The sequence below is a fragment of the Anopheles nili genome, chromosome 2 (assembly GCF_943737925.1).
Source record: "Anopheles nili chromosome 2, idAnoNiliSN_F5_01, whole genome shotgun sequence".
NCBI classification, from domain to species: Eukaryota; Metazoa; Arthropoda; class Insecta; order Diptera; family Culicidae; genus Anopheles; species Anopheles nili.
In genome coordinates, this window is record NC_071291.1 from 22036043 (window position 1) to 22161380 (window position 125338).

A 125338-nucleotide genomic window follows, 5' to 3' on the forward strand; every position below is an offset into this window, starting at 1 on the left:
GCAATTTTTTATTAATTTTCTGAACAACACGTCGTTTGTTGCAAAGGATTTAACTAGAAACGTTGGCCTAATTTATATATAATCTTTTATTTCCAATACATCATCCTTACATAGCATTTGTTAGTAATCATTTAACTAATTTATGTTTATTTGCAATAAGTTTTAAAAGTATAAAAAAACACCACATGAGGCAAAAAAGTTTTACATGTTTCCGCCCGGGATCGAACCGGGGGCCTTCCGCGTGTTAGGCGGATGTGATAACCACTACACCACGGAAACCGATGACGGTGGGAAAGCTATAGCTCTTCCGTTGCAACAATTTTGTACTTGCCAAATAGTATAAGATCGATCGAATCGAATTAACAAACAGAAAATTTACTCAAAATATTTTAATTTATTCATACTTTATATTTATTACACGATTGTCGTTACATTGCTTTCCTTATGTACCCTAAACTAACTCAACTAAATAGATACTGCGAATATGTACGCATGGCATTGAATTTAAAAATAATTTAATACATAAACTTTCTGTAGCATCTATTTTTAGCGCACTTGTTGCAGAAAAAGTCTCTTCAAAATCTTTTAACCTCCGTTATCTACTCTTTATGGCCAACTTTCCAATTCTTCCTGTGCCGAATGCAAATTAAAAAGCATAACCTGTTCTGCTCACGTGTGGTGTTGAAGTTTGATTATCATTCCACTGATCGACTGTCCGATAAAAGCTACGCTCCCTCTTTTCCATCCGGAATTGTTGACACTTTATCAATCCTATGGGCATTCGGCTCGATGTTTGGCGTCAACAAGGATCGCCGTTAACCTTTTGCGGGGTTCCACAAACGCACCCATCGGCACGTGCAGCGCGCGCGTTACTATGTTGGAAATTCCACGTCCTCTGATCAGTGTTTCCCCCCCGCCTCCCGTCATTATATCCCGCCCCCTGGATATCCTCACTGGACACCATCCATCATCAATCGTGTTTGATGAGTCCTCGATGAGTCACGGCTCGCCGGCTCGAGGCAAACGTGTCGTGATTCGCAGAACTCAATTCACAAACCCCCCTCTGACTTGGGAAAGTCGAAACAGAGTCCAACTACATGACGTCACGGAATACACGGCCTGCTCCACAATCATTCGACCGAATGATCGAGCCCGCCAGCGCGAGTTCGTGTTTGGTCAAATGGATACGCGAGCTTGAAGCGTGCGGGTCTCTCCTGTTGGGTGGAGAACGTGTTCCATCCGTCTAGTAGTGATCGAATCCAGAGGCAGTCCGTCGCCAGTCGCAGTTGCAGTGTGTCGCCTTCATATCGTAGAGCAACGTGGGTTATCGCGCCAGTTTGTATGCGTTATCCGCGCCTCAGCGCAGAGTGTCTCTTATCGGTGTGATGTGCATGTGTGCTGGGGAAGAATAAGAAGTATTGTTTCATTTACGGGTTTTTACTATATCATCCATGGGCTCTCTTATCGAGGAAGTACACTAGCATTGCAACCCCGTAAGGTGCGGTCTTAATTGTGACACGTTTCCGTCCTTCTAACTTTTAAAAGTGAGTATTTAAGTGTCCCCAATAGCTTCTCCGATCGGCGAAACAACATCGCCTGGTTGATTTAGTGAGTGATTTTCATGGTGCGAGCATCCGGGTCCGAATTTCGACCGATTCGTTTCATCGGACCGGTTCGATTTTTGTGTACGTTTCTCCCCCTTTTTGTTTCGGTCTTACGTGAGAAGAGCTGGCCCTATGCTGTGTCGCGGAGTGGCTGACTCACCGAAACCTCCCGGTACCAAGAAGAAGAGCTCATCGGTCCTTTGAAGAAAAAAAACGAACCCCCGTGTATGTTTGCTTTGACCATCATCTCATGGTAGCCGTTTGGTGTGAATCACACCAAAACGCCAAACATGGCGTCCGAGACAGCGTGACAGTTCAATTAGGCCGGCCAAATGAACCGTTCAAAAACGAATCAGTGTGGCAAAATGGTGACAAAACAAAGCCACGCCGAGCGTCGAAACGAAACATTAAAACCATACCCAAATCAACCGCAACCAGTGCCCATTGCCAGCGGACGCGGAAAATGTCAAACGATGGCACTTTTTGTTTGCCGGGCACAGCCGAAAAGCCCTTGCGTGCCCTATATCGTGTGCACACCGCGTGGCGGTTTGTGCGTCTCCATGCCTATATTCAGCAGGTTGCGCAGAGTGGCGATAGTTAATGGCAACCCCTTCGTTTTGCTTTATCTTTCTTTGCAGCCGCGTCAATTGACAGCCGTGATCCATTCGAGCGTGGTCATCTTTAGGCGCACGTTCAGGTTGATTTGCGTTTGCGCGCGGGACGGCCATTTTACAGTGTGAAAAAACGAGAAAATATAAACCGAAGCTACGCGCGCGAGTGCACTAAACAGTCGAGTTGAAATACCCACCGAAAAAAGCTCACCGACGCCGGGACTATGCGATGATGCTCCTTGGGAAAAGGATGACGAGCGTTACCCTGGTAACGGTCCTCCTGGTTGGCGTCTCAGTGCTGCTGCGTTTCGGTTGCGCATTCAATCTGTCCCCGGTCCCGAACTACGTGTTCCGTGAGCCCAGTTTGCCGCTGTATACGCAAAAAGTGCGCAGCTCGTATTTTGGATACTCGATCAATCTGCGTCCGGGAGGGTAAGTTTCATTATTCTGTGTGGTGAAAGCGTGGAACCTTTTTTTTTTGTGAAGAAAACAACTCAAGGAGAGCGACCCCCTTACGGGAAGTGAAGGAACGTCTTTGTTTGCTTAAGTACTCGCGGTCGTACCAATGACAGTGACGTAGTTTTTGAGTGCATATAGCTTCAAACATCAGCCATGATAAGGTCGATAAGCAACTGTTGATGAATCAGTAAAGGTATTTAGAAAGTATTTTTTTTTAACGAAACGAATGATTTCTCATCAAAAGGCGTTTTAAACATAGCAGGAGCCGTTAGATTTTTGCCTATACCGAAGAGATTGTTTGATGAAGTTCGTTTGATGAATATTTGTCAATTTAAAGAATGTTCAGTCGCCTTTTTCCATTTAAAATAAAGTTTCGAGTTACCAAAAACAATTACACAACTTCAACCAAAAAAAAAATATTCAATCATTCAATCACGGTTCGATTCGACATGTTAGGCGCGCAACCTACTGCAGAGGTACATCGAATCAATTTTTCTCGTGCATGTATCATGTTTGGTTTTGGCCACAAAAAAAGTACCCGTCTTTGTGAGCCACACTTCCCAATTTACGATACAAACGCAAGGGCAATTCTATTCATAATTATACACAAATGTGCCACAAAAATTGAATTCGTATCGCGTTATTTGCGTTTAGTTCTCTATCGACCTGAATGACTATCAAGGTTACAGCTACTCTTTGTATGTAAGATAGCAAAAAGGTATCAAGAAGGTAGCAAAAAGGTATCAGGAAAAAAAACCCTCGTTTCTTCGTTTCGCAATGCCCGTTTGTTCCCTAAGCTAACCCTTATCTTGCCGTAAAACATACCGCATTACGTAGGCCAGTTTTGAGTTTACACGGTCCACAGTCAACCTCTGACTCATACAGCTGAAGGGAGCGGGATCATCGCGAACTACGCGGTGTTGTGTTCCCGCGGGGAATTTATCACCCGGCGCGCGCTTTCACTTTCGTTTTCACAGTCCCTTCCCCCATGGGACGGTTGTCACGCTAAACCCGAAGACTCACTTATTAGCGTGAAATTGGTCTCCAAAGGGGTTGCCAAACCTTCGAGTTTCATGTTGCCTTCGCTTACCACTTTCACGGTTGCTTCGCAGCTTGGTCCCGCGTTATTCATTGCATACATTGGGTAAACAAATGAACGACAACTAACAACTGAATCCTTCGTCCTCTTTACAGCCTACTGGTCGGTGCGCCGCGAGCTCAATCGGATCTGGCGGCTCAGCGAAAGCTAAATGAAACGGGTGCCATCTATCGGTGCCCGTTCGAAGTGCCCACAGAATGTGCCCCGTACTACCTCGACCGGCTGGGCAACACGAACGCGGAACAGTCGGACTTTGCGTACAACTCCGAGAAGAAGGATTTTCAGATGCTCGGTGCGGCCATGGACGGGCACGGTTTGGACGGGGATCGGTTCGTGGTGTGTGCGCCCAAAACGATCAGCGAGCTGGTGGATTACTACCTTCTGCACGGTATCTGCTACGTCACCGATGGCACGGAACAACCGGAACCGAAGGACATCCGCAAGATCATCCCACTGCGTGCGAAGGGTGAGTTTGAGATCTCATGGAATGCGTGATCGAATCGTTTTTGGGTTTCGAGATGACGAGGCGTTGCTGTTTCAATCCCAACAGACAAACAGCTGCACAAAGAAGAGCGAGTTCAATACTACTACTACATGTACGGCGAGCAAGGCATTAGCGTACATGTCACGGACGACGGTGAGGAGATTCTTATTGGTGCACCAGGAGTGTTTAACTGGCGGGGTACGGTCGTGCGGTACCGGCGACGTATCAGCGACGACATGGGAGGGCTCAGTCGTAGAAATGCAGCGTTCGAGCGGCCTACCAACAGGCATAAACGTCAAATCATCCAGCACGTCAGCGACGTACCGAATCCGTATTTTACCGCGCTGCAGGACAATTCGTACTTCGGATACGCCGTCGGATCGGGACGCTTCCTGGGCGATCAGAAGACACTGTACGTGGCCAGCGCACCCCAATCGAACGGCCAGGTCGGTGAGGTGTTCATCTTCGACATCATCAACGCGGACTCGTTTATCGAGCCGCAGATTAAGGTGCACTACACATTCCCGGGCCAGCAGCAGGGCGAGTACTTCGGGTATGCGCTGCTGGCAGAGGACTTCAACGGTGATGGGTTTCCGGATCTCGCCATTTCGGCACCGATGCACAGTCGAGCTGGCGACTACGACGCTGGTGTCGTGTACGTGTACTGGAACGAGGGCCATCTGAACTTCCAGCTGCAGGGTAAGCTCCACGCTGGCCACGAGAGTGCTGGCCGTTTCGGCACAAGTTTGGGAAAGATCGGTGACATCAACATGGATGGGTACAATGGTGAGTAAGCGTGGCCGGACCGTGATTGAATGTTAATAATCGAAGTGTTGCCCATTTTGCAGACATTGCGATTGGTGCCCCGTTCGAGGAAAACGGAGCCGTGTACGTGTTCCTTGGATCGGCGGATGGGCTGCAATCGAAACCTAGCCAGCGGTTGACGGCTCCACCCAACGAGCTGCTGTCGCCACAGTCGATGTTTGGCTTCTCTCTGTCGCGGGGAAGTGACATCGACGCGAACGGCTACAATGATCTGGCTGTTGGTTCACCGAACGACGAGAAAGTGTACGTCTTCCGGACGTATCCGGTGGTGCGTATCGACGCGGAAGTCACCTCATCCAAGCGGGAACTTACGCTAGGCGACACATCCTTCGAGCTGTCGATTTGCATGGCCGCAAGTTTCTCCGCCGGCCAACCATTCGACCTACGGCTTAACTACGAGCTGAGCGTGGATGCGCAGGCTGGTCGTGTGACGTTTTCCGGCAGCGGAACCAACCGTCGCAACGAAACCATCACCGTCACGGAAACGATGGCGTGCCATCGGATAGACGTGCGCTTGAAGGCGACGGCCGCCAGCATCTACAAGCCGGTCCTGGTGGAACTGGTGTACCAATTGCAGGCGCCCGAATCGCCAGAGGATAATGGCCACGTGTTCTGCTCCGAGTGTGCTATGCTTGATCCGACCCAGCCGAACCGGTTGATCCAGAAGATCGCCTTTAAGACGGGCTGCCAGGGTGAGGTGTGCGTGTCGGACCTCCGGCTGTCTGCCCGCTGGGTGGACATCGAACCGGTGTACGTGTTGGGCAGCACGAAGAAGGCATCGCTCCAGTTCGATGTGTACAACGCCGGGGAAAACGCGTACTTGCCGCAGCTGAATGTCACACTTCTGCCGGCCCGGTTGACGCTGGCGAAGCTAACCTCCGAGTGTCGGCAAACGGTAACGGTCGAGGGTGTGAATGTGCTGTGCGATCTGAACAACGGCTTACCGCTTAAACCGTCCTACAACTCGCTGTTCACGCTGATCCTTGACATGACCAAGCTGGAGGGTACGAGCGCCGAGATCAGGGCGGAAGTGCTCAGCTCCAGTGAGGAATCGTCGCCGGAGGACAACTTTCTGGAACAAGTGCTCACGCTGCAAGAATTTAGCGACATCGAGATTATCGGGTGAGTACGAGCCGCCTAAGTCGAGGCTGGGTAGTATGAAGGAGTTATCGTGAACGCTGTTTAAACCACTTATTCCTCGCATTGCAGCAAATCGTCCGTCACCGAGGTGTCCTTGGAGCAGCAGAGCGGACTGGTGAACATCACCTACGAGGTGCAGCTGCACAACAACGGTCCCAGTACGTTCCGCAAGTTGGCTTTCGCGTTGGATGTGCCGCTAGTCTACCACAAGCTCAGTTCCGGACTATCGTTCCAGCTCATCGACTTCAACAACATTCTCGCGACGGCGATGTACAACTACAAGACGCTCGAGATAACCTGGACGAAGAACGACAGCATCCTGCTGCCTAGCCTGGTCGAACACGACGTCATCCTGCCACCGACGGTCGATGTCGATGGACTGCACCGGTTGCCGAACGACTTCAATCTGCTTTCCGCCGGATTCGGTGCGGGTGAAAACCAACCTCCTGCTTCTGGCTACGATCATGACACGATGACGCTGCGTCGTCGTCGCGGTGTGTCCGCCCAGGTCTACAACCGGTACACAGGTCAGCTGTCACAGCATTCACGCGTCCGCCGAGATCTGACCAAAGAGACCAACGGCATTGTGCGGACGTTGCCACACAACCGGACTCTGTTCTTTAGCTGCACGCAGGAAGATGCGCTCATTGAGTGTGCCCGGTTGAACATCGAGGTCGACATCTTCCGGCCAACGAACGTCCCGATCGTGATAACTGTCACGTTCCAGCTCGATTTGGATGCGGTTGGTGAGACGTTCCTTGAGCGGGAGGACATCTTTGCGTTGGTGATGCACACCGACGTCACTAGGGAGGGTGATCCTGACGGCACAACGTTCCAGCTTGCCCGTAACAACCCGTTCACGGTGGTGTATCGCTACTCGGAAGCCAGCACGCCCATTTGGGTGATCATCGTCTCGGTGCTTGGCGGCTTACTGCTGTTGGTGTTGCTTTCGTACGGCCTGTACCGGATGGGATTCTTCAAGCGTGCTACCAAGGAGGAAATGGAGAAGCAATCTCGAGAGGTGAGTTTGGCCGCTTTTGCAACGCAGGATTCGTACTATATTCTTCTTACTTTGTTTGTTCACCCATCTAAAGAGTGCACGCCTCAACGAGCCGGAATCATCCAACCAGTCACCCCCGACGGAAACTGACATCGAGCTCAACGACGACAAACATTGATACCAAATTATGCCTAAAACAAAAAGTCTATTTCGTATTTGCTGCGTTTCGTGAGAGTACGCGTAAGGAGATGTGGACATTTACCTCCATCAAAAACATGCATCAGTTCACTTTCACATGAAATGAGTTCAAACCATGTAACGATCGGATTTTCAGGAAAACGGACGAGTTACCGCAGGATTATTACCGATCAGATCACTGATTGGTGGTATGGTGTGCATGAGGCAAGACTATGTTAAAACGTTTGTGTTTGCATTCAGTCAAAAGAACTAGTGAATTTTATGCATCCTTTTCTAGTCACGAGCTGCAACAATATGTGCGTCGATAATTTTGCCTTATACTTTAGATCAGAATTATAAATTATACTTTTAATTTACTCAAGTAAATTGTATTTATAGGCATTACATTGTACTTCTTACCACAAGGTACATATTTTTTATCCAAAAGAAGCATTGCTTTTTTTGTCTACTCACTTATGACGGTCGATAATGTTATCGCTGGCTCTTTAAGAGCCAACTTGGGAACAAAACTTAAGAAATGGCATTTCCTCCCATTTCTGGCCTTATCCCGAGTTTGTGGTCGGTTGCGGCATGCATTGCTCTTAGCAGACATGAAAGGAAACCACGCAGGCGCAGAGTTCATTCAGCATATTTTAAGCGTAGAGATTATTCAGCAATCGTAGGACATTCAAGTGTGATTTACTAGATGCCATAAATGTATCACATTTCTTAAGACATATCTGCAAACATTTCAGAATCGCATTACACACAAAATATCAATCACATATATGCTGTTCGTCCTGTAGTTTTACTCCGTATACGTTAAATAATAATAAATGATAGAATAAAGTAAAGTAATAAAGAAGACAACTAAGGAACTCGTAGGCTGAAGTTTAAGAATGAGCACAGAACTAAGAAGAAAGGAATATTTCTCAAGTTACAACCAAATTTGAAAGCGTACTTTAATCAAACATCGATCAATTCATAATAAATATCGTTTATTTTCATTTCTCGTTCCAATTTTAAACTCTATCGTTTGTTGTTTTACTGTAGCTGATTTTGTTTAATCTGTATGTTGTCTTGCTCACATATTATGCCTGCATGTGTATGGATTCATTTGCCCCTCTCCGTAGAGAGGCTACTGTTTTGCAAACACAATAGATTATGTTAAGAACGGTTGCTTACCTTCAGTTAGTTGCGTGCCATCATCCGTGATGATGGACGTTGGTGTACGTTGTTGCTACTCTTGCTACGGCCACATTCGGCCGTCCATAAATGAGGTGTGTACGTCGAAAAAGGAACATCATCATTGGCCGATTGCGGGCCACTCTTTCGATAACATTTTGTGTTAAAGTAACTTGTTTGTTTTAATACTACTCACCGCATGTTCGAGGTGCTCATGGAAATTGTAATGCTCGTGAGACCTACTAACTATAGAATGCATGGGGGTTATGTATATTTCTAAATCCTCTATTGCCAACATGTTTGTTATGATGTCATTAGTACGTGTTCTGTAATAAGAGTGCGTGGTGATGAGCATTGAGTATACATGTTCTTATTGGCTGTTGCGCGTTTGAGTATGTTTAGGCGTCTATATATGGAGCTAATGGAAGAATTGTGTATCTAGGCTGCGCATTGTGCCTAACGTGCGGTTTACTACCCTTTCCAGTAGGGCTAGGATATATTCTAGTGTTCATAAACTGTCCGTTTACATATAAATGAATGTAACTTTGATTTCTACTATACCATCTAATGACGCGTTGCGCTGTCGATTCTTCAAATTGTATAGTATTTATTTCCTACTTTTCTGCATTTTAAAATGCATGATCAGCTAACGTTTGAAAATAGCAATTTATCTCTTTTGGGCACCGTGTCCAATAGAGTTCGTCCGTCCCATGTACTACCTATGTGGTGTTGCTCTCGCGTGTTTCTCATACGTCTGCTTTCGTTCAAACGGACGGTCAAATAGGATAAAAAAAACTAAGCATCGTAAATAGGAAGTCAGTACTGGAAAAGAATGATTTGCTCTTTGTTCTCAAATTTTTGTTCTCAACTATGCAGTACTAGTACCACGCAATCCCATTATGGACAATGCTAGTCGTAAATAGCCCCGTATTCTGTGTCTCTTTTCTGTTTGGCCGCTCCTTAAAAAAACGTCTTTACTTTCCAAGGCAATCACGTAAAGCATTAATTTTAACAATCTCTAAACGATGGAATTTAAAAACACGAATCGCTGAATATAGTTATCCGTGAAAGAGGAAACAACATTCTGCATAACCTTCTTTGCTTAACATTATATGAATTTAGCTACTTTCTTTTCCAGAAAAACTGCATTAACCATATTTCTGTTTTCGTTCGTTCTAATAGTCTCACTGGCGTAGTTAAAATGATGCTTAAATTTTCATTAATGTAATACCTAGCTAACGCAAAACGGATATTACTAAACATATATGCCTTGTTCGTTATGCGAATGCATTCAACAATTAGTTAATTCTTGTTATGAATTGTCCAGCTAATTTCTAACGTTTTGGCTATATGCTTGATTTTACTTCACTTTCATTTGTCGCTAACTCTTCTTGGCAATCTGCTATTCTAACGTTAACATTCTCTAAAATGGAAAGTAAAAAACAAGTAAAAATGTATCACCCCTTTTTTACGGCGGTTCTTTCAGGAAGTTCTCCCTCATGCTTTCACTTAGATAAAACAACTAATTTTGACTGGTTTCGCTTAAGGAATGGATAAAACAGTACCTCGCATAGTAATATCAAGTAACATAAATGGCCTGGCGCTTAGTGTGTATCATCATAAAGGTCCTTCTCTAAGACAGAAACCAGAAGTCGGATTGTACTCTCCCTCGCGTATACGTTGTGTTACAGCTTCAATCATTGCACGTGTCTTTTTTCGACGTTAGTATAGTCGACGTTTCACCGAAACATCATGACACTGGCAAATGGAGTGGGCTCCCTTACTGTTCCGGTTGCAGTAGCAAGGAACGTACTCCACCACCACCCATAGATCATAGATCTTCCCCCTCTATTTTCACCTCTGGCGTAATGGTGATCACGGGATGATCATCCCCGCTAGTGGCGCCCGCCGAAACATCGCACTCCTCCGCATCGCTGCTATCCTGGTTGTTAGATGAAGCACGATGCTGTGGCACTAAACCACCGTTCATTAGCAGCATCTGGTGGTGCTGCTGGAGTTGTTGCAGGCTGATGTGCGATCGCTGCTGCTGTTGCTGTAGATGATGCTGCGCAAGAGCGTGGACGGCGTACGTGTTGAAGTTCTCCTGGTTCCCAAACACGGAGTGGTAACTAAGGTCGATGCCTGCTTCACTTTCATTTCCACCTGCTTCGACCATGCTGTGGATCGGATGAATATGATCCCAAAGAGAATGGTTTTCCTCGTTCGTCCGTCCAGCGTCTCCATTTCCGGTATCATTCGCAGAGACGGCATTCATCTGTATGCCATAATCACTGTAGTCGATCCACTCGTTACCCAAGCCACCGTTCTGACCGCTGCCATTTGTCGATCCGTTAACACCTGCCGGAAGACTCACGGCACTGCCGTTCAACAGCGATCCAATACCGTTAAGACTTGCTCCCCGTGCCGTCAGGTCGACCGTATTTGCATGCATGCCATTACCAAACATGGTACTGTCCCCACTGCCGGCCCCAAAAGGAAACATGGGCTCCGACTTTTTTCTGCGTCGCCGCCGCCGTAGCTCACCCTCGGGGCGAATTTCGTGCACGTGCTGGCCACGAAACTGGTCCACCGTACCATCGGCGTTTAGATATACGGCCGCATGGCAGCTCCGGATCGCCGAACAGCGCCACACCTTCCGGCCATCCTTACGCACATAGTGCAGGAAGTAGCGACAGTTCTGGAACACAAGCACGTCACGATTTTTCCAGTTCTTTACGATCTTGTAATCACGAGTACCGATCAGCTCGTCGGTGGTCTTCGGTGGAGGTTTCGGCGGCTGCTGCGCCTCTTCCTGCTCTTGTAGCTGATGATATGTGTTCAGTCCCTGGAGGTAATCACCCTGTTCGTGATTGTGCGGATGCTGGCTCGTCTGTATGACCCTTCCGTTCTGGTCGGTGTACAGTGAGGCGTGGCACGGGTTTTTCTTGGCATCGAAGTTGAAGCAGCGGAAAAACGCACTCTGCTCCGTCGGGTGGCGAGATATGAAGCGGAAGTGGAATCCATTGTATAGCACGAACCTTGACTGCACGGCTTGCGTGTCCTGCTCTTCATCGTCTGACTTTAGCTCGATCGATTCAATCGGTTGTTGGTCCGCTTCAGACTCCCTCACCGTGTGGTCACCCGCTTCTCCGTCGTACGGGGTGGGATGGTTGTGGCTGAAGTCGTCCGGCACTTGGAGCGTTTTGTTTGGCAGCAAGTGCACCGTCGCTCGGCAACCCGAAACGGCCGAACAGCGGAACACAATTTTGCCGTCTTTTCGAGAGTAGTCCAGATAGAAGCGCCCATTTTTGTACAACACCAAATCACGCCCTTTCGAGTTCTTCGTGAGGTTGAAATCTGTCGTTCCGATCTCCTCGGCCGGCATGCGAACCGACGGCAGCTCCTCATCGATCTGGCCTCCGGCCACGTCTGGCCACACCGTCGGTATGGGGTGGTTGTGTTCGTGGTTACGCGTGCTCACCAACTCGTACGTGTCCTCCTTTGTGTGAAATGAAACGGGACACTTTGTTTCCAGCCGCATCGCGCACCGCCAATAGATCGTACCCTCGCGCTTACGCGTCGCGAAGCGGAACCGATGTCCCTGGTGCATGATGTACCGGTGGTACGCTCCTCCACCACCCAACAACGACTCGCAGCTACTGTCCAGCGGAGTCGACAACTGTTGCTCAGGGGATGCAACGTGTTCCGAGCCCGCCTTGGAGGAGCTACCATCCAACGGCGAATGGCTTGCGATTTTCTTCGGCGGGGAATGATTATGATCGACGAGTTTTGCGAAGTTTATCGATCCATCCTGGAAGAGATGTACCGATCCGCGGCACAATCGGTGCGATGAACAACGCCACACCTGGCCACCGCTTTTCTTCTTGTAATCTTCGAAGTAGCGCCACCCAAGGTAAATCATGATTTCCTTGTTTTTGTAGTTCTTAATGATGCGGTACCCGTTGCGTTGGGCCACCTCGGGATCCTTGCTGAGCGGTTCCAGTTTGATAGAACCCGCTCCCGTTGAATCTGGCCAGTCGACGATTCCCAGGTCTTCCCTGCTCTCATCTGCGCTACCCTCGGTGGGGTGTTTTATCGGGCTAGTGATCAAGCTGTCTTTCGTGATGTACTTCTCCATGTCTTCCACGGGGGGATGCGTGTGAATGAAGTTCTTCGCCTCCTGGATGGTGTTGTTTGGCAACAGAAACGCTCCGGCCGGGCAGTTCTTGAACATAGTGCATCGGTACGAACGCCGTCCGTTTTTCGACTCGTACTGGAAGTAGTACCGGTAGCCCTTGTAGATGAGGAACTCTCGCTTTTGCCCGCTCTTCACCAGCTGGAAATCGGTCGAGCCCTCCGTTGATTCGCCCTTGATCGGCAGACGTATTTCGCACAGCATCGCATTCTCGTGCGGCTCCGAAGGATCCGGTGGATCGTGGTTGTGTGCTTGATCGTTCACGTTCAAAAACTCCAGGTTGCGCTTCGTCTGGATCGAAGCCAGGCAATCCTTATCGTGGCGCAGCACGCAACGCCAGTAGAAGCTACCTTCGGGCCGAGCGTGGCAGTACTTGTATCTGTAGCCCTCGTACACGATTATCTTCTGAGGCCTGCGACGTTTGTCGTCCTCTTCGGTGCTATTACCACCGCTGCGCTCCGATTGATGGCGCTCCATCGTGTCCACCGGAAGCTCCATATCGTAATCCACCATCTCCTCCTTACAAACCATCGCAATGCGTCCGTTCGCATGCAGAAACACCGTGTCCAGGCATGGCTGTTCGGACTCTTCCGGTGTATCATCGATTTTGATTACGCTAGTGCAACGATAAATCTTTACGCCATCCTTACGTGTCATGATCAACCCATGGTTGTGGCCAGCGAACAGCAGTCTTTCCGTTCCATCGCTGGCCGTGTGCAGATCGTAATTTCGACGCCAATCCTGCTGCTGATCCACGATGAGACTAGGGTCGATTTTCTTACTACGTTCCTGGCATCCGTCGTCGTTTCGTGTAGCGGACACGGCCGCAGCAGCCATCAGGGCGGCCGCAGCAGCCACACGTCGTTGTGCCAGCTCAACCTGCCGCTGGCGCAGTAGCTGCTGTTGCTGTTGCTGCCGCAGTAGCCGTTGCTGTTGCTGTTGGTGTTGCTGCTGTTGCTGCAGCAGAAGCTGCCGCTGCAGCTGTGCCGCCTCAACCGGATCCGGTTGAATGGTTTCGTACCGATTGCGGGCATCCGATTCCGTCGGTGGGTGCGTATGCGGCAGCTCGTTCGTTTTGAACAGCCGACCCGCGTAGCTGCAAATTTTCACCGGACAACCCGTGACGCTGCAAGCCCAGTACCACTTGGCCAGCCCGCTGACCGATTTGTTGCGCCGCAAAAACCGATTGTCGTCGAAAATGATGTTGTACGAGTTGAAGCGTGCCTTCACCACCATAAACTCGGTCGATCCTCCATCCTAAAAATGAATAACGAATATAAATAGAACCACATCGCCTCTCCTTCGCACACGACGTTCGACCGCGTATCCTTCGCCGTAAAACCTACCCGCTCGAAGTGAGGATTTGGTGCCCCAGCATTGTAGATCAGCTCGCGCAAGCCGTCGTCCAGAAACTTTTGCACTTTCTTCGTAGGCTCGATGGACGCAGGTAACCGTCGGCCAGGACCTTGCGGGCTTGAGCTGAGCGGTGTCATCTGACCCAGCGCCTCGGGTTGCAACTGCACATTCGCCAACCCGTTCAACCGGAGCAGGTCCTGCAGGACGGCTTCTCCGTGTTGCTGGTACTGCATCAGGTTGCTGGCTCCGGCCAGCATTTCGGCGACGAATCGCTGTGGGCGTCCCCGTTTGCCGGTGATGTTGGAATAGTCGGTAATTTTCAGTGCCTTCAAACCGGAAGAACCCGGTTGCGGTGAAAATTCGGTTGCTTTCCAACCCCGCTCGAAGAGATGCGACCCGGACGGGTGATCGACACCGATGGGCGAATGTCCTTCGCCATCGGTACTGTTGTCGTTCGTTTCCAAGTCTCCACCGGCATCTCCTTCCTCGTCGATTTGTGTTTCTTGGGCCAGAAATTGGTTGGGATTGAAGTACTCCTCCTCATCGTCGTCTTCCTCGTCGTCACCGAGCCCCTCCTTGCGGTTGGTGGTATCGTGCTCCTCGACATCGTTCGGGTTGATGATTTCCTGCTTAACTTGATACTGTTCGAGTTTCGCCTGTCGGTCACCGTACTCTTCTTCCAGCAAGCCGTTCCGGGGCTTCTTTAGCGCATTGCCCTCAGAAACCTCGTCCACGTGGGGCGTCCTTCGGTGGCGTTTGCGCTGCTTCACGCTCTCCCCTTCGTCGTCCACATCGTCTCGGTCGCTTGCCGGCAGATGGCGCTGGTGTCGTTCTTGCGCCAGGATCAGCTGGTTCGCCGATTGAAGCGAACGTCGGTCGTCTTTATCGGCCGCTAGGCCTAGACCGGTGAAGAAGCTTTTGCGCTTTTTGCGCAGAGTTCGATCGTTCTCGACACATTGCGCTTTGTACTTGAAGAAGGCCTCGATGCTGACGATGCACTTCGCGCATATATACGCATCGTGATCATCGTGTACGCTTAACTGCAGGCGGCGTGTGTTTTGTAACCACGTGTCGGGGGGTGTGGAGATCGTGTATCGGGATGATGATGATTTGCCACGTTTGCAGCAGCACCAAATAGACAGAGCAGAGTAGAGAAAACAGAAAGAAACAGGTCATAAATCATAATATCTACTTGTTTCTGCGTTGCTATATGAAGCTGTTCCCCATCGCCCGCTTTTTAACCCACTGTCTCTCTCTCTCTCTCTCTCTCGCTCCCTTCGTCATAGAGCCTAATTCAGCTCAAATTTCTATTCCTCCTTTCTCCAGCCCATTATTTGCTCGCTTTTTTTCCCTGATTGCGAGTTCCTTCTCCGGCCTGTTCCGGGTGGGTTTTGGATTCGTTTGCATAGAGATAAAAATGGGTACACGCCCAGGAAACAGCTCGTACTAGCAAAAAAAAAAGAGAAGCTTTGCTACCACTACTGCGAGACGAGGTTGAAAAAGCGATAAATTTCGAGTGCTGCTCACATTTTACAGATTGTCAATCAGAATAAGGACCCGAAGAATAAGAACAAGCGTCGGACGGATTCGGAATCCAGGGGTAACGGGCAGGCACAAAACGAGGGATATTGTGAGATTTCATTCCAAAGATAAGGAGTCTCTGTCCCCGCTGCCCGAACCCCAACCCCGGTTGCCTTGGCACCACACGGGGCCCCTGGCCTCGCAGGTCACCTATCAACGGGACACACCGGGTTTGATGGATGGAATGAATAGAAACCGGGCATGGCCGCCAACATTGGTGGCATTTATTTAAAAAAATATCTATATACATATACACATACACGCCCCGCCAGCGGAGAATATCTCTTCATACGTTAAAATACAAGAAGCCCCTTTTTCCGATAAGTAGTAACCTGTTGGCGGTTGCGATGGGCCAGAGGAGAGGATCCAAGCTCTGCTCACCAACCGATAGCGTTTGCGGTTGCGTAACGATGAATTCTTTATTTAAATATTGACATATCGATTTCAAATCTGCTCGCATCTCTCTCGATCCACGTGCAGCTCCTCCCCCCCTAGGGTGGTGGTGCGTATCTAGAATTTCATAAAACAACCCCCTTCCCAAATGCACTGTACTTGTGGTTGTATATGCTTGTGTGTGTCATGCACTGAAACGGTATCGCTTCGGTACACGGTTGACTGGCCTTATGCTTCCCTACTGCTGCTGGCTTGCAATACATCAAATTTCAGCCCCAGCAAAACAAAACACATTATTATTATTTCGCTCTATCTAATGCAAATGAATGATGCGCCTTTGTTCGTCTTCCCCTCCCGCTGCTACCGGTTTCCTTCTGGCTCATCTAATTACACTAATTGTGCAACGTAAAACGAATATCGAACGTGCGCACGTTTTTTAGACGTTTCATGTTTTTCTTCCACCAAGAGGGGCCGAGAGTGCTGGAGCAGCCGCTTATTTATAAAATACGATAGAGAAGACGGGCGGTCGAAAAATGAAAAAAAAAAAAACAATATGTATATGTATAACAATCTTTTAAATCTGCTTCCCTCAACGTTGAACAACATCGATCACGTTGCGAGTGTATAAGTGCGCGCGCGTATGCTGAAAAGTTTATCGCCAAGCTCGAAGGAGCCAGGCCAGGGTGTCTTTAAGGTCTCGAAGACGCAGGGGGAAGCGGCGCCAAAATGTGTTCGTTCTTGTCTTTTCGAAAAAAAAGTACAGTGACCGACAGGAAAGTAGGAGAAAAAAAGCGTATACCATGAATGTGTGGTGGTATAAATCGATAAACAAAGGCTGAATTACCCATAAAATAAAAGATGAAGCATCATACTTTTTTAGAGATAACATGCAGGTCGTTGTTTCTGTTCCTGTTACGAAAATCAACCGCGAGTGGTAAAACATTTTGCTGGGGCCCATAACTGATATTGAACGGCCTGCAAGCCACAAAAGCTGATAAGCTTTAACAAAAGGAATGCGAAATCACTCCATTATGATATATGTTATTGTTGAAGTAGAGAGAGACCAAAATATGAAGCTCAAACAGCTTTACAAAATTCAAATACAACGTGTTTGAACGTTCCAACACACTCAGTTTTTGAATACTCACACGTCGTTGTTTAGTTGTCCTTGAATGATATTGAACAGAGATACTTTCATGAAATCTGTGCATACCGGTTGGATTTCAGGCCATGTTTGACCCGCTTTTTTTGTTACTAAGCAATAACTTGATAGTTTCCCATCAAGGCGTACAACCATACGAATCTCGAGCGGTCAATTGACGTCGATGTATTTTCAAATTACGCGTCCTGCTATCTTTTTGCGCAACGAGGCCAAATTGCTATTGTGTTGCGCCGTTTCGACAGAGTAATATCGTTAAAATTCAAACCCCTCAATCGCAGAACAATAACGTGAATTATCGAACGGCGCAAGAGTGCCTCCAGTACTTTAGCGGTGTACTAATTTAAACAGATTCATAGATTCATAGATTTAATGGGCAACGGGCCCGATAGCTCCTTTGCGGGAGATGTTCTTTTACGGAAATGGTTATTATATACCTATTTCAGTATAATTTCTGTAGCAAGTGCCTTGCGTGTGCGAGAGAAATGACTACATAAAAGATGGGTGGGGGAAGCACACTCTATGTACGCATTATACGATCCTACGATCATGCTCCGTTTCATCTAACCTCAAAAAACATTTATTTATCTAGCGTACCCAGCAAGGCAGACGCAAGTAATATCTCATCAAAATGCTAGTCTCTCGTTCGTACACTCAAATGCCGCTGTTCCGTGGCTGCCCGGGAAAAATAGTTCCCATACTCCAAAAGAGAATTGAAAACAATTATGATAGAACTAACACAAAAACAAAATTCCATAAAAAAAAGTTTGAACCTTTCTCGTGTATTTGCCAGGCGCACACCACACCACAGCGGTCGTTAAGGCAGGGCATACTACGATTACTGATGCAAAATGCTAAGTCACGTCCAATTGTGACTACTTGGTGGGACTTCTTACAAAACCAGGGTTCCTCAAACGCCGGGGAATTGTGAACGGCCTAAGTGTGCACTTTTCTGTTCTGGAAAATGTTACGCAAACGAACCTACGTCTAGCACGAAGGAGGAAAAGGAACAAAAAAGCATTCTGCCGTGGCTGAGGAATATATGTAGATTAAAGTAAGTTAAGCTAATAAATGCCGGTAGATAGGAACATTGGCTAACGAATTTACACATTGTATAACAAATCGCATGCCAACTGTCGAAAATATCGCTCAATGTTTAATTAATACATTCGGCCGGGTTTACTTGCACATTCTGCTATATTTTGAAATGCTTTAAGTATTTGAATACAAGCCTTTGCTCTCTGTTCCAACAGATGTTTCTACAACCGTTGATTTAAGCAGGCGATTGTAGCATATTATCTGTTTTTTAAGAAAAACGCTATCATAGAAAAGGGTTTTTGGAACATTCGTGTTTCGCTTATCGGCACACTCATTTTTCGAAGTCGTTTTTACGGCAGTTCAAACGAGTTTCAAAAAACATTGGAAAGTTGAGAAGCTCTGACCGAAACGTGGTATTCAAAACGCAAGCCTCGATGTGGAAAACAAGATATTCTAGGCCAACCCTGCGCGCTTCAAGACACAACAGCAGCCTCAAGAAAGGCCCTGTGACTATGAGTGGCTTTCATCGACGACTATGGAGATGTTGCATTACGACTGGTATGTAGATTTGCATTTTGTTCCTTTTTGTCTTATTCGCTGGTGTTTCCCCCGCGTCCATTTTATTGCTTCGTTGCCATGTTCGCGCAGCTCCATCGTGTTATGCTCGCGGTGCGTACCCAATACAATATCACACACTGAAGTGTTTGTATGCGGTTATGTTTTTTTGTGTTCTCTACTTCTTTTCTGTGAAAACGTTTGCCAACACACAAACGCCCATCGCCCATTCGAATGGTATCGCCCCTCGCGATACTCACAGTTCCCTCGCCACCGTTTGGAATGCTCATTTATTGTACATTTTTCTTTCTATTTTTGCATTACAAAACTTTCAACTAAATAAACCATGGTACACAGCCATTAAACCGCGTAACCGTATACAGCGCGCGCCGGATACACAAAACGGAGCCGAGTCTCCTGCGAAACCGGCGCACGGAAATTTACACAAAAACACGCGCAGACAAAATGGCTTTATCATATGGCGGCGGGGCAACAAATCAAACCAAGCGGCGGCGGCTCCTTCTTGGCGGTGGGGTTTGGCGAAGGGCTCATCACACCAGCAGGGCAAGGGCGAAAATCGCCAAGGATATGTTGTTTTCGACGAAACTAAGCCCATTTTCGAGACGAAAGTGCGACAAACAGACGCACACAGAAGAATGGTGAGCGCAGAACTCTTGCGAAGGGAAAATGGCGAGAAAACACAAAAAAAAAGATCTCAAACGAGATGCCATTTGTCGCAACTCAAAATGGAAAATCTGGAGCAGCAGCACCGAAGCGAAAGGCAAGAAACGGCCGCGCGCGCGCGGCGCGAGAGGATGGAAATTTATAAAGATTCTTTACAACAACAGGAACAGCAAAAAAACTTTACATAACCAAGACGCCGATTGCGAGAAAAGTCAAACGGAAAAGTAAAGCAAATGAAGCCCCGAAAGTCTCGAATTTCCGTGCATAATAAAAATGAGCAATATTTCATCATTTCTCCTCATACACACCGGTGTGCGCGCGTGTGTGTGTGTGTGTGTGTGTGGAAAAAAGGAAATTTGACGCGTCCCGTCATCATCTTCGTCATTGGATAGGGAGGATGTGAACGGTGCTTTTTGCCCCCCTTGTCCTGTGTGTGCCATTTATGCTGATTCTTTTACGTAGAAGTGAGGCGCCGCTCGTTGTTTTCCTATGCCCTCCATTTTTCTACTTTATTTTGCAACTTTTTTCCGTGTTGTCGTTTTCGAAATGGATTCTCTCTCTCTCTCTCGGTCGCTTTTTTCCGTGCTCGTTCGAAAGCTCCCATCCCGGAGGAGGCGAGACCTGGTGGTGGATGGGGCGAAGAGGCCTGGTCAGAAGGGAGGAGGTAGGAATTCAAATGTTACCCCGCCACCCACCTTGTCCGCCGGGATCACGGAGTTCCCCCGTTTGCCTCCGCAACCGAGCAGGCCAGAGAGCTTCAAACACTACAACCAATCCACACAACAGAAAAAGCAGCATTCGTTTATTATGATTTTCATGTTTTTCAAAAGCTTCTTCGCCGGCTTTCTATCTCTCTCCTCCCCCATCGTGCTCCTGCCGCCACCGTTCGAACGAATGACGACCCGGTGTCGCCGGTGAGTTCATTCGTTCGATGAATTCTCTCGCCGCGGGTTCACCTCGGAAGAACCGTGTCACTGTCGTAGTGGCCTCGCCAAGCATCACGACGGTGTGTGCCCGCCAGGCTGAGTTTGATGGTCTGTTTTATGATTATTATTGCCATTAGCATTGCCTGCTGCTGGTGCTGCTGCTGCGCCGCTGGTGCGGTGTTGTTGTTTCGTGTTTTTATGCTTTCGAATCGCGCGGCTCCGGTCGTGCCAAAAGCTGCGTAGAAACCAATAGCGAGCAACAAAAAAGCGAGGAAGACAAAAAAAACTTCTCACAGACATAAACCGCCCAACACACCCCGGGGTTATGTTATTATCCGAATCGATTGATCGAACTCAGACCATATTGGGGGAGGGGGATTGTTGCTTTTCATTCTTTCGCTCGAACAAACCATTCCCGCCGAAATCGGTCGCGCTTTTCGTTCGCGATTGGTGAGAGTTTGGTTCATTTCATTCTTTCTATTTGACTCATCCATACCCCCCCCCACACCCCCACCCCCACCGATCGGTACGGGAAGGATGCACCGCATCCGAAGGGTTGGTCGGAGGGGGATGGATATCGGGGGGATTTAAGCCGTCAAAGGATCGGATGGTGGAGGTGGTGGTATGTGTGTGTGTGCGACATAAAATCGGATCGGTTCGAAGTTCGAATACACGCCATGGAGGATTATGTAATCGTGTGCACAAACAGCACCCTTCCACTCCCCCACCTCCATCTCCCCTCCCCATCCCCTTTTGGCCAACCCCACCACCACCGCTGACATTTCCTCCCCCGCAGCAGGAAAACAAATTCACGAGTTGGAAAATATTAATCAAAGTACTAGCGCGCACTAACTAGCAAATGGGACACACCCACCCCCACCCCCACGGTCCTTCTCAACCCCATCACAACGCCCCCCCTCCCACCCCCACACACAATCACCCTTTGCCATTCGTGTGGCGCGTACTAGCGAGCCCTCTCTCACAATCAACATTTTACATGGTTATTTTTTTTTCTTCAAATCGAAACACCCATACTTACACACACACACACACACACATCCGTCAAATGGAACATGAAAAGACGAGAGATGTAGCCGTCGTACAACAATTATGATATTGATCATGCTGCTGTTGCTGCTGATGATGATATTCGTCACTGATTGTGACGGCAGCATAGGGTCCGAGCGAGAAAGAAACACCAACCGTTCGCTCGCTCTCGCTCTGCGGTGTGTGTGCTGCGAGATGTGTGCATGGAATACACAATTAATGAGCGAATGGAACGGAAAACGGGACGAGAAATTGGAAAGGAGCAGCAGGCACAGGAGCAGGAGCAGCAGGAGCGGAGAAAAATCGTATAAATGAAACAACTCGCCAAGTACGGAAAGAAATTGACGAGAAGTTGTCTGCATGGAATATGTGTTTGTCCAGGCACCAAGAGAGAGGAAGGGACGAGTGTGGCTGGACGGTGGCGGTGGTGGTGGTGGGCGGATGAGGCAATGAAACTTTAGAAGTACCATTTATCGACCCAGCAGCAGCAACAACAGCAACAACAGCAACAGTAACAGCGGCAGTAAGCAGCAACATGAGCACAATTGAGAGTGTTATGTAGAGGAGTTTCGTTGCACTTGGTTTGAGGGTAAACGAGGACGCAAATCGCCACCACACACCACCACACGATGCACAGTACACGGTGGGACGATGGTGGCAATAATGTTGGTGGTAAAATTCAACTAGACAAAAATTGAGCGTTCCCAACACTAGAGCAAATCGAAACCCGCGCGCGTAGACAACCGCGGTTGTGTGTCGATGAGCCGCGCACACTTGGATCAAATAAAACACACAATCGCGCGCAGCGACGGCACCAACAACTGGCGCGGGCGCGCACGTGTGTGCGAGTGAGACGCACGAACCGGTTGGTGCTCTTCTCGCCGCCGGAGTGAGAAATATAAAAATGGAATTTGAAACTACACTTCGTAACACAAGCGGGCAGAAATACAACAAGCCAATCAATTCAATCAATTCAATGGCGCGCGGGGTGCGGTTGTAAAAAAAATAAGAATAAGAAGCATATATGAGGCAAGCATATGTATACAGTCGTGTGTTATGCGCGGCCATGTATACGACCGGGCGGCAGACCCGTTCTCGGTTGGTAGTTTGGAGGACGTAAAAAGGCGTAGAATATATACTTAAGTGGATGTAAAAACGAGCGCAATACGAAACGGAATCGGGAAAGGAACAATCAGAGAAACACAATCTTTAACGGGGCACACATTGTTATTATGCATCGTAAAAAAATACATCCACCAGCACACATACAACCGAGCGAGGAGGGCCGGTGGTGGGTGATTCTAGTGCCTAAGTTTTTGGTTTTGCACAATGGCTATGGCTATGGCTTTTTCTAACTGGCCCATTACGTCTCGGTGTGTGCAAATGGGATGATTTTCTTAGGCAGCGCGCTTTTCTTCACCTTCTGACAAACACACACACACATGAGACGTGTGTTTCGTTACGGAGAAAACGCATTTGCAACGATGCAGCGCGCTGGGAAACACCAACCAGAAATGCACCAGAGTGCAGCGAAGGAAGCCAATGAGATGACACTTGCTGCCTTTTACCATTTACTACAACAGAGAGTGAGTGAGAGAGGGAGAGAGAGAGAGAGAGAGAGAGGAAAAGAAGAAAGCATGAGAAGGACGCTGTTTCACAAGAATAACTATCCAGCGCCTAGAGCTGACTAGCGCTGACGGGAAATATGCTCGGGAGTTATGCGCGCATAACGAATGCATAAGCAAATAGCAGAATGTTTGTGCGTCGATAAACCTAGAGAAATCATGACATACTTTGACCTTCTTCTTCTTCTTCTTCTTGCTATCCAAACCACCACCAGCAAAAGCAGGAGGATGGATGGCAGAATAAATTGGATGATCTTTTCCGGAGCGAAAACGTCCGATACCCCGGGCACAATCGAGTCCTGCCGTGCGTTTAGAGCAAACACGAGCGATAAAGATCAGTGGCAGCACACACCAAAAGCTCCGGCAGCATATTGAAACGGATGTGTGGGTGGTGGGTATAATAAACCATTTGAGACGAAAGTCCTGAAAATGTGGTCCCCTCCAGCGGGCGCGTTATCGAACGATCTGTGCTCTTCTCTATGTTCTCTAACCTGCTCCAACCTTGCCCAGTAGTACAGCATTATCGTCTGGTCTTACGACACCGAGACGGCCAGCATGTGAAGAGAGATATCTTTGCATTCGCGTACATTAGGCATGCTGTGTCGTAAAGGCGCACACACGCCTAGATAAGCGCACACAGAATATGGTCTAACAATGCGCGTCAAACTCTTCCACACAGCGCCTGCCGTCGTCGTGGTTGTGTTGTCGTCCGCTTTCCATCGCCTCGGTTGAGAGTTAGAAGGAGGGTTGTTAATTTTGTTTCTAAATTGGTTTTATTTCAATCAAAACTAACACACACTGGCGCGCGCACTCGAGGGTTCGCGCTCACGGACAATGACGTTCGGTGTTAGTTCAATGACGAGTTTTTTTTATTTTAATGAAAAACGAGTCGCAGTTCGTAATGGATGGAGAAAAAAACACAGAAAAAAACTCGTTAAAAACGAAAAAAAACGTCGTTTTTACAACTCACAACTCAGCGAGACAAAGTTCAATTTACGTGAAATGAAGAGGGAGAGAAAAAAACTGGGAAAAGATGAAAAAGCGATGGAATGTAAAAACCCGCCCGCCCGCTCGCTCCACCACCACCCCCCACCCCCAGCTAAACAAACCCCGAGAAGAAAAGCATACGGCATAGAGAAGTAGAGTACATACAATACAAGTATTAAAAAGCAGAACGTGGGGGTAAAAAGTGAATACACGAGCGCCGAGAGAAGTACGAAGATTAATGATCGTCTATAAAATGCACATTTTCTTTGCTTCAGTACAAAAAAAAAAGCACCGCGCAAACAGGACGGAGCGATAAAGTTCAACGCGCCCGTCCCGCTCGCACCACACCGCCTCCCCGATCCGCGTCCTTCGCTTATCCGATTACCACCGCCACCCCCATCATCCCCTGCCACTCCACGACGCCGGCGAACGAGAAGCAAAACAAATCCCGCACCAGCGTCGAAAGCAAAAGAGAGAGAAAGAGAGAGCGAAAAATAATCGGAGCATATGACAGACAGGAGAGCGAGAGAGAGAGAGAGAGAGAGAGAGAGAGAGAAGCAGGCAACGGGGCGGGAAGCGAGACGCAAAATACAACATATCTTGTTACCTTCGCGTGCCCTATCCCTCTCCCCATCTGTCGCAGCTCTTATCCCTTCTATCTCCTACTCGCCTACTTGACTAATGCCTGCCAAATGCTGCCATGCTTTGCGGAGTGTGCTCCGCATGCATAAGTACGACGTACAACATACACCATCCGAAAGCCCGATCGTTACCAACACACACACACACGCTCAAAAGGCGCGCGACGAATGTTTTACAAAACTCATGAAACTAAATTACACTTTTGTAACTTCATGAAAATGGGCTATTTGCGTTATGAGTGTATTTGCGCTCGCACTAATGATGGAGCGAGAGCGGGCGAGCGAGAGAGAGCACCAGAGAGAGCGAGAGAGAGCGCACGGGCAGAGACAGTGATGGCGAAAAGTTTTGCCGCCGACGACAGTGATGGTCGTTGATTGGTTGTGTTCGTTCAATGCACAACTGGAGGGGGGAGGGGGGGGGGGTGATTAAAGGAATGCTTTTCCGAGGAGCCCTGGTCATCTGGGTGGGGAAGCGGGGGAGGGGGTGTTGTTTCGTTGAAGAAGAGCGGCTAGATTTGCTGCTTCGTTCGCGAACAACGGGACGAAAAGCATGGCTAACTGATCTGAGCTAACTGTGACTGACAGCAGTCGCATTGCACTTCAACCATAGACATCTGGTCGAAAGATGCTGTGCCATCAATGCAGAAGGTTGCAACAAGAAAGGAAGCGAGCTGAGAGTGGAGCCAAAGGGAAGAGTTTTAGCAGCAGACGTTAGCGAGCGTTACGACGTTATAGCCTTTGTTACACAGTGCAGAAGAACTTCGGAATTGAAGTGTTTTCGGACGGGTGTTTCTTAGCATTTCCCACATCATTCGACATGCCCGAGGACCGAAGAGAGCCACTAAATGACAAGTCGTACATGTTTTTGAAGTTAAAAGCATAGCAGAGAGAAAGAGAGAGAGAGAGAGAGAGAGAGAGAGAGAGTTGGACGGTGGAGAAGCGTTGGAGCAGAAGTAACGATATGGCGATATTTTTCACAACATAGTGTTAAAACGGGAACATTGTTGAAGGGGAATGGAGGGGGCACTGACACAGGCACAATTCGACGGCAATTGACGACAAACCGAAGAAGGGCGTGCTCTGCACGCGGCGCGCTCTGGTTTCAATTGTCAAAGCGGGGGACAGAAGCAAGATGATCACGTTATGGAACCGGGACCGGGACGTTCAATTGATGGCCCAGGGGGGGGGAGGGTGCAGATTGAAGCCCCGCATCTGGGTCAACTTCTGCCTGCTGCCGCCTTTTGTCGTTGAAGACGACGAACATAACGAGAAAATGTACCGAATGTGGACAAAAACGGTCCGCGCCGCGTTTCGGACGTTCGGTGGACTTGATTCGAGGATTGGGAAGAATGTTGCCGTTTGTGCACCACCCACGTGGGTCGTGGTGTTGATCGAACGCGCATAATTCGCACCCGCAACATGGGGCATAGATCGAAAGCTTCCATTACGCTCCCTTAGAGCCTAGAGCCCGAAACCTTTCATTCTGCAGTTTTGTTGCCGACGATTGAAAACAGACAAAAATGAAATCCTTCGACCAGGCGTGCTGTTGTCCTTCCGCCCTTTGAGCGGCTTTCCCTGCTCCTCTCCGGACCGACCTCTATATTCTGCTTTTAGTGGCACCACTACTTCCCGGGGCTGCGCTACACACCACACACACTCTATCTATGGCAGTAACATAACCACACCAAAAGTAACAAAACATGCCGAGTATAGACGAATGTACGCTATTTCTCGCCTTCCTTGAGAGTTGCCTTTTTATAACGTGTCTTTTTAAGCTTTTTTTTTCGTGCTGTCGCTTTTCTTACGAAAGAAAGAAAAAACAACAAGTCAGGCAATTAAACTTTGAATTATCCATTTCCTTTATTCATATTCTCGTGCTGTCTTTTGTATGCGCGCGCGTTCTCTCTCTTTCTCTCTCTTGCATTTTCAACGCTCTCACTTCTGCGTGCCGATGCCGGCTATCGCTTGCTCGCTCACTCCTCCGACAGGGCCATGTACGGGAAGTGGTTGCAGGCTCCGCGCTACTGCCGCTTCCACCCTGCCCAACCCAAATACCCTTTCGCGATCGCTCGCATTAAAAACCAACTACCACAAGGATGAAGGGGGAGGGTGGACGTAAGGGGTTGAGAGGAAAGGGCCGCTCCGATAATAATAATGGAATTGTGAATGCTATTTATCTCTCTCTCTCTCTCTCTCTCGCTCTACCCCCACCAACTCGCCAACGTTCTTCTACAAAACATTATATTCACTTTATCTATCCATACTTATTCTTTCTTCGCTCATCGATTCTTTCGCCCGCGCCTCCACCACCCCACGACGGGCGCGCTTTTAAACCCCCCTCCCTGCCATTCCACACCCTTACTTCAACTCCCCACCCCGCCACACAACACCCAATCCACCCAGCTATTCCCAGACACGGGTGTATTTATTACGAAAGCAACAGAAAGGAGAAACAGGCACACCAGAGCACACACACACACACACACCAGGCCTTACAGCATGCCCATCTATGCGCCCTGGCACAGGGTTCGAGACAGAGAAACGCAAATCGCAGCATGCCAAGACCACACTTGTGTGAGTATGAGCAGGACGGAGCGAACACGAGGCCTAATCTAAGTAACATCACAGTCCTCCACCCCCCCCCCCCCACCCCCCACTCAACAGCCACCTTCGGAGGGCATTAAATACAAATAGGAAAAAAGGCATCTATAAATGATCCTCCATTCTGCTTCCTCCCACTGATGGGCCAATATATTGTAATAATAAAATCCTACTGGCTCGCTCGATCACTCACCCTGGTCTAAGCTCCTTTAGCGCTCCACAAACTCGCGTAGCCCCCCCGCTTGGTACGAGTAACATAAAATGTCGAATCAAAAAGTCTCCCCCTACTACCTTCAGCGACATTTGAATCAAGTCTTTTATTTTTTCTTTTCGGCCTGCGAGAGCGCAATGAATGGTGACTACTTACCGTTATGGTGGTGCAGTCTAATATCTTGTGCAGGAGTAGCGCATTGTTGGGGGACACATGTGACGAGGGAAACAACGGGCACAGATCGTCCGCCAGGCTGAAACACAACCGACAGAAGGGCCCATCGTTTCGGTGTTCCGGTGTCCGCAAATCGGCCTCGCACATCATCATCCCGGGTGCAAACGAGGGCCCTGTTGTAGCCCTTGTGCCGGCAAAAAAACGGGCGAATGGCCCCAGAGATGAACAGAAACACACCGATTTGCCGGTTCCGGCGTAATTCACTCGGAAGCGGTTCGCGCAAAATCAGCTCCTCATTGTAGGCGTTCCGAGCGATCGTGGAAGCTTAAGCTAACGCAACACAACCAGGCGACGATCGGTGCCGCTGGCCCCCCGATCAGGGGCATATTATAGTCCAGCAGTCCGGCCAAACTGCCCCACGTGCCGTTCGATGAAGACGAGAGGGTCAATTTTTTGGCACCCACGTTGTCGATCTGCCGATGACAGCCGATGAGCACCCGCGCGTTGTGTATCGCTGATGCGGGACCATACACACATACACACGGGCACAGAACTAATGGCAACTAAACCAAGCTACTACGGATACTCCTCCTCCCGGGTACGGTGGGTGGGCCGGCCAGTTGTTTAACGCCGGAATTGCCACCGAACAATGGCAATGAAGCGCGAGAGAGAGAGAGAGAGAGAGAGACCGAGAATGAGAGATTCCGCCAGTGTTGGCTGCACAAAATTACACAATTATGAGCCGCTGCATACCGACAGCGTGATTTGTACACGCACGCACGCACGCCACCACACGGCGAGTTAACGGTGGTTGATAGGCACGAATCAAAATGGCAATTTTTGATTGCTACAGTCACCACACTGCTTAACAGCACGCGGTGAAAACACTAACGGTTCGGTCCAAAACGCGCGGTACTAACGAATTCATCCACAACCACGGTGACACGCCAGTGTCGGTGTGGTTCGAATTTGTACCTGTCAAAAGGAAACGGAAACCAAATCCGACAGTGATACCGTTGGATGGCTTTGTTTGCGCTACCCGGAATAGCCTAGAGAGTCTGATGCTTTCATACGCACTTTTTTGTACTCGCACGAAGCCACCACCAAACACGCGTTGTAACGGTTTTTCTGTAAAGATGCTTCCAAAATCTTCCAGCCAATATCCCGGCGAACTGTTTTCGATAGTTAACCGGTGAATTTTTGTTTGAAGTGTTAAAGTTTTCCGTCGTTTCACCATAAATACGCACTCGAATCCTCACAAGAACTGCCAAATCCAGTCATAATTCATGCGACCATCAATCTACACGGGTACTACACAACACAATACCAGCTACGCAGTGGCGAAGGGCGCCGCATATATGTCGTTTTTTAGTTCTCGGAAGAACACACTTTGCCTCCTTCGCAGGGGAAGAACAACTCGTGCGGAAAAGGATTCGAAACAGCGCTGCCGAGAGAACACGTCCGACACAGTGAAGAGTTCGATTCATACGAACACGCTGGGCATGGTAGTGATTTTGTTGTGACTTGAAGCATGCCCGGTTTCATACGCGTGGAAATTACAACTTATTTTGATATGGATTATATCAATACAAAAAAGATAATTAATAATTATTTTGTTATACATTTACCTGGATTTCGTGGTGGTTTCGTATTTCTGTTACTTTTTAATGCAACTTCTTTTTTAATTTACTTTTTGCACAATATTTCCTATTTTTCAACATCAAAACTAGTGAAAAATAAGATTTTATATTGATAAATATTTCTCAAAACAATTTTTTTAAATTCTATGACCATTACATAAAAACAATTAATGCATTAAAAGCACTATGGCAGATGAAATCGGGTATATAGACTTACAACATTTCAACACAAGAGAGAGAGAAGAGATTTAAGAGCGGTTTTGGATTGTTTGATTGAACGTGCAATTCAAGAGATAAAAAGAGCATTACAACATGTTAAGTACAGGGCACGCAAAGCTTGTTATGAAATTATATCTACTGTATACTATTGCAATTATATATATGCAGTAATAGTAGTATTAAAATGATAATACATGAAGTTGTATTATCATTTGTAAATATGTTATATTGTATGTTTAAGATACATTTTTGAAAAATTAATTGGACACATTCCAATTTATAATGGTAATGTGCTTTCCCTGAAAATGAGAATGATTTGAATGAATCGCATTGTTCTCTCATTGCACATGTTGTCCTTTTGATGTCTCTCTTTTTGTCGTGAACAACGATTGCTTAATGTTCCGTTTTGACATATTAAACAGATGGTACATCCTAAACAAACTCTTCAAAAAAGAGAACATTGTAACCAACATAAAGGTAATCTGTAAGTGCAAACACAATGTGACTAAACTAATAAAATTCGTAAGTTTAAATAGTGTTTCACTATGGCAATAATATGTTTTCATTTGCTGATGTCGATTGTTAGTGATTTTGCTTACGTGCGTTATATGTATGCATGTAAGACAACGCATGTTTTCTCTCACAACAGTAGACCAAAATAGCTCGTTTAAATTCTTTGGATGTTTTTTAACTAGTTTTCAAGTGTAGATTGTTTTCATATTTTTTCTTCTAAGATTAAGTTTATCACGTTCATTTCAAATGTACTATACATTTTCATGCCCTCTGAGATATTTTTAATTTTCGCACAATCAGAATAACATTTAGCCTTGTTATGTTGATAAATGCAACGGCCAAAAATGCAACGCTAGGTGCATTTTTAAATTTCACGTAGCAGACACATCTGACGTTAAGTGCACTACAGTCAATGACAGCATTATTGTGTTTTGATCGGCATTTTCCTAGCACAGAAGCACTGGAAATTGTTAAAGCAATAAAATTATTTTGCTATTGCTAGCTAGTGTCTTAGTTTTTGTCACTATTGATTTGTGAAATGTAAGAAACCCAGAATAAATACTACGAGTAAAAGACTGGCTAAAATAACTAACAAAAAGGTTTTATATTCGCTTGTGTATAGAACAAGACGTGTTAATGTTGAACTGAATTATTTACAAAAGATAAATTTAGTTCAAAAACATGTGGGAAAACATTTGCAGTAGTTTAGTAACAGTATGGTTGGTGCTTACCTGGACAGTGTTGGTTTCTTCAAACGAAATAGAGGTAGGCTATTGGCAAAGAATATAATACGCTTAATAAGATTCGTACTTTGCGTATTTCAGTTGCCTGCAAAGTTTGTTACCAGCAGTTCACATACCAACAACTGGGCTGTACTAGTTGATACTTCTCGATTTTGGTTCAATTATCGGCATATCGCCAATGTTTTGTCAGTTTATCGTTCGGTGAAACGTTTAGGTATTCCTGATAGCCAGATATTGTTGATGGTCGCCGACGACATGGCATGCAACGCGCGTAATCCGCGTCCCGCTACAGTATTTAACAATGCCAAACAACATATCAATGTGTATGGTTCCGACGTCGAGGTCGACTATCGTGGCTACGAGGTAACGGTGGAAAGTTTTGTGCGATTATTAACAGGCAGAAACGAAAATGGGACTGCCCGTTCAAAAAGATTGTTATCAGATTCAGGTAGCAACGTTCTGATATACCTGACCGGACATGGTGGAGATGGATTCCTTAAATTTCAAGACTCCGAAGAGATCACAAATCAGGAACTGGCGGATGCCATTGAACAAATGTGGCAGAAGCAACGATATAACGAGCTATTTTTCATGATTGACACGTGTCAGGCAGCTTCAATGTACGAAAAATTCTACTCTCCCAATATTCTTGCTGTGGCCAGCAGTTTGGTTGGAGAGGATTCACTATCACATCACATCGATCCAGCCATCGGTGTGTATATCATTGATCGCTATACGTACAATGCACTAGAATTCCTGGAAAGAGTTGAATGGAATAGTAAAAAAACGATGGGTGATTTTGTAAGTCAAGCACCATACGCTGGTGAAGAATATAATAATTTCATATATGACTTCGTTGACATTTGCAGCTCTCTGTCTGTCCTAAACGAGCCTGCATTTCTACAGTGGGAGTAAGGAAAGATCTGTATCCGAAGGACCCATTCAAAGTGCCCATAACGGATTTCTTTGGTTCCATTCGCCCCACTGAAATTTCATTAGATGTCGTTAATGTAACACTATCAACAATTCCAGAACTACAGTATGTTGTAAAAAATTGAATTCTATTGAACATGGTTATTTAACTACGCTTACAAATTCTTTTGATTTCTAGGATTCAACCAAAGGCAATCAGTAAACCAAACCCCAAACTGTTCTTTGAACAGTTCCCTAGCAAAGCGTTCCTTCCAGTTCTAGTCATTTGAAGTACGGAATAAAATAAAATATTGAAAAACAAAACGTCATTTATGATTTCTTGTAGCCAGCATCCGGTTTTTTATCGGAAATTCGAATTGTCCCCGGTTTATACTCCGTGAGCAGCGAGTTTTCAGCATCCCCTAGCTTTTTAAGCCCGGCAATATATTCCTGATTTTCGGGATTGTTATCGCATAGATTGTGGATTGCCAGAATGCTCCATTCTTTGATAACTGCAAATAATTGTAAAAGAATTGAAGCCTTTATCAATGCAAATTGCAAATGGGAACTTACGTGGATTGCGGGCATCTAAATTCGTGCATTCGAGTATAGCTGCAATAATATCCATTTCACGAGCCTGTTTCTGATTCTTTTTCGATTTATATGCCAAATTGGCCAGCGCCTTAACAACTGAAGATCGCAAGGAGTAAGAAATCTGTCCTTCAATATCTAAATCACTTTCGCCTTTTTTGATACGCAAAATTTCTTCAATATGCTGCACCGGAGTAAACATGTTTTTTGATTCAGACTTCCCTAGCAACTGCATCTGACGCAAAAGACCTGAAAAATAAGAATATAAAACTTCTGAAGCTAAGGTGACGTACTTTAAACAAGTAGTATTATCTACTCTTACATCCGAAATTTAAAAACAATGATGCGTCGTGGCGTAGAAAAGAGGCATATGGTTCCACACAAGTTGAGTCAGCAATCAAAACAAGCAATGTGTACGCTTCCTCCGTATCTTGTAGATTAAGCTGAATATTATCAGTCTTGAGAATCAGATCAGATTTTTTTTTAAACTCTTCCAACAAATGCTTGAAGATATCCGGATGAATGGGATGAATGCGTCGATCCTCTTGTCGCATGTACTCGATAAGATACCGGAACAGCAGCAGTTTTTTACCGAATTCAATCTTTTCCAACCCTCGTACTACCTCATTACTCTCGGTAATGAGGTACTCCAACATTATACAAACATGGTCTGGTAAGTCTGTTTTAGCTTCACTGTTCGCTTCAACATTATCCAAGAGTCTGTTGAGTATTTCGTGAACTGGTAGATTAACGGATTTGTAGATAAACCCGTTGTATAAAATCATTGCTGACGCGTTGGAATACATTCCATTGGAAGAAACATTGTTCAGTAGAAACGTTTGCATGTAAGTTATAATCCTCTCCTGGTTAGACTTATTCTGCACGCAAAGGTTGGCCAGCAGTTCAAAGCAGTTTATAAGCACATTTTCAGGAATAATGCCATTTTCATTTTTCAATATATCACGAATACGTTCAAGAAAATTCTCACGTGAAACTATGGCATTTTGAAACATTTCCCCACGAGCACTGAACCGCTTAAGCATAATTAAGCATTTGATGGCAATGCGATTCAAAGGTTCTTCCTTCGACTCATAACAGGTAAAGAATGTCTGCAACAAGTTGGAAACTTCCCGTCTAAAGGCTGCGACATCGGTTTCACTGGAAATTAAGATAACTTAGATTATTTTCTGCGCACCATTTACCGGCACTTTCCATGCCATCAAAAAATGTTAGTACCTAATATTGCAAGCATTAAGAGCTTCTAACACTTTCTCATAATTTTTTTGCGAAATATCATCATTAAAATCAATCATGGCGATTATAATGTTCTATTGTTTCCCACAAAAGAACGTTTTTATAACCTTGTCAGGTCCAAACCACGGCCAAACTAAGGAAAACAACAGATTTTTTAGTGATACAGCAAAGAATTTAGGTTGAGACTTCCATGCACCAATAAACCTAAAACTATAGGATAAATGCTTTTATTAAGACTGAGATTCTTTCGTTTCAAAACTACAAAACTTATGAACTGTATAGATTTAACGATTCGTTGTTCTGCTACTTTGAAAATTTTTCTAAGAATGAAAGAGCTGTAAGGTCATAGAAATCTTGCGAGCTTGACTTTGCGTTTGACTTTCGGCATAAAGCAGATGATATCCAATGTTTATACTGTGAAGTTGATGTGTTCCGGGCTCAACCAAGCTATCCGCTCTTCTGTTCCTCAATTGTATTATTTCAGAAGATATGGAAGTAATAAAATATTATTAATTTCCTCATTCCAATTTTTGCCAATCATACTATTTTTTGCTCTATTCAGTAAACAACCATCTTTATGCATTAAAAAAACATATTTAACAAATTCTACCAATTTTCAAATATAGAAAAAACTGGAATTTTAACTTATTTAGCTTATCTCTTAATTGTTACTCAAATTTGGATTGATTTACTAGTACGTCGTTAGTAATTCAAATGTAGAGTTAGAGTTAGCTACTTTTACATATCATTCTGTGTTATATTTTTTTTTCAAATTTGTGAGGTGTTCTAATTTTTTATGAATCGATCTGATATCCAAAACTATGAGCATATTTCTTTTTTGTATTTTGCTTGGACACCAGTAAATTTTATATAAATTTTGTAAACAAAAAGTGCTGTAATAATCGTTGTAGTTAATTATAGGATATATTAACCGAGTCAGCCCGGGATAAGGCTATCTGCGGCTGTTGGGAGGAAATGCCTTTCAGTTTAAAAAATAATCGTCCAAATCTAAATACGGCCAGGCCATTCTTAAACAATTAACAATAACAATAACAGTTATAGGATATAGTAATGCATGTTAAGACAAGCTTTGATAAAACATGTAATATGAGAAAATTGATAGAGTGAACAATAGTGAGAGCTCCACTTATTTATGAATATTTGTAGAAATTGGCAACTTCTTCGAGGCCCACTTATTTGTGCTTTCTTCTCTTTACCGAAGATACCATTGTACCGTATTTTCTGCACAATCCTGTTTCCGGTGCTAGCCATTTACGCCCACTTTACCAAAGAGGAGGAGCATAAGGATTTATTTGGGGCATGCGCATTGAATGTTTCGTTTCAGAGATAGAGAATAACGTTCGTTGCAGTTGCGACTGAATTTCGATCGTTAGTGTAGTTTGATACCATTGACGGTTAAGAATTGATGTTGAATTCGATAGTTGTAATTTGTGCTCTAACTTAAAAGAAAGTGTTAGCAATGGAAAGAACTCCAAATAGTGAAATTGATATGTCCAAGCTTGCACCATCCACGAAAGGACTTTTGACCACGTTCGAAAATGCCAACGCTAGCTTGATGGCTTCTGCGCTGGTAACCGCCCAGTTTATTAACGTAAAAGGATCCGACGAGTCATTGCGGCACGGTGAATGTGAATTGCAAAACAGACCAGATACCGCCGGCTTCAGCCCAATTCCGATGCAGGACATGTCTGACGATGATATGTCGGAATTTTCATCCAATGACAGTGACGGGCTTGAAGAGTTGGATTTAAAAGCTTCTGGTTAGTGAACTAGTTCTTGTTGAATGATAATTGTGGGCCCCCGATTTTAACGGAGGTATTGTTTCCGTTTTTATCCGTCAGGACACGCGAGCAACACCGAGGAAGGAACCACTAGTCAGAAATCAGATAGTGCCAACTGTGGATCCCTTGTGCCAATAATGCCAGTGCTTAATCTATCCGGTACAAAACTTGGCATAGGAACAGGAGGAATTAATGGAACCGGTACCGTTGTGAGGAAAATGTTTACCAATACCCGAGAGCGTTGGCGGCAACAAAATGTGTCAGGTGCTTTCGCTGAACTGCGAAAACTCGTACCGACACATCCACCGGACAAGAAGCTGTCCAAGAATGAAATACTTCGTATGGCCATTCGATATATTCGTCTGTTGACAAATGTGCTCGAGTGGCAAAAGAAACAGGAAGTGAACGATCGCGCCCCCTTGAAACAACGCAGCTCCCAGCAACAGCAGCAGCAGCAACTTCTACTTCAAAGCCCTCAAAACCAACATTCGTTTCAGCAGCAACATCCTAATAACGAAAATTATTTCACCGGCAATTACCGCGAAAATGGCAATAATCTATTGATGATCGTGTCTCCCAAGTCCTTTGCGAAAACCACCAGCACAGCAAATCGTCCCATCAAATTGGAGGCCAAGTTGGAACCGGCCGTAGAAATCGAAAAAATCAAGATAGTCGCTAAGCTATGCCCATCGGGGAAAATCTCCAAATCGAGTGCTTCTATTTCGTCGGGGGCTCTGAAAAATCGACGCAAGGCTACGGGTACCGCATTGCACGTGGCTAGTGCAGGTATGAATGGTGGTGTTGCACTAGTCGGAACTTTTCGACCTGGTTTACACATCAAGACCGACCTGATGGCTCTTTCACAGCCGTGTGAGGCTATGTCTACGATCATGGAAAGCGAAATTAAGCGTGAGCTAACTCATCACAGCCATCAAAAAACCAGAAGCGAAGATTTTCGCAGAAGCGAGTATATGCGTGAAGAGGAAATCGCTCAGAAAAGGTCGTCAGAAAGAGATCTGGAATAACAACAGTCAAGGCTGGAAAGATGTAGGTGTTTCATTCAATAATTATGTATGTTTTACCTGTATCTGGTTCAATAAATAACAGTATTCATGCTTGCTGTCGTATAAAAATCGAGAACAGTACTAAAATCATTTCATTTATTCAACTTTATTGCCTTACTCAGGTTGGCCTGAATTTACCAGCGTCGAATCGGCCAATAAAAAAACTTTATAAAAGAATAAAATATGAGAAAAAGTGAAAACGTGACTTAAAATTCTATATTTTATTAGTTAATCCATTTTCCCATCGGTTTTGCTCGAACAGCTGCCCGCCGTCGGCATCGTATTCGTTGAAGAAGTCCCTATTTAAATTCATTACACTGCAATAACCAGTGGCACGTGTTTGGCACATCGTTTGGCGTTGAGGTGACAAATAAGCCGGAGTGAGAAAACTCACTGGTCTGGCTGGGTGTAGATAACACATACTCACCCTACTTGACTTCTGTATCCTAGGGGAAATGGTCTTCGCGCCCACCCATGCAGAGCAAAATTCGCTTCCTGAAGTCGTCCAATTAATTTCAAATGATGCTTTCGCCACACGCCAATCCCCGACACGTGTCGTCACCTACCACGGCGATATCAGACCCACAAACAGCTAATAGGATAAAGATTAGTGTATGAGTTTACTTTATTGATTAGCTCAAATCAGTATTCAATTGTGGGTAAAAAGGATATAAGCGATGCAACCCGCAAACCACATCGAAGGGAATATTCAGTATAGCATCATGAGATTTCCTGAGGGGTTCGTCATCATAGTAGCCACGCCTACTGTGAAAAATAAATCACAAAACAACCATTTTTTCCAGAAGAACTTTTATTTTTTCAGTCCCTACAAGAAGGAAAAGATTATTTGATAATGGTATTTAAACTGAAAAAAGATCCTTTTTTTAAATAAAAAGAAGAACGCTTAGAGAAGTGTGACGGATGATTCTCGATAAGAGTCGTAGCTGCAAAATTTGGGATAAGGACATTTAATCCGTTAAATTCCGTAAAAACTTTGTTTGTCCTTTATCGCTTGTTTGTCAACTGTTCGGACAAAAGTGCAAAGATGAGAGAAAAAGTGTATCAAAATATTATCTATGAAAAAAACGAAACGCGATTTGAAGATGGGTATTAGTTTGTAAGCTATGTGATTTATTGATGTTTCCATAGTTTGGATCTAACAAAGATTAATATTAGTTCATCATAGAATTAAAATTAATGATTTTACATAAAAAAATATGTTAAGTTGGTTTCAGAAAAATAATAGTTGCTCCTGTTAATTGCTAAAAAAATATGTAAATTTTAACATGTATTACAACGATATACAAATTCACTTAACTTTTATTACTTATATTATTTTGATTGTTTAACTTAATATTACTTTTGACAGTATGTTTTCCTTATTGTATATTAACCTGTAAATTCTTGAATAGATATCTATCAAAATCATGCCAGTAGCACTTTAATTTAGTATCAATAAATCCTACCGAAGACATATTGAATGTTACACTGGGTGATAATTTTCTCTCATCATTCGATTATTCATTTTCAAATTGGGACAAAAAATCAAAACACGGTGCTGAGCAATAATATTGTTGCACATTTTATTTTACGCTTATAGAGAAAGAGAATAATGAAATAACACAGGTATGCTATTTCTATGCCTAGTCCATGTTCCCAGCGTTAAAGTGGTAATATATTTTATTCAACTATAGAAATGTAAAGCTGTAAAACAACTGTAAAGTTTCTTATCGCTTTTTACTTTCCAGCTGATAATGCAAAGTGAAGACTTGTTATGAACTTACCATTTCATTTATGTTTTGTTGAAGAATAAATATGTTGATAATAATAATGATAAAATTTAGGTAATTCAGAATTGTCTATTTTAAATACAGGCGGTAAAACCAAGGTGATTCCTTGATTTAAGACGATTTGTGTTTATATATAGGACGACTGTATGGAACCCGCCTTTTGAAGAAATGTGCAAATTTTCAAAATATTTAACATTTTTATATATTAATTTGTCTAATTTGCATTGAATTCGTTGTTACAGAAAATAACATAGATTTATTTTTTATCCAAATTGCATAAAAATGAAATTCTACAAATTATTTCGTATTATGTGTGTGTCCTGGATCACTTCGTTCCCAATATCGAAATCGGAACGGATTGCTCTTGATCCGGATCAGGTAAATGCAAGCATTTATGTAGCTAAGTATACATGCCGTGCATGTGCAATAAGAAATAATTTAATATTATTTGTTTCAAAACAATGATGTCTATTTTCAAACAAACAATATCAAAAATAAGCCAAACAAGTTGAGTTTTTATTGATTTTATTATAATTTTTTTTGTAAATTCTATAGGTTTGATTATATGAAAAATCTCCCTTGACACTAATTAAAAAATGGATTTAAAATTATTAAAAACAAAATTAGGCAGTTTATGCTGAATTGTACAAATTTTTGTTTACTCATGAAGCAAATTGTACAAGGCACGTCGAAGTTTAGTTCGTAAATATATTCTGTCACAGAATCCTGAATATGATCCATAGTGCTTCTTCAGCCAATGAGCATCCACGCAGCCCATCTTACTAGGCTAACGCAAAATCCCGTGCGATTTCATTAAAAGAATCGGTTTCAGTGTTTCTGCGAATTTGTGTCCTCGATTTAGCATATTTTACGTTAGAGCCTTTTGTATAAAGCAACGTTAAAAAAATGGTGCGTATGTAACATGATCCTATCAACGAGCGGATATTTTAGTTGAATACTGTTGAAGAACAAAAATTAGCTGTTATCTATAGTACCTTGTTGCATAAAAATATATGTGCGATGGTGATGAGGTATGCACCGTAAATGCGGTCAACAAGCAACAAGAGCTGAACTTGGAGCAGTGTTTAGGAAAATTGTACAACATGCGGATTAACGCAAAAAATCTCGAATATTAAGTGCATAGAAGCGCAGCATGATACTGCGATGGCGCCCGAGCCTATTTTTAATGAATGTTCGACTAGTGTCTAATACAAATATGAAATCTTTATTTACAGGGAAATGAAACCTCGCTGCCCATGGAGCTTTGCTCAAATTGTAAGTAATGTTCTCGGGTGTCCTCTAGTTTATACTGATTCTAGTTTATTTTGTGAACTGATTAAAATTTCAATCAAATTATTTTGCTATTCACTCTTAGTGAAAGAAAAAAAAAAGAAAAGCCGTGGTGTATTACTATTGGGATCGAAATGTCGTGTACACACTGCGGTACAATGTGTTCGTGTAATTCCAAGTTCTCTCGCATTCACAAACGATGCCTTTCTCTCTCACATGGCTTCGTTATTTATGCTCCCGCTCTCACTGAAAACGAAAATTTCTCATGCATTTCCCAAAAATGCCTGAAGAACGTCCTGTTTGCCGAAGATGGTTTGTGGTGACTGTTTAGTTGTGAACTATTTTCACCCGCCGGAGATGATGATTATCATGTTCACAAATTTTTCATATGCAATGTTTTTTTATTAAATAAAAATTTGGTCATAAACAGATGTTGATTTTCATATGGCTATCTTAGCTAATCCACCAAGTAAATACACTGAATGATCCAGGTGGTAAATACACTGAATTACGAAAATATCAGTAAAATTGAAATGAATCTATAAAAAATATAATTTAGATCATTTGTAATTGAATTTGTCTATTTTTTGCTGTCGATATCTATCAACTAACTTATAATTATCTGCATTTTAAATGAACCTCAGGTATTGGCATGATGATCATGGTGGTAATATTTCGATATTGTGCATATTTGAGGATCGTGTGGGTTATTTACATCTGCGACATATATGTCACACCACACTTTCCGTAATGTGGGCCGGCGGTCACCACTGGTTGGTGAAGCGCCTGCCGTATGATGGTACGGTAAAAACGCGCTGCCATGGGAACGACAAAAAAATCATCCTAACTCACACGGTTGTTCCTTTGCCTGGATATACGATCGTTGGCAGTTGCTATTTATCCAGTGATCTTAAAACATCTATCTCACGCGTCGCCATCACTAGTCAAGAGTGCTAATAGAACCGAGATCTAATGGGTCAAATAACGTCTCGCACCCGTACGCGAAGATTTTGGAATGTGATGTTTTGTATTACTTTTTTCCTCACGTGTTTTTCTTCTTCTAGTTGATGCTGATGAAATCCGTCGGTTGGGAAAACGCTTCAAAAAGTTGGATTTGGACAATTCCGGCGCGCTGAGTATTGATGAATTCATGTCCCTGCCAGAACTGCAACAGAATCCACTAGTCCAGCGTGTCATTGATATTTTCGATGCGGACGGCAATGGCGAGGTCGATTTCAAGGAATTTATCCAAGGTGTGTCACAGTTCAGCGTTAAGGGCGACAAACTTTCGAAACTGAAATTTGCCTTCCGAATATATGACATGGATAACGATGGATTCATCTCCAACGGCGAGCTGTTTCAGGTGAGCATTAAAATTTTTTAACATGTAAAGAGCGGCAGTCATCTCGCCCATGTGGCATCCAAAAGCAGTTTGAACGTCGCACACAGGGAATAGTATTTGAATCAATGCTAAAAATAATCATTCATCGTTCCGGGCTACCTTGAATACATGCATACTTTACACCCACCAGCAGTGGCGACGAAATTCGATGTCAATGTGGTTTTAAATTGTTTATCATTCATTTTTTGTTCTTGTGCCTTTGTCAGGTGTTAAAAATGATGGTCGGAAATAACCTAAAGGACACTCAGCTGCAGCAGATCGTGGACAAGACGATCGTGTTTGCGGACAAGGATGAGGATGGCAAGATTTCATTCGATGAGTTCTGTTCGGTTGTGGGAAATACGGATATTCATAAAAAGATGGTTGTCGATGTCTAAGCTCAGTCGTCTTTTCTTCTACGAGCAAACACGCTACCAATCACAGGTCGGTACAGACGAAAAACTAACGAAACTCGTATCTTTACCCACGGGAAAACACGTCGTCCTGCAAGCTTCGTCTTACTATTGCAATTACCTGCACCGTTACCCCACCGTTTTTGTCGTTGCGAATAATGGCAAAAAATGGAAGGGTTTACTATTAGGTATTTTGTACACCTTTACCTTTGCCATCCACACAAACACTCACACACTTATTTCACATGCGTTTACTACAAAATCTGCTGCGTTAAAAAAAACGCGAAGAAAGAGTAAGCGCATTCGCATCAAATGCAAGATACATCAAGTGAAGTGGGATTGTGTTGGTAGTGTCTATTGTTTTTAAAAAAACCAATCCATACAATTTCCTAAAACAATGTTTTTGTTTGTTCTTAAATGTTTAAGAAAGATGCAAATGCTTTACCTATTTACATATTGTTGATGTCTCTGCGTTACTCTGCAAAACTCCGTTATCAAACGTTTTTAAACCCAGAAAAAATGATTATGCTTAGCATTATGTTGTATCATTTTGTTTTGTTTCAATCATTACTCTTACGTATTAGACCAATGTAGTTAAGTAATAATAAAAATAAAATGTGAGATCTATTAATGATGTATTAATTAGTAATTCTCGAAGGTAAAGGTATTTCAAATGAAACTCGAACCTGTGCATATCCGATCCCTTGAACTGGAAAGCGGAAATAGTTAACTGTATTTTTGTTACATTTTATTTCTATAAGTTTCTTTCAGTTTGTTTGTTGACTTATATGCATTTTCATAGGTGTATAAGAGCGCCAAGAGAATTATTTCACAATACCACTCAACTCTAAAATCATCAATCGGCTAGGTTATTAAAAATACTTTAGAAATGGGAGGCAAATGAATATTACATAACTGTCGTCAACAATTGAGGGTGATTCATTCTTGGCTAATGCTAATAGAGTATATTGCGCAATTTACCAGCTAAAATAAAAAAAACAGTAACAAACAATTGAATTGAATATTGTACGAAATATGCTTTTGAACTAACAGAGATCAATGAAAATTTGAAACCATAAACAAGCAGTACTGATCTGAAAGCAAGCACAACAAAATATAACGAAAGCACCACAATCGGCATAAAAAAACAACAACTCAAACTAATTGTAGTGTGCTTTTAATTAATTTACAAATAATTACTAAAACATGTGTTTGATTACTAATATGTCGGCATTAAATATAAAGTATCAATCCAATTACTTGTGAAGCAGTCAGTAAACAGAAACCAAAAATTCGTACTTATTATGCAAACATGAATCATCGTCACTTATATGGATTGCAAATTTGTTAACATAGTTCTTAAATTAATCTATAACTACAAGAGAAAAGAACAATTCAAATGGGTATAGCGAAAATACAAAAGTTCTTTGTTTGTTTAAACACACTACCGACGGTGTTCGACGGCTCACTTACTTAAAGTATACGTGTGCCACTTTTCATATGAGGGTTTTTTTTATTTCCTACATTAAACTACAATCTGTGAAAATTTTCTGTTGTAAAAGCCCACAACTGTCATGTAACAAAAGAGCATAGCAATAGAGCTGTAATTGAGCCATACATTAAATTTTACCTGTTTCTTAGGTTAGGAGTAAATCGACTAGAAGGATTGCGAAAACAAATTAAAGGATTTTCATGGAGCTGTTAGAGCAGCGATCATCATCAAAGCAATGGTGTAGATTTACATGACACTTTCTGCAATTCCCGAGATGTTGAAAAGAGTTGCTTTTACTTTTAAATTCACAGAAATATTTATACTTCAGTGGAATAATTCCGAATTTATTACAATGTTGGCCATAATTTGATGGTAGGAAAATCAAAATCTCCCGGTTATAAAAATTACATTCAAATACGGGAATAGTAGTTGCAAAAGAGTATTTTTTAGAGGCATAAAAATAACCCGATATATTATTTCAAGTCGATTCAAAAATTTCTATGTTAAATGTAAAGTTAAAGAATCTCTAAAGGAGTATCGTGTATGTCTTATATTATGTCTGACATCAAAATAACGCCTTTTGGATTAAAATATATGCTTCTTCGAAAAATTTTGCCAGCTCGCACATAGATTCCAGCACGGCAGTCATCTGGTATTGTGTGCCAGAGCAACTCGATGAGGATGGCAGATAATATCTATTATTGTGCTACAAATAAAGAAGAACTCTATCTGACAGACACTATCTAAGTTTAATGTTATTATATTTCTACAAAATATGTGTTTGGTAATATTACCATATACTCCGAGTATGTCCATATCAAGCATCACTTTGTCACAAATAAAAAAAAATCATTTTGTTCATCGTTTATGCTCCATTTATTTTTTAATTTTAATTTAATATTTAAAGAACAGAATCAAATAAGTACTGCTACAAGAGAAGACAAATTCTTCGCAACCTGAAAAGTGTTTGGTTTGAAACCATTAATATCGTATAATATCGTTTATTATTCATTACCAAGAAACTTATTCTCTGTTTCATTTCGTTTGAGGCACGTAATTAATTCCACAATGTCTTATGAAATTAATTTCATATAATTTTCGGTATATTTGATCACCGTTTGTCAACCTTACTGTTTTAATAGATATGCACGGTCAAGTTCACGTTGTTATTTAGTTAAACTAATTATAATCACATTGAAATCTACGGCTCCAATGGTAAATTTATACGCCAAGTACGCAGTATTTCGTTGCTTAATACAAGCGTGCTCAATCTGATATTCCATTGTCAATTTCTATTTTTACCCTATCTTATCTGACGAGTAACAACCGTTCGCTGCTAACTATCCATTTCACACGCTAGGCGTTAAGTAAACATTTTTTATCGCACATTAAGTTAACATAAGGTTTTTTTCATGGTCACTAAATTGTTGATGTTGCTATTTTGTTTGCATATAGTTTTCAATCCATCACGAGATCTACCTTTTACCACCATTACATTATTATGTGTTCTGTATTCGTAGTTCTGTATTAAAACATATTAGTAAATACGTTTGCATATACATATATCATCCAAAAACAATTCAAGCGAGCAAAGCTCGAGGAAAATGATTCATTGCAACAAAATCATGAACTATTTCTTCTAATAACTCTCGAGTAATTTGAGGATGTCGCAGCTTATACCCGTAGGACTTAAGCTTGTCGTTGCTTAAGTGTAAATGCTTATGAAGCAACAACTCCTGGTCCATGTACGGCGTCAGTGGGGTATTCTGTACTCCATCCCGCTGACACAATTCTGCCCATGGTCCAAGGTGACGATCGTTGATTTCTTCGATCGCTCCCGCCATATCGAGTTTCGTCATGTTGGACATTGTCACGCCCCAGTAGTCTATTTGAATACCGAACATATCAGCTAAAAGCCCACTGATCATGCCCTGGGTGGCATTACTATCATCACAAATGTTAATGGTATCATGCAAGGCACGATCAGTTTGTAAAACCTCCCAAATGCTTCCACACACATCATCCACATGAACTACGTTCATCTTCATTGATCCAGTCCATAGTAATTTCATAGTTTCGCCAAGATGTTTGTAAATTCCCGCTATAATAATGCGAGGAGCTAGAACAAACAGGAATTGTGCGTTAGTTTGATTTTTACATTCCTATCGGTTAAGATACTTACTCAATCCCTTTCTGTCGCCAACTCCGTAGCAAATTGGAATTCTAAGAATGGTATATGGCAAATCTTTTACGGTAGTTAGTGCCTGCTCTACTTTTGCCTTATACTTTCCAACCATCGTCCAAGGTTCGACGGGGCAGTCTTCTTTCTGTGGTTCTGTCTCATCGGAATGCATGCTGCCGGTGCTCAGTTCGATGTAACGCTTAGCTCTATGCTTCACAGCCTCAGTTGCACAATTCAAACTTAACTTTAGTATTCCTTCCTGATACACCGGGTCCGTTTGGCCGGGTTTTGTTTCAGCAGCACAATTTATCACATAATCCCAACAACCGTCTTCGCCGCATCCATCCATGCGGAAGGCATTTTGACAAGACGCTGGATTTAATAAATTCGCACTTGCAAACTCCACCCGCTCATCAGCAAATGCATCTGAATGTTTGGTATTAAGCCAGGCCATAAGTGGTGGTGTTTTGTCTACTACTTTTATGCGCGATGCAAGGTCATTGCTTACGAGATATTCAACCAAGCTTCTTCCAATAAAACCACATCCTACATTATCAGTGAGAAAAAAGAGATCATAAAAGTACCATTTGAATAAAAAAAAACATGAATAGCAAGGCGTTAATCAACTTTTTTTTGTGCTTTATCAGTGGTGGCATTGGACCGTGATTATCGCTTAAGAACCGGCTTCGCCGGCAATTCAATGTAGCACATTCTTGTGCATACAGTGTGCAGGATATCGATCGCGGTAGCAATTATGCGACATTAACTTAATTATGATCGGCTAAATCGAGTACAGGTTGCGCAAGGGGTTTTCCACTGGAAAACACGTTTCAATACAAACAATTACCTCCAAGGACTAGAACGTTCGGTTTTGACATTTTTTTCTTATTTTACACCGATATGTAAAATTCACACGAAATAAAACTGGGATATGTTGAAATAATAACAGCACCTGAGTTATCTAGAGAAAACGCACAATAAATGGCACTAAATAATTTTAGTGAAGCCTGAACGAGAAGCAAAAAAATGAACAAAGTACAACGAAAAGTGTAACACAACCAGTGCAGAAATATGCAACCGTTGCTGCAGTTATTTCTTCTTATCGCCTTATGCACGTATCATACCATCACAACAATTTCTGGTTGGACATCTGCGGTATATACCTAAAAGTTGGTAACTGCATGCACACAGTGTAGAGGGCAAAAAGGCAAAACAGATCATGAAGTAAACAGCAGCCCTGATTGCAAACTGTCAAAATGTGTTGAAAGTTCTACTGTAGAAGTTAATATTGCTTCTGACGTGTTTTGTTGATGTGTACACTTGGCACAGCAGTAAAGCCGGAAAATAGCACAAGATGTTGAATATCGCAACACATATGGTAAATATTGCCGAACAATAATTCCAAAATTACCCACTGTAGCGTGTTTTCTTCCACAGGATTTTGAGGGCCAAGGACGGGCTGAGAAGTTGTCTCGTATAATCATTACACTGTTCGGCGGAGTAGGTTTGGTTTGGGGTTACATTATCCAGCAGTTTTCGCAGACCGTCTACATCCTCATCGCTGGTGTCTTGTTAGCATCAATTGTGAGTAATGAAACTAGTAAGTTAATATATGCAGGAAGATTTTTAACGATATATTATGTCTTCGCCCAGCTCACCATTCCTCCGTGGCCTATTTATCGTAAAAAGCCTCTGAATTGGCAAAAACCACGACCAGAATCACAATCCGCAACAAACACGTCTGACGATACCAAGAAGAAAAAGAAAAACTAACTTCTCGGATGTAGTTTTGAACGATTAAGTTAACAATAAAAAGCCAAGGCATGATTCTCACGTCGAAAGTGCTTGGTGTAGAGATTTATTTTTCTACTAATACAGTGGCCTACGATATGCCTTTAGTTGTGCGTGGTCATAGTATTTATGTATTAAATTATACATGTGACGAAAAAAGAACAACATATTATCATACTGACCGTTATACGGTTGAACAACATCTGTATTCGATGTAATTGAGCTAATACTATCCTTATAAACATGATCAAGTTTCAAACTAATATGCTCTAGACCCCGGTATTGCGTGTCAAGACCCCACGCAGCAATATGCACTTCCAATACGAACTGATGGATTGCCTCTACCGTAGCAAGAAACCACCTGGGACTGTTCCGTTGGTGTCGCCAAAACTGCGAAATTCTATTCTGGATCACAACCGTGCGTAAACTAGCGAGTCTTTCATCTTTGTATATGCCTCTGCACTGACTCCACGTACTATCGATGAAAATGGCCCGTTTCACAGGGAGGTTTTTATTGTTGAGTCTGATAACATCAAGTTTGGGTGTATTTTCAATATCCTGTACATGTTCATCGACGATGTCATTCAACCTGTATCGTAACAGCGTGCCCATATGATAGCCTTTAGGTAGACCATAGTTTTCTTTCATATGATACGTCTCACCATTGAATAAACTAGCCACCGTCAAAGCTGTTGGTGTTGGGAATATCAGGACTACACCTTCTTCTTGCCGATAGTCGGGTATGTTAGGGTACGTATAAATTTTAACATCTTCTGGTGCCAAAATGGCTGCATGGACTGCAGTACTTTTTCCATCGATTTCATTTTTGTGCTTTATAATATCGACTTTTACAGGTAGGTTTATGCGAGGCACCCGTGATTTTATTTCTGCGACAGGAACATAGCAAGTGTAGCAGAAAAACTTTCGCGATTTTCCGCAATTTGGGCAAGAGCTTCGGCCCTCAACGTCCATCAAAAACTCGGTGGCTGCTATGTTCATACCTTCAAAAGGATCAGGACGATGAGATGCTTCGAAAGACTCCATTTTTTTCTTCAAAACACCGAAACTAGAACTTGTATTTTAATTGTCTTTACGATTGCTTTTTTGTTTACGTTTTTCTTTCGATTTAAATATGATTCGTCGTGAAGCATTTCGCAGTGTCAATCGTAACGCTTTGTTACAGCTGTAACGCGGCGAAGTCTCCACATTTCAAACCAAGTAAAACGTTTGCATCAAAGTAAAACTTTTTCAAACTAGCTCCAATATGCTTAGGCTAGTATCTAATAATGGAAAACAGTAGTCAGTGTTTTAAAAAACCTATGTTCTTGTTGTTGTGCTGAGGATACATGCACGAGATTTTTATATTGTCTTAGATTTAGTCTACTTCACCCACACCACAAGAAAACGTTCTAATGATCTCTTTCACTTGCAATTGCTATCTCTGCCAGGCAGTAATTAATATAATATGCCAAAGCCTTGCAGCATGCTCGTGATCAATACTGCAGCTGCCACATGTCATGTCATAATGGAAAACAAGCACCCTTGGCAATGAATACCGCTGCCAACAGAACCTGAGTGCAGTGCACGCAAACTTGGATGAAAATCGAGACGAATTTAATAATTATAAATATAAATCGTCGATGAAAATAAACCGTACACTTCGATCACACAAAGGATCAAGCTTGCACACTCTTGCTGTATGGACCTGGATGATGATAGCTTCTAGATTTCCTTTTTACACGGAATGAATACACCACCAGTAAGTGGTGGTATTTTAAACACGATTGATCTCATTGGAGCATTCGAAATGATGCTAGAACAGTTTCAGTAGTTTGCCGTGTGATGCGGATATAGCAAGGCGGAATTAATTGTTAGATCTTTTGCCATTAGACATTTAAAGTTTGGGTGCTAAGCAAAAGAGCTTCAAAATGAGTACTTTCAAACAACGACAAAGTATAGCAAATTTGCTTCTAGGCACAAACATGAGCGATGACGAAGATGCTCGTAAAGCCATTTTTGTATCCAATTGTGTAAGTTGCATCGCCACGAAGCTTATAGATAGGCACAGTGTACAGTTCCGGCACATATAAATCATTGGCTAACAAATCACGATCAACAGTGATGGCTGAGAAAGTTTATTAAGTGTTTAAAGAAATAATTTGATTTTATTGATGTATTGTTTTGTATAGTTCTTGTAAACATAGTGTTCAATAAGGAAAAAGCACACGAGTGAGCACACAATTTGAATAAATTTTGCGCTTGGTAAAAAATAGTTTTACATTCAATTTAGAAGATTTTAATAAATTACAAAGTAACGTGTCTTTTTTTTTCATTATTTGACTGTTAAAGTGTTAAAGTTTACTAATATTACTTTAAATGTGCGCTTTTATCACAATCAAGTAAAACGTTACAATAGAAGCATATAAAACACCAGGCACCTCCATTGATTGCTTGTTAGAAACACGTGCTAGTGGCGGCGTGTATTCATTCAATTGTAAGAGGCACAATCATTGCATCATTTGTTGTACGAATATCACACTCATTGACGGTTCATCGAAATACGATCTTATTGCGTCGAATCAATCGTGTCATTGCCGAAGATTTCGTAAGCCCTATTTGAGTGATAGAGTAGTTTACGATTGCTGAACAGTAGAAGAGATGCAGTGCAGTTACTACCTATTGTAGAGTGTAAGATGGATTTACTTTTTCCGGTAACATTCAGGAAGCGGCCTTCGCAGGTACGTCGAGTGCCGCTTTTCGCAGCATTAAAATAAGATGGTGTCATTTAAGAGCGAATCGTTACGGTCTATTTTTACTGTAATATGAACTGCGAAACTATAGGTGATTGACATACCTTTTTGGCGATGTGGGGTGCCGAAATATGATCGGCCAGAAATCTCCAATCCGTGCACCCTAGTGGTGTTGCACTTACGTTGGTGTTGTGTCAATTAGAGAGAAAATACTGTCGGTAGCATTAGTCACATCAATGAAAATTGTCGACAAAATCTTTCGTAAAATCCATGTAGCATCTTTTGCGTAAAAACTGTGTAATGTTGATATTTTCGGCGCATAATGTAGATTGTGGTGTGCGATAATATACAATGCAATAATATATAGCATTGGAAACAGCATCGAAGAATAATATAAATGACCAGCTTATAACTACGATTTCTTTTTTTTAATTCAAAGCCATGTGAATTAGTCATACAGATGCAAAAAAAAACATAACAAAAGCAGAAAAACAACAAACGCATTTTTTTAGCCTTTGTCGCCCACCCCAGAGAAAATCGGTCGAACCAGTGTCTCATCGAAACGCAGAAACACTTTTAATTATAAGTTCTTACGGCAAACTCTCGAGTGCAACCGATTGGCATGATTCGGTTGCGACAGGAGCTCACTGTCGGATCAGACCCGAACCGTTTGTTCGCAAAAATCAGTGAGATCAGTGAAATTGTGCAGCCTATCACCGATTAGCTATATCGGCACGAGGACACGCTGTTCCTAGACGAGTCGTGAATCATTTCGTCATCATTTACTCATTTTGTGCATGCAAAAAAAAAATAGCTGGCCAGTAGCAAGTTACAAGCGGAGTTGGTCGCTAAGGTAAAATATTGTTAATCATACGAGGAACCCATTCCTGAGTTGAACGCATAGCCGATTTCGAACGGTGACGCATGTTTATGATATCCTTGATGCTTGCGGTTGAAAACGGTAAATTTTGGTTTGTCATTTGTTATGTTATCATTTCCATTTCCAATTCCACAAAGTTGTAAATATTTGGTTTAATTGGAATGTTTGTATTTTTAAAAAATGCTGTACAGTGCTAAAGTTATATAAAATTTTCTTCGTTTAAATTTGATAAACTCATATGTACAATAAAAAGATAATACTGGATAATAAAAGAAAAACTGGTAAATTTTCTCCAAAAATATATATACTTTAATCTTAAAGGGAACCTGTAGTTAGAACTAGAATATATATCGTGATCATATCTAGCCCACTGTAACCGTAAAAAAAATGCTGGCATGGAATGCTATCGATCTGTCCTCCTCATTAGTTCATAGCGACAGTTTTTCGAGTGGAAGTTTTCGGCGAAGCCGCATGGTAAGTGGCCGGCTTTCACACAACACAAAAACATAATCTGAGCAGTTATATAGCACTAATGATGCATAGCCTGTGCGTTGTTTTTGGCAGCTTTTGTAATCTTTTCCGTTTCCGATATTCCTAGCTTTTTTTTGGCACATCAGATGGAACGGTTAGTATTCACTACTCTCAAAGACGTTTTGTCTCTAACCGTACCCATAGCAACCAGAAATATTAAATTGAACCATAATTATGCGGAGTTTGGAGTTGAGCCGTTTCTCTCTCTCTCTCTATGCTGGATAACATGCATGCAACTCACAGCGCTTTGAACTAAAAACTCCATTCGATTCGAATTGTAACCAGCTGCTGACAGCGCATGAGCATCGTGCCTACCAAGTGCAGGGTATTTACGGTAAGCATAGCGTTGTTTAATTTTAGCATGGCAATACGCATACACGGTTAGACCGGGAATTGGGAGAGAATTTCAAACGTCTGAGCACTTATTAAACCATCTGAACCTGGGCTGACCCGTGTGTCCTACAACAGCGATATGACCGCTTCACATTGCCGCATCCCATGCTGATCGCACGCATACGATCGCAGATTTTCCTCAGTAAGATTTTCACTCTCTCGAGGAAAAATTTTGACATGCGAAATCGTGAACGTGCGTTTCGTTGCTTTCCACCGTGCGCTGCTGATTGTGCGTGAATTTTGTGTCCCTACTCGAACGTTTGCCGAGGGGCCGTGAATCAGGATGGACATTTCGAGCGATGTGTGGAACCAAGTGGCCTTGGAAGCGTCCCAGCTGTACTTCACCGAGGATGGCAAAAGTCCCTTCGCCAATACGGTTTGCACCTAATGATGTCTATTTTGGTGTTTCTTATCGCATGCATCATTCGTTGTCTAACGTTGTCGTTAATATGAACATTTTTTTATTTTTGCGATAAAACTTACGCTGTATTTTGTTTCCGCTTCCGCAGTCCATCGAGAAACTGCCGGATAAGGTAATTTTGCACATTTTTTCGTATCTGAGTCATTTGGAAATATGTCGCATGGCGACGGTATGCCGCCGTTGGCGAACGATCGCCTACAACACCCAGCTGTGGAAGAATGTGTCCCTTCGACCGGAAGTTTCGGGGCTGCATGTAGGCTCGTTAGAGTCGCTGCTGCAGCTAATTTCGGTGCGGTTTGGTCCATCACTTCGCTATATCGAACTTCCGATCGAGCTGATCACGCATACCGTGCTGCATGAGCTGTCTTCCAAGTGCCCAAACCTCACGCATATGCTGCTGGATTTCTCCACAGGTAACGAAAGGATTCCGAACTAGTTCGCTGTGTTCGCGTTCGACTACAGCCTTTCGCTTTCAGCCATGCAGCTGCACGACTTCAGCGAAATGCAGGCGTTTCCCGCCAAGCTTCGGTACATGTGCGTTTGTCTGTCCGAGGTCATCTTCATGGAAGGTTTCATGCGGAAAATTTACAATTTCATCAACGGACTCGAGGTGCTGCACCTGATCGGCACGTACGAAAAGGGTGAGGAGGAAGAAGAGGAAATCTACGAGGTCATCAACGTGCACAAGCTAAAATCGGCCACACCGAACCTGCGCGTCATCAACCTGTACGGCATCAATTTCATCGACGATTCGCACATCGACGCGTTCAGCTCCAACTGCATCCAGCTGGAGTGCCTTGCGGTCAACTATTGCAACAAGGTTGTTGGATCGACCCTGAAGGCGCTGTTGGCAAGATCGAAGCAACTGAAATGTTTGCTTATGAACGGCACGAGCCTCAAGTCGGAGTACGTGATGCAAGCAGAGTGGGACAAATGTTCGGTGCAAGAGCTGGACATCTCCGGCACGGATCTGACGAGCGAGTGCCTTATTGATTTACTGACCAGAATTCCCACGCTGCGCTTCCTCAGCGCTGGCCAAATTAACGGTTTTAACGACTCGGTGCTGAAGGCGTGGATGGAGGGTGGCAATCCGAAGACTCTGATCGCTCTCGATCTTGATTCGTCGGATAATGTGTCCGATGAGGCATTGGCACGCTTCATAACACGCTACGGCGCTCAGCTGCAGGCGTGCGTGCTCTCCGGGATGACGCATATTACCGACCAACTGTGGATGACGATCCTTCCGATTCTGACGAATATCAAAATCATAGTGATGGGCACCACGGAGCGTCTGAGTGGTAACATACACGTGGACCAGCTAATGGACACCATTGGATCGCACTGCACGAAGCTCGAACGGCTGGAGCTTCGTTGGGATCCGGAAAATCTACGTTTCTCCGACAAAAGCCAGAAAGCGATCGATTTGCTGCGTGTCAAGTGTTTGAAGCTGCGTTGCCTCGTGTTGAGGTGAGTGTTTCTCGGGGTGATTGAAGGACGAGGTGGTGCAAAGCTAGAATAAAATTTAAATAATAAAATAATCTTTTATCAACAGCGACGGCCGCTACTACGAAACGGTGAAGGCAAACTTCGAACGAGCTGATCGTACGACCGTTGTACGCACGACTACGAGTTGTCGCGTGTCGGCTTACCACGTTCTTAGCAACTACAACGACTTGGTTTTCAATTAGATTAAGCGTTGGACACTACATTTTGGTCATCAATTTGCAACTCTAGTGTGTGTTTCGTATATTTGGTTTGCTTATGCAAACAACAAAATCTTGCTTTTATTTTAAATAGTGTTCATATAAAAGTTGTTGGTACTTCGATTAAACTGTTGTTGTTTTTTGATAGCGTACGAATCAAATACAACCGAGAAATACAACAATTCTCTACAATTAATGATGCGCAATGCCTAAATAGTTATGGGACACTGGATTATACAGTACAGTACAGTTATGATACAGGATTAGTAATGAGAGATATGAGCAAAAGAACTGTGGTTGTTAATAGAAATTTATTATTCAATATATAGAGTGGCTGACGTTGCTGTTGTATTTAAAACATGCGTTATACAAAAGTTAGAGTGAACATAGATTAACAGGCTTGCTCGTCGTTAGTTTGATTGATCTATCTTAATTCTTTGATTACTGCTGCTTTACGCAAGCGCAGATAAGAAAGGGTATTTGATTTTTCAAATCGATACCTCACATAACTATCCGCTATATGGATAAAAAGCTTGGTGATTTCACAGTCATTTTTAAAATTTCGCTTTTTAGTTCTTTCATACAGTTTCTGTAAGGAACGATTCCATATCTTCCGTTACTATTGCGTCGATATTGTAGAAGGCAGCGTGGAGTGATATCACAAAAAATGAGGCACCCAGCACCCAGAACATGACAGCTCCAGCCCCTGCTAGGTAGAGCACAGGGACGGAAGCAACACCGACAGCAATACATTGCTGGTTTGTATTCAGCTGCTTACTGAAAAACGCCACGGGAGTGCTGTTTTGCTTGATTTTATAACAAGCATAAAGCACGGCTGCCAGAACTATGAGTATGAGAGGGGATGTTAACCTTGAATGAAAGATGATAGAAAACGAACTTATAGGCATTGGATCTCTTTAATGTGTGGATAATACTCACAAGCAGTACACGATCAATCCGAGAAAGACAAATAAATAGTTGCTTTGGAAGTACGCCAGATTTCGAATGATTCGATTCGTCAAACGAGAAACATTGGCCACCGTTTTGAAGTTGGATGTTTGTAAAAATTCTGACCATGGTCGAATGTTTTGTCGACTCATTCGTAGCAGCTCCCATAAGTTCGGAATACGTGTGGAAAAATTAGAAATCCTGCAACAAAATTAACATATTTGTATTCAAATCCGATGGGTCATGTGAAATTAATGTTGTGAGTGAGGTTGTACTTACGATGAGATGCTGAATCCCGATTTGGTGTCTTGCGTTGGAGTGTCCATGTTTCCGCTAACGTCGATGTGCACTTCGGGAGATTCCATGCTCGGATCCAAATGAGATAAATGATTCGAAAAGATTTTACAAGATTTCGGAAAAGGAAATTTAGATGTATTTCTACTAAATTATGCGAAATAAGTTGCGCGAGCTCCGATTATGATGTCTAGGCAACTTTGTTTACGTTTCTAGTTGACGTATCAATAATACAGCCGACGTGGTTCTTATATTTGTTGTCAGTAATGATAGCAAGTAAATTTTCGAGTGTATTTTTGTAATTTTAAATACTTGAAATGTTTTGCAAAAATCTTTATTTGAACATGTCGTTTATTCGTTTTCAAAAATATTACAGGATATCTTATAAGAGCAGGACACACAGTGCGATTAGAACATGGATCTTGAAATTATGTACAGCCTTTCTATAAAATTCCAGAAAAGATAACAAATTATGAAAAACATGATATATGTACAGTGATGATGGGTTATATTAACTAATTATTATCGTTATTATTTATTTTGTTTAGCTCTAGTAACTGTCAAAATCCATGCTGACATGTCGACACGCGTAACGATGACTCAACCTCTTTTATTACATATTTGTTCATACACGAGAAGAAGACGGCCATTTTAAAATTGACCGTGATTAGGTAAGCATCTCCGTCCGTGCTGGTTCGCGGCCGATCTCGTGTGCATGTTTTAGCCAGTGAAAAATCTGGTGGAGTAGTGACTATTGGGCTCCGGAATAAACTCAACCCTACAGCAAAATGCTGGGGCTGGTGAATCGGCGGTCGCTAACGACTGTTCTTCGTTCATTTTGCAGTACATCACTGTCGGTCAAGTGTGGTAGTCGCTCGCGAATCCCGGAAGTCAGCGCAGTAATTCCATCTCGACTTCAGTCCGACTGCGATCGTTCACGGATTTTGCTTCCTTCGGCTCTATCGCCCAGTTCAAGTCGATTATTTTCGACTTCTTATTACAAGGAAGGCATTGTGGACGAATTTGACATGTAAGTAAAACTAATAATCAGATTGTGCTTATTGATTGCAAGTGATGGATTTTAAAGCACTAGCCACCAGGTGCAGCGTGGTTTGCACGTGGTAATGACGTGGTTGTTAGGACACTGTAAATGAGAAAATAGGCAAGCCTGGCCATTAATGCTTGCCTAAGTCGAAGCTTTCTCATAAGCTTAGCACATTTTTGCGATGGGAAAGTTCCACGCGTTTTGGAAAATGGCATTCATATCGTTTTTATTTGGCCTTGGATTTCCTTTTGCGGAAACAAGATGGCGGCCGTTAGTCACACGCATCGTTGCTTTGCGATGATGGCTGCCTGCTGTCAGCAATTGGCAGAGGCGTCATTAGTGCTGTAAGCAAGCACGACAGTGAGAAAGGCAGGCAGTGTTGCCTGCTGGCATTCATTTCATTCGCTTATTCGAGTGTGCGTTTGAGCACATGTGGGCTAGGTAGAAAAGGTGTGGTTGGGTTAGTGTGATGTGGCTCGTTGAGGGGTAACATGCTGGGACACGGATTGTGGTGTGTGTGTGTGTGAGAGAGAGTGATGCGTACGAACGCCACGAACTAGCGCCATTGCGCCTCTTTTGAATGTCGCGTTGTGTTGGCTTGACTCGATAAAAGAACAGAGCAGTAGTGTTAAAATACGCTCTCAATTGAAGTAAAGGCGATTTTGAAAATAATTTATTTCCTGAACCAACCGTCCAGAGTCGGTTATGATACGTTTTTTGGTGCTTGTTTTCGTAAATTTGTCTACATATCAGCATCCACCATCACACAGACAGCGATGCCACGCTCTAAACGCAGGCTTCATTCGAGGTCCGGGTCCAGGTCGTCTGTCGGCGGCCGGTACGAGGAGAAGCGTTTGAAACATACAGAGTCCGGCGACTGCTATAAGAGTGCGAGGATATCGAACACAAGCTCGTCCCGCAGAAAACGCAAGCGTTCGGAAGAGTCGCATCATCAGCGCAGTGTCGGTTCCACTGGTGGCAGTCACAGGAAGAACAGATATCGGGAAGACAAAACATCGCGGCGTCATGAGCATCGGACGTCTCGGAAGGACAGAGAGCGAGAGCGTGAACGGGAACGAGAACGAGACCGGGAACGTGATCGAGAGCGCGAACGGGAACGAGACCGAGAAAGAGAACGTGAGCGAGAACGAGAGCGCGAACGTGAACGAGATCGTGATCGAGATCGAGAACGCGATCGAGATCGGGAGCATAGAACCGATGCTACAAGAAAACACAGCCCCATCAAGAATGATTCTCATGGGCATTTGATCTACCAACCTGGTGACATAGTTCATAATAGATACAAACTGTTATCTACCCTAGGTGAAGGTACTTTCGGTCGTGTCGTTAAAGCGAAGGACATAGACAAGGAACACATAATCGCATTGAAAATCATACGAAACGTAGATAAGTATCGGAAGACGGCCAAATTGGAAATCAATGTGCTGGAAGAGATCATAGCCAAAGACCCATCCGGGCGTCATCTGTGCATCTTGATGCTGGACTGGTTCGATTACCACGGGCACATATGTATAGCATTCGAGATGCTAGGCCAGAGTGTGTATGACTTCATGAAAGACAATAAGTATCAACCGTTTCCCATGGAGCAAGTGCGTCACATGTCCTATCAGCTATGCTTTGCCGTGAACTTTTTACACAGCATCAAGCTCACACACACTGATTTGAAACCAGAAAACGTGCTGTTTGTAAATTCGGAATTCACGCCAGTGGTGAGCAGAACCACGAGAAAGAATCGAGAACTACGCCACGTCAATTGCACTGACATTCGGCTAATCGATTTCGGTAATGCCATTTTCGATCACGAGTACCACAGCACGATTGTGTCGACGAGACACTACCGAGCACCGGAGGTGATATTGGAGCTAGGATGGGCTCAGCCATGCGATGTGTGGTCGATCGGGTGTATAATATACGAACTGTACCTTGGCATAACGCTGTTCCAAACGCACGATAACCGAGAGCATCTAGCCATGATGGAACGCATACTGGGGCCGATACCGTACCACATGGCAAAAAAGACGCCAACACGGTACTTTCCCCACGGGAAGTTAGACTGGGACGAGAAAACTTCCGAGGCGCGATATGTACTGCAGAATTGTAAACCCCTTGCACACAGTGCCATGTCCGACGCGCCGGAGCATATGCAGATGTTCGATCTTATTGCGAAGATGCTAGAGTATGACCCAAAAGACCGAATCACGTTGGAGGAAGCGCTAGATCATCCGTTCTTTGCGAAGCTACCCGCGCATCAGCGACTGCACCAACACCGATATACCAGCGATAAAAGTATGTCTTCTTCTGTGCCGCCGAGCAGTTCACGAGACTTCTCGCATAGTCTGTCAAGATGAAAAGATGAGCATGCGCTACTGTTGCTGCTGCTGGTGGAAGATACGTTAATATTAGAGAAACTATTTCGCACACGCATGTACACACTGACCAATCTATCATGACCATTAGATGTAAATCGACTCTCCTAGCTTGCAACCACCAACCATAAAAGAGCTATTAATTAAAACGATCTTTACTGAAACGAAGAGAAAAAAAGCCATCAGAGAAAGTAACAGCAAACGAGAACGAATTTCAAGAGAAAATATCACATGATTTGTATTTTTTATCGTTTTATCTTCAAGGGCTCCGAGATTCGAGCGAGAAGACTACAAGAAGGAACCGTACCACGGTGTGAAGCGCACCGGAACCGAGTTCAAGCGAGGAACCGGTTCGCGCAGTGGTGGTGGTGGTTACGGTGGTAGTGGCGGGGCCAACGGCTCCGGCGGATATGGCGGCGGCGGCGGTGGTAGTCGCTTCGGCGGCGGTGGCGGCAACAATGGTAATCGCCGCGACAAGTGGGCGGAAGCGGGAACGCTCCAAAAAATCGACTGGAGCAAGATGACGTTGGCCCCGTTCAAGAAAGATTTCTACCGCGAGCATTCCGTTGTGCGCAATCGTTCGCAAAAGGATGTCGATCGGTTCCTGGCGAAACACGACATCACCTTAATCGGCCAGTGTCCGAAACCGATCACTGAGTTCGACGAGATCGACATTCCAGACTACGTAATGCGAGAGATCGAGAAGCAGGGCTACAAGAGCCCGACACCGATTCAGGCGCAGGGTTGGCCGATTGCTCTCAGCGGCTTGAACATGGTCGGAGTAGCGAAAACGGGATCGGGCAAAACGCTCGGTTACATGCTGCCGGCTATCGTGCACATCAATCATCAGAAACCGGACCCGTCTGTACGTGGACCGCTGGTCCTCGTGCTGGCGCCGACCCGTGAGCTCGCCCAGCAGATCCAGCAGGTCGCAACAGATTTTGGCTCCTCGTCATACATTCGCAACACGTGCCTGTTCGGAGGATCCAGCAAGGGACCGCAGGCATCGGATCTTCGACGAGGCGTGGAGATTGTTATCGCTACTCCCGGTCGATTGATCGATTTCCTCGAGTCCGGTACGACTACCCTGCAACGGGTAACATATCTCGTGCTGGATGAAGCTGATCGGATGCTGGACATGGGTTTCGAGCCGCAGATAAGGAAAATTCTGGAACACGTGCGCCCGGATCGACAGATTCTGATGTGGTCTGCTACTTGGCCGAAAGAAGTGCAGCGTTTGGCACGTGACTTCCTTGGAGACTACGTTCAGATCAACGTTGGCTCGTTGGAACTTTCAGCCAATCACAACATCACGCAGCACGTACGAGTCGTCGAGGAAAAGGATAAGAATCAAGAGTAAGTTTGGTTTACTTACACCGGCTAACGGGAATAAGCGAGGCTAATGCGTGTAACATGTAATTTGATCTCTCTAGACTTGGCAATCTCCTGGAGGAGTTGTATCGTGCAGGAAATCCTGGCAAAATTCTTATCTTTACTACCACCAAGCGCAGGTGCGATCAGATAAGTATGCAAATTCGCCGCTACGGCTACGATTCGGTTGGAATGCACGGTGACAAATCACAGCAGGAGCGCGAGCGTGCTCTCAATCGGTTCCGTAATGCACGTTCCTGCATTCTGGTTGCGACGGATGTTGCCGCTCGAGGACTGGGTAAGTTGTTGAACAATGTAGGTTGAGTAGCAAATTTTCTAAATATGTTAAACGAACGGCACATGAATCGATAAATGTCACATATGGTATCTATGAATGATGAATGTGCGGGAATGTATAAATGTAGTGTACGGAAGCGTGCGCAAGGATGATTGATGATGTGTATGCTCGCTATGTGCACCAGCACCGCCAGTATAGTTGAGCCTTTCCTCTCATTGTGCGCGTAGTGCATTGGTATTATGCTTTTACGCGCACTAGGCAAATGTTTTGTTCTTTCAATCCCCGAACGTGAAATCATATTCCCGTATTGTCTGCAGTTCCTTTGCGAATTTCTTAATTTCCGGTAATTTTGGATAAATGAAGAAGTTGACCTCGCGGCGCGACGTTTTGCTGTAGTCATCCTTTGGCATGTGATGATAATCGTTGTATAACCGATCGTAACATAGTAAATCTCTCCTCAACGGGCATGATGCTTTGTGATCAAAAGTCCATCGTTATTGTAATTGAACATCAAACCTAGCGCTCATTTTAGATATCTTTCTCAAGTTGGATCAACCTTCACTCAACTCTTCTGCATTTCTTCTTCCCGATCTCGTGTCGTTCTTTCTTTTACAGAGGCCGGACCAACTTGCTGCTGTGGTGGGGATAGTGAGCAAAAGTACATCTCTGCCCGCTGTTTTACATATGTTTCACCCGTACAATGAACACGAGCACCTATGTCGACTCACAGAAGCACCGCGTCGATCGCCTCTGCCAAAACCGTTGGTATTGGTGGCGAATGCGGAAACTGTGTGGTGCATTCATGGAAATACATGAAAGTATTAATGGACGGGAAAAGTGTATGTTACACGGTGCGAGCCTAACACACGGCCCTTATGAACAGGGAGTGAGAGATGCATAATGCAAAGCCACAATAGTATATCCTCGCCAGGGGCAAAGGTTTCCGATAAAACGGCCTCTCTAACGCTGCTACAGTGTGTTGCTGTGCGCGCATGTCAAATCGCGCGTGCGCCTGCTCACTCATGCAGCTGTAATAACTACTGCTGTAATTACTACTACTACTGCCAGTACTTTCGTACGCACGCGCACGTATCACAGAGAAGACTGCGATTCAATGGAAACATCACCATCTTACTGCAAAGCGTGATGCAGATGTTCTTTTTGAGCATATTAGCACATCAAAATCACACCCAGCTCTTCTCGTTTAAACTATGACTGTGGACCGGACATTGACTGTTGACACAGTATTTCCACGTGCTTCATCAAGATGAAATGTGAATACCGAACATCTGGGCATTTACCAGCAATGTCAACGTGCACTTGATTCCAACGAGCAATCGGATCAAAAATACAATGAGACGGAACTCAAAGTTAGTGAACAGATAAAGCGATGAAGAGCTTCAGAAACCATGCCAAAAAGAGGAAATAAACTGGTGCGATGGTATCGGTGATAAGAAAAAAGGATCTCTACGTCCTCCAGATCATTGATTGATGCGCTTGAACCAACATGGAGGACCTTCTCTCTGGAGGACTAACCGGGAATATCTGATTGAAAAGAAAATCGCCGTTATGCTTTGTGTGTAAACATGGATACGTGTGTCCAACTGCGTACGGAAGGAAATACTGCGACTTAATCAAAGTAAGGAAAGATCATACCCAACAGGCGCTAGCATCTAGACACATCACCTCTATTACGGCGAAGAATGCGCGTATTGTGCATATAGTGCATGTGGTGGTGACAGCAGCGCCGTTGCATCTTTCCTGGCAGCCCAATTCGCCACTGTCGTGTATACACCACATTTTCATTAGATGATGGAACCAGCGTGGCATCCGGGCTACTACCTGATTGACCGCAGTATAAATCGCAGCTGTAGTAGTAGTAGTACAAAAGAAAGACGCACGAAAATCTTCAGAAACACGCCGCGACCGATGTAAACGCGCGCTTTTGTAAACTATAGTCTGATTCGATCACGTTATTTCCTTCCGTTCGGTCCGCCGTTGTGGGAATACCGTTATAAAGGGGAATTGAGGAAAGAGCTCTAACAGTTGTGTGAGAAGAGAGTAAATCCGTTTACTCGCTGGAAAGGCTCTGATGAAATAGTGACGGTTTGTATTTTGTGCTGTTCATATTAATTTTAAAGTTCTATACTGTTAGCATTACTAATAGTTTTGTCCAATAAGATTCGGAGAATGTAATTTTCGGCCAGTTTGGCGAAAGATGTAGGGGAGAAACACTACTCCTTTAATGTTTTGCGTAACGTCGCATTTTAATAAAACTTGCCGTAGGGTGGTAGTGCTTCTTTCGTTCATCTGGATCTTATGAGTGTTGCTACCTTGTATGGGTAGCTTTTACACAATCCATTTGTTATCTTATCAGTTAAGTTATTAGGCAAAAACGCAGCAAAAGTCATTAGTATTTATTTGGGAAAACGCTCCATCGATTTTATTTAAGCAAGTGTCTTGTTTCAAAAATGCACGAATAATTAACGATATATATATTTTGCTTTAAACAAATTACTTCAAAGTGAGTGCTACAGCTTTGATACATAGGTGAAATAATTCAATTGTTATATCGGCACAAAACAATATTCTATTCCGCCAATTCAAGAGGTACTATCGAGTATAGAGTCGCTGGTATGTCCGTAAATTCTTCTTCAGAAGATTCCTGTTCTGCCAGTGCTAAATAATTAAAACTCGAATATCAACATTGTAGTCTTCTGCTCAAACAAAACTCAACGAACTTTAAGCGTGTCGTTGCAGCGTATATTTTCTTCGCCGAAGATACAGTTAAAGCTAGTTGAATTTATCGGTGATACTCTCTTGATCTTAAAATTCCTGTTTGAGTTAATTACGTTAGATTTCTGCAAAACATATATTTTGTTTTGATTTGCTTCATTATCTTTTATCAAATTCAATCATAATGATTCTTTTATCTTTTATCAAATTCAATCATAATGATGCGTTCCTAACACATGACTAGCGTGTAGTTTTTTAGAACTTTCGCTTAATTCGCCTCACTGTTTGAATTACAGTGGAAAAATAATTATCAATCAATTTCTAATCGTTTTTTTATTGTCATCGTCTCCGCTTCCTTATCTTTCTCCAAATGTGTGATTGCAGATGTGGACGGTATTAAAGTGGTAATCAACTATGATTATCCGCAGCAGACAGAAGATTACGTTCATCGCATTGGCCGCACAGGACGCTCGAATGCCACAGGTGAGGCGTACACATTCTTCACCTACGGTGAGCGCAAGATGGCAAAGGAGTTGATTGGCATCCTAGAGGAAGCCCACCAGCTAGTTCCTCCGGAGCTGATGAAATGGCGTAACATGTTCGGCGGTGGTGGTAACAATCGCTTCAGCCGTTTCGGAACGTTCCGCGGCGGACGCGATTTCGGTGGTGGATATGGCGGTGGTCGATTTGGTGGCGACAGTGGAGACTATCGAAACGGAGGATCATCAGGAATGGGCATGAAGAGACCGTACGAAAGCAGCGCAGCTGGCAGTAGTCGTGGAGCATATGGCGGAGCTAGCAACAGCACTTACTCCAACGGATACGGCGCCCCCAGCAGTAGTTCCAACGGTTATGAGTCACGTGCCACGAAACACACCAGATTCGATGAATAAGAGGCGCACCGATGGTAAGAGTGTGTAGACTACACTCATGCGATCGCTGATTTTGTGTACAAAAAAGAACGTGAGGATCTATAATGCATTAATTTGCAATTAATTCCTTAATTGTAGCTACTTAAGATCCCATTCACTCTCACGTCCGTGTTCCTCTTTCATCGCATTCTGTCGTTCTTTTTTTCATATTCAATTCACCTAATGTTATTTGCTAAGAGTTGCGTTTCGTGTAGGTGTCCTCTTAGTAGAGAATCTGACCGTTAAATTTATGTATTCATCTGTAATTTAATCGAGATTGCCTCTGATAACTATTCAGCATTACGAGTCCATCGACCGTCCTTCGTCTCATGCCGGTGTGTACGATAAATCATGCTTTACGAACTTAGCATGTGCGCTACTAGCTTTGTCAACATCTCTAGTAGTATTTAGAAAATTGCGCAACTAAGCGCAGATAGCAGCAAATTAAATTTCCTAAAAATCATCTATCATCGGTATTGCTGAATCCCTAGCCGGGTTATATACTACGATCCACAAGAAGGCACACTAGAACTATTACTCTCTTTCTCTCAGGCAAGCAAGAAATGGTAGACCATCATCAGTGAGCATCGTAGTGAAAAAACGTGTGTACTTTTCTTTATATTAACAAACATCTTCTACTAGAAAGCTAGCCAACAGAAGCAAGCGAGTTTTTTTTTTAATTTTCTTATATTATTCTGTGATAAATGACAAAGTGTTTGCACACATATACACAGTCACACGCAACAAATACAGTGCGTGTGCAATGTCCCACAGTTTAAATTTTAAATTTTGTTATTACAAACCGAACACAAAAGGCACAGACCATTCAGACCGGGGATATGAGGTTCTCGAAATTGTCCTAATAGTGGGAATGCTCGACAACTGTAATTGCTATGTACGGCATGGAGACGTCCATGCTTGATCATTCGCTTGGTGGTAGAAATGAAACGTAAAAAACCATCATACGTTCCTTAAACCACATGACATCATTCGTCGTATTTTTTCTATGAAGAAAGGAATGGTTAATACAGAGGTAGAGGAGCTCAGGAACAAGAAGAGAAAAATTATCATCCGCCGAGTAGAAGAGGAAAGACGTTCTCCAACTTCATTTATTGTCTGTATCACCAAACTGAATACAAATGCCGCATTTCTCCATCACTTGGGAAGAAATATTTCAAGAAGTAAAAAATAAAAATATATTTAATTTTAACACCAGGAATTCGTGCGTTTACTTCATTTTGCGCTAGCGATGGTATATTTATCGGCTGCCATGAACGAATTTGTTTCTAAAATGACTGTAATAAAGCTATATGAGCAGTTGTGTGGTAAGCAAATTATAAATAAACTACAGCTCCAACAGTTTGACAAAAGCCACAGCATTCCACGTTTGCTGAGAGAAGAGAGCATCTTCTCGTGAATATTATATACCAAGGGTCTTGCACAAGTTGTAGTACTTTTTGCTAATTTTTGGATTGTCCAGACAACGGTAGAGATCGTTTATTTTTAAGCAATCCGTCTTGCTCAGGGCCTGCCGCTGACCAAGCTTGATGCCTGGCATTTTAGTTTCTATCGTCGTTTTACCCTTCCCTATGCTAAAGTAGTTCTTGCCGTAGTGCATGATGCTGTTGTAGTCATATTCGAAGCTGTACGTGGTGTTCTTTAGCGATTGCTTTTCGAAGTTCGATTTGAATGCTACGCGGCAAAGGTGCATAATGTGGAAAGAGAACAATAAAAATGACAACGCAAAAATGTTAAAAGCGATACACACGTTGAACCATGGCTACACTTACCCGGAATGATGTTGTCCCAAATAATTTTCACGAACCGATCACGATCGGCACGTGACTGCTCGTGAAATATGCCGAGGGCGTGCATCAGTTCGTGAATGGCACGGCCCTCGTTGCCGAGACAGTTTGGACTGCGATCGTCCGGTGGTTGAAGTGAGACGATCTGCGTTCCCCCTATCTTACCAACATAGCTCCAGCAACCCTTCGGATACTTTATCGGCCAAATCAGCAAAAAGTCTTTGTCCTTGCCGTTCCACGGTACAAAGTTAACGCACGTCATGAAGTTGAGGGTCCGAATGGCTTGCAGAATCGTCACCTGATCGTCGACATCATAAAGCGGGCTGATGGCGTACGGGACAGTGCCGTTTGGCCAGACGCGTTCCGGGAACACGTCCCAGTTAAGTCCCACGCGCCAGTATCGATACATACGATTGTCCATCGCCATATCACCTTGGAACAGGCCGGGCGTCACTTCTGGATCCTGGTCAGTGCTCTCGAGAAAGGCAGATTGCTGCACCAGATCGATACCATCCGGAACTGGAGGATTCAGCACATCCGGGATTTTCGGCAGAATTACGGCCGCTTCAATCTGCTGGCTCCAACTAGTAATGCCAACCGTGCAAATAGCTATGCACCAGAGCTGGGCCATCCTTGTTAACGGAATCGCACGCAATTGCATCGCAAATTTGGTTGAAGTAAGTGCGTTGTTCGGAAAACTTTTGCTGCGACGGTTTGGAACACTTTTTCTAGGGCGCAAAAAGGGAAACCGATTCCACACAGTGGGTCACCGTGCACGAGTCCGCATGGGACTGGAGTCAATCACCGACTGGCCCTGATCTTGCGCGCAAGGGGACAAGAAATTTCTCCAACAAATTGACATTCCACCCGGGCGCGCACGCTCTCGCGTTCGCGCGTAGTGAAAGTGAAACTTGTTTGGTCAGTAAATCGGAACTCGCGAGAATAGGATCGCAGCAGCCAGCGAAACGATCACCGGCACTCGCCTGGAGGATCGCGTAGAGCTTCATTCCTATCCGGGACGCGGAACGATATTTTCTAGATCACTCTGAGCGCACCCCTCGCAAAGCTGATAGTTTGCGAACCGGCACACGCGCATAGTTAATTTATGGAACTGGTCTTAAAGCACGATTTACCCCCCAGTATATCTCTTTCACTCGATTGCGTGTTGTCCTCTATTGCACTTTCTACGCAAATAAACGATGTAAGTGTCAAAATAACCCAAATTTTAATTTGATATTAAATTTTGCATCTGATTAATATTTTTGTTTTTTTTTCCATTCCTGTGCCGATATCTCAATAACCCCTTCCCAGTATTTCATTCTTTTTCCCATGGTCTAAAGTACCTCTCAACAATTTTACTTCTTCATTGCTACTCCGTTCCCACACTGCCCTTCTATTCATTAACTTTTTGCAGCATCACCTAAATCTCTGCATATTACCCTGTTTTTCGAAATTGTCATCGCTCTTTTTATTTTTTCATCCGTAAATATTATACATTTTCAAAGCAAAATGTATTAAAAAAAACTGGAATCCCATCCTATTCAATTACCGGTTTTTATTTGCTAATAATTTACTGATATTAATAACAAAATAATGAAATTATTGCTGAGAATTATAACTTGGATGTTCAGTAGGAGAAATTCAATGCGTTTTGAAATAACCACGAAGATTTATAATTATTTGAATGTGAAATAATATCTGTACGTTTAGAATTTGTCTATCCATTAAGATTAATTTCCATGATAGTCATACGATTGCTGTAAAGAAAAATAAATAGCATAAATGTAATCAAAACGTGTAGCTACACAATTTTATGTTCGAACCTACGTCAAGATTAACACTGGAATCCTGCATTTGTATCAGATTCGAAGCAGGCTTCAACTCCTTTTTCTGTTGCAACGATGCTGCATTTTTACTAGTGTAGACATAGCGTTCGGCGAAATAGTGTTTAATGGGGGCGTTATTCGGTTTACTTGACTTTACCAGATTTATAGCAGCTTTATCAGTACCATCTAAATGTTTCAGTTTTTGCAACTGCACTTCTAGCGCTTTGATGTCATTCTCTTTGTCTTGTAGTTTGCTTTTCATCTCGGATTGTCGTGAATTTAGTTGAACAAGATGTTCTTGTGATTGGTTCTTTGCTTTGGTAGACTCATCAAAGGTGTGTTGCAAGGCTTGCATTCTTTCCTCTCCTTTAGCAATAATTTCAGCACAAGCTTTCTTTACATCTTGCTCTTGTTCGATTAGATATTGTTTCTTCTGCAATAACTCATTTTCTATGGTTTTTGTTAGTTGATCATACTGGTGCTGTAATTTTTGGTTTTCAGACCGCAACTGACCATTAGCTTCATTCTGCTGTGCAAGCTTTTGATTTTCTTCTTGCAATTGTCCCGTGAGCAGATTTAAATTATGCTCTTTTTCCAATAGTTCCTCCTTGGATTTTTGCAAAATATCGGTGTAATACGAGTCCAAGTTTGTAAATTCAGTCTCTTTTACTTGGAGTTCGTTCAACAATTGGTTATGTTCCTTAACATCTTTGTCATATTCGTGCTCCAGTTCTTTTAACCGTTTTGGTGCCGTTTCGAGCACTCGAAAGAGAGTTTGTTCTGTAAAGATGTTATGATGTAAAAAATTTTAAGAAGGAAAATGATGAAGATTGCATAACTAACCGGTCTCTTTTGATTCGTTTAATTTATAATTGAGTTCATCCATTTCAAACCGGACACGATCAACATCTTGCTTGAGCTGCTGACGCAAGACATCAATGGATTTAATGTGTGCTTGAATACATCCTAATTTGTTCTGCAGGCGCGCGGTGGCAGACTTGTTTTGTTGTTCTCTGTAAAAGGTTACATCCTTATTGAAGCGTTTTGAACCACAAAAATTGCAAGTAAGAATACTAACATGTCAATAATGTTTGTCTTAAAGTCATGCTGGACCGTAAAAGTTCTCTTCGTCAGAACTCGTTCTTCCAATTCTTGTTTGAGTGATCTTTGCAGAATTATTATTTCAGTTTGTTGTTGCATTTGCTGCACACTTAAGTTTACCACTTCCTGAAAAACGGCAATCTTATTTTGCTGCATTAACGATTGTATACGTGCCAATATGGTGGCAGTGGTAGATTGCTCATCGGAACACGCAAGTTCGGTTTCGGTACTACCAATTGTATATTCCTGACTGCTCTCTGCCATATTAATGTTAGAAACAACAACGTTGTTTATTTTTTTGTTTTAAGTAATCGCAAGCTACCAAAATTATCAGTTTTTTTCGTATCACTAAACGTTTCACCGCGTTGCGACCGTGTCTGTCTCAGTTTCATGAATCAATTGTCTTAGTTTTTAAGTAGACATTGCTGTCAGAGCTATGGTGTTAGTCAAGGTTCATAAAATAAACAATTAGCGTACTAGCCCGTTTTGAACAAATATCAAGTTTTATATTGGCATGTACTACTCAAAATCATTGAGTTATTTAAAAAAGACTTTATGGCTCTAATTTAGATAAGCTGCTTTATTAATATTTTTAAGATTTCGGAATCAGTTCTAATATCATTTTTTTTTTCGAAAGCTTACCCCACCATTTGTTCACGTTTATAGATCTTGTGGTATGCTTCCGACATCTTCGATTAGCAGGTCTTATTTCCTGTATTCCACGGACGAAACCGGAGTTTTTTTGCAATTTACGTAACAAACGACAGAAAGTCGCGACAAACTTAATGTTTGTGAGAACATAACGTTACTATTTACAAATTATACAAGTAGTTGAATGAGTTACACGGGCATATACTAATCTAAAGAAAAAACAAAATATAGAGAATTCTTGCCAAAATGTCCGCAAAGAAACTGTACGGTTCCGATAGCAGTCAATTCGCATCACTTGCTCCTGCCGGCCCGAGCAAGGGTGCTGATAGTGTTTCAGTTCAGAGCATAACTCAATTAATGTACAAAGATAAGGGAACTATTATGCTCAAAGCAGTTGAGTTGATCATAAATGTTCTGCAGCAAAAAGAACAGATAGCATTTTTACAGCGCACGATTGGGGTAGAAAAAGAGCAAAAAGAGCAAATGCAGCGAGAGCTTCACGACCAGCAGTCCATTGGATCGCTTATGGGTAAACTGTACGTACCTGTTTCATATTTACATTTTGTTCGTTATCATTAAGATTATTATTCCTTCATCATATTTGCAGTGAATCCCAGAAGCAAACTATCTCAAGGAATCTAGGCGTGAAAGCCGATTTCATAAATGCCCAAATTAAGTCGAACCAAGTTGTTTCACGACAAGTTCAAAAAGAAATCACCATCTTTACAAATAACTTAAATGATTTTAGAAGTCTAATAAGCAACGCGGAAGAAAGAGGTTGGTAAAACCTAACAAGTTAAATGCACACTTAACATATTTTATTTTGCAGGTAAACATATTTGTCGGGAGTTTGGAATGGCCAAAATTCGAATCGAAACGTTGAATAAAGATATTAGAAGCATGACTGCCTTAAATGCTAAGCTTTGTTCAGATGTTAACGAAAAGAAAGATCAAATAACGAAACGATCATCGAAATATGAGGATTTATTGTCTAAGAGCAAAAATAAAATCCTCGAAAAAGAAAATCGTATGAAGCAGCAGAAGGAGGAATTGAAAAAAGTTATAGAGAAAATAAACGAGCACTCGACGGTAAACAATGATCTACAATTAGAGCATAAATCACTGGAACGAAAAATTCTCCAACTAAAGCAAAAAGGTGACTCAGAATCGTGTAAAATCCAACAAGAGTTTGCGAAACAACAACATGTGCTCCAACAACAGTTGAAAGATGCCACACAGGACTGGGAACATAAAATTAAGAACATGGAAAATATGATCACAGGTTTGGTAAATGAGAAAGATCAAAATGAAGACAAATGCGCCCAAATAGAAGTAACGCTAATTGATATGTCGAAAGAGTTAAACGCAAAAGACGAGCAGTGCAGGAAGTTACAGTTGCAGTTGAAGGAAACTGAGAAAGATAGTAAAAGAGAAATGTCGCAAACAAATAAGCGCAATCGGAAATTTGACGATGAGGTGGCGAGTAAACAACAAACTCGGCATGTATCTGATTCAAAGCATGCCTCCAAAGAATCGTCTCTAGTCAGTGATTTTGATTTTGATGTAGGTTAAAATAGTATTCACATGGTGCTACCCATTTTGAAATAAAAAAAAATTATATATATATGTATATTATATTTGTTTTCCAGAAATCCTATCACTACGATAATGCAGAAAGCTGCCAAATGATGTATAATAATGTATTACGCAAGTAGCAGGTTTTGGAAATACATTTCCATTGATATCGATAACGGTTAATGTGGCCATCTCTCGTCTATACAACATTGTAAGTATTAATTGGTTGAAAAAAGTATCCAATGTGGTCAATGAGAATAATGAAGCCCGATTATAAACGTATACATCATTTCTACATTATATAGCTAGTACCTAGTAGTATACCATTTGAATGGATGTATTAGCGCGCCAAGATGATGGAAAGCGTTTACCGATTTTTGGCGACTCCTAGATGGTTGCGAATTTCTTCAAAAATGAAATATCCATACACATTTGTTTAACCGATATTATAAATAATTTATTACAAATAAACGTTTTTTAACGACGTTATTATTTAACCGTACGATAATGTGTAACCCATGCTCTCCATTAATGTTTCCTTGATAGCTGGCTGTAGCGCTTTTTGCATGTAAGTTGTCAATAGACCTCGTACCCCCTTGGAAAAAAGATTGTCGATTTCATTGGAATATGCGTCGTCCAAAGCCTCATTTGTTTCAACATTTTGCCATCCCTTATCTGAATTAGTGTTCACTGCTCCATTACCGTAGCTGCTAGTAGCGCCGTAGGTCGAGTAGGAGAAAGGATTCCTTTCGGCGAAGAATGTCCTGCTGTTAGGGTCCGAATCAACGTTTGATGTTGCTTGCACATTTTCGTCTCGGTCATTGTCTATGTCAACGAATGTAGAGGGCGATAGAAACAGGGTGTCACCATCGTTCAATTTGAACAAATCGTTTGTTCCATCGCTGGCGGTAAAATCATCGCTCATGTAATCCAGTGATCTTCGACGATCTTGTCCATAGTACGAAGCTGCGCCCGGTGGTTGTCTATTGAAGAAGTGACGACGTTTGGAGTTGATGCGATATTTAATACCACTTGGTCCCTCGCAGCTGTGCGCGAAGACGGAAATGAACCCAGGTTCAGAAAAATGGGAATCCGTTCTAACGTTGGCCTGTCGGCTTCGTTCGCCGAGGCCAGAAGGAATAAGTGGAATTGTGCGAAATTCAATTCCGGCACGGCGGAGTCGTAAAATCATATCACATCGCCCTCCCGATGGATGCATGATCACGCGGCCGCTTATTTGCAGATCAGGAAACTCAAGCTTTGTGTCGAGTGTACGATTGTGTTCGATGAATTGGCATCGGTCCACCACTACCCACTGATGATTTTGTGGGATTCTTACTCTTAGATTTGCCACTTCAACTTGAGCCGCTCCTAAATTTGAAGATCCTGAGGATTGAAAGAATGGTCCTGCGGTGTTATGAGGCATGTCGCTTAGCTTCTGCTTATAGTCAGAAACTATTTGTTGGATTTCCTCGTTGTAATTATTGCTACTAAATGGGGATCGCTGCCCAGAGGATCCGAACAGCGTAGGTCGAGTTGGTGCACCATTGTCCGAAAAATCAATGATAGACTGTAGGGTTGGAGAAACAAAGAAGTAAATCATGATGGCATTCGCCTAGTACGCATGAAAAATAATATTGAATGCTTCTCACACGTACGGTGGACCCGGATCGTTGTTGGCTTCGACGAAGAGTTGTATCAAGTGCTGATTCTAACCTGTTGGCACACCGTTGGCCGTAGAGATTTCGAATTGTTCTGGTGCGTCCTGTGTATTTGTTGAGAATGTTAACAGAAATATTTAATTGTTAGCTCAAAGACATCTTTCGTATTGCTTTATTGCAAGAAAAAACTTTGTAATTTGAATAAAGTTCGTAATTTGAAACTGTGTTTTAGTTTGTTGCCTTGTTGACTGATAACTTGGATTTATAAACGTTGAAACTCGACCGCTAGCGGTTTTGGTTTCTTTTGGAGCACGCCAAGACCATTAGGCGGTTGGTTAGCCACCGATAAGTAGGCATGTATGAAGATTGATTATAGATTGCAAATTAATTACAATAAATAGTTTAATTATTTTTACGAATGTGCCAGCGTTATTTGAGTATGTATTATTCATGGTTTGAATTTTCTAACCAATCAAAAGCACAATTATAGTTGATTGGTACAACTTATATCGTTGCAATTGTTTTTGATATAAAACATTATGTCTGCACTTTCTAAATTTGATTTGCACATTGTTCAATTTGTTTTCCAAGGGCTTACACATTTTTCTAAACGCACGGTTTTTAAATCACAGTTTGAATTTTCAATGTAACATCACTCGATGGTAACACAAACTCTTTTGATCATCCTATGATATTTAGGGGAGCTAGGAAAAGTTACGGATGAACTGGATCTATTGTATTACTCGACTTTTCATTTTCTCACTATCACCTTCAAAGATTCGGCAAATGAAAATGAAACAATGGCTAATGAACGCTGGGGTATTTAACTGCAGCAATTACATCACACCATTCCCAAGCTGCGCAGGGCACTGATCGTAGGTAGACGTATTTTTCGTTGTAACTCATGAAGCTATATATACAAGAGAGGCGTCGTCTCATCATGGTGAACTTATGAATACTTTTCCAGACGCTTTTCGCGTACTGTACAACACGCAATACAAAGGTTTTCCACCATATGCTGCTCACCTAAAACCAAACTGGACGTAGCAAAGCACAGGATAATGATCCAAAGTTGATGACACATTCCGAAACGAATCTTCAAGGATGTTTGATCACACAAGTAAAGAATTTTCGCACTAATATATCATTCGGGTAACAGTTCCAGCATTTATCACAGCTCTGGAGGCCAAAGCGTTGTATAACACATTCGGGAACAGCAAACTCTGGGCTCAGTGTCGTTAAACCTGGTCCCTCACTGGCGAAAACAAGTGCATAGCCACCGCTATGGGAGCTGCGCCGTCGAAAGTTATCCGTAGACTGAAGCACTCCCAACCGAAAGTGGAAGCCACCTCCGACCGAAACCAACGATTGAAAAAGGAGGGAAGCTTTTCCCAGCATGCATCCTAACATGGGCTCCCCTCTCTTTATCGTATCTTTTTTTTTCATTTCCAGTTCCACTTTGTGGCACATCTTCCATCCCATCCAGGGCGCCGAGAGGTGTCGGAAGGGCTGCAAACAAGAAGCAGGGCGGTATGGTCGCTAGGGATTTGGTTGGTTTGGTAGCGCCACCGCAGCATGGCCGTTTTCCTCGTGGCTGCAAGTCAGATGCAACAGGTCGTTTGGAGATCGGGGCAAAACGGCATTGAAAATGTGCTGGAACAGGAACACGGTCCCGAGGAAAAGTGAAGAGGCGAGCGTAGAAAAAAAAAAGAATACAAATCACGTTGCGTGAAATGTGTCTTCCTCCCCCGTCAGGGAAAATGCGTCTATGTTAGGGCCAGAGGTAGTTTTAAGACCTGTTTTGCCCTGAGTTGCTTGAATTCTTCTTGGGGTTGGTTCTTGCGTTCCGGATCAGTAATCGCCGATGTGTGGTATTCTGTGGCACTTCCTTTGAGTGTATCTGGGCGGTAAGCGTGTGTCGAGAAAATAGTTTTCCGTTTCGTAAAGCTCGCTAGTCTATTTGGGTGCTAGTAATTTTTATGCTGTTTCAGAATAATTATTTTACGCCTTTTTAAGGCCTTTACAAATTATTTTTTTTGTAGTAACTCTGGTTGCAGGTAGCCGTTTTGCGTAAACAATTTATATAATTACTTATACAAAGCTATAAAGACGTTATCAAGCTAATGTAGATTATTTGGCTTTTTAATCTCGTAAAAATTAATTCCAATTTGGAGCACACAAATTTATTACCAGCTGGCGACAAGTTGTATACTTTCATTTTCCGCAAACGAAGAAGCGATATAGGGTACATGAAATAGTCGAAACTTCTCGAAAAGTGTTCAAGGGATAGATTCGCATAGGTTTGAGTGAAACAATAAACTTAATTCACGTTTGTTGCCTTGCAATTTGCTACTGTAGTTTGCGGTTTCTGTAGTGATGCGATCCGTAATTCACTGATAGTGGCCGCCTAGCACGCGAGTTTGGGCCAACTGCCTTGTAGCACGAGTGACAGTGGATGTCGAGGAACGGGATTAGAAAACACTTCCAAGGAACGGGGTAACCTTAAAAAAAGCGTGGCCCTTGCAACCGATCGTTTTTCTTCATAAATTTTCCTCCAAGGGTGTACCGTAACAACGGGGCCGGGAAAAAGGGCTTGCAAGGTGCAGATGAACGAGTGCAACCTCTACCCGGGTTGTCAAGCTACCGGAACGGTAGGAAAATGCGAAAACAATAAAAGCATTGGTACCATCGAAAAGCCGACATTCCGCAGAGACGACATGTTGTGACCCCTTAGTATGAGACTAAGCATTTCGGGAGGCAGAGCGAAAACGTGGCAAATCGCACATGAAACGAATTATCTTCCAATTGAAAAGACAATGGGCATTCATTTCCCTAACACAGAAATCGACAGAAAGTGAATCTGATTGTGTGTGGTAAAAGGTCTCCGCGCGTTTGCGTCTCGGTTTGACTATTCCGCCTTTGATATATGTACTCTGCTTGTTGCTTCGACATTGAGGGGCCGTTTGTTGCTGGCAACGTGTCGATTTTTGTGTAACATGCTGCAATAATGCTGTTAGGAATATGCTCGGCATTGTAAGAAGGCAATAATGTCGTGCGGTTCGTTGTTTCTTCTTTTTAGCAATCCGACACATTGAATTATCGTCTAATTTTAGTGTCCCTATGCGCGATTATGCTTATTTTCACTGGCAACAATAGGCGAGACACGACACGCAATCATTTCACTCGGCCATGTCATTAGAGTTGTTCGCGAAGGGTGCAGATTGTTATCGATGATTGCGCTAAACGTCGCCATTTTTTGCTAAAACATTGTGCAAATATACAAATTTGGATTACGCATGAGGTAAGAGTGTTACAATCGGTGACGGAATGCTGATACTGTTACAAGTTTGAGCACTAGTCCAGGGTTTTAAAGTCCGTGTCCCCTTTGCATTGATTTTTTGTGTAGTACTGAATGCTCAACAGAAGATCGAGAATTTTTAATATGTTCAATATTAATAATTATATAATTTAATTTTCATGAAATCAATACGTGAAAGCATCATGTAATTTTTTATGCGAAATACAACAGTTAATATATGATTGAATAAAACATAAAAATGAATATGGTTGCATTGTCTGATGCATTATAATAGAGAATAATATGACGGCTGCAAAAACTTAAAATGGAACAGGAAACACTTTCAATGTGGCACAAATGAGCTACAAAATAGGTTTAAATTATGGCCCAAGAATATGCAACGTTTGAATACGCCAGGCTCGCGAATGCAAGATAAATAAGCGCCAGTAAAGAGGTGGTTGCTGAGCGGATTGTAATTTAATTATGATTCATGACAGCGCGAAAACGCCTTCAAAAGACTTCAACGCTCGTACCTTTCAGCCCTCGCGTTTCCCCGATCTATGCGTAACGGTATGCCAACGGTTCCGATTGCCCTTTATTCCGTCGCTATCTGCCTTTCGCCACAGGAAGAGTGGGAATGTCTGATACACATCTCCAGTGCTCCAGCATCAGGACCAGCCGGTAAGGTTCGTCTCAGTGCACGCTTACACCGAAAGGTGTACCGGGTGTGAAACCGGAGATCCGGCCGCTGCGTGTTCCCTTTACATGCGGCATCAGGCCCAAACGATCTCTACAGGTGCAGCGAAGCTCTGGTGCACGCGTAAATGAGGTAAATAATTTAAATCTCTCAGAATCTCCTCTGGGCCACTGGGCCAACCAACGTGAGCGGTTTGGTCCGGGAAAAGTACACACATTCGGGTGCGGAAGGTGAAATAAGGTCAACAGCAACAGCAGGTTGATGCAACGAGCGATCGGCCGTTTTTCACCGTCGGCGGAAAATAAGAACTTGGGGCTCCGAGAAACTGTTTTCCACCTAAATGGCACACATTTGGGCTGCATGACCCAGGGGACGCAGGTTTCGTTTTTGTGGCTTTTCGCTTTTGCGATGCCCGGTGCCGTTTTATATCAAGCGCGGTGTCGAGTAAGGCGTTGAATAAAACAGAGCTGTAACCGAGCCGGGATGTAATATTTTCCACGCTATCGCACATCGCAACCCATTCTTTTCTGGGATGGTGTGAAAGGCGGTGAGGCCTCCTCTTTTCGGCGCGAAACTTCGTCACATTTTGTTTGCAGTCTATTGGCGCACTTTGGGTGTTACAAAATTCCGTCATAACTCGGCGATTCCAGGTCGGCTTTACACTTTAGGGGATGAAATTTAAATTTCAAAAGAGCTGGAAAAATTCATAATTCTAGCACGAGGAAAAAAAGCGCGATCTCAATTGCTATAGTTTTATGCTGCTTTCAAGGCTCTGGGTCACATGGTGATGGAATTGATGAATAGCTTCAGGTTATATTATCCGCCGGTAGCGGTGGTTGTTGTCTTAATAACGGAAATAAGTTAATGTGCGCCATACTTGCATACCTAATTGGCAACAAAGAAAGTCTCTGAACATGTTCTAGCCCATATTCGAGACATGAAATTTGGACATATGAAAAATACCTCAAGAAACAAAAGCTTCCATGCAGCTGAATGGGGTAAATATTTTTCAACAAATTTAATTCTGTGACTCGTGAAAAGCACTTTTCTCGTTCTATAAGTGACACAACTTTCTATTTAAATATCTTATTCTTCTTACCTGAGTGTGAAATATTCAGATACACTTCGCAACTGATTGATTTTATATTTTCTGCTTTTTTTTAGTGTTTCACAGATCAGAATTTTCAGCGTAAGTATGCCTGTGTTTATGGTCTAATACTTGTTTGCTTGATTTGAACCAGCTGCAGAGAAGTAATCATATCCTCGTGCAAGCATGAACATCGTTTTGCGCTTTATGTTTTCACCATAGTCATTGCATCGTGGATTTAATTGTGGAAATAAGCTTTTAGATGGGATGTTGTGCAAATGTTCGCTCTTAAGTTTTTGCTTCAACCTTGCTGTTTTTTGTCTGCTCTGTCATGTTGTGCATTTAGATCATTTGCTTGCCTATGGTTAGGTAACAGGAACCATTTAATGTAATTTTAACATTGTAATTGTAATTGTTGCGCAATTTTCTTACCAATGAGCTCTGGGTTAGTTTGGCGGTGGTCTTCTTCGCTTTAGGCTCTCTGGGATTTTCGTTGAAGCTACGTGCATTTGTTTCCGTTGGGATGTCCGGTTTATCAACCTGCGTTTCTCGAAGATCTCCTTCCTTCCTTCACCGCCTTCGTTGCTCATAGACGACAAAAGCGTTTACGTTCTCCAAGTGGATGATGCATGTTCGTAAAGGACCGAATTAATCATAGGTCAATATATCACGCATTTCGTGCGTTGTTACCATTAACATCCGTATTAGTTTAGCTGGGAAACCGAACTGGTACATGGACTGATCCATGGTCAGTGACACGTGGTGCGAGGTGACATTTCTGCAGGATTTGAGTGTAAAGATTTGATTGGTGGTCGATTTGTCTTCCATGAAATCTCCTGCCCAAAAAAATCTCAAGCAAAGCGAAGGGAGTAGGGAGAGAAAGGAAGCGAAGAGGGGTTGCAGAACAATTTTCTCCAAGTATTAATATTTTAGATAGGCTAGGTATGAATGACCAACAGCTTTGGTAGCCTCATCCAAGGACGGGAAAAATACTTCTACGGCAATGTCTAAAGTACCGAAGACACTACTGCTGCATATATCGTTTGCAGCATCTGCACTGCAACCATACACCTGTGAACATCGGCACATAACCGGATTAATAATTTCAGTCATCTTTAGTAACTAATCATGAAGTTAAGCAAAAATGCGAAATTGCACTGTTCTGAAGCATTTTAGCCGATTCATATGCCAAATCGAAGATAATACTACCCATTTTGCGAAAATGCTGCGAAGTATTGTTGATCGTGATCCTGGTAACATAAAATAGATACTTTTCTTTCAATATGCCAAACCGGTAACCGTTTATACAAGACACAATGTTTAAAAGAACTCTACGGTACTGTTTTAATGTGTTCACAAGCTGCTGCTTTAGCTGGCACCAACTCCGCCCGCAAAGATTCAATTTTGAAATCTAAAAGTGCGCCCTTAAACTATCTTTACATTTTCGACCCTGAAAAAAAACGCACTATGTGAATCCTCGTTAGAGCAGCAGCTGAGCCTGTGAGACCCAAGCAGCGAGAGGGGATTGCCGCGACATATGTGGTGTACAAGTTGCTGAGTACGCTTGTGTATATATATTATTATCATCAATGTGTTGTAGCCTATCTTTCTTTGCTGCCCTGTGCCTTTTTTCGTTATCAGTCATTGTTGGTGTTGCTTTTAGCATATTTTACACCATTTATCTTTTATACTCTTTTGTCCGCTGGTTTATCATCCACGATCAGCGTGGTTTGCTCTTAAGCGAAACGTAGAATCTTTTGTCCTGACTGGACCCTGTCCGATAGTTGTCTACATGCGTGACTTTCTTCTGAGTAACATATTTGCACAATATTGGATACACGCACAAAAAATCGAAGTGGAAGATGAATTTCCATTTCCTTCTGGTATACTGAATAGAGCTTATTCTGATGCCACTCGTGGGAGATGTAGAATGCGTAGAAATTAACGGTACATATATCATTTTTTTACAAATTCGTTTCCCGATCGCTAATGCCTAACGTTCCATCCTACTAGCCGTGCCATTCCTTTCAATGAATTTGATTTTAAAATATACTATTTATTTAACCAGTATTCAATTCGGTCGTGGAAAGTCCCACAAGATTTGATCAATGAGGCTGCTAATGCCGCTATGCTCCCAATTATCAATGCCGCATAATGTCTCTTACTGAGTAATGGGCGGTTGAAGATCTAGATTCCTGGTGACAAACAAACAAGAAAACCCAAGGAAACATAGGAGATAACTATCAACGATATATACAATGTGCAATGTCTTGCTAACGATACAGAAGTCATTGTTCGAGCCAGAGGATACGCTTTCATAAAACGCCGCCACTGAAACGCAATGCAACGAGACTCCGAAGCGTCTTCGAAGGGATTTTCAGCACATTACTAGCGACAGCTTCGGATACATGCTGGTAAAAGCTTAAATTTAAAATCGTACTTTAATAAAAACATTCGATCTCTAGTAGCAGTAAAAAATAAATTAGCTTAGTGAGTGTGTTCGGAGACAATTGGGTGCTGGGAGACGGACAAGAGTAATCTTATCCGCTGGCAGGATGAAAAGTTTTACCATAAACATGGGTGTATGACCAGTTTCGGGGGAAAATAATAATGACTTTTTGTTTATCGACCGTCTTTTGTGATGAGCTTATCAATAAGATCTTGCAAAGGTGCTAATTCACGACGATCGATAAGGTTGAACTCTTGTACAAAGTAGATGAAATGTTTAAATGAAGTATTGAGATGCGCTTCCTCGCTCAATCGTACCACTTCAGGAAAGTGTTGATGGTAGATGTGGGCGTACACGCGGAACAATCGCTTGAGGATCGTTTTGGCGATATTAATAAAGTTCTTCGGGAACGGCACACCAATTTTCGAAGGAAACAGCGTCTCATCGTCTAGTTGATCTTGCACCCACGTCATAAGGTAGTCGATGTACTTAGGCGCGCTGCACTTTATCGGTTTCTTCACCGTTTGTCCATCCGCCCAATGGTACTCGTACTTTGGACCAGCAGACATGATGCCACAAGTGTCTTCGGTACAGAACTCCGTTATAGTGCCGTACAGCATGTTGATTTGATTGAAAAAATCTACCGCTAAAAATAGAATCACATGTAGCTCATTAGTGTAAAACGTAATTACATTCCCGTAAGAAACGGATCAACCAATTCAAAATAGCCACCCTGCGGTGGAATGAAACATGCATTATGTTTGACACTGAATGAAAAGCTATATTTATCTTGTCTGTTATCAATGGAATCTCCGAACGTGCCATTTAGCTAAAGAGTAAACTAACGAAACTATTGCGTGCATATCATGAGGAACTTTTTATATCCTTTCAACAAATACTTACTATTGACTGCGACCCATTCGTTGAGATCTTCACCATCCGGAAGCTGTACTGCATTCCGCAAGTTGCCGGAACCGAGCGTAGCAGCGGCATGTTTCATAAGATCATACTGGTGTGTACCTTCTGGAATGTTTTTCTTTGGTTTAAATGTTTTGCTCGAGCGACTGCAAAAACCCAGAAGGAATGAGTTAGTAGGTAGGGAAAATTGGCGATTGTATGTAGCTGTGCGATCTCTTCTAGGGGATGACACGGTTGAATACTTACAACAAGAAGCTCATTGCGCTGGGTGGAACTTCCCTATATCCGCACCCCAATCAATACAACGGCTCACTACTGAGGGCCTCGCAGGATTAGCGAGTCTACTGGCAGCTTCAATCAACACTTGCGGTAAGTGATCGTCTAGGCACGGATTGAATTCTATAGTCCAGTTTGTGTTGATCGATTCTCCTTATCCAAACAACTACTCGATCTGAAGGAGTGCAACAATCACACTTAACCAAACCGAACGGAATTGAATCGGAGCAAACGTAACAGTGGACTTAGTTTGTACACGGTCGCGATGGATAAAACAATACAGTTTGCCCTATTGGACAACTTACGAACGGAGTAACATGAAAGCTAATTCAAAGTGAAAATTAAAGACGAAACAAAACGAATCTTTGGGCACTGGTAGTAGGCAACAACTTTTTTACTATTTTTCCCTACGATTCTCACGATTAAATCTGACGTTTGGTGGCCTTTTGAAATGTCAGTGAAAAAAAGGTGGGCTCCAAACTGATTTCTGATACACTTGGAGATATGTATTTGAAAATATTTAAATTATTACTTTAACGCTGTGTTGCAATACTAGTTGTACCATTCTTCAATTGATTAGTTATTATTTTAAAATGATTGCACAGTATAGTAAAGCGTTATTACATAATATTTGATTATTTGTTTTTTGTAACTATGGTTTAAGTTTAGAGGTACAATATTTCTAACTCAGATTAAATCAGGTTTTATTGGTTCCGTACATATTTTCCAATTATTTATTCTAAGTATTTAATGCAGTAAATAACTTCTTATACAATGGCTAACGAATAATGATATATATTTGCTGGATGCACGAGCCACACTGTACAGGATCGGATTGTCAGTTCCGGCATGTCTTTGATTTGACATGTTTTGAAGGAAGAATTTCTGCGCTAGTTTAATTTTTAAGGACTTTAACTTATTTCTTGGTGCAAAATTAGAAAATAGCAGTAAGTATAAATATACTGCAAATCTTGCACGTGGAGGCTTTTTTTTTGTGTTCGTACTACTGGAACCAGTATAAGTAGCGATGAAAACACATTCGCTGCTGTGTGCTGCACGAGCAGATAAACATATTACATAAAAACTTATTAACCCGGGTGTAAACTGTGATTTTTTACTTCTATCAAACTATTAGATATGTTAGGATTACGAGGAATAAGTCGAAGTATCGGCTACTGTTTAATCAATCGCAGCTACAGTGCATCCACCAGTGCAATATCGGCTAAAGTACTTGCAGTAGATGCTAACGGCGATCGGAAAAAAGTACAACCAAACCCCAACCGCAACACACCAGGATCAAGCAGTGTGGCGAGTGGTTCAAAGAGTAATGATCAAATATGCTTAATTTATCTATCATTGAAGTGATGTACTTACATTACTGTTGTAGATCCCATCGTCGCCGCGGCTTTTGCTTCCTTGCGCAATGAAGAAGTTAGTTGGGAAGACCCCATCGCCAATGTTGGCGATACAAAACAAGACGTTCAGATTGATGAAATGATTCTGAAAGCAAACACTGTAAAAGAAATTCTTGCCGTGGCCGATGTAACAAAAGTCAATCGAAAGCAAGCTCTAAAGGTATGTCCGCATGGATTGGTGGTTGCAATGGAAGAGTTCACACGATTCTTATTCGATTCCCTTGTAGATAGTTTCAATTTTGGCCGAATGGAGCTCAATACGGAAGGCAAGTTTATCCGACTTTGAAAACGATTCACGTTTTGTGAATCTATGTAGTCTGCTGGGACGAACGAGCGCGCAGCGTACGGCTGGAAAGGTCAGTCACTCGACAAAAATAAGCGAACTTCAGGGTGACGATCTCCAGACCGTGCTCGGCATCACGGCGAATGATGAAGCGGCTAAGCTTGTCGCTGGACTCACGCTACCCCAAATGATCAAAGTTATGTCCTCGTTGGCTATGAAGAAAAAACGAAGCATTCCGTTGCTGCGTTCGTTATCATTTAACATTTCAAGTAATCCGGGACATCTGAACCTGAAAGAATGCAGCGACCTGCTGTACGCGATGGCTTGCCTAAACTATCGTGACGTCGTACTGACGGGCCGGGTGTGCGCCGATTTGGATCAAGAACTACCAAAAAACACGGACAAAATAGCGCCTGTAGTGTCGATTCTGACGAGTCTCGGCATGCTTCGGTACCGAGATGGAACCGTGCTGGATAATCTTTGCAGCTGGATCGCAACTCACCATGAACTCATCAAACCAACCCAGCTTGGATCGTTGTTTCTGTCATTGGCAACGCTTAACTACGAGCCCATGAGCATGGACACATTAAAGGTGAAGCTAGTCGCTAACGTGTCAGAGAATGATTTTATACGTTCGGTCGATTGGTTGAATACGGTGTGGTCGCTTACGATCCTAAACTGTGTAACCAGCGCGCAGTTAACATCGGTTCTGAGTTCCGATTTTTTTCACAAATTGCAAGACGAGCGAAACGGCAATCTTCAGCCTTCGATGAAGATGAAGCTCCTTAATCTGGCCGCCGCTGCTAAGCGTGTCTCTGGTGCGAAGGAAACCCTTTTGGCCAGCCATCAAGCGGATCTCTTCGTCCCATTCGAACCGTCGAAAGACAAGCGAATCCTTGTGACTGGCATGTTGGACGCACTGAAGAGCTTAATACCTTCGGACAGCATGGTGAAAATTAGTCAAGCAACCACTATGGGATTCACAATTGGTGAGTTAATATTTTAACAATTGATTCCAACGTTCAATGTTTGTAAAATACATATCCGTTCTCTAGATGCTGAATGCGTCCTGGATAAGAAATGTTTACCGCTGCCGGTAGACAAGAATCACGAACAAGGGACGAGGTAAGCCGCTTCGGATATCCACGTTTACAAACAACTTGCGCAATATTAATGTGACATTCCGTTTACTGTCTGATTTCGTTCGACTAGGATTGCGCTGCTTGTGCATGACTATCATGATATGTGCCAGGGACCGCACTTGGCACTGAACGGCATACAAACACTCAACATGCGATTACTGGAGCAGGAGGGCTACACCGTGGTCTCGATACCGTACAACGAGTTCAGCACCAGTGACAAACTACTGAAGCGCGTGGAGTACTTGCAGAAAAGGTTCAAGTCAATCGTTACCAGTAAACAGTAGAATCCAAACCAGTACTAGTGCGATAGGATGGGTTTTGTTTTGCCGTTAAGAAAGAAGAGAATAAAACATTACCCAAAAAAAACGAATGCTAGGTCTCCGCATTCACACGACCTTTCCGTCCAGTCCGACCTGCCACCAGTCACCGGACTCGGTGAACTCTTGATCGATCTCGCGCAGCTGCCCAAACACCGACCGGGCCAAAGCGTGCTTGCTCTGGATTTCCTTCATCACGCTAGGTTGATAGTAACGATCTAGACGTTGCAGCTTCAAGTGGGCACGTGTCTCCTGCTCCGTGAGGCAGACGCAGTTCCACGGCGACCAGTCCTGGGCGACGTTCCAGCGTGGCAGCAGCAAATCGGCACGATCCGTATCGTTTGATATGACCGAGTGGCCATGCCAGATGTTCTCGACGATGTGCTTGATGTCGTTCTCCTGTATGATGAACGCGTACGACGCCAAGGATCCTCGCTTTCGTTCATCCCGTCGAACGGCGCGCAGGATCGACCGGTAAACCGCGATGTCCACCGTCGATCCAAGCAGAGAGCTGCACTGCCCACAAACGTCAGCCGAACGCTGGCGCGTATGCACGGTGAAAGCGTGGGTTGGGCGCAGTTTCTTGCACTTGCGACACAGCTTATTGGCCGGCTCTGATGCCATGGTAGCGGAAGGATAAAACAGTCACGCAGAAGCGTGAAAAAGCCAGAACAGTTACATTGTCCAAAAAAAAAACACACACATACACAAACGCCCCAGACGAACTTACTCTCGCGTGCCTTTTCCGGATCGGTGCGTATGATGTCGGCCAGCAGTGTCAGTTGGCGCTTGCGCAAGATTGCTAGGTCCTCCGCACCCAGGTGGCACAGCAGAAGCTGCCGTTCACGCTGCAATAAGTTCTCGAGCTACCAAGGCGAAAGGCCGACCGAGCCGCCAACGAAACAGAGACACCAGAGTGGGGCAGTAGAAAATGGTAGCGAAATGTGGAACGTATGATTAAATGGATAATGGAAAACGGAACGTACCTCCTCCGTTGCCGGGTGGCTCTCCTGGACGATGACGTCCGACAGCTCGTCCAGCAGCGCCACGTGTTCCTGTGGGTCTGCGTCGACGGTTGACGGTGGAGCCTCCTTCAGCCGGCGATAGTAGAGTAGTAGAAAACGGGCCCGTTGCGTTTGCGGTGTTTCCATCTCGATGACCCGGTCTTCAGTAAGCGGACAGGAGAGCGCACGTGATCAATCAGCTCCACAAATGCGGCCACGTGTGGGCCGGGAAGTGACGGTACTTACTGTTGCAGCCGACCCAGCGTTTTGGTTCACTGATTTTGACCAACTGCCGCTCGACTACCTCTTCGGACTGCTCCCGACGGATAGCTCGCCGCTGCCGTTCGACGCCGTTCAGCAGCTGGATCTCCTTGTCCAGCAGAATGTTCATCTCGGCTATTTTGGGTGCGCCGGAGTACCGCTCACGGATCATTTTCAGCTCGTTTTCCTTCCAATTGTGGATTTGCGCGAATAGGGCGTCAAACTCTTCGTTCGTCTTGGGATATGCCCGGGCGACGCACGTTTTGTTATGGGCGAGCGTTTTCGAATGTTTAGCGCTGATTTCATTTTGCTGCTGCTGTCGCTGCAAATCTCTGTGAAGCAGGGAAAGCTATTATTTTAATTATTTGTTTAAATACGTGTAATGTTTGTTAGTGCTTGTTTTCGTAATGTTCGTAATAACCAGTATTTTCCTTGTTTAGTGTGAGATGAAACAATAATTTTTCCGTGTATCACAACTTGACCAACCAATCTCAAACTAAATAAAACTCTATCAAGAGGCGTAAAGTCGTTTAAACGTCCCACGCAACCGTCGCATAAGCAAATAGTAATTTACAACACAAAACCCGCTAGTTTGGAATCAAACGAGTCACACAAAAGCCACTCAAGCAAATAATAAATTGACGCGAGAGATTAATTCGGCTTAATTCCTATTATGAAAAACCTTTCGAGCGATGCGTGAAGCCGCCCCAAACGCAGCCCCTGCGCGACAATATCCATTACCATAACAAATCCCTGTAATGAATTAATGCTCCGCACGGTGCAGCATAATAGGTCGCGGTCTAGCGCGAGCAGCAAACCGTAGCCAGGCTTGGTCCGGGTTGCGGGAACCGAGGCCAGTTACACTCCCATCCGTTCAGCGCCAGGCAATCTTTGATAAGCTCGTTAATTTGTGGTCCCGTGCGCGTCTCGATCGCACGTTGGCCGCGTAAGGAAGTGATCGATAAATTCTTCCCGCAACGCAAGGGTAGTAATCACGGATCGGTTTGTTCCGCCCACGATGGTTGAGACCTGCGTGGCCGCATGAGGCCCGCAAATCGGTCGATTAATCGGTGCGATCGGCAGCTCCAGCTCAACAGGGTGTCCCGTGAGCTCTAAAGGACTACGACGCCCGTGAGCCCTCCGGTACTCCACTCCGATCGGGGCAATTATTGGCAGATCCGGCGTAAACAGGGGCGAAACGCAAAGCGTGATATTCAGGCCGCGTGGCCGTGCGTTCTAATGAGCTGTTCAGTTTTCAATTTAATGGGACATCTGCCGCATTCCGGCCCGTCCGGGAGAGCATAAACGCGCCATCATTAGCTCGTCGAGGTTTCGCGCGGTTTTCCCGCAGCAGGGATGGCACGCGATTTTGGTTTTATTTACACCACACCATAACCCGCACGGTGATACCAATTAATATATGGAAGCATAAAAATCGCATAAATCGGCTGCATCGTGGCGGGTCCGGGCGTCGAACGAACGAGCGATTCACGTACTGCGTTCGATAAAAAGTGACTAAAATGTGCACCATTGTTGCAAGCGACACTCGATCGTTTGGTAGAGAGAAAGAACCACGTGATTCGGGCTGTGGCCCGCACTAGAGGTAAGATTGATTGCTTCGCATCTCTTCTACCGGTGCCAGAGACCCGCTCGAGTAGTGCCGCTTTTTAACCTAATAATAACAAGTAGGACCAACATGTCCGTCAGGCCCCACATTTGCTCACCGGTGAAGAACTAACGAACGAAGTAAACTGACCGGCAAGGGCTGGGTTCTCCCACAGTTGAGCGTCGAACGAATTGGCAAAAAAAGAAGGAAAGCAAGCACAGAAAACAATCCATCAAGCTCAAATAGATTGTGCGAAGCTGTGGCCTGGATCGCTTTATGGTCTAGGGTTCCAGCACATCGGACGCAGCTAATTGCGTTCCGGTACGCCTTTTTGGCATTTTATCTGCATGCATCAAATTTACGGATGAGGTTTGATGGCTAGAATATACCGGACCAGAGCCCAGATGCGCATTGTACAGGGAGTGCATCCACAATCGGCCAAACACCCTCCATAAACGCTGTTCAGCATGCGAGATTTAAAGGGCCACTGTTACAGGGAGCTATTAATGACCCAGCAAAATGCACACGCTGACGAGTCGTTGCCACGCCTTGTGTTGATCATTAAAGATGGATCTGACGCAATGTCATAAAAGTGGTGGAACGCCATCGAAGATCTTGAGATCCGATAAGAGATACATTTTTCACCAGCCCATAGAACGGAGGAGCCATCATGTACGCGTGCACGGTCTGATAGTGTTTTCCAGTTTTGGATGTGTCCATTAGCAAGCCGTTTCAACAGCCCTGCACCCGACGGTTAGCCAACTAGAAACCTCAAACAGAACCTCGCCGGGTTCTGGACAGCCCGCGCTTTAGAACGAAGTCCTTAGAAGGAAACCATTAAAGCGGAATTCGTCAAGAACACCATCAGCTTCGGAGAGGTGTGCACCGTACCTACCGAGATGCGTTAATTGCTTCACACCTACCACCCTAGGGGATGATTAGGTCTCTCGACCTCGACCTCATCAGCTATCTCCACTAATCCTACCTCCACTCGGCCGCACTCTTCCGGATCAGCCGCTTCCAGAGCACGCGGCGCCAGTTACGCTGCAACAGCGTCACTTTTCCGACGACGTCCTTGCGCAGTTCGAGCTCCTGGAACGTCTCGTAGGGTTGTGGTTCTCGGGTCGAACCCTCCGGGATCTTCCGCTCGGCTTCAACCAACGCCGAGTGCTGTACGGCCTGACAACGCGGGATCGCGGTCGTGGTTGTCCTCTCGCACACGGTCTGCGTGTCTCGGCTGAATCTAGTGCCCGATTGTGTCAGTCGATCCGCAGGAGGACCTGTCTGGGTGAATGCGTGATGATACTCGATGTCTGAGAAAACAAAGGGCGTGGAAATACGCTCAGAGTTAGGTCAAGGAGCGACCAAAGTCCCCCGGTTGGTTCTTACTGCTGAGCTTGTTGATGTAACCCCCGACGAAGGGCTTCGTGATGACCTGGTTCTCGATCTCCACCACCACGTCGCGTGGAGGTTTTCCATCCTCACCCGGGATCCGCACGGTGATGATGTCCGGGAGTGTCAGGTTGCTGCAAAATGAGTGTGTGATCAGAGTGGCAAAGCGATTAAAAATCTCGAAAGCCCCAAAACCTCGCTCAGTCATCCACGTGCGGACAGTTATGATGAGATCGATGCGCTGCTCCGTGAGGAAGAGTTTGCAATCCGCAGAGTCGGTGACCGCAACACCTACCGATAGTACAGCTTCAGGTTGAGTTGTACGTTCTCCTGCCGTGCGGCCTCGGACAGCAGTAGTTCGAGGTCACAAACGTCGTATTCGCTCACGCACAGCTCACCAAGTCGCCGGTGACCGGCCACTTCCATTCCGGCCTGACGCAGGAGAAGGAATTTCGATTTCACCTGGAATTTGCACGCGATGTGCTCCTTCACCTCGTCCAGGGTGTGATGACGCGGATAGGCGTGGGCCACCACTTGTGCTTTCATGAGATGAAACTTCACCGTCACATCCTTCCGGTTCTTTCTGGCGCCGACCGGTAGTCGCGGACCGGAAGCGGTCGCGGTCGCGTCCGAGAACGGTTCTTCGACGTCGGTGTGCTCACTCATCACCGACGGGGACGTGTTGTAATGAACTTCGACTTTAAACTTGCGTTTCGGCTTTCGGTGCGATTCCGGGTCCGGGGTTTTCCTACACCCGATTGGGCCCGCGTGGAAAACCAATGTCCGGTCGGGTGATGACGCCGAAAATTCGGTGTGTTGTAGCGCACACCGAGAAGCGAAAAGCCACCGCCGGCACGGAAAACAAGAGCTGGAGTGTTGCTGGGTTGCTAGGGCGTTTGCATGGTAACAGCGGCGCCTGCGATTTGACGCCGCCTTCGATGGGGATTGCAACGATGTTGGGTTGGTGGGAACTCAAGGGAAAGAGCACACCTTCACCGTGTCGCTTCGGTGCAGCGATGATGTTGATGATGATGATGATTATTGCCCCGATCGGTTCGATCTGTCTGGTCACGGGGCTCGATTGATCTGTCGGCTCGAACTGTCCACCGCAAAGGAGGCCCTCTAAGGAGGCAACGGAACCATGGAAGGAGAGGGGGGGGAATAATTTTCGTTAACTCATCCGTCCGGCATCGGCCTTCGACCCCTTTGGGTGGGCTTGAAATGTTACCCCGTTCGGTGTTTTTGGGTTTTTTACGGGTTCCCGAACGTCCAGAACGTGCCGTCGTGGGGTTAGAATTTTGGAACACCCTTTGCGAGGGCTTCTTTGGGCACTGTTTCGTTCCTTTCGACTGGGCTCGGCCTGTGCACCTGGTTAGGATGTAGCGCGGGCCCCGATAGAGATGACGACCATACCGTCAACCGCCAACCGCTAATTATGAGATGTTTGCCATCGCATAAATAACTGTACAGCCGGTGGAGTACAATTCACGGTCCGCCTCCCAACGGCCGGCCGGGAGTGTTCTACTTCGATCGGTGCGTTTCCCACATGCGAGACTCGCAATCTGGGGGTTTTTCTGCACACGCTTTTCTGTGCCATTTGGTACCCGGGGCTGGGTGAAGAAGGGTGACCGGGCGAGGCACCGAACCCGCGGGGACTCGACCAGAACGGCACGGCACCAGGACGAGGATCGGACGGCAAAAATTATGCGCGGAAATCACAAATCATTCGCTCCCATCGTTTCGGGCGTGTGGCCACAAGGGAAGGGACTAGGGCAGACGAAAAAGGGCGCGATAGTTTCAGTGGGGCAGGGTTGCTGGCCGAGGCAAGCATTGAGTTTCGAGGCAAATATGGTTCTTTTGTTGTGTTGTTGGGGAGAATCGGGAACGCAGCATGTTGTTTATGTTGCAGAAAATGTTGCCAAAAGAAGTCTCGCTCTGTCTTTGGGTGTCAATGGGAGTATTTTTTGTTTCGAATAGAGAAACGACACCAGTGTTCTGAACGAGCGGCTTATCTGCAGAACAATCGAATAGTGTTGCAGGTTTGACTTATAAATTTTGGATGAGAGTGAAAATAATCGTTCTGAAGTAGGCGGGATACATCCAAATGAAGCAGGATATATGGCAAACCAAGAAAACTTATTAGAGTCTCTTTCGGTGTTATTAACAGTTTTTTACTGCTGATTACCTCGTTATTAGCTAATTATAGGGATAGGTGTATTAATAATGGATATGTATTCATTTTTTGTACAAATTTAGAAGCATATTACAATTAATTTATTATTTCAAAAGAAATTTGAATTTATTGTATAGAATAATTTACATAAACTTACAATAAATTATTTTCATTAACCAATAATCAATTGTATTATTTTGTCATTAGAAAAACTCATTTAACCTGGGTGTATTGTTGACGCAAATCGCGCGAGAACCCCAGTAGGGTCGACGGAGAAAGGGCTACTAGCCCTACGCCACGCCGTGGCCGGGAAATCGCGATAATCCAGAGCACTAATCATACTGCGCCCTAGTCAGCACCTTCAGCATCCTGCCTGGGCCCCGACCAAAACCCGATTATTTGCGGTGCTCACCTTAGCCCAGTGTGGCAACAGCGTAAATGCCCTTGGCGGTCGCATCCAAAGGGCTCTGATCATCGTCGATGCAAGCTTCCTAAATCAATGGGCACTATCCCAGGAGGAGTAGCAACGGTTTCGCGAGCTCCCCAGCGGGAATCGATGCGCAAAATGGGCGCACGCGGGCAAAAACATCGATCGAGATTTAGCGCGTGCAACGAGTGACTTGCGCGAAAGTGAAACCACGAACCCCCACAATCCGTCGCGCTTGTTGCGCTCTTCGCAAAAACGTTCCGCTGCTCGTTGACGTCAGGCTCAGCCCAGAGCCCAGCGATGGAAACGGTTAAATGCGCCCCCATCACTCCCCACCCCAGCCCGCTGGTGTCCGTTTGGTGGGCTTCCGTTGCAGAAAAAATCCCCACGATCGGCAGCAGCAGTGGGTGGCGTTGGAGGATTTGGATGGATGAAATTCGGGGCCATCGTTTCGTCATTCGCGTTCCATTTTTGCGTGCCTCGCTTCTTGGCTAGAGCCTTTTGGCCGGTTAACGGGAACTAACACCGGGTCCGTGCGTGCGGAAGGGCAGGACTGCGCCGCGCCGGCTCGGAACGTCACCCGCGTACAGGCCGGTGTGGAGTGCGCGATAGCAGACGAACGAGAATATAATTAAATCCATTCTGCGGTTGTGGTGCCGCGTGGGAAATGCGGTTCTGTCCCGCGCGAGGCTACGCGAGCCTCCCCACGCGCCTAACTGTTTGCGTGCTGAATTATGTGCAACCATTGATTTGCAACCGAGCACGCCGCTGGTGGGTTGGAAATGGGCCTGATACGCGGCACCGCAGGGCCGGAAAACCCCAAAACCCCAAAGCCCTACGGCTGCGTAAGCCGGGAAGTGCCAGCCGTATCATGTCAACATGCCAACCGGCTGTCAGTGGTGAGCTTTGTTTATCCCTTCAGTCCCACCTCCGAGCCCTACGCGCCCGTTCTTTATTGCCATACTTATTTTATTTGCTGTTTTCGGTGAAGCTTTCCACTAAGCATCGGGCGTACAAAATTATGGCGACTATTATGCGCTCCCTGTGGTGTGGTTTTCCTTTCCCTACAGGCCCTTACGCCAACTTACGCCGCGTTACCAGCGGAAGCTGAGCGAAGTCGGTCGATCGGTCGGTCGGATGTCTCAAATGGCAAAAATGTGACCCCATTCCGGCGCCATTCGGGCGAATTCACGGCGTTGGAGTGGGTTCCCGACTTCCAGGGCGCATGAATGGCGATCAAATTAAAAGCCATCAATCTTGCAGTCCATCGGCATCGATCGCTAAAACCGCGCTACCGCGCAAAACCCAACTGGCCCAACTCGCCTTTTCACCAGGGCACGCTTTTGTTTGCGCATTGTGGGGGACTTCATGTCATGACTGTGGCTCCTGCTTTTACCTTGGCTTTGTGGGCCGGATTTAAGGGCCTGGCGTTTGGGAGCGAATGCGGATGAAGGCAGGACACCACGTGGCGTGGTGTCGTTCATCATGCGATCATTATCGCACACCGTCCGATTTCACCTTCCGGGCATTAACCGGCTCGGGGTTGTCCAGAACCAACGAAACGTGCCCGTTCTTTGGCGTGTTCTAAACGTAGCTAATGCGAGCATCGATAAAGCACCACGGGTGAGTGATTTCGATTTGCATTAATTAAAGCTCAGCATTGCTTGAAGCGCCCGAGGAGGATCACGATGGGCCACCGGCCATGAACCGCATCGCTTGACAGAAGCGATCGTCCCAAATGACAGTTTATCTCGCATGGATGGCGCAAACAAGCGATGATTGATGGCTGCCCAAATGGGAGCTGCCATTACGGATGGCACGGTACATCGGTGAGGCCACACGTTCGTGTTTGCTTGCCCGTTTGTGGGTTTATTGGCCGCTGTACGATGGCTCGAAATGCGAACAGCAAACATGCAAATATCCTTCACCGCCCCCCGAATGACATAATCGCATTTTCGCGGCTTCTCCTCGGGGCTCGATGGCGTCCTGCGATCTTCCGCTGGTACCGGACCGAACGGACAGCCAAACGGCGCGTATGGTGTATTGAATATTTAAATCAACCCCACCAGGCGATCGACATCGAGCCACCGAAACCACGGAAAAGCTAACAGTACTCGCGGGACAACCTCGCGGACCAATTGTACCTCACACTCGACGGACCTCTACCGGACTCATTAGCCAGTCTGGGAACGTTCGGGCACTTCGGCCCGGGGTCCGGTTTCATTGTCATTCTGCTGCGTGGCCCTTTGCGACCGGGCGGGCGAACCTCGTCAGAATGCGATTTTTGGGGAATGCTTCAAAATTGTGATGCCTTCTTCTCGCGCCGCGTACGACCTCCTGCACGCGAAGCACCAACGACCTGATTGGGTTCCCAAATTGGACGTGGAGTTTCCCAAGCCGCTGGGTCACATTCTGGTGAAGCTGGAGTAGCTGACGAGGGGGCTTAAGTGAGACATCCAGACAATTTTTCCGAAACTAGCCGGCCGGTTGACTAATCACTCTAGCACCACGGCCACTTGTGGCCATCAAACCCCGGCTTGCCCGAAAAATAAACTGGTACAAATTAATTCCAAACCGCTGGACCAGACCGAAGGGTGGAACGAGCGGGAAGATAATAATTAGAGATTAGCATACTGACCCAATGGCTGGTGGAAATAAGCCTCCCATTCCAGCGCACCATCCCTTTCAACGGCAGCGCAAAGGGTTGCATCTGTCGTGGCTGCACCGACGACAGGAATCAGAGGTTCCCATTTCCGTTCCATCACGGGAGTCCGTTCGGACCATTAGCGGATATTTTGGGCTTGAGAAAACTCCCAAGCTCGTGGCAGATGTCGCGCGAACCGGCTTCGGTGTGGAACGGTCACAAATCAAAATTGCTGGCAGGCCAATGGATGAGGGCATTATGCCGAGAATGGAGCCCATTTTCGCCAGTGACGCTCTCCGGCCGTGTCGCCCATAAACCGACCGCGGTCCGTTTCTTATTTATGGTGGCCACACCGGGGCGAGGAATTAATGGATTTGGTTGCGCTTTTTGAAGGAAGCGGATGCAACGGTTGATCGGCCGGTAATGATAAGGTTTATGACGAAATGATCGATCCGCCGGCGAGCTTGGGTCCTCGGGGCCCGGAAAAACTAGCGTCCAGTTCGATCCGCGATCCACGCTGATCGCTGAGGTGGCTTCGGTGCCCCCGGTGATGTAATTGAAAATGGAAAACAAGTCTATCAGAATTTTAATAACCATTCATCAAAACAAAACCCCTACCAGGGTGCTGTTAAATGTTGGCCCCGGGAAAGCGAACGGGACAATCTTCGATACCGCTCGGCGCTGGTTTGCTGCGCTTTCCGTTCGGTCCAGTTTTATGTATATGGGTTTGTTGTTTGTTTCTCGCGGTTGGCTTTGGCTCGGTGCGTTTGGTTCGCTTTTCCCATGGGTAGCCGTTTCCGTGCGGCATTGAAGTGAAATTAATAAAATTAATTTCCTAAAGTCGAGTGAACAAATGCCTTCAATTATGATGAATTGTCTTTTTATTCTGTCTGTGATAAATGAAGCCAAATGTTGTTCGATGCTGTGAAGCTTCTGCTTCTTCACATATCCCGCTGTCAACCAAGGTGTAGCTCTGATTGGTGGCGCCAAAGAAAGGAATTCAGGTGCACTCCATGCCATGAATGTGTTGCCTATTATATGGCATAAAAACATGCAATCATTGATAACATAATGATAAATAGCATAAGCTCAGTGCTGAGTAGAAACGTGCAGTTGGTTCCCAGAAGGACGAAATTCGATGAAGCTTCAGTTAGCATTGCACTCGACCATTCCACCAGAGGGCAGCCAGCGAGGCTTTGGGAAAACTCAACTCAAGTTGGTAATTGTGGTTTTCCGCGCCCAGCCAAGCAAAACCGAAGAGCGTTAGTTTGAAAGATATGTGTTTCATCTGCCGATCATTATGCCGCGGAGAATGTCGATCATTAACATGCACCCGGCGGTGGTAAACGTCCCAAACCCGGTGTCTACCCTCCTTGCTTCGTGGGTCTTTCCTTCTTCCGTTTCTTTCCATCCTTTTTTTTCACTTCCCATTCCCTCTCTTTCTCTCTCTCTCTCTCGTTCTTTCTTTTTATGCTTTTCCACCCGTTGCATAGTTAGAATATTGTTAGTAGATCGTTTGAGCGATACTTTGACGCGAACACGTCGTTCCATTGACCAATCCGTCCGTCACGCAGCGTCAACGAGCCCGCGGGGAGGTGAATCCCATTACCCACCACCCCGGCACGTCCGTTTCCACCCGCCCCTCCCCCTCTAGAATGGCTTTCCAATTAGGGCGGCACGCGGTAGTGAAAAGAAATGCACTAACGACGGTGGCGCTGCATTTCGTGGAATGTACGCCAGCAGAGCCCGTAATGTGGCTGTGCATAGGGGTAAGCGCTTGCCACACACACACACACCAGACCGGCTAGAGATCGGATTGCAACTGGGCGAAGGTAGGCCGCCCAACCGCAGCCCCCATCTAGCGTGGAGAGAAGCAGCGACGAGTGAGTGATTGTTGGCTTTAGCATAATTAGATGCGCGGACCGGGAATCACTGGGAAGTGGTTAATAAATCACTTATCAACACAGGCGTAACTGTGGTTCCACCTGGGGCTTCCTGGAAGATGCCGGAATCGGTTCCATCTCCGTCCGGGCCGGCGAGGAAACCTGTTAAAGATCTGGGCTATTGTTCGAAATTGTTTTAATTACACGAGGGTGCGCTCGCCGAGGGTGGCAGCCGTTTGGGGGCGTGTCCCGTCGAAATGCACCCAAGTACGGGCCCCCGTTTTTGCAGCGAGCCCTTCCGAAAAAGGGCGCCGGTAGGTGGTCGTTTTCCACGGTTTCCACCGAGCCGGCGCCCTGCCGTGGGGTCGAGTTTGACTTCAGTCGTGTCACTCACGTGGAAACACATACATACACACACACGTGCATCCGTTGCTCTGCATTTGCCACCGTAATTCCCGCGAGGCCACCCCGCGATCGGTTCCATTCCCGGGTGGCTGATGAGGGTTTTGTTTGCCGGGCACGCACAAGCCCGATTACTTCCCATTTTCTTCTCACTCAGCTGACGGGAGGACTCTTGGAGTGTGGTGGGAAGCAAGGAGAGAGACGAGAGGGTGGTGGAAAATCTGTGATTTGACTGTGAGACGCCGCCAGTGTGTTCCATCGCCAACAACTCACACACCATTAGCCATCGTTTGTTGGGGCGGCGTGGTTTTTTTTTTCTACCGACAACACTTGCGTTGGCATTTTTTTTCTCGCGCATGTCTCTCTCATGTCTCTCGCTTCTACGTCGCCGGTTTTCGCACCAACAACGGGACGTTTCCAGTGACGTTTCCCGGCCACACGAAACGCGCAAATTTCGCTCCGTTACCGCGAGCCAGACAGTTAGCCAAAGTGCGCCCGAGGGAAAAAGGTGATCACGCGCCATCACCCGAAGACCGCTTTTCCGGACCAAAGCAGGCTGGGTAGACACCGCAAACGAGCAGACCCGCGCCGGAACGATAATGAATTCCGGAAAGAATGCATTATTTCCGTTTTGGAATGCTTTCACATTTCGCCCGGCCGCCCCCTTGGCTGGGTGCCGGTTTTCGGTGGGAGGATTTTTTATTGCTTGTTTCGTTGCTGCGTCGTAGGGATTTAGGTTTTGTTTTTAGCTTCCTTCGCTCCATAATTCTTTGACTTTTTTTGTGGATTTGCTGGGCAGAGGCCATCGACGTTGAGGTCGCAGTTCCACTGATGCTTTGGAGACACCGCAAAGAATGACATCTTCAGGAGCTCTCGAAAGATCGTTCGTCTTTCGAGTGTTTGTTGGCACAATTTTTTTCCTCCTTAAACTTCTCTTCATTCATCTCTCTCCCATCGGGAACGCGTCCATTCAAATGGCTTTTTTTAATTGTGCATGAGAGAAAGCTTTTCCCCTCCTACGCTTCATTGAAATTTAGATTTGTCATTGTGCACTTGTCCCCAGGCCCGGCGTCGTGTCCGAATGAAACCGAAACTATTGGGAAACTAGCATCTGCGGGTTCGTCGCTTTAAGTTTTTGGTTTTTTTTCTGACCGTTTTTTTTTTGTAATGCGATTCACTCGGGGTAGTTTTCTGACCACCGTTCACTGGAGTGAAGCAGGTCAAAGACGTCCCACAATTGAGCGCAATCGTTTGCATCGTGCAGATTTTCCTCTCCTTCCCAGTCATGATTCTTCATTTTCGCACATCAAACTAGATCATAGCGGGTGGATAAGAATTTTGTGTGCCAGCAATTTTCACCGGCGTCCATCAGCCCAGAGACCAGTGAGCAGAAGTTACGATTGCTGCCGAAATGCCGGCCTATTTGTGACGGTTGCGAGTTGTGGGAGGTGATGATGGCTTTTACAGGGAGAAAGAACTTTATAGACACTAAACCACGAGGCGGGAAATTGGCGCATTCTTTGTGTGAAATTGATACCATCTGTGTGCGAGGGCTTAACTAAAATGTGAAAACCCACAGTAAATCAGGATTGTAAGGAGATCGCATCTGCGTGCTTGAGAGTTTCTTTGAACACTTAAAGGTAATGTCTGTAGCTGGAAGTATGGCTGTACTTTTTATTTTGAGAAAATAAGAATCTTCTACGCTTCATAACTCATCTAACTTATTACATTTGCGGTATGGTGTTAAATGCGTACATTCGAACGAGGTTACTTGTCAAGGACACAAAATTTGTTCTTGTAAAACAACTTGACTACAAACACATATTTTTTTCAATTTTTTAATGACGCACATGAGATAGATGGTGAATTTGTTCGTTTGTACATTTACAAAACGCCATGGTAAGTTGTACAGCCCATTGAAAGAGTAGCTCAAATGTTAAACTTTGCATTGGTTCCTGGTTCGCCCGTTTAACTTTGTCCTTCGAGCTTTAGCATCTGTAATTTTTTTTTCATCCTCATTTACACGACCATTTCAATGGCACAAACAAACAAAAAAGCCTCCCGTTAGAATGAAGCCGAGCAACACAAATGGCCGGTGGAAAACTCATCCAACAGCTCCCCAAATTACGCACACCCGACGCGATACCCACAAGGCTGACGTGCACATGCAGCAACTAACCGACCGGCCGTAATTAGCCAATCAAGACGCGAAATATAAAGCAGCCATCAAACGGGCCGCCGTGCAAGGACTATCGCTGCTCGCGCCTCATCGTCACAGCCCGCTTGATGTACGGTAAATAGTCGTCCGCTTTTTTGGGTCGATTCGGCCTGTGGAACCTTTTCGTTATTTGCCTATTTGCTCGGTCCGTTTGTGCTGCGGTTGCGTTGCTTTACCACTCGATCATCTTCTTCCTTCGCATAGGTTGCGTCGATCGTCAGGATTGCACCGCTGCACGACTGCACTCAAACGCACTGCCACACCTGTAGCGCGGATCCATACCAGCGCCGGCCGGCGAGAGATAGCTGACTTCAGAGAGAGGGATAGAAACAGAAAGAAAGAGAGAGAGAGAGAGAGAGAGAGAGAGCCACCGAACCCAGAGCCTCACGCATCCGAAGGGAGAATGCTAAAACGGGCGCAATGCAAGAAGGCATCACGCATCATGGAAAGGAGCGAGTTCAAAAAAAAAATCGGGCAAAAGGAAAGACAAAAGCGCAGTTAGCTTAAGTGATGGAGAAAGAAGAGCGAGAGGGCAACGTGAGCGAGCGAGCAAGAGGGCAACGGGCGATGCCGAGAACGAACCCCCAATGCTATCGCAGCCGTGGCTTCGCACGATCGAGCCCCACGATCGGGTGCAAAAAAAAACCTATATTACCAACGGACCGCGCAGACCGAGCGATCATTTCACTTCCGTCCAGCGATCGGTGAAGACGGCCTCGAGACGTGCCAGCATCCAGCCCGCGAGTGACGAAAGAGAGAGAGAGAGACGGCACACGTGCACAGAGCGAGCGAACGCGAACGCGAACCAGAGTGAACGATCGAGCAGTGACACCTGTGCGCGCAGGAAGAGCCCACTAATTAGGCAGCTCCCGGTGTTGGCCGCGATTGAGTAATCGTTGGCTCGCGTGACCCACCGTGCGCCAGTTTTTTCCCGCACATCCTTCGGTGTCGCGTGCGCGCGCGCGTGTATAGATCGGTACGTGTGTGCGTTTGTGCGAAAGGAAGTGCATTCGGGCGTTGCAACCGCGTGACACAGCATCCTGGTCTCGTTGAGGAAACGGAAAAACAAACACCACGCGGTGAGGGAAATTTTTGCCAATTTTCCCCAACTTCGCGTCAGCCGATCACGCAGGCGATCGATTATATATTGGTTGCAAATTTCTTGCCGCGTAGGCTGCCGTTTGCTCGAACGCTGTGGTGTTTGTTGTTGCTGGTGCTGCTGCTGCTGCTGCTGCTCGGGTTGTTGTTGTGCTTCAACATCAGCGCTAAATTCGCAAAGCGGAGCCTCAGGAACCCGGCCGGAACCGATCAAGTGGTATGTGATACTGTATTTATTTTGTAGCTGTTGTGAGGCTCGCAGAGGCTCGTAATAACGACGTGTGAATCTGAGATGATGGTGCAGGGGTTGGGGCTGGCTTTGGCATGCAGATTTCGGGCCACAGTCGAGGGGCGGGATTGCGATTCGAGTGGGCTGCGAGTGGGGTGGGGCGGGGGGAGGGGCAAACATGGCCACGGGAAAACTTTGAGCGAAGCATTTCGAAGATTAACCACCCCTTAGCGAGTACCGAGGGGTATGATGTTGGGTGTGGGCCAGGAGAGGGAATTTGGGAGGAAGATAAGACGAAGAATAGGAGAGAGAGAGGGAGAGAGCGTGGGGAGGGGGAACAGCAACAAAGCAAAAAAAAAACAATAGAACCACCGAATGAACCGCGCCGAAAACAAAAGGAACACACAAAAAAAAACCATACTCTCCGGAACAATTGATAGCGCCTTCAGGCGTGTGTGTGTGTAAGTGTGTGTGGTATCGATCTGGCCACAATTTTCCTGGAGCACCGCAGAAAAGCCGTTAGATGATTTTCTGGGGAGGCTGTGAGGTTGTTGTTTTTTTTTGCTCTCTCTCTCTCTCTCTCTCTCTTTCTCTCTTCAACCCCCAACCTTAAGCCACCCCCGTTCGCAGGTGGCCGGTCAAGGGGGTTGTCTAATAAATTGAGAAGCCCCTCGGATGGCGGATGCCTCGGGCGCCTTTGGTTTGCTTGTGCCGTACCGCGATCACACAACCTCTCCGCAACCTCCCCCCCCCCCCTCCCTTCCCCCCCATAAGGAACCATCGCCAAACTGGCCAAGGTCATTGAAGCGTATCGGTGCGCCGGGATCGGTTGTGGCATGCCGGCGGGGCCATTGAACTGACGGCCCTCCTGACTCCGGATGCGGATCGCGCATGCTCACCCATCCCTTCCGCCCTTTTCCCCCCTTGGAGGGGATCCCCCCCCTTCCATGTCCATGCCCCCCGTGATATGCCTTTCCCACCATGCCATTTTTGCTTGGGCGTTTTGTCTTGCATCCGCCGATCGGTCGGTCTATCGGATCGGGATCGTCTGCCATATTTCTCCGAAAACACCACGCGCCACATACTTTATGCCTTCCCGTGCTTGATTGGCGTAGCAGCCCGGGAAGCGCTGCGATCAGAAGAGAAGAAGATAAGGGCACGAAGGAAAAAACGGCACCTCTCGGGACGCGCGAATCCTTCGGCGCTGACGACACTCGAGCGCGAAAAAATAAACGGGCCAAGTCATCAAATTGGGCACTCCAACCAGCAAACGGGGTTTTGGCGTGGCTTCGAGGCGTATCTTGACGCAAACATCTCGCGCTAGTGGTTTGACGATAAGCGCCTTTGGGACACGACAACGCATGCGAACCGGCTCATTAGCGCACCATTTAGGGGTGGCAAATGGTGGACTCGAGCCTGCTCTACATACCCGATGCTTATCGAGTCTTCTGCTTGTTAGAGCTCGCGCACATAAAGCATCGTGAGCCATCGCCATCCTCCGCCCCATTTGCCCGAGTTTATAGCCGTTCGTTTGCGACTCGAACACATCTCAGAAATACGCTCGGACAGCACGCGAGCGTTAATCGTCCATCGATCCCAGCTGCGATCGCGAGCTCCAGGGTGCGCGGATTATTAATTAGCCTCCCGGGAGAGGGCCCAGCGGCCGCGAATGACCTTGCCCGCCCATCCCCCCAAGGTCCCCGAAGGGCCACGCAAAAGCGAACCCGGGCAAGAAACGAACGCACGGACGACCAAGCTCGGTTCGAGCGATATGTAATCACGGAGTTGCTGGCGTTGCAAAAACAGGTCCCGCGCGGCTATGGCGATAATGTGACAAAAAATCCAACCCCCTCAATGGTGCGCGCAATCGCATCTCGCGGGAAAGAAAACTGAAAAGAAAACTCATCCTCCCCGTCGTCGGTCACAAATTACTGGAGCGGGTTGCTGAAATTGTACCGGCACGGTTAAATGACCCCCGGCCAGGACGAGGACCTGCCTTTTTCCTCTAAATGGCGATGGGTGGCAGTTGGCGGGCCACCACCCCGCCTTCTCTGTCATGCCAACCTTCTCTCCTTCGCCTTCTCCTCCCCTTTCACACCACGCACCTGCGAGGTAGGGCGCATCCAAAAACGATTAAATTAAAACTGGTTTCTCCGTGCGGCAACTTATTGTGTCGCATCCGTCCGCTCCGGTGCCGGTTTTGTATTTTTATGTATCTCCCTCGGTTGCCTCGGTGCCCTCTCGCACGTCCAGCTCGCCCATGATGGTTTGCGATTTTCCTTTTTTGTTTCTCGCCCAACCGACCGTTCCCGCGAAGGACCCGACCGAGACGGTGAACATTCCAGCCGCTGGAACCGTTTGAAATCGCCCAATTGAACGCCGCTCATAATTTGAATGAGAACCCGTCGAAAGCCACCGGTCGTAGATCGCTGAATTGGCCACCCGATCACGGCTCAATTAATCTCCCCCGGGGGCCGCATCTAATCGGGCTTGGGCTCGCGGAAAGATGAACGCACGAAATTTGCACCCCTTTTGGGGCGAAGATGTCACGCTTGAAAATCGGGCTCTGTGCACCATCTCCGGTGGGAATGCTGGAGGAAGAGATGGTGGCCACGGTCCCGTTAGCGATTGTTAACGTTCGGTTTCGGTACCGGTCGATAGTCTGTCGGTGAAATAGAAAAAAAAAACGTCAGCTAAAGTGTCACATTAGCAGGCCCTGGTGAGCCATCTTGTTTCGATTCGGAATCGCGCCCGTAATGGTGGGCAATAAAAGAAGACAAAAAAAAAACGGCGTCGATTCACCGGAACGCGGTGAAGCTTGGGAAAAAGTGAAATCTATCCCATTTTGTGTCCCAATCCCTCGTTCCAATCTTTCTTCAAACCCCTCGGCGGTGGCCCTAATTTGCGAGTGTGAATTTCCAATTCGAAAAATCGAAATCAAAGCAGGCGCGCCAGCGCGAGTCCGTTGTTGTTTTACAGCTGTGTGCTGTTTTTTTTATATTTTGGAGCTCGATGTTAGTTCGAGGGGAGCAGCATATGTGCCTTTGTTTATGCATCTCCTTTCCACGAGTCACCACCTCTTTCCCATCAAATCCCACCATCCTATTCCTTGTCATCAGCCAGCGTCAGGCGAGATGAATATCGGGACACGATGGAGGGATATAAATTAGCCCCACCGAACAACGGAAGCAAGATTGATGATGACGCACTCACGCACGCACAGAGACACGTACGCGTACCGGCTTCGGTGCATGCGAAAGCGCTGGAAAATAGTAATTTCTGCTCGCCATGCTCCATATCTTCGGGCTCGAGTTAATAAAGGCTGGCTGGCGAAAATTAACGATCAACTAGCAACCATCCCTGGCTGGCGTTGGGGATGGGTTTTTTTTGGGAGCGAGCTTGTCTGCATTGTTCCGCTTCCTGCCACATGCTGGTGTGCAATTGGGGTGCTCCCAAGCTCCGGGTTGTGTGAGCGGGTGTTGCGCAAAGCTGGACCCGGATTTTGGTTTCCTTCGATGAACCGATGGCGCCAAGAAGCGAGCGAAAATGGCGACCATCGAGAGACAAACGCCATTTCGCTTTTCTTTGACCGTTTGGGGCAAAAATCCTCAACACTGGAGCACGCTTGGCCTTATTCTGCACCGCTGGCAAACGGCCGATAAGAAGGCCGTGCTTTAGCAGGGCGAGAAAAAGGCGCAATACCAGTTTGAGCCACGCGTGCTAACGATGCCAGGATGCCCGTGAATGGGAATTGGTTTTTGGCCCCGTTTCGGGCCGGCATCTGGTTCGGTTGCTTACCGAAAGTAACACCGTTAACGAGGCGGTAAACTGCTTTTTGTTTTCCCTCCCAACACCCCATCGGTTTCGCTCCGTAGGGGCCATAATCGGCTCACTTTCGTGTCCCACCGAAAGTGAGCGGCCAGAGAGAGAGAGAGAGAAAGAGATGGAGGCAAACAATGAAGGAACCCGAGTAAGAAGTGCAAGGAAAAATTGCCCAGCGAAAAATGATTATGATCCGGATCCGGTGCGATTCCGGTAGCCTGTATGAACGCGCAGGTCTTTTCCACCCCAAAATGGCCTTATTTGGGAGCCTTTAAAGCGAACCAACTTGCCATCCTCCACGGCTCGGAATGTCGTCTCGAATATCGCGTCTTTGGTGCGCTTAAAATGTTCGATTAATTCCCTGCTTTTGCAACGGCACCGGCAAGGGTGATGTAATGCTTCGGTGCATAAGCACCAAGCTGGCAGATTAATTTATTCAATTAGCCCGATAAAGCCCCACAACGTGCGGGCTTTGCGCGAACCGTATCATATATCTCCCGGTCGAGATTTATGCCCGGCGCAGGAATTAATCAAACCTCACCGTCCACTCAATTAGAGCCAGCGATCTTCAGACCCTCCAGCGGCCTGCCTCAGTGGTTCCCGTTAATACACCTCGCCTCGTGCAGATGAGGCTCCGAAAATGGCACCGATCGCGCAACGTACACCTGTCGACAACGGGCACGGGTTAACAACCCGTCGCGAACAACAACCCCCGTGACGCGACGATCGAACCAGCGAAGTGAAAAGCGAGCAAAAAGGCCCTCGAAATAAATGGCCCTAGATCGGTTGGGCCAGGATAATGTCATCAGCGCGATAACATCCGGGCCTTGCGAGTTCGGAGCCTCGCGACGCCGGCCAGCCGTGTCACGGTTTGTGCTAAGGGGGAAGGCGGCGAATTTTCCGCCCGATCGCAACGGTATAAAATTACGCGGCGCGCTGCTTGATCCAATTATTCTCCGGGGCCAGGAAATCGCGTCGCGCGCGTTCGGTAGGGACCGAGCGGGCTAAAAGTACACTTTCTAATTTCCGCACCGTTTCGTTGGCGGGCCGACGAAAGTGGGCGAGTTTTGTTTCCTTCCATTTTTGCCTATGTTTCTTTTTCCACCTCTTTTTTGTTTTTTTTTTTCGCAAACTTCCTCCCCCGTGACGCCGGCCCATTAAGGGCGGCCAGGCGGTGTGGAATTTGGCCACGGTCGTGGTCGCAATTTTCATATCTCACATCGAAACGAGCCCACCAGCGGTCAGCTCTGTGGTCCGGTTTGGGGTTTCCGAGCCTCCTGGGTCTTCTTCCGCACACGCACACTGGCCGCGATCCGTCACGTTCGTTTTCACACCTCGAGCAGCCAGACCTAATTGGGTTTCGTTTAGTTGGTGCTAATTGGCCGCTGGAGCTGGATCATAAAAATGGGGGAAAAAAATATTTATATGCCGTAATTAAGACGGGCGGGTTGCGTGTTTATTTTTTCCGTTCACTTGCCCCATCCATCGGTGCACCCTCGGTCGCTCTCTCTCTCTCTCTCTCTATCTTTCTTGGTTTTTGCTTTATTTGATTAATGGCCACTGCTCGATCGTGGGACATGGATTTCCAACGGGCGACCTTGACGCCCCAAAGATGAAGGTTGCAATTAGATAACGCTTTGTGAGAACGAACCGGGTGGCTTCCGGACCATCCTTTTCGATTATGTTTGCAACCTGCTGTGTGCAAGGTGACCGCTTAGCCGGCCCCAACCGGTGCAGAGCGTGGTTCGTGGTTGTGCCTTAAAACCTTGGGGGGATAATTTGTGTGTGTGCTTTTTTTTTCGAATCAAATGTGACAAATTATTTCCCGCCCATTAGCGCTATTTTTCTCTACCGGTGTGCTCTTTAAAGAGGGCACGATTCAGCCATAATCGGACGAGATATATCTGATTTACACGCTTGGAACACGCGTAAATAATTTGCATACGCCGCTGAGCGTATCTTATCTTCAGATTAGCTCCTCACTAGGTGTCGCTCTTTAGCCAAACCATCGCACTGTAAGCGATCGTACAGGGGCATCCGGGTTGCATTAACCTTCCACTAGCGCCAAGGCAGCACATAATTGCGCTCTCGCGGCATTTTTCGATGGCTTTTAGCGTTCCAATGCCCTATAAACCACTCCGGGAGGGGGTTGATGTTCGCTGGCCTCTTCCAATGGGTGGATTTTATTGCTACAACCCGGGCCCTGGGGGGGCTGTTGGCTCATAGTGTCCTCTATCTTGTTAATTCACCTTTCCCGTCAGCTTCGTATCGTCAGTGCGATCCTCTGGAGGCAGGCGATCTGGAAATTAGCCGCGAGTCGCGACAGGGTTTATCGGGATGGCTCTCCACCACCACTGCTAGACTACACCGATAGTGACCGTGCCGCTTTAATGCAGCGAAATCACCTCGCTAGCCCGCTTACATTTCCGCGATACATTAGGAATTTTTACGACACCGATCGTGCGAAGCGCCACAAGCGGTGGAATGCACCAGCGCAGGGTGAACCTGGCCAGGTAATGGCAGCTCGGCAACCGGGTTTTGCAAAAGACAGCCACCCCGACGGACACGGGATGGAACCGGGCATGGGGGCAGATTCCGAGATCGATTGCCCATTTCCTGCAGCAGGTAGCGGGTTCTTGTGGGTAAATTTATTCCGCACGTCGAGTCTCACGATCGCGCCCGTTGACGAGACCCTGATCGGCGTCCGGCTGGTCGCCTGGTGCGCCCGGGAAATCTATATTAGATCGTGGCAGGATCTAAATTATACGCATCGAGCCACTGGGGAGGGCCTTGGCCGGGGTGCGCTGTCATGTGTCCGCGCCAGGCGAGTGTTTATCAGGCGATCCTTTCGTGGTTACACGCGTGTTCTTGCGGATCTTAGTCGCGCTCTATCTGCTCGTCCGTGTGGCCCCTTTTTTTCTGTATTCGAGCGCACGACCCCGTGGACTGTGCGGCCGATAAATCGTCCACAAGCTGGACCGGTTCACTTAGCGAACCACGATAGCGTGGTAAAATGGAGAGGAAAAACATCCAGCCGGTCGAGTCGTTGGAGCTTGTCGCCAGGCGATGGGCGCCCGGCGTTCTTGAGCCACCGTGCGCTATTCTGGGAAAGCGTGAAGCGAAGACAGGTGATAAGGATAAAGAGAGAGAGAGAGAGAGAGAGAGAGAGAGAGAGCGAGACGAAAGAGAAGAAATTACCTGTTCGCAGGTCGTCATCTCGGAAGCCAACCACCGGGTGAGATGAACGCCTCAGGTCGGTAGGCGCGAGCTGTTTGCGATGCAACCTGCCCTCATCAGCCTCGCGAAGCCCAGGGCGGATGCGTGCGCTTGTGGCGAGGGCTACGTGCAATGATTAATTAATGGTGAAATGTGATGAACCACACGGAACCGGCCATCGAACGGGCTGGCAGGTTCACGAGGCCGCTGGGTTTGCCGTCTGCCCGGCCACAGATTGCAGATTGAATCGAATGGCCAATCTCGATCATATCCAATTTGCCTGCCATAAAACGCTCGATAATCAATCGCTTCAGAGCGCCAGAGCTGCTCACGAAATAAATAGAGGAGAAAAAACAGAACAAGCTACGCCACCGGGCGCCGGTGAAGAAACGGGCAAAAAACGGGGGCCGGATTTTCAACACCATAATGATAGAATACCGATGGGGTTTCCTTCCCAATCAGGGGAGGAAAAGTCTACTTAGCGTTCTAGTAGCAGCGGGTAGGCAGCGGGAACCACAAAAACACAGCCACACACGAGAGAGAGAAAAAAACCGGAGCAACGGAAACAACTAAACACACCCACCGGGAGGCCATAAGCGCTATGGGCAGGCCTGGGCAGGCGATCAAATACCGGCCCAGCGGAAGAAAGTAAGCAAAATTTCCATACCGATCTTCTACGTGAACTGCTCGCCTCAGGGCCTCGGGTGAGATGAGCATCCATCTAGCCGGGCTCGTGAGTTCGTGGGGTTCGTCGCTTTTCGCCCGTTTAAGTCTTTTGTGCTTTCAATCGCGTTCGAGGGCACGCGCGCCTTCCGGGCGTCTTTTCGCTGGCAAATCGCATTCCGCGTGTTATTTAGCGTGTGTTTTGTTGTTTTTCGAGGCGGTCGAGTTGGATCGAAGGGATAAAAAGGCGTGCAAAATGATCCGCCACCCAGCCGGCGAAGGGAACAAGATGGTACAAGATGGGACATCATTTGGATAGCGACTGTAAATCGTGGTGCCAGTGCTTATCGCTTTCCTTCGACGATCTTCTGTATTGCCGTCTCTTTCTCGCACGTGTAACGAATGATTTTCGCACCATTGTGCGCCCGTTCGTTCCGCGTTTAACGGATGTTTTTTTGTTGTTGTTGTGGGGCCTCTTACCACCCGCTCAAGGAGGTCCGAAAATAAATCTTACCCAACCCACGGATCCACCCCACAAACCGATCGACAAAGGTCGTCTCATGAGCCGTAATCATACGCCACGCCATGGGCTTGTTGGCAACCGCTCTTAGCTGGCTCGTTAGGAACTGGCGTGCGTAGTGGTGGAGTGAAGAATGGTGGGAGAGGGGGCTTCCTTTCCTTCGTACCGCTGATCGTATCCAATTTCTCTTCACGCCAAAGTGACAGCCCCCGTGTTTCGTGTTGCGTTTTGAGGTTAGACACTCTCGATCGTGCCGCGGTGTGATGCGATTCGAAAAATTCGACCATCCAATATGGGAATGCAGTCCTTCCACGCCCCCGTCTAAGCCCCCCTTTTCTTCCACTCTCCCTTGCCCCCCCCCACCCCCCCAGTCCCTCGTCCGGTTCGATCGCGCACAGATGGCTCCCGTTTGCGCCTAGTCATTGGCCGTTCCGTCGGTTGCGCCTTCTGCTCGCCCCGTTTGCGAACGCTTCGCGAGGCCTCACGAGGGGAGCAAGTACGTGTTCCGTTTTACTTGCGGTCCTCCCCCTTCCCCCCTCCCCCCCTCTCCCTTCCCCAGCACCCTTCAACCATCTTCACAGGGATCTCCTTGCCGCGCTGCTTGCCGATCGTAATTTCTTCTATTTATTACATTTTCCCGCCACCCCGCTCGATGAGGCATTTCCTAGCACCCGCACGCATCACCCTCTTCCCCCTCACCCCCCCCCCCCCCCATACCATCCCATGGGTCGTTTGGCCCGCACCCGACCGAGGAGTCGGGGGCACGATTTAATCCACTTTTCTTCCACTATTTGTGTGGGAAAATGGCCGTTCGGCATTTATCAATAAACCACTTTTGCTGGGCTGGCCATCCTCGGGGCCATCAGTTCTCGCAGCCGGCCAGTTCTTCCCCCGATGGTGGCGCGGTGGCGAAGCAGAGGTGCGGGAGAGGGATACGAAGAAGACGGTAGAGTACGGCGGTCAGCGGTAAATGGTGCATTTACGCGAGACTGCAGCAGGCCGATGACGCAGACGGATCGCGGCCCAACGCATGCCGATGACGATCGCGCCGCCGGGAGGGTAGCTTTTAATTTTTATTTTATCTACTGCGGTTTCCATTTCCCGCCCCTTCTAGGGGTGGGCAGCATATCGGCGCATAACTCATTCGGTGGCTTACTTTTTCTATCAAATCGATCGCCGATTTCCGATACGAGGCTGATCGCAGCGATCGCACGGGAAGTATCATCTGGTGTGGTCGTTTTTTTCCCTCCTGCCACCGATATGCCGCTGGAAATGATAGGTAGATGGGCATCACGTGTGTGTGTGTGTGGATGCTATTTTTTTGTAGAGCGATCGTGAACTATAGATGAATTATTTGGACTTTCGAACCTGGTTTAATTCGATCCGAACAGCTTTGCCGACCTCTCGACGTATTGCGGACGTCATTAGGCGGCTCTCGAAATTCCTCCCACGGATTTGCCGTGTCGCTTCGCAAAAGGTCAAGCACCGCGTTGGGGATGAGCACTCGTCGAATGGTCATTAAACCTCAACGTCACGCTTCTAACGAGCCTCCAGGCGCACCACAAAAGGGCTGGCAATTTGCGTCCAATTCAGTCGAAGCCTCGCCGCCCCAGAACGGTGCGTTCTTGACCAACGGCTCGATAGCTCTCCTTCAATAAAGGGCTCCGGGCGTCAACCGATACCGGTACGGTTCTGGCACTGCCACTCAATTTAGCTCCACCCGTGACCGGCGGAATTTGACCGACTTCCGAAACAGGGCCGAGTGCTGCGAGAGAGCGCTAAATCGCAGATCCCGGGCGCCCTTTCACACTCCCGGTGCGCGCGTTCAGCGCTCATTTGAAAGCCGACAACTTCATCCCCATCGGTAGCTATTTTCGGCCAGATTCGCTCCACCCCCGCCATAAGGTCGATCCGCAGCCTTCCCCGGGCCATTGAGGGCAGGGTATTTGGGCGGTTCAGGTTTGACCGCTTAATTGACTCATTTGGGAGCGCTGGAGGGGGCCCAACGCTCGTTCCGAGGCTTTTCCCACGTGGTAGCGGCAAACCCTCCACCCTTCTTTGCCAGTTCGGTTTCATGCAGCCCTTCCGGGGGCGGCCAGCGCTTTAGAAGATCACTTCTCACGGGGTCGCCCGTTTAGGAGCGGCTATTAAACAGCCTCGCCGGCGACAAGCAACGGGCAAGGGAAAACAAAACTCGGTAACTGGAGCACTCACCGGTTACCCTTGCCTTCCAGTGCCTTCCTTTTGTGCCCGACATCAAAGCGCGCAGTTAGCAATTATGTAAACGCTGACCGAGAACAAGCGCACGCGGGAGAACATTATTATGCGCGCAATTGCGTGAGCTGTGAAGGAAGCGGAAACGAGGCGTGGCAGCGGCTGGAAGCGGGCAGGGAGGGCGGCAAAATCCGTTCGAGAGGTTTGAGCGGAGCTGTTTAGTTGTGTTGCTGCCCCCGACTTTCACCATTCCCTAGCCCTAGGTCCCGTAGGTACAGCGATAGCGCTTTATGGCTATTTCGGTCGACGAGCCAGCGATGGGACTTTGCGCAAAAAGACGAGTTTTAGGAGGGTGTAAAGAAGTGAGAAAAAAAACTCCTGTCTCCTTCTAACCCTCACGGAAAGAGAGCCTTGTATTTTAGCGGCTTTTGACACCCAATAAAAGCGAGGTTTTCCTCGCGATCGGCCACTTGTAAGGCGCTTTCGTGGGCTCCGCCAGTTGGTGCTAAATTTTATTGTTATTCTATTTTACGGTTCGCTCGTTTATTTTCCTTCGCGGACGATTTTTTCTTTTCATTTTGCGCCCCTTAACGTCTACCGGCGATCGTCCGATCGGGGCGGCCCGTTCGATCGATCGATCAATTTCAGCGATCGACCCCTAAACGGATGGCCATCCCCCGTTAGGCAAATCACCCTCGAGGGTGCTTTATGCGATGACAGGCGCGCGTTGTTGCTGAACGGCTCCGGCATGGGGTTTATTACCATTGTTGTTTTTCCTCGCCGGCTGGGGGCTCCCCGAGTGGGGCTCGTTCTCGCAAAGTGATTTAAGCACATCAATCAGTGCCATTGGGGGCATTTGCGGGTTGCTCGTGACCTACCTAGCCGTGGGGCCGAACAGGAAGCGGTTTCGTGTGGGTTCTGGCCACGTTTTTTTTTGGCTCCTTCCATTTCTGCCAATCCGTCGAAAGCAGGATGCACACCGATCGTTGTGTGTTGCGTGAATCGAAGGTGATAAACCTTTTTTTTTGTCCATTTTCGTTAAGCTTACTTGCAACAGATGGCGCACGAAATGCAATTTGCCGTCGCTGACGCACGAACGCGCGATGGGATTTTTACCGGGAACGATTGGAAACCAACTCAAAGTACCATATTTAGGGAGCACAAAGCAACAACAACCTCACAAAGCCTCAAAAATGGGTAACGATGCACGCCGATGGGCCGATGCCTGAATTAACCTCCACGGTTGGAATTCGGTCCGCCAACGGGCGCTGCCTCCTGTTTTTTTTTGCGCCCCACTCTATTCTACTGGGACCTTTTTGCGCCACCCAAACGGAGGGCCAAACGGCATACATTATAAAATGTCGAATCCCACCGCACCGGTCGAGGCAGTTTGGCTCCAGTTGGACGAGCTCCGGAGCGAAAGCGAGCCTAATTTTTCGCATCCATTCGCGCTGCGAGCGCTGGGAACGATCGCAAATTTTCATCAATTCGTTCCGGTGTCGTTTCTAATTTTTACTGGGCAATGTTTTTTTTTTGTTTTGTTTTCGCACCCGCCCAAAACAACCCTTGCCCTTGCGCTTGCCCGTTGGCTTTACCCGGCCCGTTTGATGTTTATGCGCGCCATTTATGCACGCCCGAACCCGCTCCGACCGGGCTTAATTCAACGCGCCGAAGTTCGACTTCCCACCGTGGGTTTTTCTTGCTCGTTTTATTTCTTCTTCTTCTTCTTCTCCCCCTCATGGCAAGCTTTCTTTTCTCTTCCCGCAGCGCATTGTTTTTAGTCATCGACGCCTAGTTTGGGGGTTTGCCGGCCATTTCGGTATGCTCCAGTTTAAGGCCGTCTGCTGAGCCGTTGCCCTGCCATGCGGCCACTCGGGGCTTTCCTCGGGGAGTGGGAAAAATGAAAATCCCCTCCGCGGTCGTGTACGCTCGCGTGCATCTGCTCCGTCTGGCGTGTGTTGCGCGAGTGCGAGCATCGCGTGAATGTGGGCCTTGGTGTGTCTTTGGGCCGGGAAACTTGCGCACTTGCCTGCATAACTGGGGGAATGCCCGCGCTTTCCCGTGTGGTCAAAATATTTCCCGTGGTCAACTACCCCCGTACGGCCGTTTGTGGGTCGTACAGATCGTGATCGTGAGCCTTCTCGTAGCCGCTGGTATCGAGGATATCAAGGCCACAATTGTGTGCTGCCCGGTGTCAGGTTGGCAAACGTAATCCCTCTTGCGCTTTTGTCGCTGTGTGTGTGTGTGTTTGTTTTTTGTTGCCCGTTTTAGAGCGCTCCTGTGTGGGGACTACGTGGGCTAGAAAAAAAAAACAAACCCTTTCGCGTCAATCAAGGGATCGAAAGGTTGATTCAATCTGCCCCAAAACAGCCAAATCGTGACCACATTTCGGGGTCCTTCCCCAACCCACGAGCGGAAGAACCTTTTTAGCAGAACTGGGACATCGACCAGCAGTGGCTGCTGGTGCTCTTTTTTCGCTCTTGATTAGCAGCTTGATCGGTTCCCCTTTTCGGTGTTAATCGCGCCCTTGCATAAAGGGACGCTCCACCGAATGGACAATGCCGATCCTCATTATCACCCTCCGCTCACCCACCCACACGATTGTACTCCCCGGTATGCGCCCTTTGCTCGGTGCCCTTACCAGGGCCACCGGTACCTCGGCACAAGCGGTACCAATTTCCGTGCCCAATTCGGTGCGAAGAACGTGCAAGCGTACCGCGAGAACGCAAGCACTCCGAACGGGCAGCATCCGTAAGGGAACGCGCGAGTGAATCCCAATAAATCAATCATGCGCCGGTACGCCCGGTTGTTTTCCCGCGAGTTTCCCGCGCCCGTGTGGCCAAGAATCGACCCATTCTGTAGGCGAACTGTGTGGCCCGGGGAGGAGGTGGGGGGGGGGAGGGTTGTCTGGATGCTCGGATGGCCCACTTCGAGATGGAGGGGGCTACCGGTGACTGGCCCGGCGCCAGCCGTATGTTCTGGCTCCCTGGCCCAATGACCGATGTGCCGATGCCTATTTTAGGGTTCTATGCGCGCCATTGCAACGGTACCCCTATCTTGGGGGTCCAAAGGGGGGGGGGGGGGATGAGGCGATGGAGAGAATAAAACAAGAGGCAATGCTACGCCACCACCTACCACCCACAGCCTGGAGTGTGTGCAATTTTGACAAAACGACTGCTAATGAGCCCATGATGATGGTCCTGTTAGCCGGGCGATTCTATTATCCCTCTCATTGTTCCGGTGTTGAGTGGAAAGAAAGGGGTGTGGGGGGAGAGGGGGGGGGGGTGGAGGGGAGGGATGTTGAGAAAGCATGCCCCCTCCCCTCTCTCTCTCTCTCCAGGACCATTCCGTTGGTAGAACTAGGTTAGCTTACCTAAGTATGCGCGTTTGCAACACACACACACACACTCACCAAGCGGTATTTTTCTTGTTTTGTTTCGCTGCCTTTTTTTTGCAAATTGACAGAAAACGAACGCCCCTCCCTTCCCCACCCCTTCTCTCTTCCCGTTCAACATTTTCCCTCTGGCGAAGGGAAGAGAAGGCTGTTTGGTTGCGTACCTGCGCATTATTGATTCGAATTGTTTGGGGTTTTTCCGCCCGCAAAACCGTACCAGAACGGCTACACTTCTGGCACAACAATCTGATCTGGCCTCTCCGCAACCCGGGGCTCATTTTCCCGCAAAACAAAAGAGGGGGAGAGTCTCATTCTTACCCCCTCCCCCCCGCTCATGCTTTTCGCCTTCTTTCCCCCGCTAGCTTAAGGGGCTCGCTCGGGATCGTTCCAAAGCACAACAGCAAATATTCGCCAGAACGAGCTACACTTTGTTTGCCGTAGCATACGGCATAGCTGGCAGAAGACCCTGCGGGCCGTGGGTTCCGGGACCAAATCACAAACCGTCCATCAAACGGAGTGGCCGGCCCTACCCCGCACACCCACGATCCACCCATCATCCCGTTTGCCCGTGCCAGACACCCGTCATCAGCGTGTTATTGTTGGGTTGATGATTGCAATAAATCTTCGACTCGTCAGCAACCGTCGTCAACCACCATCGGTGGAAGGGGAAAGGGTGGTATGGGAGCTGACCACATCGTCGGGTGATGTTGCTGTCCACCTGCTACACCCTCACCGATGGTTTTGCGCGAGGTCACGCGCGCGAGTTTTGACCACGCGCGATTCGATTTTCGGACAAACTCCGAAGCTCCTGAACATCGAACAGGCTCTCTCTTGGGGGTGTGGATTTTATAGACATGCCCTTTTGTGGGCCGCCTGGTGTGCGCAAGATCGATATCTAGCTTGGCGTGTTGGGTGGGAAAAGCGGCAACAACCGATCGTGCCCGCTAATCAAATTCTCCCGATCGAACAGACACCCGGCGAGTGCGCGATGAGTCGCAGAAAGACTCGCGTCACGAGCTCATGCTAATCTGCGCGTGTGACCTTGCGCCATTGCGCACACAACCCCACAAGCGAGGGCTCGTCCTTCGTACCGGACGATCGGTTCTAGTCCCAGGTTGATCGCGTCCCTGGGAAAGCGAGCCAATTGATCGTCAATTGATCGCGCAAACCAAATGCTCACGGCGGATGATGAAAACAAGCGAGACTGGCAAGGTTTCGATGAACGATCGACTCTCGCGATAGTTCGCCTTCAGAGTGCCTTCGAGTGGAGGTTTACATTCCAGCTATGGGGCCGTTTTTTTTCTTCACCGGGCAACAGTTCTCGTTTTCCCAACACCCGGTATCAACCGGAAGCGCATGTTGGGACGCGAACAAACAAAAAAAAATCATCACGCAGTGACGAGATCGCTTTTCGCTTTCGCCCCACCAGCTGATGATGGGCTGGCTTTTCATCGCACTAACTTTCTCGACCCTCGAAAGGCGCCTCTTATTTACCCCCTCCACCGGCTCACACCACGCCGGTTCGTTCAGCCTCGATTGGTGATCGAATTAGCTCGAATTAGAGGCAATATTGCGCGCGCCGTCCCCCTTCTTGACGGGTTTCGTTCGAACGCGATCAAATCAGGCACCTGCACGAGCGGAGCGGCCAATTATGCGCGTTTATTAGCACCGACCGGCACCGGTGCTGATTGCCCTAAAAGTCCCGATTTGATGGTGATCCCGAGATCCGTACCGGTTGGGCTTGAATGTTTCTCCCGGTTTTTTTTTGTTGTTGTAGTTATTTCGACTAGGCGAAACGCGACCGAAGGCTTCAATGGAGCGCATCGTTTCGCTTTCGAGCCTCACCGGGCGAAGAAAGTTGTCACTGGGAAAAGAGGGGGGGGGGAAAGGGGCCAACAAGGAGCCTAGCGAAGGGAAAACAAAGCCTACTCTAATGTCCCACTCTACGTACTGTCGGTTGGTTTTTTTTTGCGACACGGTTGGATGGTTTTATTTTACACTCGCATCCATTTTTTATCTCCTCCTGGCGTTCGTTGCTACAAATTGGGCCCCTCACCCTCGGAAAAACAAAGCCCAGCCACCCCCTCGAGAGGGTGTGGTCATGCGAGGAGTTTTGCACACTTTCCCTGCTCGGTTTGCGTTTTGCAGATAGCAAAAATGTTCCCCACCGTGCGAGTGAGCAAAAAAATGGGAAGCTAATTAACCTTCATTAACCACGACGGAACACACACGGTATGAGGTAGTTCAAAGCCTTCGGCCACTTGGCAAGAGCGCAACTCCGTTAGATGCAACAAGTCCTGTGGAACTCGTGGCCCTCCCGTCAGGCTTAACGAGGAAGCCGGATCAGCCTCCCACGATTCCATTTCAGCTGTCAGTTTATGACAGATTACGAAACGAGGCAAACCTTCGCGATCGCGGGTGCATAAGCCCGGCTGACATGACACCTGGCGAGATTACGACCCGGGGAATGTCCCAACGCCGTCAAGGTGAGTTGAAGGTGAACAGTTCGGAGACCCGCAAAGCGCAGCAAAAGCGACCCAGCGGAATGTGCATCGTCGGTGCAACGGGAATTCTGGCCTGCACCTGTTCGGGGAATCGCCCGAGACACGCTTATTTTGGGGTGATTAAACCTCCGTACGCAACCACAGGTGTTCGAGGGCTTCAGGTCACGAACGGTGCGGTGCATCATGTTGGAGTGGGTGTTTGCAAAATCGGCGATCGCGAAGGTGTGCAATTTCGAGGCGAGCCAGAACCACGCGCTCCAGGTGCTGACACGCGTGACGTGGCCCTTTGCCCGAAATAAGGGGCCATTAGCGGTCGTCCAGAAGCGTTAATCGGACGTGGCGAAACTCCACCCAGGTCGTGTGGTGCCATTAATCATGTATGATTTATGGATGGCTCTATCGCGGGGATGAATAAACGATTTATAACACCTAATTATTACGGCCGGCCGGAGGGCCGGAGAAATGGGCGCCCGGTGTCCTGCCGCCGAAAAGAACGGATCATTTAACTGGCCTGGCGTCTGATCTGCCCTCTGGAACGGTTGTCAGGTTGGAGCGGGCTACACCCGCGTGTCGAGGCTTATGAATTTTAACGTCGTCGGTGAAACGATGCCACGGTTCGATTGCGAAGCCACCTCTGGAGTCTCTGGAATGGTGCTGGGGAATTCTTCGGGGACGTTAGCCACGGAACCCTTCGGAGGCATTACGACCTACGGTGGCTTTTTACGAGGGCTCCTCGAGGCAGTTAATTAAGCGCCGACTCGTGGAACACCACGCAAAAGGTCATGGTGGCCATTTTCCAACCGAAACCCGATGACCATCGCGTGTGTTTGTCGCGTTTGCGATCGTTAACCGCGAAAAAAACCGCGTGCAAAAAAGCACCGTGGCAGCAGTCAAATATCTCACCCTGCACGCAACATCCGCAACGATGTTGTCGATCCTTCCACAAGACATCGAGACCTCGAGACGTCGGGATAAGCAAGCGCAAAGCAATCCGCGTGCCGATGAAGCCCGTGGAATGGCCTGTCGCGTATGCTAATTACGATCGCGCGCGATCGAACACGCGGTTGCATCAAAGCTTCGCACAAAAATGGCCGCCCCTTAGGGCCTACCATCCTGACCAGGCGTCTGGCTACGGGAGCCTGTAATAACATGTGTTGTTTTATGCGCACCGCTGCAAGCGTACGGGATTCCGTCCGCCAATCCGTAACGCTGGACTTGCTGTCGTGTTGGCGGTGTATGAGCTGGCAGCATGCAACATGCAACATGCTATGCTATGTTTGCGCATCCCGGCAAGGTGGTGGTAATTGATAGTGGCATGATCTACTTTCGGTGCACGGAAGCGTGCGTGGTTCGATTTGTACTCCATCGATTCTTGGCTCAGCATTCCCAGCACGGTGGTACGCTTCGGTGACTTCATTTTTGACGCACGACTGGCGACGAACCCGCGCAAGCTGTCAGAACTTGACAGCGTACAGCGTGTGAGGAATGACGCTTGCGTTTGATCACCACCCGGAAGCACGATCGATCGACAATTTTTGCAATGATATCGTGAATGGCCCCTTTACCTTGGACAGGGTCTGATTGATAGACGTGTCGCGGGTTCTTCCTCACCGACAGCGGCATGAGTGATGCGCCCTTTAATGCAGCAACGCGTCCATCAACCATGGAAAGCGATCGGGAAACGATTCGGGGCGAAAAATAAATCGCTCAACCGTGCGTTTGGGTTGGTTGTGGTTGAGAGAGACTCCCACTTCAGGCTCGAACATCGACTCGAGCACCGGCATCAATGAAGACTGCAACGTTGGGCGCGGTAAGGCATTCGTTTAGGAAAATGTAGGACTCCCGCGGGATGATCGGTGTGAGCTAGAAATCCGGATTCCATGCAACCAACGGCGGTTTGGTTGGTGCAACAACCACAACGGGGTGTAGAATGTTTTGCTTACGAGCCTTTGTTTCGCATTCCCACCTCCTGTTCCCTTCCCTCCAGAACCAACCCCCGTACGGATGGCTTATCTAAATTAATCGATCAAAATAGCCCTCGCTAACTGTTTCTTCGCCCGCCGTTCGCCTTCGGCCATGCCGCGTGATCGTTCAATTAAAAGCAATTACCGAAATTCACGATAAAAGCGACACGGAAAATGGCTGCCCGTGGAGAGGAGGGGGTGTGCCACGAGTGGGGTGTGGGCCGGGTGGGTGGTGGGTTTTGGTTGGTGGAATGTTGAATAATTCCGCGCTACCGAAGCGGCCGAGGTCGATTCGCGGCGGTGGCTCTCAATCGGGTCGCGGAAAATGGCCCCGTGTGGGTGGAAAGAGCCCGGAGTTGAGGTTGGCTTTATTTCGCGGATCCCTTCCGCCTCCCTTCCCTCCCCAGCGCTCCCTTAAGAATGGGACGCGAACGGGCGCTAATGATCGGCGATCGCTAGGCTGGCGATCGCCAGGGGAAATTACACGCCCATGCAACCGAACTGGGCCGAAGCGTTGAACTTTGGCATCGATTGATCGACTAAAAGGCTCAAGCTAAAAGGCTCCAACGTTGCCATCCCGCTAAGTTGAAGCCATTGTGTGGTCGCTTCTTCACCAGAGCGAGCTCCACGTGGGAGTAGCATTAAAGAGCAGCCCAAGCAGCCCAAGCAGCATCAACATTATGCTACCGCGTCGTGTGGGACGCCCACGACACCAAGGATGGTTAGGGCAGCGACCTGAGCAAGGTACGCCCTGTGGCCTCCCTTCACGAGAGGGTGCATCCGGCTGGCGTCATTAGGCAAAAGCGCTTCCAACCCAAAGCGAGACTGGTGATAATTTCCGCGCCTACGACGCGGTGCGCGTTTACAGACGCTCTCATTAATCAGAATGTGGCAAATTAATGGGTAGCACGGTGGCAGTTCGCGTGGCGCTGCCTGACGGATGCATCGTGCGATCGATGTAAACGATCGCAACGATCCTGGCAGCCCTTTGTGTGCTGCGGCTAAGGGCATCAGGATGGCTCACCGGTGGCAATAAAAGACGAAGCTAAAAAGGGGAAAAAAATAACCGACGAAATAAACGCGGCGAGAAGCGCACGAAAAACCACACCATCGTGTGCGGATGATGAGCGAGGTCGTCAAGCCAGGCCCTTCGACACCTTGGCGGTTGGCGCCCGGCAACGAATCCTGCCACCCGTAATGAGCGGTTCGCGTAATTCAATCACACTTGATTCCAATTGTCACGTCACGCCAAGGCTGTTACGGTCGGGTTATCTCGCCCATCATTTCCCTACCACCCACCGGCCGGTGCCATTTTTAGTTCCCATTATTTTCCTTTGTCCCGCGCGAACCGCGCGGTCACGTGAACAAAGGAATCGTGCGCCACGGGAGGAGCCCGGGAATTATATATTTATTTTGTTTTTCCCTTGAGCCTGCTTTTTTTGTTTTGCCCCAACGGTGCTCACGGTGTGGCTGGTTTCCCTTTTTTTTTATCGCCACGAATAAATCGAAATCACAATTGCCCGTTTTACGGCTTTTGCGGGGAGTCATAATCCGGGCGGGGTGCGATGGAAGGAGCAAACCTCTGTACTCCTCCCACTCTCCAGAGAAGAGAGCCTCAAGGGCCAGCTAAATTGCATTACGACGCCGTAATGATAATGGAAACCGGTGTGCGATGGGCGCCTTCGGTGCTTTGGGTGGAAAACCAACGCAAAACGGTGGCAACCCCCACCGGGCGAGGAAATGATGATGATGGGCGCAATTAATTGGCTGCGGAAATATAATATTTTAAACTAATCAATTATCGTAAATATTACGACGAGCTCAAGCACGAAGAAGGGACTCACAAAAACGCACACACACACACTCACCCGCGATGTTGCGTAAATAAATAAAAGTCAGGTCCAATTTGCCGGTGCAGTTGTGGCGATCGTTTCGATCGATCCATCGACCGGCAACCGGCCGATTCGCGATATCATTCGTTGCATTAAATTTATGAACTACTGCGCCATTTTCCACGCCACGAAGCCCGCGATGGGCTACGGCAAAACCGCGTTCCCATCCTCATCTTGCGGTCGAGTCCCGAGTGCGCTTTCCCATGAACTTATTCACCGTCAACTAACGAACGCACTGTGGCGTGTCTTTTCGCTCATTTCAGCTGCCCATCATGACGCCCTTAGGCCCATTCGTGGTGGTATTCTGTCTTGCGGCCACCGTTGCTGCGATTCCCGTACGCCAAGGGCAGCTTCTGTCCGCGATGCAGTACGACGCGCGCAAGGAACCTTCAGGAACCTTGCTGCAGGAGCTGAAGGACGATGCGAGTGAACGGGACAGCACTGACAGCAGGAAGGAATCGATGGATGTCGAGCAGGAGCGAGTTTCGGAGTCTGGTAGGGTTGAGTCACCATTGCCAGCTTTGAACGTTGGTCTGCCGAACCTTCGGAAGAATAAAATGCTGGGTTACTTCGGAGTGTACGCTCCGGCAGCGGCTTACGCGCCAACTGCGGCCTATGCACCGCAACCCTACGCATATCCGGTGTATCAATCGATGCTGGATTACTACGACGACTACCTACCGTTGGACAATTACCCGAGCCTGAATATGTTGGCCAACATGCAGAGTTATCCGTCGAATCTGTACGCCAACATGCCGAGTGGCTTTCAAACGATGAGTGGCCTATCGCCCAACCTCCAGCAACAGTTGCAGAGTCTCGTCCAGCAGCAACAGCAGCAACAGCAGCAGCAGCAACAACAGCAAGTGCAGCAATCGGGCAACCCGCAGTTGGCTAACTTGGCAGGGTTGGATGCAAACTCCGCAGCTCTCGGTAGCTTCCAGAGCCTTGCTGCTAGCTTTGCCGCAGGAAACGACAACTTCCAGGCACTCGAGGACGAAGACATCCTGTCGCGTCATAGCCAAGCGGGAAGGCGTCGACCAGCGGTTAAAAACTCACCAATCTACTACATCCGGTTGCCACCAACACCGTACATGTTCGTGCCGGGTGTCGGTTACATCTCGCAACCTCCCACCATTCAACCCATGGCCGCTCCTGTCCCGCAGTACCCTCAACTCGCTCCACCACCACCGGTTACGATGAGTCCTTTCTACCAGCTGCCCATCAACTTCGTCTCGAACGGCAAACCGAGTGGCATTTACCAGTGGAATGGGGCTCCTGCTGCACCGGCCGCACCTCCACAGCCGACCTTTGCCCTGCCGTATCCTCGCCCCCAGCGACCAGCCTTCGCACCGGCACCGTTCCTGCAGGACTCGAAGGTGACGCATCTGAAGGGTCCGTTCCTGTTCAATGGCCGGCCGGAGGAGATCTTCCTGCTGCAGAATGCCTTCAACCCGCTGTTCCAGACCCCGCTTAATGCGTACTACTAGAGGCCGGTGGGGGAGGGTTACCTCGATCTCGCCATGCCCGCTTTCACCACCGTCGGGTGGAACGCCGTTGATACTGGAAACGTCGGCCCTAGTAGGCTGGTTACGCGGCATTATTGCAATATACACACACACATACACCCCCACACACATGTAAACGTAGGCATATACTGACCACACACACACACACATACACACAGCACGCTCCGCGAGACACCAAGAAGGATGGGAGACATTCCCAAGGACGATAGAGTGACTCGCGCGTTCTGCGATCGTTTAGCGTTTAGGCACCGTAGGAGCACTAGGATATAGACTAGACAACAGGATACCACATGGCAAGCCCTGGTGCAAAGGCCGGTGGATAGTAAGCTGTTGGCTTTACAGTGGTAAGGGCTTGGAGAAACGTTTCCTCGATGGTTTTGTAGATTCCGTCGGAATTGTGACCGTGGTTTGGACACAATCCCACAAACGCACCATCGAGGAAATGGTTCTTCGACACGACGGTTAGGCTAGCGAATAACTGCAACACTCGTACGCGTACATTGATCGTCAAACGAAGACAGCGAAACGGAAACTAGTGATTTAGAAGATGGTAAATTAAATTTGGTAACATTACAATAAATCTAATGAATAAATTTACGCTGCTAAATTATAACGTTGTCTTATGCTAGAGAGTGTGGAAGAAAGAATCTGTAACCGGAGAACAGGGTTTGTAAAGATGCACAAATGGGGAATGAATGAATAAATCTGTAATCAAATACACGAGCGTAAATACTACTAATTGGCAAAGTTACTAGGAGGCGGTTAAATAAACGCCTAAATGTATGCATTTTGCATAACAATCTGTTATACACGAAGTCTGTTGCAATGTTTCGCTTTGTTTCGGGTAGATCAGTTCAATTGAAGTATCATTATTTAAATCAAACTCGGTTATAGTAGCCAATTTGTTTTGTGGTTAATTTTGCGTAAAAATGTTGTAAAATAATGGAGGGTCCGATCTATCTTGAATGATCAAAATAGTCCACACAGTTCTATCGAAAGAAATGATATTATTGTATCACACGAATTCTAACTCATTTGTTTAATAAAATGGAAAAAATAACTTTGCTTTTTGTAGTATTATTGCTAAGTTTTTCAATAGTTTAATAATTTGCATGTGATGGTTGGATAATTTGATAATGCGAACATCAATAATAGTTTGATAATTTGCTAATCAAATGTTAATATTGAATTGTTTCTGCTTAATTTGCTCCAATATTCTGTAACAGTCTGCAAGTTTTGGCGATATGTAAAAAATTGCCTGTCGTTAAGCAATATTCTTCATTCAATTAGTGTACCATCATATTTATTACAGTTTGCACTCCCATACGTTCTTTTTTGGCAAAAGAAGGGTGTTGATTCATTCATTTATGATCAATACATCACTACACTTCATCACTTTTTGATTTGAAATGCACCATTTTGAAGAATTTATAATGGTTACAGCGTTGTAATAAAAGAACAAATGGAAGCATAGAACTTAAATACAAAAGATGTCGCCAGTTTACAAAATAGTTGCGTATTATTCTAACTACATTTGTACCTACATTAATGCAAACATGCATATTTGCAAGAAACAAGCTTATTAAAAACGAACACATTACAGTGAGGAAAGCGAAAAACGAAAAAATAAAGAAGAAAAAAATGTTCCTCTCACGGCATGGGCAAAACTAAGAATATTTTACGAAAAAGTAACAGGAGAGCATGCCAACTCAGAGGTGGTATTTTTCTGTTTCGAATTGTTATACTACACTGTGATACTGCGGAACATTGTTATACTGTAATATTGTTCTGTAGCACTAACTGGTATAAAATTTTCAATGGCCACCAATAGGTGGCGCTGTTAATTCATGCATATGAAATATTTCATGAAATTAATATATTTAGCGATATCTATGAGTCAACGTTAACACTATATTTTCCCTTAAGCACAAACTGCGCCATCTATTGGTAAAAAATGAAACTAAGGGCGCTAGTTTGAAACATTTCAGGCATTGAAACGTTTCTCTATTTGAAACGTTTCAGATGCTTATGCGTTACGTCCCTTTGATACTTTTCAATGGTATGCTCTCCTGTTCTTTTTGTGTAAAATTGTATTTACTTGGCCCGTGCAATGTGCAGAAAATTTGGTTTTTGACAAAATCATACTTTGTTATTGCGAATTACCTTTTGATAAGCTTGTTCTTTGAGCATATGAAGGTGAGGAGTATCACGTGAGCCTCTATTGTTTGATAAATTCGCAATTATTTTGCAAATTGTTGTTAACGTTTTGAAACAAACGACATGTTCACACTTACTGCCCCCTAGCACGTGGGTAAACATAACCAGAATTCAATCTAAAGCTCGCTTATAGTTATAATTTCAAAAAAGTTATATCATCACAAATTCGTATTTAATGATAAATTGTGATTCACTAGGTAACAAAAAGCTGTAGATACAGAAAGATTATTCATTCATTTTTACAGTATTGCTTTTCCAAGACGCGATAAAAGTGACTTTTTTTAGCCTCTTTTTTGTAATCCCAAGACAGGGAAGAGATTAGATTACAAATGTTTAATTAATGCAAATTCATGCCTTACTACCACTCAAATAGAACGTTCGATTGGTCCTTTGTATAACATTCAACAATATCTTGAAACATTTCCAAAAGAACCGATGTCAAAATTATGCTATTTATGATGCTTTTCTGCCGTTTTTTGCGGTATGCAATGATGATGGAGAAGCGAAGAATGGTCAGAATGCTCACGCACACGGCCACGAAGCATGGTTCTGATTTGCAGTCACTATGGAGCAAAGGCGAACAAAATTATTAGCAAATCGATTGCATTTTTGCCGTTAAAATCTAGCACTGTACTAGTACTGGAACATTGCATCCGGATGCAGCACAAAATGCATTGAATACAATGACATCATTTGGTGCTGGTTCTGTTTTGAATTACTTCACACTACGCTTTGTGCATCCTTCAAACTAAGGATTTTCAAAAAATGATTTAAATAAACGATAACTTACAATCGAAATCCATGTTATGCACGCATGTATAGCATCAATACGCTCCACTCAGTAAATCTATCCAATACAATAAATAAATCAATAATACACATCCCATCCCCAGTATACAACATAGCCCAATTTTAAACGTTGATTGAAACGCTAGTTAAACAAATGTCCGCAAGATGCCACCAGTGAAGATGTCGCTCTACGATCTATTCGATGGAGTCGCCTGGTATTTCCTAGCTCTCGTGTCAAGCCTTTTTTAACGGCACACAATTGCAGTGCATCTGTAACGAAACTAAACAAACCTCCCCCCCAAAACGCTCTCGATCACCAATGCCACATGGCTTTATGACCACGGATTGCACCAGTAACCCCTTTAGTGGGCAGCTCGTGCACAACACAAACAACATTAAAACGTGTGAGCGTGTCGTACTCAAAAACGGGAGCCGTTTGTGTTGTGTTTGCCGCAGTTCCGACCATGCCGGTTTCGTGAGCCTGCGCAGAACGCATCCCGGTTGCAGCAGCTGCGACGTGTGTTTTTTTTGTTTTCGTTTGTGTTAGTGTGTGGCTAAAAATAATGCCATCCTGTGCGTGGTTGCATTCGCACGTTCTCTCACTCTTCAGTTGCCAACACGCGGTCGACTAGTGCGTCCATCTGCCGGTGAGTGACAAACGAAAAAGAAGAAGCTGTCGGTGGGTCGGTGTTGAATTGCGTGGGATGTGAGCAAATTTATCAGCTGCTAAGCGCGATTCCACAGCAGCAGCAGTAGCAGTAGTAGTTCCTTAAGTTCCCAGCCCATTAGTACGTCATCTCAAGCCACACGCACACTGTCTGTGGTGGGTGTTTGTGTACCTTTGGGAGGGAAGAGGGGATCGTTGAAGGAGGGAAGGACCATGTGGTGCTGTTTGCCCAGTCGTCCGGCTACCGTCCGATCGTCCGTACTCACACACAATGTACGTGAACCACGAGCGTCCTCTGTCAGGTTATGGCTCGACTATAGGCCTCCCTCATCTACGGGCTAGAGGGGGTGGTTGGGTGGTCAAAACGCGGGGAAGGGGCACGATTTGTTTTGTATAGAGGCGCACACACAAATTGCCCTAGTCTCACCCTCCCAATTCCACCCCTAAAACGGCCCATTCCCCGAAGTCCTTCGCCGGGTCTGACTCACGTACTCAGGGCGGGTGAATGCGTGCATGAACGAGACAGCAACAGCACAGCCTCCCCCCGGTGATTACCCACCCAGGACCCCCTCCTCGGGGGGGTTGGTTTGCGGTCTCTTTCTGCTCCCCC

At 46.0% G+C, this 125338-nt stretch overlaps 19 protein-coding genes and 1 non-coding gene across 21 annotated transcripts; 10 read left to right on the forward strand and 10 right to left on the reverse strand.

The window, feature by feature from the left end:
• Window positions 1–206: 206 nt before the first annotated feature.
• Trnav-aac (transfer RNA valine (anticodon AAC)) lies at window positions 207–279 on the reverse strand. The gene has a single exon. It is a non-coding gene; the product is annotated as a tRNA-Val (tRNA).
• Window positions 280–2465: 2186 nt separating this feature from the next.
• LOC128731882 (integrin alpha-PS3-like) lies at window positions 2466–7414 on the forward strand. The gene is made up of 6 exons (XM_053825038.1): window positions 2466–2647; window positions 3869–4239; window positions 4324–5043; window positions 5106–6204; window positions 6292–7243; window positions 7317–7414. The coding sequence occupies exons 1-6, from the start codon at window positions 2466–2468 to the stop codon at window positions 7398–7400; spliced, it is 3408 nt and encodes a 1135-aa protein (XP_053681013.1). The 3' UTR covers window positions 7401–7414.
• Window positions 7415–10415: 3001 nt separating this feature from the next.
• Window positions 10416–27904, reverse strand: LOC128720161 (uncharacterized). The gene is made up of 3 exons (XM_053813815.1): window positions 27740–27904; window positions 14126–15175; window positions 10416–14036 (listed from the first exon to the last, which is right to left on the reverse strand). Exons 1-3 carry the CDS (start codon window positions 27902–27904, stop codon window positions 10416–10418), a joined length of 4836 nt encoding a protein of 1611 aa, XP_053669790.1.
• Window positions 27905–30810: 2906 nt separating this feature from the next.
• LOC128731893 (putative GPI-anchor transamidase) lies at window positions 30811–32074 on the forward strand. The gene is made up of 4 exons (XM_053825050.1): window positions 30811–30894; window positions 30954–31673; window positions 31742–31911; window positions 31984–32074. The coding sequence occupies exons 1-4, from the start codon at window positions 30811–30813 to the stop codon at window positions 32072–32074; spliced, it is 1065 nt and encodes a 354-aa protein (XP_053681025.1).
• LOC128730797 (ataxin-10) lies at window positions 31838–33712 on the reverse strand. The gene is made up of 4 exons (XM_053823877.1): window positions 33612–33712; window positions 32698–33533; window positions 32358–32624; window positions 31838–32296 (listed from the first exon to the last, which is right to left on the reverse strand). The coding sequence occupies exons 1-4, from the start codon at window positions 33686–33688 to the stop codon at window positions 32115–32117; spliced, it is 1362 nt and encodes a 453-aa protein (XP_053679852.1). The 5' UTR covers window positions 33689–33712; the 3' UTR covers window positions 31838–32114.
• Window positions 33713–35109: 1397 nt separating this feature from the next.
• On the forward strand, window positions 35110–36456 carry LOC128731903 (uncharacterized). The gene is made up of 2 exons (XM_053825061.1): window positions 35110–35410; window positions 35492–36456. Exons 1-2 carry the CDS (start codon window positions 35110–35112, stop codon window positions 36454–36456), a joined length of 1266 nt encoding a protein of 421 aa, XP_053681036.1.
• Window positions 36457–39057: 2601 nt separating this feature from the next.
• LOC128721507 (calcineurin subunit B type 2) lies at window positions 39058–43603 on the forward strand. Its single transcript, XM_053815264.1, has 4 exons — window positions 39058–39194; window positions 39521–39560; window positions 40640–40938; window positions 41184–43603. The coding sequence occupies exons 1-4, from the start codon at window positions 39192–39194 to the stop codon at window positions 41352–41354; spliced, it is 513 nt and encodes a 170-aa protein (XP_053671239.1). The 5' UTR covers window positions 39058–39191; the 3' UTR covers window positions 41355–43603.
• An 838-nt stretch (window positions 43604–44441) lies between these two features.
• Window positions 44442–45921, reverse strand: LOC128720009 (uncharacterized). Its single transcript, XM_053813654.1, has 3 exons — window positions 45891–45921; window positions 45044–45589; window positions 44442–44980 (listed from the first exon to the last, which is right to left on the reverse strand). The coding sequence occupies exons 1-3, from the start codon at window positions 45919–45921 to the stop codon at window positions 44442–44444; spliced, it is 1116 nt and encodes a 371-aa protein (XP_053669629.1).
• Window positions 45922–46341: 420 nt separating this feature from the next.
• LOC128732190 (signal peptidase complex subunit 1) lies at window positions 46342–46871 on the forward strand. Its single transcript, XM_053825360.1, has 3 exons — window positions 46342–46421; window positions 46481–46627; window positions 46697–46871. The coding sequence occupies exons 1-3, from the start codon at window positions 46398–46400 to the stop codon at window positions 46814–46816; spliced, it is 291 nt and encodes a 96-aa protein (XP_053681335.1). The 5' UTR covers window positions 46342–46397; the 3' UTR covers window positions 46817–46871.
• Window positions 46872–46912: 41 nt separating this feature from the next.
• Window positions 46913–47878, reverse strand: LOC128720286 (tRNA-uridine aminocarboxypropyltransferase 1). Its single transcript, XM_053813947.1, has one exon. The coding sequence runs from the start codon at window positions 47876–47878 to the stop codon at window positions 46913–46915; it is 966 nt and encodes a 321-aa protein (XP_053669922.1).
• An 884-nt stretch (window positions 47879–48762) lies between these two features.
• Window positions 48763–53603, forward strand: LOC128731170 (F-box/LRR-repeat protein 7). 2 transcript variants are annotated; one of them, XM_053824272.1, is made up of 4 exons: window positions 48763–48864; window positions 51898–52222; window positions 52286–53276; window positions 53362–53603. In XM_053824272.1, the coding sequence occupies exons 1-4, from the start codon at window positions 48763–48765 to the stop codon at window positions 53495–53497; spliced, it is 1554 nt and encodes a 517-aa protein (XP_053680247.1). In that variant the 3' UTR covers window positions 53498–53603. The 2 variants fall into 2 exon arrangements, with proteins under 2 accessions (XP_053680247.1, XP_053680246.1); XM_053824271.1 differs by lacking the exon at window positions 48763–48864 and adding an exon at window positions 51614–51764.
• Window positions 53604–53718: 115 nt separating this feature from the next.
• Window positions 53719–54896, reverse strand: LOC128731376 (prenylated Rab acceptor protein 1). The gene is made up of 3 exons (XM_053824491.1): window positions 54740–54896; window positions 54452–54661; window positions 53719–54382 (listed from the first exon to the last, which is right to left on the reverse strand). Exons 1-3 carry the CDS (start codon window positions 54823–54825, stop codon window positions 54091–54093), a joined length of 588 nt encoding a protein of 195 aa, XP_053680466.1. The 5' UTR covers window positions 54826–54896; the 3' UTR covers window positions 53719–54090.
• Window positions 54897–55508: 612 nt separating this feature from the next.
• Window positions 55509–64350, forward strand: LOC128731374 (uncharacterized). The gene is made up of 4 exons (XM_053824489.1): window positions 55509–55784; window positions 58451–59542; window positions 59620–59855; window positions 62976–64350. The coding sequence occupies exons 1-4, from the start codon at window positions 55543–55545 to the stop codon at window positions 63482–63484; spliced, it is 2079 nt and encodes a 692-aa protein (XP_053680464.1). The 5' UTR covers window positions 55509–55542; the 3' UTR covers window positions 63485–64350.
• LOC128731375 (dual specificity protein kinase CLK2-like) lies at window positions 56569–58204 on the forward strand. Its single transcript, XM_053824490.1, has one exon. It carries the CDS (start codon window positions 56576–56578, stop codon window positions 58166–58168), a length of 1593 nt encoding a protein of 530 aa, XP_053680465.1. The 5' UTR covers window positions 56569–56575; the 3' UTR covers window positions 58169–58204.
• Window positions 64351–64850: 500 nt separating the features above from the next.
• LOC128731912 (hatching enzyme 1.2) lies at window positions 64851–65938 on the reverse strand. The gene is made up of 2 exons (XM_053825072.1): window positions 65293–65938; window positions 64851–65194 (listed from the first exon to the last, which is right to left on the reverse strand). The coding sequence occupies exons 1-2, from the start codon at window positions 65936–65938 to the stop codon at window positions 64923–64925; spliced, it is 918 nt and encodes a 305-aa protein (XP_053681047.1). The 3' UTR covers window positions 64851–64922.
• A 5015-nt stretch (window positions 65939–70953) lies between these two features.
• LOC128731933 (uncharacterized) lies at window positions 70954–79613 on the reverse strand. Its single transcript, XM_053825094.1, has 4 exons — window positions 79593–79613; window positions 73148–73217; window positions 72119–72225; window positions 70954–72030 (listed from the first exon to the last, which is right to left on the reverse strand). Exons 1-4 carry the CDS (start codon window positions 79611–79613, stop codon window positions 70954–70956), a joined length of 1275 nt encoding a protein of 424 aa, XP_053681069.1.
• Window positions 79470–80911, reverse strand: LOC128730424 (MOB kinase activator-like 1). The gene is made up of 3 exons (XM_053823472.1): window positions 80817–80911; window positions 80556–80716; window positions 79470–80298 (listed from the first exon to the last, which is right to left on the reverse strand). Exons 1-3 carry the CDS (start codon window positions 80828–80830, stop codon window positions 79826–79828), a joined length of 648 nt encoding a protein of 215 aa, XP_053679447.1. The 5' UTR covers window positions 80831–80911; the 3' UTR covers window positions 79470–79825.
• Window positions 80912–81983: 1072 nt separating this feature from the next.
• On the forward strand, window positions 81984–83986 carry LOC128732023 (FAST kinase domain-containing protein 3, mitochondrial). The gene is made up of 5 exons (XM_053825181.1): window positions 81984–82170; window positions 82234–82421; window positions 82489–83533; window positions 83600–83669; window positions 83757–83986. Exons 1-5 carry the CDS (start codon window positions 81984–81986, stop codon window positions 83968–83970), a joined length of 1704 nt encoding a protein of 567 aa, XP_053681156.1. The 3' UTR covers window positions 83971–83986.
• An 86-nt stretch (window positions 83987–84072) lies between these two features.
• On the reverse strand, window positions 84073–88932 carry LOC128731944 (IQ and ubiquitin-like domain-containing protein). Its single transcript, XM_053825106.1, has 7 exons — window positions 88562–88932; window positions 88264–88400; window positions 87860–88187; window positions 85254–85600; window positions 84990–85168; window positions 84734–84869; window positions 84073–84617 (listed from the first exon to the last, which is right to left on the reverse strand). Exons 1-7 carry the CDS (start codon window positions 88930–88932, stop codon window positions 84073–84075), a joined length of 2043 nt encoding a protein of 680 aa, XP_053681081.1.
• A 30869-nt stretch (window positions 88933–119801) lies between these two features.
• LOC128731955 (uncharacterized) lies at window positions 119802–121016 on the forward strand. The gene has a single exon (XM_053825118.1). The coding sequence runs from the start codon at window positions 119802–119804 to the stop codon at window positions 121014–121016; it is 1215 nt and encodes a 404-aa protein (XP_053681093.1).
• Window positions 121017–125338: the final 4322 nt, after the last annotated feature.

What these genes read in the sequence shown, in the direction of transcription:
- LOC128731882 (XM_053825038.1), top strand. Translation starts at nt 2,466, where the DNA reads ATGACGAGCGTTACCCTGGTAACGGTCCTCCTGGTTGGCGTCTCAGTG. An exon ending in CATCCCACTGCGTGCGAAGG is followed by an intron (nt 4,240 to 4,323) that starts GTGAGTTTGAGA and finishes CAATCCCAACAG; the next exon opens with ACAAACAGCTGCACAAAGAA. An exon ending in AGCGACATCGAGATTATCGG is followed by an intron (nt 6,205 to 6,291) that starts GTGAGTACGAGC and finishes CTCGCATTGCAG; the next exon opens with CAAATCGTCCGTCACCGAGG.
- LOC128720161 (XM_053813815.1), bottom strand. Translation starts at nt 27,904, where the DNA reads ATGTGCGAGGCCGATTTGCGGACACCGGAACACCGAAACGATGGGCCC. An exon ending in TAGACTGCACCACCATAACG is followed by an intron (nt 15,176 to 27,739) that starts GTAAGTAGTCAC and finishes CGCCGCCTGCAG; the next exon opens with TTAAGCGTACACGATGATCA. An exon ending in CAAATCCTCACTTCGAGCGG is followed by an intron (nt 14,037 to 14,125) that starts GTAGGTTTTACG and finishes ATTCATTTTTAG; the next exon opens with GATGGAGGATCGACCGAGTT.
- LOC128731893 (XM_053825050.1), top strand. Translation starts at nt 30,811, where the DNA reads ATGTGGGAAAACATTTGCAGTAGTTTAGTAACAGTATGGTTGGTGCTT. An exon ending in TTTCTTCAAACGAAATAGAG is followed by an intron (nt 30,895 to 30,953) that starts GTAGGCTATTGG and finishes TGCGTATTTCAG; the next exon opens with TTGCCTGCAAAGTTTGTTAC. An exon ending in AAAAAACGATGGGTGATTTT is followed by an intron (nt 31,674 to 31,741) that starts GTAAGTCAAGCA and finishes TGACATTTGCAG; the next exon opens with CTCTCTGTCTGTCCTAAACG.
- LOC128730797 (XM_053823877.1), bottom strand. Translation starts at nt 33,688, where the DNA reads ATGATTGATTTTAATGATGATATTTCGCAAAAAAATTATGAGAAAGTG. An exon ending in ATTGTTTTTAAATTTCGGAT is followed by an intron (nt 32,625 to 32,697) that starts GTAAGAGTAGAT and finishes CTTATTTTTCAG; the next exon opens with GTCTTTTGCGTCAGATGCAG. An exon ending in TTTAGATGCCCGCAATCCAC is followed by an intron (nt 32,297 to 32,357) that starts GTAAGTTCCCAT and finishes AATTATTTGCAG; the next exon opens with TTATCAAAGAATGGAGCATT.
- LOC128731903 (XM_053825061.1), top strand. Translation starts at nt 35,110, where the DNA reads ATGGAAAGAACTCCAAATAGTGAAATTGATATGTCCAAGCTTGCACCA. An exon ending in GTTGGATTTAAAAGCTTCTG is followed by an intron (nt 35,411 to 35,491) that starts GTTAGTGAACTA and finishes TTTATCCGTCAG; the next exon opens with GACACGCGAGCAACACCGAG.
- LOC128721507 (XM_053815264.1), top strand. An exon ending in CATGGAGCTTTGCTCAAATT is followed by an intron (nt 39,561 to 40,639) that starts GTAAGTAATGTT and finishes TTCTTCTTCTAG; the next exon opens with TTGATGCTGATGAAATCCGT. An exon ending in CCAACGGCGAGCTGTTTCAG is followed by an intron (nt 40,939 to 41,183) that starts GTGAGCATTAAA and finishes TGCCTTTGTCAG; the next exon opens with GTGTTAAAAATGATGGTCGG.
- LOC128720009 (XM_053813654.1), bottom strand. Translation starts at nt 45,921, where the DNA reads ATGTCAAAACCGAACGTTCTAGTCCTTGGAG. An exon ending in GAACGTTCTAGTCCTTGGAG is followed by an intron (nt 45,590 to 45,890) that starts GTAATTGTTTGT and finishes CTGATAATGTAG; the next exon opens with GATGTGGTTTTATTGGAAGA. An exon ending in TGGCGACAGAAAGGGATTGA is followed by an intron (nt 44,981 to 45,043) that starts GTAAGTATCTTA and finishes TGTTTGTTCTAG; the next exon opens with CTCCTCGCATTATTATAGCG.
- LOC128732190 (XM_053825360.1), top strand. Translation starts at nt 46,398, where the DNA reads ATGTTGAATATCGCAACACATATG. An exon ending in TGAATATCGCAACACATATG is followed by an intron (nt 46,422 to 46,480) that starts GTAAATATTGCC and finishes TTTCTTCCACAG; the next exon opens with GATTTTGAGGGCCAAGGACG. An exon ending in GTGTCTTGTTAGCATCAATT is followed by an intron (nt 46,628 to 46,696) that starts GTGAGTAATGAA and finishes GTCTTCGCCCAG; the next exon opens with CTCACCATTCCTCCGTGGCC.
- LOC128720286 (XM_053813947.1), bottom strand. Translation starts at nt 47,878, where the DNA reads ATGGAGTCTTTCGAAGCATCTCATCGTCCTGATCCTTTTGAAGGTATG.
- LOC128731170 (XM_053824272.1), top strand. Translation starts at nt 48,763, where the DNA reads ATGAGTACTTTCAAACAACGACAAAGTATAGCAAATTTGCTTCTAGGC. An exon ending in CCATTTTTGTATCCAATTGT is followed by an intron (nt 48,865 to 51,897) that starts GTAAGTTGCATC and finishes CCGCTTCCGCAG; the next exon opens with TCCATCGAGAAACTGCCGGA. An exon ending in GCTGCTGGATTTCTCCACAG is followed by an intron (nt 52,223 to 52,285) that starts GTAACGAAAGGA and finishes TTTCGCTTTCAG; the next exon opens with CCATGCAGCTGCACGACTTC.
- LOC128731376 (XM_053824491.1), bottom strand. Translation starts at nt 54,825, where the DNA reads ATGGAATCTCCCGAAGTGCACATCGACGTTAGCGGAAACATGGACACT. An exon ending in TCGGGATTCAGCATCTCATC is followed by an intron (nt 54,662 to 54,739) that starts GTAAGTACAACC and finishes ATTTTGTTGCAG; the next exon opens with GATTTCTAATTTTTCCACAC. An exon ending in GGATTGATCGTGTACTGCTT is followed by an intron (nt 54,383 to 54,451) that starts GTGAGTATTATC and finishes CTTTCATTCAAG; the next exon opens with GTTAACATCCCCTCTCATAC.
- LOC128731374 (XM_053824489.1), top strand. Translation starts at nt 55,543, where the DNA reads ATGCTGGGGCTGGTGAATCGGCGGTCGCTAACGACTGTTCTTCGTTCA. An exon ending in ATTGTGGACGAATTTGACAT is followed by an intron (nt 55,785 to 58,450) that starts GTAAGTAAAACT and finishes TTTATCTTCAAG; the next exon opens with GGCTCCGAGATTCGAGCGAG. An exon ending in GAAAAGGATAAGAATCAAGA is followed by an intron (nt 59,543 to 59,619) that starts GTAAGTTTGGTT and finishes TGATCTCTCTAG; the next exon opens with ACTTGGCAATCTCCTGGAGG.
- LOC128731375 (XM_053824490.1), top strand. Translation starts at nt 56,576, where the DNA reads ATGCCACGCTCTAAACGCAGGCTTCATTCGAGGTCCGGGTCCAGGTCG.
- LOC128731912 (XM_053825072.1), bottom strand. Translation starts at nt 65,938, where the DNA reads ATGGCCCAGCTCTGGTGCATAGCTATTTGCACGGTTGGCATTACTAGT. An exon ending in TTGGGACAACATCATTCCGG is followed by an intron (nt 65,195 to 65,292) that starts GTAAGTGTAGCC and finishes TTTGCCGCGTAG; the next exon opens with CATTCAAATCGAACTTCGAA.
- LOC128731933 (XM_053825094.1), bottom strand. Translation starts at nt 79,613, where the DNA reads ATGTATCCGAAGCTGTCGCTA. An exon ending in TACGTCCAGTTTGGTTTTAG is followed by an intron (nt 72,226 to 73,147) that starts GTGAGCAGCATA and finishes ACAAATACACAG; the next exon opens with GACGCACCAGAACAATTCGA. An exon ending in AACAACGATCCGGGTCCACC is followed by an intron (nt 72,031 to 72,118) that starts GTACGTGTGAGA and finishes CCAACCCTACAG; the next exon opens with TCTATCATTGATTTTTCGGA.
- LOC128730424 (XM_053823472.1), bottom strand. An exon ending in CGAATGGGTCGCAGTCAATA is followed by an intron (nt 80,299 to 80,555) that starts GTAAGTATTTGT and finishes TTCTATTTTTAG; the next exon opens with CGGTAGATTTTTTCAATCAA.
- LOC128732023 (XM_053825181.1), top strand. Translation starts at nt 81,984, where the DNA reads ATGTTAGGATTACGAGGAATAAGTCGAAGTATCGGCTACTGTTTAATC. An exon ending in ATCGAAAGCAAGCTCTAAAG is followed by an intron (nt 82,422 to 82,488) that starts GTATGTCCGCAT and finishes ATTCCCTTGTAG; the next exon opens with ATAGTTTCAATTTTGGCCGA. An exon ending in AATCACGAACAAGGGACGAG is followed by an intron (nt 83,670 to 83,756) that starts GTAAGCCGCTTC and finishes TCGTTCGACTAG; the next exon opens with GATTGCGCTGCTTGTGCATG.
- LOC128731944 (XM_053825106.1), bottom strand. Translation starts at nt 88,932, where the DNA reads ATGAGTGAGCACACCGACGTCGAAGAACCGTTCTCGGACGCGACCGCG. An exon ending in TTACATCAACAAGCTCAGCA is followed by an intron (nt 88,188 to 88,263) that starts GTAAGAACCAAC and finishes TTGTTTTCTCAG; the next exon opens with ACATCGAGTATCATCACGCA. An exon ending in AAGAGTGCGGCCGAGTGGAG is followed by an intron (nt 85,601 to 87,859) that starts GTAGGATTAGTG and finishes CCTGCTTCACAG; the next exon opens with AGATTTGCAGCGACAGCAGC.
- LOC128731955 (XM_053825118.1), top strand. Translation starts at nt 119,802, where the DNA reads ATGACGCCCTTAGGCCCATTCGTGGTGGTATTCTGTCTTGCGGCCACC.